At 40.0% G+C, this 144179-nt stretch overlaps 1 protein-coding gene across 2 annotated transcripts; it reads right to left on the bottom strand.

Moving 5' to 3' along the window:
• Positions 1–73398: 73398 nt before the first annotated feature.
• On the bottom strand, positions 73399–115450 carry ankrd50 (ankyrin repeat domain 50). 2 transcript variants are annotated; one of them, XM_079249549.1, is made up of 5 exons: positions 115229–115450; positions 112702–113861; positions 93017–93249; positions 75420–78964; positions 73399–75120 (listed from the first exon to the last, which is right to left on the bottom strand). In XM_079249549.1, exons 2-4 carry the CDS (start codon positions 113205–113207, stop codon positions 75423–75425), a joined length of 4281 nt encoding a protein of 1426 aa, XP_079105675.1. In that variant the 5' UTR covers positions 113208–113861; positions 115229–115450; the 3' UTR covers positions 73399–75120; positions 75420–75422. The 2 variants fall into 2 exon arrangements, with proteins under 2 accessions (XP_079105675.1, XP_079105676.1); XM_079249550.1 differs by lacking the exon at positions 115229–115450 and adding an exon at positions 115088–115180.
• Between the last annotated feature and the right edge of the window lie 28729 nt (positions 115451–144179).

Here is a 144179-nt window from a genome sequence, read left to right as displayed (position 1 = left end):
CTTTTTCTGCAAGAACAACAATTGTAAAAATGAAACATTATTTTAATAACAGATAACATTAACTTTCTTATATGAGAAAGTTGCCTCACATGTGATTTGAGATCCAGCAGAGCTTTGTTAAGTGTCTGATTAATCTCAGTGTCTTGTTTTTCTCACAGATTCCTTTGTCCGTCTTGACTCACCGACTAATGCAGCTGATTATGTCGGCTTTAATGATGATTCTCCAATCCTCATCATGCAGAAGGAGTCATGGAGACCGGTGTTACTGATGGCTTTATGCAGTGATATGAGTACTTTTCTAGACTGTTGGCTATAAAATATCCCTCTCTATAGTGAGACAGACAGACATCAGACAAGCAGCAAAGTGGAAAATTATAACTACAAGTCAAAGCACAATACCAAACATTTAATGAGGTAAAAACAAGTTAATCTAACCTGTATGAAACACTTTAAATTTCTAAACAGCAATAATTTGTTAACATCCAAGAATGTTCTTGATTCTGCCAGATCTGCAATTAATTGTTAAGAATCACTGTGACCCTTAATTGGACTAAGTAATTCAGAAAATGAACAATAAAAGAATTAACAGAAAGTTGTTTTTTTTTTGTTTTTTTGTTTTTTCTTCATTTCTTTCAATTCGAAATTTCTCGTAAGAAGTATCATGTAGTTGATGGAAAAAAATTTAAAGCAAAAAAATGTTAAAAAGACATTCAGATGGAACAGTGTGATACCTGAGTTTACCACCAGGGGGCACCCATGAAACGTTTTCAATGGGTCTTGAAGGTAATGTGCTGTCCTTTCAGATAAATGTTCTGTCTGAGTCACTGCATCATTAATCACATCTACTGGTTTGTTTCAGTACAGTAAAAAAAAAAAAAAAAAAAAAAAGAATGGTCGTCTATGAGATGGCACTGTGATTTAACTTTTATGATGAAGGACTTTTGGGATGAAATCTCACTTTGTAAGTAAAAAAAGAAAAAGTTTCTATCGCAGACAAAGTCCAAACACCAAAACTGAGACAAATTGAAACAAAGATAATGGATATTAAAGCCTAAATTTATACTGGATATTTTTCTTGTTATCCAAACAGTCATTTAGAAGAGGAGAGGAGAAGAAGTGTTTTAGGGATGATAAAGATGCTAATTGTGGTTCCAGAGACTTGATACAGCAAACATGTTTAATTTAACTCCATTAAGCTCCCTGGATTCATGGTTAAATCTGACTGAACTACTGCAGCACTGCTCACAGACACACTGCCAACATCCCCTTGAGTTCGGCATTTAATCTTTGGCATCATAAGGTCGTGGCCGATCACAGCAGGTGGATTTTGTGAGTTTGTGTGTGTGTGTGTGTGTGTGTGTGTGTGTGTGTGTGTGTGTGTGTGGCAGGGAAATGCCTTTGAGAAAACAGCAAATCTGACTGCTGAGCCGTGAGGATGCCCTGACCTTTTCTGACATTCTGTGAACAAGCAAGGTGTCAGAAGCTGTCAGTGTTTGTCACATCGGTTCGCTGAGCTGCACGTTGACCAGCAGGTGGCAGTAGTGTACCGTGCTGAGGGCAGTTGACTTCCTGTGTGAGGGATGTGGGCGCAGTGCCTGACTGCCAACTCAGGCATTATCTCACCCCAGTTTGATTCCATTACACAGACAGAGAGGGAAAATAAGGCTGACTCACAGCGCTGCTGTTCTACCAGTTGAAGACTAAAGTGTACTCCAGGACAGAATGAGATGGGTCTTCTTTAAACCTTCACTTGGGGGCTAATTACAATCAAAGGTGCGTTTCAGATATGACCCCTTAAAAAAGATATATTAATAGCCAGCTAAGATTTTTAAAGGTCACATTTGCTTTGTAAAATACCTTTATCAGTAATCATACTGTTCATAGAAAAGCTTGGGCTACCGAGCTGTGTTAAATCAGTTTCTTTAACTTTACTTCAAATTATAACTTTTTTTTTATTTTATGATGAATTATTGTCTTGGATAAATGTTCCAATCTTTGGTTTTTCCCTCATCAAAGTATGGATTAAAATTAAGATGTAGATTACAATATTAGCAAAGTATGGTCAACAAAATGGCAAAAGTGCAGAAATCTCAATATTACTGAGGGCAATGAAAGGCAGTCTTTATGCATGTTGGACTGAGATATTTCTGTTATCTGGAGCAAAAAAATAGTCTGTAATTGTATTTAAATGTTATGAAAATAATATATATCCATCCATACATCATATACCTGCTTATTCCATTGCAGGGTCGTGGGGGTCCGGAGCCCATCCCAGCAGTTGCCAGGCAATGCAGGTTACAGTCTGGACAGGCTACCAGAGACAGTGAAAATGTTTATATCTGTAAAGATTTCAAATATTTAGGAGTTAGCTAAAAGAATTTAGCTAGAAATAAATTATTGCTAAAAATCTGTTCCTGTAATTTAAGGATCTAATATGTTAGCTTCAGTATTACAATAATTTCCAAATAAGACTTAAGATTTCAGGCAGTGATTTAACACGTTATCAAGTTAATAATACTTAAAACATACTGCATTGACAGAAGTAGCAGCAACTGGAAAGTCCATTTCATCAGGGACGGTTGCGGGGTTTGCCTGATCTGATATATAGTATTAAATCAGGCCCCTAATCCAGGTAATTTGTTACTAAACATCATCTGGGTCACTGACAACACCTTAGTTTTAGATCGTTGTTCTAAGTCAAGGCCAGAAGGCCTTCCACGTACACTAATTAACACATAACTAGTAAAACGGTGGTACAGCACCAAAGCTCTTCCTCTATTCATCTTTGGATCCATATTCTTCTAAGAGGGAAACCAAAACAACCCTCTCCACAGTGACACTCTCCAATCCTCCTGAATGATCCAGAGGCATTTCAGGGGATTTGCAATCCCTCCACTGGGTCCTTCCTGGGGTCTCATCCAAGCTTGTTTTTCAAGGGAGGCAACCCACAAGAATCCAAACAAGATGTCCATTCAATCTCAGCTGATTCCTCTTGATCCACATGAGCCCCTCCATGAATTGCCACTTTGATGCAGTGGAGAGGTTTGAGTACCTCTGCGATCATGAGGGCTGTGTTGAAGTGAGCATTAGCCCCTAATCAGGTCTCCCAAGGCAACGTAAATTCAGACAAAGAGCCTTTCAAAGACCTCAGACAAACACCTACATCTAGAAGATACCTCTCCCAGAAAATGGAAACCAGATACTTTTCCTTCACCCAGACTTTGGCGAGCACCTAGAGGCTGAGCTTTGACACCTGAAAAACCAGAAGTTGTCCCCTCTAAGTAGGCTTGTCACCTGCACAAAAGACTTTTGAGTTGGGGTGCAATGGGTGCTCGGTGGCAGGCAAAATTGGAAACCTGGGTGTCATTACCAGTAAGACATGTCATTGTTAACTCACATATCAACTTTTATCCATAAATGTGACTGAATTGGTGGAAGATGGAAAGAAAAAGGGATGCAACAACACACAAACATATTTTGGTAGTTCTGGCACAATTGATTAATATTCATCAGTGCACAAAATACTGCACTGGGTGTCGTAAGAGGGGACAAGACAACCAAGGAAACACCCCACTGGCTGACACTGGAATCCAGTGGCACAACATCAATCAAATGGGTTTTTTGCTGTGTTCAGGAGGGCAATTCCATGGTCTGATATGTGCACATCACATTAAATGTTTATACAAAGAAAAATATCAATCATACCAGATATAGATACTTAGATTCCTGCTCCCATAGTTAGTTAGTAACAAAGTAAACTACCGTCTAGTAACACAGGGTTGAGCTTCACAAGGTCTGATTCAGTCTTCTGTAACAAGCCATGAAGGAATGTGAAACCTCTTGGACTGCTGAACCATTTCCATTAATATTTTATATTTTCATTCTGTTATTTTGTGTGTTGTTTTTGGCAGCCAGAGTAATTTGCGTCTGTCCATCTTTCTGAAGGTGGTTGGCTCTGTCTACATGTTTTCATCAAACAAGGAAAGGCAAACACTGCTTTTTGCTGCCAGGCATACATGTACTTCTCCACTGACATTCAATACAAGCCTTGTTTTGGGGTAAATAAGAGAAAAAGTTTGGTTTTCTGACTGACTGTCTTATGTCACTCCACTGCCAACATCACCATACCCTGAAAAATTGTTGTTCTTTGTTTCCTATTAAACTAAGTTAACATTTTATTTAGATGAGATACAAATCACATTGGCTTTGATAGGGTGGAGTCTTTAGATATTTCACTATTGGGAAATTAGATTAAAGACACACAGAATAAACCAGCGTTTTTAAAAGTTCTGTTGGACATGACTTGCTTCTCTCATTTGGCTTTGAAGTACTTTTGGCGCATAAGACAGGAAGTTATACAGTGTTCATTTGGGTAGAATAAAAGTTGACGAGCTATTATGTATTATACATGTTCCCCAGCAGAAAAAAGTGTCCTTTTGTTCTTTTTTTTTTTTTTTTTTAACCAAGAATTATTTCCTCATCAGAAAATCACATCTAAAATTTCCCACCATGACTGTGCACCATTAGCATCTAGCACAGATGAGCAGTAATCCACTGAGGACTGGTGCTTTACATGTCCACACCAGTTTCTCGTGCAGGAAACTGGTTTTTAAGGGGACAAAGTGGAAATGGCTTCTAGTGACCTGAGTGGTTTCTCACAGATTTTTAGCGAGTGTGTACACCAAACTGCATCAAAAACTAAATAAATAAATTCAAACAGAAGTCAAAACTTGAAAATGCAACATTAAATGGAAAAAAAAGGGACATGGAAAATAAAAACAAAGCTTAGTGATTCATTTCTTCTCTACGTGTCAGGATGAGGTCATCAAATACTTTCCATCCATAAGACTGCTTTGGTGAGAACATGCAATATGATTGGAAACAGATACAAGAGCAATGTACTGCTGCCCTGAATTTGCTTCAGCGTCAGGCGTTTATCTTTTGTCTTCATGGCTCTTTCCAGGCTAGCATCTGAACAGCTGCTGGTGGAGCGGCGCCCATGTCAGATTCATGATCAGTGCAGTTTCCTCTCCCACACAATAATTTAAAACCCTAATTTCATTCAGCAACAGCATAGACGACTGTAAAAATAGATCAACAGCGCAGCAGCTAACTTTAGCCAGCCAGATCCCAGTTAATGACACAGGTTGACATTATGCGCTGATGTGCATGTAAGGCGGTATCCAGCTTTGATTGCCATGTTTTGCAAGTGCAAGAGTCTCTGAGGGAAATATTACTCATGACTCACTGGTTACCCTGCCATTTTATTTCTGCCTAAGATTTAAGTGCCAATAGGAAGTTGCCTGCAACATTATTTTCTGGAGTCATGTCGATGCTGCAAGTGTACAGTCCAAATATTTCTCCATGTTGGAGCATCTTTTCTGAAATAGTACAACAATAAACATGGGGATATTTCATTCATCATGATGTCATGTCATATAATGTTCAGATTTATCTGACAAGGACTCTGCACAACAGCCAAAATCCACCACACTGACAAAATCATTGGGAAGTCACACACACACACACACACACACACACACACACACACACACACACACACACACACACACACACACACATATGAATTTTAATGATATCCATTTTTAGTCTGTAGGGAGCTAGCCCACATTTTGCAGCTACAACATTTTTATCTCTGCTGGGAGGGCTTTCCAAAAGCTTTAAAAGTGTGTTTATGGGAATGTTTGACCATTCTTCCAGAAGTGCATGTGTGAGATCAGGCGCTGATGTTGGAAGGCTTGAAGGCTCGCTGCTCTAATTCATCCCAAAGGTGTTTAATCAGTTTGAGGTCAGGACTCTGTCCTGACCAGCCAAGTTTCTCCACCAAACTTGGGCGTCCGTGTTTTTATTGATGTTGCTTGGGAGATCTTGAGTCATCATGATTGGAGGAGTGTCCAAAAACCTTTGGTAGTCTGAATTTGGTTTTCTCACTATACTATACACCAGTGGTGCTCAAAGTCAGTCTGGAGAGCTGATGTCCTCCAGGTTTTCCATGTATCCCTGTTCCAACACACCTGGCTTCCATTAAATGGATCCACCAGCCAATTAAGTTCTGCACAATGACTGATTAGTTTGAGTCAGGTGTGTGGTGGAACAGGATACATGGGAAAACCTCCAGGATTGTGGCCCTCCAGGACCAGAGCTGGGCACCCCTGACATACACAATTACACATTAATATGTCGATGATGTCCCACAAAAGGACTCAGTTATTAGTCTTTTCCTTTCATGCAGGGTTTGAATTACAATAGGGCTTTAGGCAGAACTTTCACATGCACACACCTATATGTTAGTGCATGGCCAGCAGCACAGTCAAAAGCAGGGTGATGACTAGAAACTTTGTGTTGTGTTAAACTAAAACAATCAGAAATATTTCATATAGGGAAGGAAAATTCATTTAACAGCCAAAAAAAAGCAACAAATTAAGTGGTGGCTCTTTGGGTTTGGGCAGTTTTTGGAAGAAATAAAGGAACCTTACAGGAAAATTAAATGAATAATTATGACCTAAAAAGGGAGTCTTTTTTCTTCTGTAGTTAACATCTCAAATGAGTGTTTTCAGGTGAGCTCATTTACTTTTCAGGACGGCCAGGTTTCCTTTACTTCCCCTGCAGTTCAACCCTTTATGTCATGCGATGTGTGCAAACGGGCAAAGCAGCCATGCAGTCATGGCCCCACTTGGGCTTACTCGCTGGGGCCCATATGGGGTTGATGTGGTTTTGCTCCATCCAACAGCCCACAACAGCCCTTGGGAGGAATATCTGGGGGTGTTTAGTGGATATGTGCAGCTTAATATCACCTGGAAAACATTAGAAAATGAGTTCCTGTTCTGTGATTGACCAAATCTCAGCAAGCTCATTAAATGAGGCAGGACTCCTCAGGAGCTTGTACTGTCATGATAAATTAAGAAATGGTACTCTTCTTAGATATTTTGTTTTAGATCATTATTTCAGAGACAAAAAAAAAAAAAAATTATAATTAATTCTGAATTCTAATAACATTGTTTAAAATGTGCAAATTCTATGACTGAATTAGATTTAAACCGTAACAGTATAATTAAAAGAATTCATTTGTATTTATGTGATAACTTCACATTAATGTCCTCCTCCAGACCTTTTATTTTTCATCAGTCAAGAGGAACAACTAGCTTATGTTTGTTAGCAGAGAGATTAACCAGCAGAGGGTGAGGTAACATGGGGAATGGAATGCATGAAGGGTCATCTTAATTATCTTATTCATGCAAAAGAAAAGCCCCGTTATAAAAGTATAAGATTTCTGTTGGATATGCAGTCGTAGAAAAAAATAGTTAGTCTGCCCTTCTTTACAAAAATTCATGTTAATTTCTTGAATTTTTTAAAGTAATATCTGAGCCAGAAATTTCACAAAAAATGTATAAAGGTTTGTTTCAGTGTCACCCAGAGCAGGTCAAATTCAGTCACTGTTTAGAATCTCAGCAAATTCATTTAACTGAGTTTCCTTGCATATCTGCAGTCATTCTTTTACACCATTTACTTATAGAGGTTCTATTATGCTTCTTCTAGTTTTCTGAGCTTTCTACAGTGTTATAGAGTCGAATACTCATCAGATATATTAGCGGCGCTGTTTTTATCACTTAAATGCATGTTCAAGTAGTCCAGTAGCCCAGTCCTACATTCGGTTTCCATGACTACAGAAACGATTGGGCGTTTCAATCTATTGGTTTCCTTATATAGGTTATTATGAATTGGCTTTCATTATGTTTTTTTTCTCTGTCTGTAAAGCGTCTTGAGATGGCAATGCCATGATTTGACGCCAAATAAATACATTTGAATTGAATTGAATTGAATTTGTTTTAGAGAGTTTTTTTTTCTACCAGTTGACCAATCAGACGCAGTCCGCAGGCAGGACATAGGGCGGAGCTTTGTCTGTTCGCTTGTTTCTGGCAGGAGCTGATCTGACAGGATCTATACGAAATGAATGAAGGAGTTTGTGGAAAATGCTTGATTGTTTCTTGCCCTTCCTGACTTGCACATTAATATAAATTATAATGAAATGTGCATAACAGAGCCACTTTAATAACAATGTTCAATGCAGTTTGAGAATGACTGCGTTAAACAACTAAGCAAACATAAGGCAGAAATATCATTTCCACAGCAATGCAAAGCTAAATATTGGAGTTATCCTGTCAGAATCGACTATAATGCCATTATAAAAATAACTTTACTTTTGAATTCATTAAGTCCAACTAATTTCTTGATTGTGTGTAGTAGGATTTCACTTGTTCTGGAATATTTTTTAATAGACAAACATGTTTAACTCAACATCGACGTATCATTTATTTAGGGAACCTTTGTTGCTTTGCCAAACATCTGAACAACAGGTTCAAGCTATCCTGACAGCATTATTTTCTCAGTTACTGAAACCACTCAGAGAAAGTATGAAGTATTTCAGCGTCTTTTGAACAAACCAAAATATATCCATCATGTCTCCATCTTTTTCAGCCGTTCCTCTGCGAGTAAAAGCATCTGTAAACTGGACTTATTGATCTGCTCAGATGCCCTTTGGGTTTTCTGTGGGGTGGCTACAACATCTTAGTGGTTTGGCAAATGAAAACATCACAGATCAGAGGTTGACCTTGTAAATTTACCAGCTGCTATTTTGGCAGTCGAGCTCTAAGAGTTTCAAATCGAACTCTGCTGCGATCAAACCAAAACACAAAATAGATTCAGCATGTGTAATTATCAATTATACGCTTATGTTTAAAAGACATTGATGTTTTAGGATTTAAGCATCACAATTCCATTGGAAATGTTATTTAATCTTTGTTATCAAGCCAACTTGTCATCTGGTTGGACCTGACACTTCATTCGTCAGGCCGTATTGATTACATGTACGTCTAGAGCCGGGCTCTGACAATGTCTGAAGAGACAAGATGTGTCACCACCTTCCAGGTGACCTCTCTGTGGGGAGGGAAGGTGTGGACCTGTCACTTTGTGCCAAGTACTTGTCATTAGGTTTGAGTGGGAAACTGCCACATGTCTGCTGCTTTGACCAGCTCTGTAGAGGTTCAAAGGCTTCAGGGAATAAGTCATTTCAGTCCACCAAATGGATTTCTATAATAGAATTTTCAAGGGCAGTGGGATAGAGAATAAAGCTCGCTGCAGTTTGAGTGTTTGATGTGAACTGATCACAACTCACCAATATGTACGACTTGCAGCCTGCACAGTCTAATGAAAAGTGCAGAAATGAGCAAGGTGTCTTAAAATAAAACTCATTCAGTGTACGTGCTCAGTGAACAGCAAGCCATTTATGTGCAATGTGCAGCTGTGGGGCAGTTTCCCAAGCATCAGAAAGCAGCGGTGCAGATGTCTAGTTGATAACAAGAACGTGAAATTGTCACACAAATTGTCAAATGACTTGTAATGTGCTATAACATTTGAAGGCTTTCCTTATATCCTGTTAAGTGTCCAATCACCATTGCTTTGACAAGCAAGAGGTGCAGCGATGGGAATAAACGGAAAAGGGATGAATTTATGAATGACTGAATGAAACAGATCAATGAATCCATTAACATTTAATATTTTAATCCTGAAGAGTGCTTATGCTGTCATCAATTACTTACAGTAAAGGCGTTCATTTATCAGCCTTTTACAGCACATGCTCAAAATTCCACCCTATAAATAAAATTTTAGAGAAAGAAAATCTATCAAGCACCCACAGACGGCTTCTACGCATGTTAGTGTGACCTGTTGACAAATCACACAAGCTCCCCGCCACTATGCTTGCTCCTATTCATGGCTATTGCCAGTTAAAATGCCCTCAATTAACCATCTATGGTCACAACATTTCCCTCTAAAAACCACATGGCAATTGCTCCATTACTCCTGGGAGTAATGGAGAGGAGGGGGCTTACTGCCGACCAAACATTCATGTTCTGTTGGCTCATCGAAGTCACTGTAACATTAAAAACAGAACCCTGATAAACCTCTTTCACATTAGATTTCAGCTTGGTGTTGATTTTTATTTTAGGCCCTGAAAATGATTAAATCCAACACAGATGGGATTATTCAGCTCAGTAGTTTTGAGGCCTGTTGTGTCTAACTAACCCTCTTTGATATGCACAGGAATGGTTATCGTTAGAGTTAGTATTGCTCCACAAGAGAACCTGAACTAAGCCATCATAACACAATCTCTTTTGGGAACTGATAACTGATCAGAAATCCATCTCCAGAGAATATCAGATCAATGATGGAAAGATTTCAAATGTGTTTTTTGAGACCAAACATAAATACTAACTAAGGAATTATAATTTTGAGTGGATAAACAACATATGTGGATGTTGAAACCTGTGGTTTCCCTGCTTATCACTGGATTATGTGTGTAAGACCATCCCAGTCTATACTTATGTTTATGCTCATTCCTAAGTATGAGTTGGCAAATTCTTCACTTGTGTCACATTATTCATACACATCACATCTACATACAAACTTGTGCATTAGCATGATGAACGAGTTTCCAGTGGCAATGCTGGCACGTTGACAGATTTCTGGCCGTGGAGAGATCATTTGATGCTAAATTGGTCATTTCAGTGTATTTTTCATTGCTGTGTCATCTGTATTGATCAGATTGATTGATCTCATTATTATTTGAAATTGATAAAGCATCAAATTAATCATAATAAAGCCCATTAGGCATTATTTAAGGTTAATTGGATTAAAAAAATATATATATATATAATGCAAGAAGTGGGCGCCTTTCAGTGTTCCAAAGTCCTTTTGTTTGGACTGACAGCAGCTCTCTGACTCAGAAAATTGTCTGTCTTGTAATTCGCATTTTTATTGCTTTAATGTACATCCAGACAGAAGACAAAGCCTCCAAGCTCTCCTGGAGTTTTTCTGAAACAAAGGAGGAATGCAGTGTTAACGTATTGGCTTACTCAACTGTAATGATTTTACTGGTGCTCAGCGGTCCATCAGCTCAAGCATCAAGTCCATCAGGCATCCATAGTGTGAAGATGCTTGTTACTTTCATATGTTGTACAGTATTGTCCATTTATTGTAGGGAGATTTGTGGGGTATTAATCATTCTTGTATCTATTATATATATTTTTAGTCGCTTTATTCTGGATTTATTGTACTATTTTACACACTATTGTTAAGTAGCCATGCTGCACATGCTGTTACCTTGGAAACTCTCAAGTTCCCATCATGTATAAAGAATTTGAATTTAAAAAAAGCTGGTATGTCTGGTAAGCTGGTAAGTCTGTATGTTGATTTTTCTAGTTTCAGAGGACAAACCAGATGAGTGGCATTGGGAGGATTCATCAGCCACATATTTCCAGCTTAGTCCTTGACCAGGAAGAATGACACAAACAAGTTTGACATGAGTCTTTATCTCACTTTCATAGAAAGGCAACACTTTGTCGGGCACATCGCCGCATGTCAACCTGAATAACTTTCTTCTGGCTCCCTTTGTCATTAAGTCCGGATCAGCTCTCTAGCTTGACATCTGCTAGTGTTCCTCCATACTTTCTGGTGCCGCACTCCCTATTAGGCGGGTGGTTAGTTCACCCCCCTTAAGGATTGATGGCAAATTTCCAACTTGTGTCAGCTACTGAAGTCAAGGCGCTGTGGCCGCTGTGGTGCTGGTGTCGGCCTGAGTTAGCTTTGGCCTTGGAAAGGAACAGAAGGCCTGTCTTGGCCTATCATGGGCCACATGAGGTGATGCTGTTTGTGTGTAACAGAGTTGTACCTTCTGACCATTTGGTATAAAGGACAATGTTTAGACTTCTCCTGCTTTGGTGTCTCCACAAACCTCCACACGGAAGGTTTTTCACAACATTGTTCCCGCACGGGAGTCAAAGAATTACTTTTTGGATATTATCTTTTATTTACTTCATGTATCTCAATCTTTTGTTTCATAAAAACTTAGGAATCACATCATTGATGAAAAAAAAAGAAATACAAATGAATCAGGTTAGAATTAATGACATTATTCCATATTATGATTTGTCTCTTATGCATGATCTCTAAACTCACTGACTTGTCAGAGTACTGGCTTCAGCTCTCAGTCTTCACATCCAGCCTAAAGGCTGCCAAGATAGACTTCTATCAGAACAAGATCCGCAATGCTCCTAACGCACGACAGCTATTCATGGCACTGAACTCTCTTCTCTCCCCACCTCCTGCTCAGCCACCAGCCATGCTGACCGCAGAAACGTTTGCATCCTTTTTTACCGAAAAGGTTGCTACCATCAGTAATCAGTTCTCTGAACCTGACCAGCTCAGTCCACCACATCCAGCTAGTGGTGCACCAAGTGAGGAGGTGTATAGTGAGAAGAGAAGAGGGCCGAGCACCGACCCTTGAGGCACCCCTCTGAATGACAGTGAAGTCCTAAAGCTTCTACAAAACTCTAAACCCACTACCTGTGCACTTGATCCGGTCGCTACCGACATCCTGCAGAGCATTTCTCCTACGATCAAAACTGTAGTAACTTATATTATCAACTCTTCTCTTGAATCTGGGGTCTTTCCCTCTGTCTTCAAGCAAGCTCGGGTCACCCCGTTGCTGGAGAAACCCACACTCGACCCAGCCCAGGTTGAAAACTACCGGCCGGTCTCGCTGGTGCCTTTCTTATCTAAACTACTAGAGCGTGCAGTCTTCAGCCAAATCTCGCAATTCCTCCATGATGAAAACCTTTTTGATCCATATCAGTCTGGCTTTAGGCAAGGCCATTCCACTGAAACTGCTCTCCTGTCTGTTACTGATTCCCTCCAGCTCGCCAGATCCACTGGTCAATCCTCAGTCCTGGTCCTGCTGGACCTGTCTGCTGCTTTTGACACAGTAAACCATCAGATTCTCCTCTCCACACTCTCTGGGCTTGGCATCTCTGGATCTGTCCTCTCCTGGTTCTTGTCCTACCTCTCAGGAAGATCCTTCAGGGTATCCTGGCGAGGTGAAGTGTCCAGCTCACATGAGTTGAAAACAGGGGTGCCTCAAGGGTCGGTGCTCGGCCCTCTTCTCTTCTCACTATACACCTCCTCACTTGGTGCAGTCATAAGTTCTCACTGCTTCTCCTATCACTGTTACGCTGATGACACTCAGCTTTTCCTCTCCTTAGTCCTTCAGCTCAATCTGTCCAAGACAGAGCTCATTGTCTGCCCAGCTAATCCTTCCTTACATCTGCAATTAAGTGTGAAGCTCGACTCTGTCACACTTGTTCCTACGCCTGCTGCCCGGAATCTTGGGGTCATAGTGGATGACCAGTTGACCTTTAAGGTCCATGTTGCCTCGGTTGCCCGTACCTGTCGGTATGCTCTCTACAACATCAAGAGAATCAGACCATACCTGACAGAACATACGACTCAGCTTCTGGTTCAGGCTCTGGTCATCTCACGCATTGATTACTGCAATTCCCTACTGGTAGGTCTACCTGCATGCTCTGGTAAACCTCTGCAGATGATCCAGAATGCCGCAGCGCATCTGGTTTTCAACCAACCCAAACGAGCTCATGTCACTCCGCTGCTAATCGCGCTTCACTGGCTTCCGGTTGCAGCACGCATCAAATTCAAAGCCTTGCTTCTGGCTAACAAAACAATAACTCAAACGGCTCCCGTCTACCTTCACGCCCTAATCCAGGCCTACACTCCCTCTCGACAGCTGCGTTCCACCAGTGAAAGACACCTCATGTTACCACCACAACGTGGGACTAAATCACTAGCCAGACTATTCTCCTCTGTTGTGCCACGATGGTGGAATGATCTCCCAAACTCTGTCCGCTCTGCAGAGTCCCTGTCTACTTTTAAGAGCAAGCTGAAGACTCAGCTCTTCAAGGAGCACTTCAACACTTAGTATAGCTGTGTTTAATGGAAAGTTGGAGAACTTAGCCCATTTCTTTGCAACAAACTTTATGATATTAATTCTTTGTATTGTAACATAGGTGACATTATATGGTGGGAAGGGAGTAAACAAACAAACAAAAAAAAGCCTATAGCACTTCATGCAAGGATCTGCATCCAAGTGGACAGTCCACTAGCATCTTCCTACGATGTCCTCTACTGTTTAATTTTGTGCTTGTGTTGTTCTCACTCAAATGTAAGTCGCTTTAGATAAAAGCGTCTGCTAAATGACTGTAGAATAGAATAAATAGGAGATAAATCATGTTCCTTTGTCATGAGCTGGAAAATGCATAACAATGTTAAGAAATCACATTGTGTCTGGAGCCTATTGAACCAGCTACTCAGTGAGAGATGGTATATGTCCTGGAGAGGATTGGCAGACCATTACAGTGGTTATGATAAATCATCATTAGTTTATTTATTTCTTTAGTTAAATAAACTACATGATAAACAATGACAATGGATGTTAATTTGATGATAAACAACATACTCATGTCTCATGTATTCTGTTTGGGTGCATAAGTTCATGTGCACAAACTAAATATTTGTACATGGTACCCATAGTTTTGATAAGTGATGGTTTAAGTTAAAAACCAAACAGTTAGTTAAACACTTTCTGACTTTGTGAGCACTAACCACAGTATCGCTTTATCTTTCATGTCCCACAAACCAAATATGTTAATGAGGTGCATTAGTATGCTCAGTCAGACGAGATGGGATAGTTCAAAGACAAAAGAACCCAATCCATCAGTATGCATTATGAAGCAAGTGTCAGTTGTCTGCCCCGGCGAAGACACCGAGCCCACTCTGGGATTGTATATTAATGTTTTATATCACTTTGTAATACAATGAATATTTTGTGAAGTGGACCAGTGTGGTAAGGATAAAGACTTCCCTGCACAGTCAATTAGGACAGAGAAAACAGAGTGGGTCTGACTGTCTGAGCTTTAACTTAAAAATAAAATTGAATCCCGGTATCTAAAATGATCAGCATTTATTCAAGCCACGGACGCGGTAGAAGAGCCAAGAAGATTTCACTATCTTTTAATACCGCTGAGGAAATGGCACAGTTTTTCAATCAGGCCCACCCTGTCAGTGGGATTATTTACTGTTTGTGTCCTCTGTCAAATTATTTTTTCGCTTTACATTGGAAAACACGCTATTCTGTGAAGCCATTGTGGCATCAATGCAGTTCAGTGATGTACCACATCTAATGCAGCGTATTAACCATGATCCTGTTTAGTGACCTGGTGTCAGTTTCTGTGGGCCCTTGATTTTCTTTCTGTTGAAAGGCCTCGCTTTGTTGTGTGGAAAGCTTGGCTTCTTGTGTGATTGCGCTAAACATAAGATACTCCTACACTTTTCTGTACACTGAAAAAACATCAATATGTAATCACACAAGGGCTATTGGTCATAATTGCTTCCCACAACTACTGTACACATCTCCTAGTGCGGCATACCCCTCCATTGTAAACACAGCCATGCCTTCGTGGATGGCGCTACTCTGGTTTGTGGGATTGGACCATTGCCATGCGGTAATGGAAAAGGAGAGTCAAAGACCATTCTGGCCGTCTGCAAGGTCTTTGTTCCTGCTATTGTCAGCAAATGCTGGCTGATGATGCAGGCCACATGCAGTGTTCGTTCCAGTCTCTCAAGGGCATGTCATTGTGGCGGGTCCTTCAAATGATGAGAAGCTTGTTTTTCATCTTTGTTTTTATCTTAATTTGTTCAAGCTTTCTTTTCATGGGTAGCACAAACCTTAACACAGGTTTACACAGACAGATGTTGGTCCCAGCTGCAAGAACCAACTGGAAAACACAGCGTAGTAAGTAACATTAGGTCTAAAGGTCTATTTATGCCCCCTGACATGCTTAAATGCATGTTTCTTTCAAACAATTTCATACATCATTGCTCTCATACATCCATGTATCTTTTATATTGCTGTAGTTAATCCACCAGTCAGTTTATTCACTACATCATAGAATTCTCTTCATTGTTTTGACAGTGGTCAGTATCAGTAATTTGCAGCTATAAAGTTGCTGCCAAACATCCAAAAACACCAGAAGAAGTAGGAAAATAAAACCTTAATGTTTTTTTTTTCTTTGTGCTGTTCTCAAATCCTTCTCTTTTTTTGGGTCCTTTTATTTGGAAGTTTCTGCGTTGCCTTCCCCATGTTCCTTTTCTTCTTCTCTGGTTTGTTCTTTAGAGTGATTGTGAGTGGACTATACATGTCATTACAACTCAACACTGCCCCCACCACTTACAGTAGTATTGCTTGTTTTCTGTGGAAATGACAGCTAGCTAAACTCGCTGAAAAACGATCAAATCACACACGTACCCAACGCAGTAAATGGACCAAATGTTCGTCTGTATGCGTATCCTTCTTTTGCATTGAGCATAAATGGACCTTTATTCAATTATCTTAATAATACAAGTTTAAAAAAAGACAAAAGGACACTTTATTGTATTAAACAATATTCCTGTTTAATATGTGTAAATACTCAACTTGACAACGACCTATTGCTAATGAGGTGCCTCATACCAGAGTCACAAGCAGTGATATCAACAACAGTTACTTATCTCATCTTCTCTTGTTTTCAGTTTACAATATTGCATCAGAATATTGGTGCATATACTGATGCACAAACTCCATGAATTTTGGAGCCACCTTGACTTGAATTATAATGAAGCATTTTTGTCCCCTTGAACTGTTCTTGTTATATTATAAATATATCAGTCAGTGGTGACAGCCATGTGGCAGAATGCCTGCCCCAATGTATCAAATTATTCATTTATTCTGGCTCTTTTACTTAATGCTGCTGCCAGTTGCATGGCAGCCCCCACCCGTCCCCATGTGAGGAGCATTTAAAGGGATCTACCTTACAGTACAACTTAACAACATAGTCTGGCACCTTTCGGCTTAGGAGACTATTCAGAGTTATTCACCATGCAAGCCCTACCTTTCACACACACTTGATACACAAATAAACAGAACCATTGACAATGCCGGCTTGTGTTCACCTTCCTCCGCTCAGTAATTTCTAGAGCGTTTTTAATCCACTGTTTCACACCGTTAACAACGGAATGCTTTTCAGTGTAAGTCAAGCTTGACAAGCTTTCCCTGGACTGGATGTGTTAGGATGGCGGGGATCTCTGTGCTCACTAATCAGAGGTAGTTTGGTCCAGCAAGCCTGTGTCCTCAGAAGATCTGGTAAATCATGTTTTACTGTATAATTACATGTATACCTCTTTGTAAAATAGTTTTTTGAATTTTATGACAACTATTTTTATAGATATATTTTATTTTTGCCATGAGAGACACCTTTATGTATGTCATTTACACTAGGGATAAAATAGACCTCCCACTCTAATATTTTCTTGATATCAGTAAATCATAAAATCATGATCTGAAATCATGATTTTTAATCATGGATGGATTTCTACTGTCCCTCCATGTTTACTCAGACTAAACAGTTTTTAAAAAATTCTTAGACGTTAAGCAACATTCTTAATTATGTCTGCATCATGTAGACCAATAATATAAACAGATTTTCCAGTGCTTGGATAGGATAATATTTTTGCAGAGCAGCAGTTGGTCAGTTCCTTTATTGTTGTTTTTAATTTTGCTCTAACACCTAAACTTCTTTACTCCATACATACTCCATACAATACTACTGTGTTGTAGTTTAATCTGAAGAAAGGTTTTCAAAGTGTGACGATTTACAAGTATGGACAATATTTAGCTCAAAACTTAAAGAAATAAATGTTTTTTATGAGTCCCAGAGAGAAAGATTGCAAGATTGTAGTAGTTATTTTCCTTTTGTGTAGAAGATGTAAAGAATTGTCGATTTTCTTCATCAACTTCAGAATTTTTTTTTTCTGGACAGTCAGCTCCAATGGCTCCAGTCTTATACCTTGTACAGAACAAACTTTTTTTCTCTTCTTACCGCTGGATATATGCCCTTGTGGCGTCTTTGTACAGTGAGGTTGGCACAGCTGGTGGCTCTCGCACTTAAGCGCATGCTTACGGCATCATGTTGCAGTTTCTCTCCTGTGTTTACCACACAAACTCAGTGAGAAACTCCAGAAACACATAATTACAACTGACCAACCACAACAGCATGCTATTGCATGACTGCACAGCAAAGGTGCATGTCAGGTCTGAAAGAGGTGAAACGTTGAGCCTCTGGGGACCTGCGTGGAGCATACGCTGGTTGTATTGGAAGTCTGAGGTGCATAGTGTGAAGAGAAATGGTGAGAGTACAGTCGCTTGTGGTGCTCCTGTGCTGCTGACCGCCCTCTCAGATATTCCTCTCAGTCTCACAAACTGATCAAATGTCATCAATTCAGGTGGTTATGGAGGTGTCCACCTGAATTTTTTAATCTTCTCACATAACAGCAGCTTGTATTAAAAGCACTTGAGAAATTGAAGAACCTGATCCTCAAAGTATTGCCTGACTGAAGATGAAGAGGGCTTTCTGCAGCAGGCTAATGACGGCATCTTTGTGGTTGTGGTTCGCTCTCCATATGGTTCACAGATGACACTGACATACCAGTCTGTGGCCCCAAAGCACCCTCCCAGGGCATCCTCATTAAAGCTGGTGTAGGTAATGTTGGGGAGCTAGCAAGATTTGAAAGGGGCACCCTGTCTTGGCTCCTCCCCCTCTGGTTTTGCTCCTTGCGTGATCCAAGGCTTTTTTCTTACCTCTGCTAAGGAGATTATGTTGTTTACCGGCGTTTATCTGTTTGTGTTCAAGATAACTTAAGTTATGAACGGATTTTAATTAAATTTCTGTGAGCTGTAGGAAATGTGAAAACAAAGAATAGGTTCAACTTTGGTGATAATCTGGATCACGGTTTGGATCCAGGAATGTTTTTGAATGCAGTGGCGGAGGTTTGTGCTTTCTGAGTGCTTTTCTCGTTCGCAGCTTTTTCCACCAGAAATTTTCTCTTTCTCGGCTGTTTAGCGGGAGGAGGCAAAAATACCTAGCTGGGTCGGAAAAATCCTTCCTGCATTTTCCCAGCTGTAAAAAAGCTTAGGAAATATAAGAAATGAACAACTTCAATTCGGTCTGAACATTTTGATTGGTCAAAGTTTTTTACAGATTTACAGTAAACTGAGGGGTCTAACTATATTTCTTATTGTTCATGATTTAAAAATGTACAGACTACTGTCAGGATGAGGAACCACTTCACCAGAAGAAATAAAAATGTCTCTGAGAAAGATTACCTACCCCAGCTTTAATCCAGGCTTTCTTAGTCTGTTTAATGACAGATTGCTGCTGAATGATGGGCTTGTAGGTGGAGGGAAGACAAACCAGATTATAATCTGATTTTGCTGAAGGAGGAAGGTCAGAAAAGATGTATGTATTTTCAACATTTGTCTAAAATAAGTCAAACAACGTATTTTCTGTGTTGGAGCAGCTGACAAATTGCTGGACTGTTGGTGAAGTTGCAAAGAGGAAGATGTCACTGAAGGCTCCAGAGATCTGAATGAATGCATTAGGGGCTTGCAGCATGACAGAACTGATGATGTCACAGGCTGTCAGCAGCGGTACCAGGTATGACATGAACCGCTACCCCATTAACACAGCTAAACTCTCTGGATAAACAATATGGATGAAAACTCATGGGATCCCCCCTTATGCAGATCTTCTCCTTTAACGTGACGTGTCCAGCAGTGTTTAAAAGCACTTTCCTTTAGCTTCATGACAACTTTCATGTTGTTCTCTTCAAGCAACATTTTAAAGCAGAGTGCAGACACATTAGGGAATATAAAAGGGTACACAGAATAACTAGTCACTGCACATTATTTTCTAATACTGACTCTAGTTCTTGCTAGGATATGAGAATACAAGAATCAGGGGAAGAACTGGGGAAATACAGCACAACAATCCTTTCTTCTTTCAAGAAATAGACTGAGAAGACAAATATTTAACTAACAACAACGCATTAGAGCAAAATCCTGAGTGCAGAAAAGCTTTTGGATGCATGAAGCTGTGACGGAATTTGTCTGAATCCCTCTTGTGTACGCATTGCTAACCAGCTTGATCCAACAAAAGAGGTGGAGGAGGAAGATTGGAGAAGAAGAGGAGAGAATGGGCTGCAAAAACAGTGTTGTCCTGGATTTAATTGGAGGGCATTTGGCGTCTTTTCAAAATAAAGCAACAGGGAAAAAGGAAATTTCCACCCACAGAGAAATGTGTCAAACGGGTCGCAACCTCTCACCCTGCAGTCTTATTCCTCTGCCAAAACTACTGAGGCTGGCTTGTTTTACAAAAGGTGTGAAGTCTGGGTACTTGCGGGCTTGAGAGGGACAGAATTACTCCCTAGGCTCAGTGACAGTGAGATGAATCGTGAAACGCAGCGCTATCTTTAACAGACCTCACCATCTGGGCCTGTTGCGTGAAGGAGATGAGATCAGGGTGAGGCCGACCACAAATCTACCTCACATGCTGCGGTTTGTGCCTGGTGTTAATAGCTCCTTTAATTATTGTAAACATATCATTTGGCAGGTGATGAGGTATTAATAGCTGCTCACAAGGGATTTAGCTAGGACAAAAATAGCTGTCAGGTTGTTGAAACATCCTTACTAACCTGCTGTGAACGCCGTGGAACTGTCTGCTGTCTTTAAATGGATTGTTGCATGCTGGGAGAACGACCAACTGTCATTCAAAGGAGCGGACTATAGATGCCACATTGATGAATGAAGACAGTTGGAAGATGATAGTGGCGCCATTGAGCTCTCTTTACTCCTCTGCATCTTTTTGTTGACTTTTCAAACAGAGATTAAGTAGATAACATCAGAGGGTTTTACAATGTTAAAGCATTTATTTTAAGCTGCTCAGACACGCCATAAAACTTTAACTCCATGAATAAATTGACAGAAAAATAAGGAATTGATTAAGTAAAACAGATTTAAAAAAGAAAACGTGTTGAACAAATAGATTAAAAATCCAATAAAATCAAATACTTCCATCATAAATCGTCCTTCATGTCTTTAGTGGTGGCAAAACGCTTTCAGAATTAAGAACCACTGTTAGGTCTTCTTTTCTTTTAGTAAAGTCAAAAAATTATTAGAATGCCTTTTTCCACCACTGTATTGATTCCATAAGGGGCACCATACATTCCCAGTTCACTCTTCTCAAGAGTAAACTGGGAAGTAGGGCCTTTTTCCAAGGAAGCTCTGGCCCAGAAAAGCCCCAGCTGATCCCAGAAACAAAACACAATCACAGTTAGAGAAACAGACGGGATAAAACAAGCAAAACTTGTGTCATTGTTGCAGCTAAATTCAGTTTTTTCTGCTCGATGTTTCTCTAAACACCAGTTTAGCCATTCTATTTGACATAAACAGCATGCATAGAAACCAAAATGGAGATCATGTATCGTTTAGAGCAATGTGCCTAGTTTAGCTGGTCCTGCTGACAAATTCCTTTGAGTTAAGTTCAGCAGGCACTAACATTAACCCCATAAAGCCTGAGATAAAAATGCAGCTAAAATGATTTAATTTATTTGAATTCCTTATTGAACCTTTAAAAAGCGGTGCCGCTTTCTGGGGTATTTATGTCTACTGGCAAAGCATGCTGGTTTGAATCTGTAATGAATAAAACATCACACTAAAAAGACTTGAAATCTCCCTAAATCACCTTGACATAATTTTGGAACTTCCATGTAAAGCTGAAAAAGATCATGTTATGCTTTCTTTGATGATATTTTACAAGCCAATGGAGCCCTGCAGAGTTTGCATGTGGGTTACCTTTTGGATTAGTTGTGCCAGTGTTTTGGATGCATGGGAATGTAATCAGTACACTGCAGAGGTGTAGATAAACCCAATTCCCCTGCTAAAAGCAAGTATCTGTGGTTTTCTCTCTGCTTCTCATCATGTTTGTCTGGTATGTGCCTGGTATGTTGTTGTTCAGAGCGCATACTGGAGTGCATAGTTGGAGTGCTCAGTCTGGGCTGTTTAAATCTTTTTGCAAGCATGTTTGGCCTCAAAGGGACCAAAGAGACGAGCGAGTATGATAAACTTTACATTATTCAGGCCTCGCAACTGAGAAAATGCACAGACCAAGAATTATACTTAACTTATCACCTATACTTATCTGCAGCCATCAGCCTTTTAGCTTTAATTCAGTTCTCAACTGAACAATCAGACAACTTCAATGTGATAACATGTGTCCAAACTTTTTTAGATCACTTCAACAAATGCAGCAGTAACACAATAAAACCTTTTCTGCATTGGGTAAAACATTCTAAACATTCTTCAGAGTATTAAACAATATTTACAGAAAATAGTTTGTATATACCATTAAAAAGGTCAGATCAAACAGTGCCTGCCACCCAGCAGCAACAGCAGACCACTGCAGGGTCACGTCACATAATCACTCTGAACCTTTTCTTTCTCTTGTCCATGTCATGACTTAAGGCTAGGAAAGAAAACCCTTATGATGTTTTCAGTGCCAAAATCCGCCAGATGTGTAGATAGATGGGGGGTTAGGGTTAGTCAAGTTAATCCCAAGACAGGTGGTATCAATGATCCTTTTAGTGAAGGCCTGCTGCAGTAAATCTTCCTTTATTACCAAGAGAAATTTTCAGCTCACCAAACTCCATTTGAAATGGGAACACATCTATTCTCAGCTCCTCTCTTTGCTCCAGTGGATGAGCTCAGCCACACTGTGACAGGAAGTCATTTCACTTTCCTGTATGCACAAACTTAGTTTTAATGGATATTACACAAAGATAACGACCATCACCATCACAGAGGGTTGGAGAGACTGGTAACTCTAAAACTTCACCTTTAGACTCAACATTCTCTTCATTGCAACAATCTGTTACAACATCTTGCATCAACTCATCTGTAACATGTTGCGTCACACATTCAGTCACAAACAAGACCCCATAACACTTATGCAGCCAGTGACCTGTACCACATTCACACTCTGTAAAAATATTGTCAATCATTTAAATGTTAGAGCCTTTCCTCCTCATTTAAAGCGCTGCTAGACAAATTGTAATGGACACTGAAATGACGATATCTCTGCAATCACTTGGTCGATTTGTATACTTTTGGGGTAATAGCTGTTCATCTGTGTAAATATCAGTAAAATCGTGGAAAATAAATGAAAATGCACAAAGCACCAATACATAAAGGGTTCAGGCTTGGCTAAAAACACTTTCCAAGTGAACATTAATGTCCATTTGGAATTATGCAAAATGTAGCTCTAAAGCTCAGTTAATTCATAGCATAATGTGTGAACAATATCTCTGTAGGGTCTGCTCTGATAATGTGAAACAGAACAAAAATAGGTTTTATTACAGACAGTAGAAGTGTCTCTGACATTTTGGTACCATCTGCTCTGAAATTGGGGTATAATATGTTAATGCAAAAGTTAGATGTTCCGTAAATGCTGGATAAGTTTGTCACTTCAGTGTTAATGTAAAGGTTTTAGAGTGCAGCCTAAAACCTGTTATAAAATGCAGAAAATACATTTTAATCATTGTCTCAGTAGTTACACAAGTTTCTTTTATTTCTTACCTCCTAATAAAACGATGACAAATTATGTTTTTGTTTAAATTCATTCAGGTGATTAATGTGCTGACGGCATATTCCCATTGGTGGAAAACTTTCACGTGTTTTTCTTTATCTCAACATGTCATCACATTCAGTTTTCCCCTGATTTATCTCCATTGTTGTCTCGTGCTCATGCACCACTTAAAGAGGCCTGGAAGTGCTTTCTTATCCATTCACACAGTTGGGGTAAAGGCTCCTGGTCAGTTCATGCAGATGAGACATAGTGATTTTTCCATATGATAAAGTTTTGTAATCAGTCAGCATGTGCTACAACCCCGTCATCCTCGGCTGCCGCAGGAAAGACCTGCTTTGATATTTTCTAAATCGGTGGAACGTGGTGGTGGGAGGGCAACGGCTCTTAAGGTTGATTAGCTATCTGTGATACTTGTAATGGCTGCATGCACAGATTTACAGGTTGGCCTGGGGTCACGCTGCCTCTCGATCTGACACCAAGAAAACATCTGGAATTGCCATCAGTGAAGTTTAGTCAAAACAAGGAATCAATGAGTATATCAAGCTTTTGAAGAGGGAGTTTGATCAAAGCCTGCGCAGTCGACTTTGTGTCCCCCCACTCCCTCGCACCCTCCACCCCCTAACCCTATGGAGGCTTTTCATCACATCAAATCACAAGAACAACGAGAAGCCCTGAAAGACGATTCCAGAGTGAAAAAGCACGAGTCCAAAGTCACTATACATATATACATACGCACACACACACACACAAGTTGTAGATGGAAGACTTGTACTTAACTATTCTGCACATTTTGCTTTTTTGAACTGCTTTTATTCTTGTCACATATCAGGAGGGTTTCTTACATCCTGTTACTGCAATTATTAGTGTTTGCTCTTCCCATCTGGGTGTATCACCTACCACACATTTCAGTTGTCTTTCCTATGCTTCCACCTCACTTTCTTCTCCTCGGTGGCAGTAATCAGACATCACACCACTAATGTCCTTTAGAAATATGAAACTCAATCCAGCCTAAGCATTTCAACCCAACCTTGAATAGGGTTAATGGCTTTCCAGCTGCATTGTTGGCAGAGCCAAACATGATACTCAGACATTTCATTTCACTATTCTTGACTTCTTGCTCATATGAAAATCTAAGTTGTGTTCTAAAGTTGATCTTTTACAGCCTTTTTTCTCTCTTCTTTTTAAAGGTTTTACAGTAAGTGTTGTGGTATCTATGCACTCCACTTTCTAAAGGTTATCTGCCACTCTGACAATGCACTGTGGCTGATATTATTTACTGCAAGCTGCTGCAGCTCTTGATGACAAAACACACATTACTTCCTGCGCATGACCAGACACTTGGGACCAGATGAATAGTTGATGTGTTTGCACATAAATCTGTATTTACAAAAGAAGACTGGAAAGTGAAAATGTGCATTCCTCAGGCATGTTTCAGACCATGTGTGAAAGGTTCTTTTGTACCAAACAAAACCTGGTGAAGCAGAAATTATAGCTAGGGTAAGACATTTAAAGTCTCACTCCAGAAGTTATTTAACGCCTAAAAGCTCATCTGTGCCCTGCTAAATTATACACTTCAAGCCAACGCTGCCACTCCCACCATGAACATCAGATACCACATAGGGCCCTTCATGCATAATCAGTGTTTTCTTGCCAAAAAAACACCATAATCACATTATCATAATCACAATATTAAAATATTGTATCATTCTGAATAGTGAAGCATGATCCAGTTTATTAATGTAATACTGATGTTGGCCTGAACCATGCATTAATAGAGAACCCCCTCTATCAGTCCTCAATGGATAACAAGAACAGAACTGCCTCCTTAACTTCTAGCCAATCACAGCTCTTCAGTTATATTCTTGGTTGACTTCCAAGCTGACTATCCAGCAACCAAAAAGAAAGAAATGCATGCCATCTGTATTAAAGCATCAAGACAAAGGAAGTGATGAAGATTATTGTTGGGTAGGACGACAAACAAAGCCCATAGCATGTGTCCTGAAGAAGCATATGTCCTGCACACAGTAATAAAATTAAGAACACCAAGACCAGAGTCATACAAGGGTCCCATTTGTTCCGACCCAAATCCAAATACATTTTAAGCCGACCCGTTGATATGTCCTGTTGATATCTGGACCTGACCCAACCTGTTTACTTAACCTGTGGCCTGACGTAAACATATTCAGCAATTGTAAATACACCCCCATGTATAGTTTCACACTGAACCACTCGATCACATCCCTATAGTCTGCTACTTGGGGGCTTTATTCACTTGATTGGGAAAACACTGCATAAACCAGATATCATCCACCATCCCTGGATCCAGCTGTGTTCTCCTATCCTAAATTACAGAACCAGCAGCATAAAAATATCTCACTGGTCTCTTTGGACACATGATGGCGAGAATTTTCCGCAATATGAGCTAGCTTTGAAAATACCCCTGCAGAGCTTCACAATAAAGGCGGCCCTGGTACCTAATAAGTAAAACCCTCATCATGTCCATATCATAGACATAAAACAGAAAAGGAAAAAGTGGAAAAAAAAATCCTGCCACCCACTCACACTAAATGAGTATCCATCTGCATGATATTTATTCTGGGTAATTTTTACCTGCAAAACTGTTTTTGTGGTAGTATTGCCCAAGAGCGAATAGCTATGTCATGTTGTCCAGGTGGTTTGGTCTGCTTGAGCTTGGACACAAACCAAACCAAAGGAAGGAGTGGATTTTTTTTTTAATTCTCTGCCCAATTAGACAGAGTCCCCTAAACCAGGGATCCCCAAATATGGTCCTCAAGGACCGGTGTCCTGCAGGTTTTCCAGGTGTCCCTGCTGAAACACACCTGATTCATGCTCAGACAAGTGCTGCACATGTCTGCTAAATACACATTGATTTGAATCAGGTGTGGTGCAGCAGAGACACTTGTAAAACCTGCAGGACAACGGTCCTCGAGGACCGGGATCCCTGCCCTAGACTATCCTGGTTGAATGTACGTTCATTAAGAAAATTGGCTGAGGAATTTAAACAATGCTTTCGGAAAAGTCATGCAGCCTCCACTTCAAACTTGCTCCGCCTGCATCAAATGTGGCTGATGTTCATGGAGAATTATATACCATACTTCTGGGATGTTAATGTTGTTATATGGTGCCCCACCTATTATGAAACATCTTTTCCATTGAGTGCACACAAGGATTACTACTCAAAAGTGGAACTAATAAATACCAAGTGGTGGATTAGATCCACTTCTGAAGGCTGACCGAGTGTGCCAAGCACAACTGGTCTTCCCAGCCTGAAAGGGGAATGTTTATTATGCCCCGGGTTTGTATGAAGTCACCCCTACATAAAACTGTCCATCACAAAGCTAGCTAATAGCCACAATGCTTCAATAGGCTCAGTGCTATTAGCTGAGGAATATCCTCCGTGAGTCACATGGATTTGTGTCCTGTTACCTGTATTATCATTGCCTCGATCACATTGTTTTACTATGGAGTCCCAGTACCATTCATTGATAAATCCAGTACCCATGAGGGTGCCCTTAAGGGTGAACCTAGTAACATTTACTCATTACACTGGGGTTATTGAGGATTGCAGCAGGATTTCAAGAAGCAAAAGATTTTAAAAGGGACGCTCAAGTAGGCAGCTTCTCCTCAACAAGTTTAACTGCACTGCCTAAATCAGCCCATTTGGTTTTGTCAGACAGTGTTGCTCATTATGATCATCATAACAGCACCTGCTAAAATAGCCTGATTGACACAGAACTGTGTGTTTACGTAGTTTGAACTTTAAAAGTTGTGGTAAACAACAGCTTTTTTGTCACAGTAAATGCAAGTTTATGGAGCCTTCCCATTGGCTTTTGGTCTGGCTTTACCACAACGGCGTTTACCTATGAAAGCTACAGGAATCCTGTAAAACTGCAGTTCCACCAGATGAGTAAAACTGATGAGATGTAGTTTACATATTTATAAAATCATGAATCCCTTCTCAATAAACACTGCATGAAATATCAGATGACATGGTTTCATCAGTGTTGCTGTGGCTTTTTGATACACGGCGACTACTGTTGTTGCAATAGGTCTTCGAAAAGGTGAGGTGCCAGAATGTGTTATTCATTCAAATGTGATACACAATTTCAACATTAGATGGGAGTAATTCTTACATAATGTCTCTTTAAAGCTGGTAATGATGTAGGCATTGGAGATCTATGTGTGTTCACTGTATGATTATTCATACAAACATTGGTAAAAATGGATAAGATGCAACAAAACTTGATTTTTGTCAGAATATGAATGATGATTCTTGGCTTGTAGGGTAATGTGACATGATGAGAGTTTCCATAGTATTGTAATGACCTTGCAAGTTGGAAAGGAGCAGACTAAACAAAGAGGCCCGGTCAAGGTGCTGCTGAGCAAATTTTTATCAGGAAATGAAGACAGATGCTCATTGTTTATCACAGATTGAGACTTTCCAAAGGGCCATGAAGCTGAGACTAAGACTAGGACAAAGTTGAAGTGTGTGTATGTCTGTAACTCTGGCAAAAGCATAGAAGTGGGGTTGGAAGTGAGGAAAAGTTTTAAAGTGATGGAACTGATTAAAATATTGTCTTTCCCTTCAAGCCCTGGAAGGAGTAAGCTTCTCCATCGTCACAGATGATCAAGACTCAGAAGAGGTCAGAGCTGGACATTTGGAATTACACCTGGTACTAGCTGAGGAACTGTACCAGTGCCAACCCGCATCTGACTTAAAAAGTGGCTTTTGGGTTCCTCTCACGCATGTCAGGATGGAATACTTTGCCTCTTGGATTAAAGACATTTGGAGTACTTTTTACCATGGATGAGGATTTGGATCTTACTGTGGATATTTAGGGATTTCTGGATTCCTCTAAAGGGTGTGGACATTTCTGACAGATTAGAGGACAGTTTAGACTGGATTGTCCCTTTGAGACCTAAAGGGAGTATTGTGGTACTGGGTCAACTTGAAGAGTGTTAAATGTATTTGGTTTCATTGTATGTGAGCTGATACAAAGGAATTACAGGGCAGAACCCCCATCTCCAGGACCAACAGCTTTACACCGCTTCAGCTTGGATGATAAGGAATAGATTAATGGGAGTTTTGTGATTTTTATTTAGACCAGTTTGGATCAAAAGAATTCAGATTTTTATAGTTCTCATTTAATTGTTTTTTAGCTTTGTTTTGTCAATTCATTGTTTTCTGATAAATGTACATTTATTACTACTAGAAGCTGTGCTCCTTCCCCCCTCTTGTCATTATTTTCCTTGTCACTGAAGTACGACATCTTATATTTTATTTTCTTTCTGTCTAGTTAAATTTGTTTCTGAGAACAACATGCTTTATAAATGTACTGTAATCTCCTTTACTATACAGATTTCAGTACATAATTAAAACTGCTGTATTGAAACCACGTTGTATATTACAGTCCCTGTAAATGAAAATAGTAATTAATGAAAGATAATGATTAAAATAACAAAAAAACTTGCCAAAGAACACCCAAAATGTACATTTTCGGAATTTAATGCCATAATAAAAAAGCCTTTGGAAGATATTTTATTAACATGTGATTCTTCCAAGTGTACAATATTAAATAAAGAAGTGATGAACATCAAATTAAGTTTCCGTACTTGCATGGTAACTGTTTTTCTGGTGAAAGCACACCATTTTGTTTCACAAATTTAGGCAAGGCAAGTTTACTTGTATAGCACCTTTCATGTACAAGACAATTCAAACTACTTTACATGACACATTGAAAAAAATGACAGAAGGGTGTAAAAAAAAAGGGGGGGGGGGGGGGGGGGTATAAAAGACAACAGAAATAGCAAAATCACAAAAAAAACATCAATTATAAATATTAAAATGATTAAAAGCAAAATTAATTCAAAATTGCTGTGAAAATTTCATGCATGGCCACATGAGAAAAGTAATGATTTTAACCTGGATTTAGGTGTTTACATTTGGTGAGAGTTTAATCTCCACTGGCAGTTTGTTCTACTTGTTTGCAGCATAACAGCTAAATGCAGCTTCTCCATGTTTAGTCTGGACTCTAGTCTGGACTCTGCTTGGTTTATATCCTCTGAACATATCACAAATGTATTCTGGTCCTAAACCATTCTGGGATTCATAAACAATCAGAAAGGTTTTAAAATCTATCCTGTGACTGAATGAAAACCAGTGGAAAGATTTTAAGTCTGGTGTGATGGGTTCACATTTCTTAGTCCTAAGAGGTCTGAACACATCTGACCACGAAAGTTAAAGTTCCAGCAGCCACATCTGGATGAGCTGCAGATGTTTAATGTTCTATTTAGGAGGTCCTGTTAAAAGACCGTTCCAGTAATCCAGTCTGCTGGAGATGAAGGCATGGATGAGTTTCTCCTGATCTTTCTGGGAGACTAAATTTTTAATTCTGTTGATGGTTCTCAGTTGGTAAAAAAAAGTTTCTTAGTGAAGCTTTGATGTGGCTGCTCAAAGTCAGATCTGAGTGTATCGAACGTCCAAGGTTACAGGCTTGATTGGTAGTTTAAGGAGCCAGAGTCTTCAGGTGTTTACCAATGCTGACCCTCTTCTCTTTGCTACCAAAAAGAATAAATACAGTTTTTTCTTTAATTAATTGAAGAAAATTTTCTCTCATCTAAGTGTTTACTTGCTCCAAACACTGGCACAGTAAATCTATTGGACTGTGGTCATTTGGTGACAAAGACACATAAAGCTGCATGTCATCTGCTTAACTGTGATAATTGATGTTAAAATTCAGTAGTATTTGACCCACAGGGAGCATATTCAAGTTGAACAGAAGAGGTCCAAGGACTGACCCCCGAGGTACTCCACAAATTATGGCCACTCGCTCAGATTCATAGCTGCCAATTGTAACTAAATAACTCTGGCCTTTTAAACAGGACCTGAACCTGGTAAGGACGACTCCAGAAAGTCCAACCCAGTTTTCCAGCCCGTGCAACAGGATTCTGTGATCTACAGTATCAAATGCAGTACTGAGATCCAGCAGAACCAGAACTGACACTTGACCAGAATCCATACTCAACCTAATATCATTTAAGACTTTGACCAGAGCCGTTTCAGTGCGATGATGAGGTCAAAAGCCGGACTTGGATTTATCAAGATTTTCACTTTCATTTAAGAAGTCATGAAGCTGATTGAACACAACTTTCTCAATAATCTTGGATAAAAAAGAGAGGTTAGAGACAGGTCTGTGGTTGTTCATTACAGAGGCATCCAGAGTCATTTTCTTTAGGAGTGGCTTAATGGCAGCTATCTATGGAGACTTGGGAAATATACCTGATGCCAGTGAGCTGTTGACAATAAGCAGGAGATCACTTTCTACAGAGGTAAAAACTGCTTTTAAGAAGTCGGATGGTATCATGTCCAGAGAGCACGTTGTTGATTTTAAATGACAAAGTAAATCTTGTAGGAATTTCAAATCAATCATATTACATTCTGACATAACATCAGAGTTATTTCTAAGTTTTAGACATAAACTAGTTCCCCTGTATGACTGTGTAACTGTCAAATTTGCTTTAATTTTTCCACTAAAAAAGTCAGCAAATTCATTGCATTTCTCAGTGGAAAGGAGGTCTGTGCTGAACTGTTTTGGAAGATTTATACATTTTTCAATCATAGCAAACAGAGACTGCCAATTGTTGACATTCCTATTCATCATCTGAGATAGATAGCACTCTCTGGCCTTGCACAGCTTGTTATAATCTCACAGGCTTTGTTTGTACAGCTCATAATGGATCTGAAGTTTTGTTTTCGCCCACTTACATTCAGCTTTTCTGCATTCTCTTTTTAAGTTTACAACCATATTATGTTTTTTTTTCATGCATTGCAAATATGGATTTCAAAAAAAATATTTTTGATTAAAAAAAATAAATAAATAAAAAAGAATCTTCCATTTTGCTAAACTTCTACAAATCTGATGATGAAATTCTGATGTGTAAAGTTTCACACTTAAATGTCATAAATAAATGTATGTTTGTAAATTATGCACTGAGAAGCCCTCAGACCACTCATTCCTCATTAACACTCCTGTTTCATCAGGTTGATTTATGTAAAGTTTGCTCTGTTTTACGTAGATGAAAGAAACATATTCAGCTTTTGGACTAAAGGATAAAAACTGAATGTCTCCATAGGACGTTGATTCAAAAGATTGTGGATCGTGGAGGTGAGTATGGCCTCTGAACTGCTGTGGAGGTGTGCTTGTTAAAGTCAAAATGTTCTATAAAGAGGAACTTTTAATGCCTTCGGTGAGTTGCTTTTTTCTCTGCAAAACCTTCTGTCAGCTCAGAAATAGAGAGATGGAGATGTGTCTCTGAGGAATGAGATCAACTGACCTCTGAACCATAAAAATGGAAGACAGGAAAAATGAGAACTGGCTGCCAGGATTGCCTCTCGTTGAGGTGCATGGCTTTTATTGATTCTGATGCATTAAAGAAACTTTATGCTGTGATTGTGTAGACAAAGAAGAGCAGATATGTCCTTTCTGTGAATTATTATTTGAATTGTTATCTTCTTTTTTTTTTGTGAATCAAACTGTACAGCCTGTTTTTACATTAATATGTAATTTATGGTAAAACCAAAAACAAATAATAAAAAAACCTCTTGGTTTTACAATAGAAAAAACACGCTTCATGTTGTTTTTATGTTTTCAATCCATATAAATAAAAGTTATTATAGCAGCTAAATTGAATTGGTCACTTGTTTAGTGGAAAAACAAAGAAGCTGAAAATGTAAAAATCTGTTGAAGGCTGCCTGCAAACATAGAGATGGTGTGAGTGCAACATTTGATCATGTGAATTGTTTGGAAATATCTGGATAAAGAGACTTAATGTGTTTTACACCCCTGAAACAAAGACCTTTGAGGGAGTATTTACCCACCACCTGCTCAGTGCAGCTGCTCGGTAGCCAACAGAAGAGAAACTAATTGCACTGCAAGCTCCTGGTGTGAAAACTGAAAACACAAATATCTTATGAATAGATGAGAAGTTTTAAGGTCAACATGAATCTTTTTGTTTTTCAACTCTAAGCCAAAAGAAAAAAAATTACCTTCTCAAACCCATTGTCCTGCACTACCACCTTCTGTTTTTATCTTTGTGACAGATGTGGCACTTCGGCAATCAATTCCAGGCTTTGTCAGCCTGTTTATCGGCAGCCGGGCCACTTTGGTACCCATTCAGAGTATTGATGGTTGGACCAGAGAGGATTCTAATCTTCTTTGACATGGCTGCAATGGTTAGCTGTAAATCTTACGTTCTGAGTCTACATATGTCACACAATGTCCTTGGATGTGTTGCTTCACAATAAGAATTAATATTTAGTGTTTGGGGACTCAAACATTTTTTTTTTTTTTAAATTTCAGCTTGGATTGAATTTTTACATCTCTAAACAACCAGAAATGCAGTTTGAAATAAATACCACACAAAAGAAAAGAGAGGAAGAAAGAAAAGGATGTTTGAGAGAGTCATCAATAAAACAGGAACTTATCTGACAACAGATCCTTTCAGTAGACTCCACGCTTAATATCTCATTTCATTCAGGTGTTTGTTTTACTGCCATTATGAGACTTCTTGTCACCACGGTTTAATCTCCAGTTTTTCCTTTTCATTCAATCAATTCTTCTCATTTAAAAACAAACAAAACACTCTTCTGCCTAAAAAAATACACCCATAACATCTCTTAAAACGTCTGTCTCCATTTTCCTGTCTCCACATTCACTCTGCCCATTTGTCGTCTTCGTTTGACAGCTGAAGTTCTGTGTTTTGAGCCTCTTTTCACTTTACTATCCTTGTCTGGCTTTCCATGAGTGTATCCTAGGCTTTGGAGTGCATCTCTACTTAAGCATGATAAGAGGACTTGAATGCATCACCACAAGCCAATCCTCTCTCTCTGAGGTCTGGCTGGAGGGCTGCTGGAGGGACGCTGCACTGCCTGACAAGTAAATAAGCCACTTGGGAACCTTTGGAGGGTTTCCCTTGAGAAATTAGGGTGGGGGGGGGGGGGTTGATGGAACAAAGACAAGAGGCCAAGCTTAATGGAAACATTACCCCCCTCGCCTTAGAGACCCATAAACCTTGCTCAGAAGCAGCCACCTTAAACGGCCTTGCATTAATATAGAAACATGAAGATTTAGAATATCTATTTTTTACTGTTTTGTTGTTTGTAATTTTCTCAACTTGCCACTTTTGAAGGTTTTTCACGTTACACTTCAGTGCCTTTTTTAACCTTTCAGGTTATTTCACGCTGAGCCATTGCAGCAATTGCAATTATTATTGATGCTGATTAATCTGCAAAATTCTCAGCTTTACCTAAACGTAAAGACCCGAACAGCTGAAGTCCTGGGTTCTCCTTTGCAAGACAGTTGATTGGTGTTAATGAGTAATGTGTTTTAAGGGACCTGGCACCCTTTATGGACTTCAAATGAAACTAAAAGCATGTGCTTTTAGTGTTGTTAAAGGTCTCATATTATGCTAAATTTACTTTCTAAATTTGTTTTAACAATCACATGTGCCCTGTTTCTGAAACCCAAAATGAAAAAGAGTCTGTCACTTGCCTTGCCTGTTTCTCTTTTTAACATGTGCCCAAATGGCTAAATCTTTCCCTTTGTGACCTCACACAAAGGCCATTTCCAGTTGCCTTCCAGCTGTATGCTTGTATCCTCTGGATTCATTGTTAATAGATATCTGACATAATCCAGAATTTCCAGATCATCAACTAAATCATGTAATATCTAATAATATATACAATTACATCATATGTTACCACAGATATGGCAACCTTTATCCCTAAGACTTGATTTAAAGACATATATGTAAAGAATCCAAGCTAACTTTGCTGTTGTTTACAGCTAAATATCTGCAGATGTTTATGCCTGTTGCAGACTTTGTCAGGCTTTTTTGCTGGGAAACAAGCACTAAGGGCACAATGAGTGGAAACTTCATTTCAGTGGACATGTTTACTCATTACAAGCAGTTTACCTGCCTAATCTTGATCAAGCCTTTTCGTTGTCCAAGGCTGACCAAGCATCATGTTGAGAAGCAAAAGACTTGAAAAGTTAACAGGAAACAAATACTAAAAAATAGAAATAATAAAATAACTTTCAAAGTGGTTTCAAACTTGCGTTTAAGTTTAGTTGCAGGCAAGTATGATGTTTGGAGCATTTGCTGATGCCACAAAGAACACCTTCTACTCAGAAACGCCAGTGGCTTGTTTGTATTTGATGTCCTGGAAACGAGAACAGGTTGCAGCAACACGCTAGATTTTAATAACTGCTAAAGTGGCACCAGCGCAACAGCTGTGATTTTGCATGAATAACAATGAAAGTCTTGGTTGTCTCCAGCTTTACCAGCGCTGTACTTAATTGCTTCCACTGGCATGCTGTGTATCTGGCAAGCTCACTGGTTGAAGGGCAGACTGAAAGATGTTTCTAATATTAATGGTGGAAGACTTTAATAATCATGTTCTGGTTCCCTTCTCCTCACTGAATGCTGCAGAAGTATGTGCTGCAACAATTCTGCTTTGTTCTGCACCCCCCAGAATTTGACAGATCTCCTTGTTGGTGAATGGCTTTTCATTTACCCTTTCAATAATTCAATTAGTCAAATATCATTTGGTGGATTTATTATTAGGCTCCGTTGAAGCCTAACAGCAAATGGTGATGACAGGAGCTGGTTTAGAAACATATGCATGCACACACACATTCTGTACTACATCTGTGCTCGCCAGTCCGTGGAGAATGCCCAGCTTGACAGCTGTTGGCACGTTTATTTTTTGACTAAATCAGGATAAACACGGTCTTTTTCCCATGAACCATTCGCTAAGCCTTGCCAGCATGCAGCTACACACCCCCTCATACATCACCCTCACCATTCTTTCACACAAGCTCACACCGCTGCTAACAGTCATCCGTACTCAGCAGTTACTGTATCTTTAGGTCAGAAATGCCTATTAAATCCTTTCATGTCTTGGTTCTTAAAGACACTTCGTCTCTTAGCTTAAAAGCGTCCAGTGAGGAGTTAAATGTCTTCAAGAATCAACTCAAACAGAACATCTGTCTTCTGTTCATACACTCACAGCATATCACCATGACCTGAATGACTCTGAATCTACAAAAGCATCATTTCAGAACTATCATAAAATTGTTGATTTTGGATGCAAAGGCAAGCACAGATCAAATCAGGCATCTTAACAACAACAAAATGAACTTTGGAGTTCTGTGAGCCGACCTCTACTCAACACAACACTCAGCATGGACACGATGCACCGATTCAGAACTATTTCCAGCAACAACGTTTATAACAGTTTAGCAATACGAGAGGAGTTTTGTAACAGACAGGGCTGGACCGTCACTAAATACAAATGTTCTTCTCACAAATTTAGTTGCAGTTCTTTAACCATAGAATATCCTCCTTTAATGCTTCATCTGCACCCTGCTGCAATGCTTTTAATCTTTAATATAAAGCAGTTTGAATAGTCTTTTAGATGACATGTACTTTGCAAGTAAGCTATCTTGCATTTACCACAAATTTCAGAATTGAATCAGTTTCTGTCCTTTTGCTAACAGTAACGAAGATGTAAAACATCTCATGACTATCTATTCGTTATTTACATAGATTGATGCCAGGGGCAACGGAGTTGGGGAAAAAAGATAGATGGCTTTCAAAAAATGAAAAGGGAAATTGAACTGTGATAAAAAGCTGAATTATTTAATACACTGAAAACATTGTAAGGAGAGTATGTTAAAGTGAAATATTTTATAAAAAAAGAAAAAACAAAACTTTTGATACTGTTAAAGAGAGGAACAATATAAGTCGGGTGCAAGTATGTTTTTTTTTTCCCTGACTGTTCTGCAAACTCTAGAGATGGTTGTACGTGAAATTCCCAGTAGACCAGCAGCATCCCAGTCTGTCTGGCACAAATGCCACCATGCCACATTCAGAGTTAAGCCTGATACTCACTCCATGGGAAACAAAAACTTTTCTCTTTTTCTCGAAGTCCTGAGAAGAAAAAGATGTCATTTGTTCTTTCGGACATGGTTGAAGAGCATTCTCGACACATCAGGCTAGCAGAACTTTGTTCTTGCGCAGCTTCGAGAAGTATTGTGTGATTGGTCGGGCATTTGAGGTGGGCGTGGTTAACATGGAAGAGCATGAAATGGTTAGCTGCTACTTCTGCATTTTTGCTGATGCAATTAAAACTGATTGTTTTGAGAAAACAGCTGATCAAGGAGGTGAGAAAGTACTAAAACTTTTATATGTTGCATTTAAACAAACGGTACCCAGCTGCATGCAAAACCCACCCTGCTGCAGACAAGGTTTCTCTTTAAATATGAAATAACAGGGTTCATTGCACATAAAAGCAGACAACACTGCTTGCAGTCATCCCTGCCCCGTCGCAGACAGAGCTTCTCGTGGAGTATAAATGGACCTGATGAAAAAGATTTTTTTGTTGTTCTTGCAGCCTTGCAAGAACAAAGTTCTCGCCTCTCGTGGAGTATGTAACAAGCTTTGCTTTAATCCCTTCCTCCCTCTTTCTGATGCTCAGATTGAACTTCAGTAAGTTGTCTTCACCATGTCTAAATCCCTAAATGCATTTATTTGCTGCCTTGTAATCAGCTGATTAGCTGAAATTTTAGCCTCCACTTTGAAAGCAAAAGTCGAGATCATGGAGGGTTAATAGTAGCTGCAGAGCCACTGAGGCCATGCATGGGATGCATCTTGCATGTCAGGCTCTGTCTGAGCAGGCCCTAAATCAGTTGATTCTGCTGCATATATACATGACATTTTGCCACTGCATACATGCAGGTCGTAATGCCTCTTTTTTTTTTTTTTTTTTAACATTTCATCATGACTGGTAAGTTTATCTATGTAAAAAGTATTGTTGTTCAGCTCAGCATCACATTCATTCTTCCAAAGAAAAGTATTTGAAAAAGTTATTTGACATTTGCAATATGCTCAGATGAAGTCCGTGTTTTGTTGTGACTCATGTCATGGTGATGAGCTGCTTTGCAGCAGGACATTAGCAACAAAGCATTCGACTCAGCCTAACGCTGTATGACAAATGAATCTATCACAGTGAAATGATGAGAACACCAACAGACAGGGCAGTGGTGATAAAAGGTTACAAGGAACATGACACCACACTGGAGGGGAAAAGCCTTGTTTAGGGAGGAGCTGTTAGTGTTGTAAACTTTCTCTTTGTTGTCATTCTTCCAACTTGTTGGCTTTTCCTTTGTCAGCTCCACCAGCGAGCACCCTGTAAACAGCATCGTTATGAATATAGAGCTCTGCTGGTGTGACACAGACGTCTGCTTTATGACTGGATGTTAAACACTATATTGTACTTAAATGTGCATCTAAGCCATTCAAATTCAAATCTAAGGAATTTTACAGCTACTCTAATGTTCATGGAGGTAAATTAGTTTTTCTGACTGACACCGAGACTGCCAAATCAGACCTGAAAGAAGAAAAAAGGGATTGGGTTTGGACTTGAATACTGATGAATAACATTGATCTTTTGTTGCACATCCCTTGCAATAATTAGATATAAAATTCATTCATTTCTGTAGCAACTATGCCATGTGGATCACACAACAATTAACAAGTGAGAACACGTTTATATATATATATATATATATATATATATATATATATATATATATATATATATATATATATATAAAGTTATATGTCCAATGGATCAAAAGAAGATGCTCCTGTATCATCTCCTTGTTCCTCTGGCAGTATTTTAAGCCTTTCAAAGCTCCCTCTACTATAAATATACAAGTGGAGGCCCCATGCAAGACACCAAGACAAGAACACAGGTACATGTTGGATATAAACTCAATTTTTCAGCAAATCTGTTTGTTTTGTTTTTGTTTTTTGCATATCAATGTAAAAACAAGGCTAGTAAAATCTAGTGTACCCTCTTTTTAACCTGCTGCAGATCCAGCCATGAGGGCATAATCTGTAACCTCAAAGGATGACATTCAAGTGACATTGAAGTTTAAGAGCTGACGATGTTTTGTTTCAATTTTTTTTCTTATGAACAGAAAATAAAGAAAGAAAAGGATTTTTGGGAAGAGTTTAAGAAGTCTCTTTGCAGGTTGAGAAGACACTTTGATCTGTTTGATCAGGACACCCTAAGCTTAGCATTTTAAGACAAGAGATTATTTTGTGAGTAAATCTATTTAAAGTCTGTTATACAATAAAGCACAGCTTTTCAAGAACATGTTGCAAGCTTTGTCAAATATCATCTGTTGGTCTTTTTCCACAATGAAGTGAAACTCTTAGTGTGTGCCAATGTCTAGTGCAGCTACATGCATATTTCTTTCATCCTTATTTAATGTTAAGCAAAGAAAATATGGCCTTTAGATTTGACAACTAAATCAAATCTTATCTAATTTATTTACAAAGCATTTTTTCATACAATAAAATGTAGCAGAAAGTGCTTTACAGATTTTAAAAGCACTAAAAACCCAAATTTAAAAAGTACTTTTTGAGCTTCTATTAAAAAAATGAATGTTCTCTGCAGCCCTGAGGTCCTCTGGCAGGCTGTTCCAGAGGCGGGGGCATGATGTTGAAAGGATGCCTCCCCATGACTGAAAAGGAATCTAATTAACTGCTATAATTAAACCAAAACCAAATCAAATTTGTTTCAGAAATTATGAAGAGTCCTCTGTACAGAGGAGTGGAAACAGACTACAAAGAAAACAGCCTGCACCCTCCAGCATCTACCTCACCATCCCTACCTCCACTACCACAGCAGCAGGACTCCGAGACCCTCCCATCAGTACTGACGCTGTTTGATAACATGAGACGGTTCCAGTGTATAGTCATGGAACTCAAGAACAAGATAAGAAAATAGCAGACGTAGCCTCATGGAAGACTGAACAGTACTGAACAGACTTGTAAATCTGTCTAGTTCATGTAAAACTACACCTACAGAAAACTAGAAAGGAAAATGGATAAACGTGTGGAGATAATATTAAACTGGAAAGGGTGGTGGATGAATAGAACACTGCTGAAAGACAAAGACTGAAAACCAGCTGAAGCTGGCCAACCCCCCCCTGCCGTGACACCCCACCCTCCTGTTCGGAGGTAACCGCTGGATGAGGATGCTAACGACTCAGACCTTCCTTTCATCTGAGGCCTTGGGCTAGGGAGGGGGCAGGGTGCTGGATTTGTTGTCTGTGTGGGGGTTTGGAGGGTTGGTGTAGGCAGCCTGCCTTACACCCACTGATAGTCATGAAATATGTATAGACACTATGACTCAGCCAGGCTATAATTGATCAGGGTCCACCATTAACCCCCCCCCTCAGTTGGACTGCACCTGTGAAACCCACCCCCATTCACCTTCCCAACCCCCACCTTTAACGAAGAGCAGCGATCAAACAGACGGAGCAGAGAAGAGGGAGATGAATGAAGGAGACACGCCCAGCAGCTCAGTCACAGCCAAATGAATTATTTTCTGTCAGCAGTGGCGTTCTGTCATTAGCATATTGTTGGGCCACTTTTATGCAGTCAAGCTTCGCTTCAGCAGATATTTGCAACACAGTAAATTTTAAGTATTCTATCGTGCGTGTGACAACATAATCAATGCGGAAAAAATTAAACTGTCAGTCTCCTTCTGCAGCCACACTTTCCTCGGATGCTTTTCCGTTTAAGCACCTTTTTAGCAAACTTGTGATCAGCGCACTGTAAGGAAACGGCACTGGAGCAATTTCTTTTCCGTGTACATGTGGAGCAGTTAACTCACATTTTGCACCCCTGACTGACTTTAAATTAATCTCAGATTAATATATAAAAACAAAGAACCTTTGCAGCAGCATTAAAAAAAATACAAATAAAGCAATAAAAACCATAAACACCAATAAACCTGAAAGCTTAATGTGTCTCATTAAAAGATTCACCCGCATGTTTGGACATAATGACATACAGTATTGATATTTCAGTGTTAACTTATAGATTATTTCACTCTGGTTCTGCCAAATGAAGGAGACAATCTTCCTGTACTAAACCTGAGGAGTCCTGCACTCCTCAGGAAGGACTCTGCAAAATAGAAATCAATGATCAGTGAAGCGCACAAATCAGTTACTCCTTTCAGAGTCTGCTCATCAGATGCAAGATAGCAATACCAGTTATTGTCCTTGGGGGGGTTGAATTTGTACGGCCGAAAGAGAAAATGTTTCCCATCTGAAGAAAAAAAAAGACGATGGATTGCAGACTACAGACTGCCTAGGACTGAACAACGCTACAATACCTCTGTGTGTGTGTGTGTGTGTGTGTGTACAGGACTCATACCCTCCAAGCATATGTGAACCTTAAGCTGCTAACACACCATAGAGACATGTTTTGTTTTAATGGGAGTTTTCCCCTCATACGCGTGTTTATCAAAAAGATTTTTCTGATGTTTCCAGCTAAAAAACTAAATCGGTTCATATTAGTCCTTAAAGACAATAAAACACCACGCAAACCTTTAAGGATCAATTTGCTTTCAGCAATCTTTAATACAAACATGGGCAGAAAATATTACGATTCTATTATGAGTGTAGCTCAGCCAGATGTACTCCAGTGTAGTAATGCCTCGTGCTTTTTCAGTGCAGATCGTGTGTTTATAAGATGCCAAATCAGCCTGTTACTTTGAGTGTATGTTTGTTTGTGTGTGTACAGGAATAGTGGGGGAAGGTAACTAAGGAAACCAGTGCACGTTTGGACAGCTGCTGAGAGAATATTGATTGGTTTAGAAATTATTAAACCCCCAGGAGTGTAAAGAGGCTGTTGCTGTGCTGTCGGACTCAATTTTTACTCTTATTGCATTATTAATGACTAACATGAATAAGAGTCATAACAATTATGAGGGTGCCACAACTGTTTGAAAAAAAGAGAGAAATGGACAGGAATGGTGTTAATCTATTTTGCTGAAGGATGGATTTTATGAAGACCAAATCCACAGAGAAAAAAAAGAAATGTCATTAAGAATTATGTCAGAATGCATGTTAATGTTGAGCGGCTCCTAAACACAACCCCATCTTTAGTGCCACAATAAGTTTTGAGTACCTGTTTGTTCTGCCATATTGACAGGACTCCTTTTACTTCAAAGTTTTCATATGTTTGATGTTTGCAGGGATCCTGAACATCAGCCAGGATCATGCTTGTATAAGTATCCTGTAAGACCAACAACTATGCATTTTCTATAGTCACCTCATCTTGGACGCAGTTGTCGCCTTACCTGGTCAATATTTGTGGGAGAGGTCAACAGTTTATCAGAATGCAAACACCAGACAACCCAGTAAAACAACCACAGATCCTCACAGTCACACTTATGGACGATTTAGACAGAGGAATTAACAAGTAACCCGAGGAAACCCATCACACATCAGGGTAGCCCATAAAATCCTTAGTCAGTATTAATATTCTGTTCTTAACATTCATGACAAATAATTAGAGATTTGTGAATACAACTTAATGTATTATAGAGGACTATAATTGAGCTACTTAAGTATGTGAGACAAAAGAAAATTAATTGGATCTACAGCATTGCAAAATGATTCATTATCAGATCCTTTACACATCTGATTGTCACTACGAAGCTGTGCACGAGCTTTGCTGGATGTGTGTGTTTGAAACCCAGGAGAGTGTTTACAGCCACATGATGCAATATTAGCAGATGCATCCAGTTCAGCATATGAATAGATATTTCTTTCATTTTGTTCTCTGTTATCAACTTTTAGCCAAAGTGAAACAAAACTAACCAAGCAACAGTTGTGGCAATTGCAGATATTGGGACCAACGTCTACGAGATTTGCATTCCCATCCAAACATGCAACTCGGTATTCTAGCCATCTATTTTTTATACCCAAGCAGACCAAGGAAAGAAGCTGGTAAGGTTGCACTGCAGAAACATAATCATCCATCCATCCATCCATCCATCTATTTTCTGCTGCTTATATGGGCTTGAGTTGCCTGGCCCCCCCTATGGAGAAAACTCATTTCAGCTGCGTGGGGCAGGACCATTTGGGGCAGCACCACACTCCCAACCCAAAGAGGACATTCCATCCTTTTCAGGCTGAGGACCATGGTCTCGAATTTGGAGGTGTTGATCCTCATCCCAGCAGCTTCTCACTCAAGCAAGAGCTGGAGATCACAACCAGATGAAGCCAACAGAACCACATCATCTGCTAAGAGCAGACACCCAATCCTAAGGTCACCAAACTGGAGCCTCTCACAAATGTAATCATTCAAACACTCATGACATGGATGTTTTTGGACTGTGGGAGGAACCTGGAGAACCTGGAGAGAACTGTGATGTGCATGAAAAAGACGCAGTGAGCTGATGAACCTAACCACACCGCTAACTGCACCCTGCAACACTGATTTGGAGGATATATCGTTATTGTGAATCTGGCAAAAAAAAAAAAAAACTTGCAAAACTTACAAAAACGATTAAAAATAGCAAATGCAGAATGGAAATTGCAGTTAACTTTCTGCATTTGGTCTGCCTGAAGCAAACAGAGACCTGCATTTGTAGGCGGACTAAGTCTGCCTCTTTGATCCAAATTTGAGTCCATGTTTGTATTGGTATATTACAACACCCCTAAAGGAGTGGACTTTCTGAACAAATGGAAATTGATTTGAATCAAAATGTCTGATGTAAATGGGGCCTCTCTGTCTTTCCTACAGGGTTGCTGGAAGCAGTCTGGGGTTTGTATTTACTAGACTGCTTGTTCTGTAGGTTGTAAAGTTGTAAAGATGGAGCTGAAACATGGCCGAAAGGAACGAGGAGACACATGGAAGTTGTATTACTGAAGTCCCCCCTTTTCACAGGGCTTCCAAGTCCTGTTTTATTTTTTAAACCTTGTAATTTGAACTTTTTTCTCTGCACAAAAATTCATTAAAACCTTCTAGTTTTCCTTTGTTCTTAATGAAACAACAGTAAAGCAATGGAAGCAAAGAAAACTGCAGCAAACTCAGGTCTTTATTTTTATTAATAATTTATTTTATAAAAACGTAAAAGATTACAAAACATCAGATTGTTCATGGCTCTTGATGGCATGCATGCTTTCGAAAAAGAAGAATTTATTACATAATAAAATGGAACAAGTGACTCATTTGTGGATACAAGCTATTCATTTTAGAGCACAAATTACAAATGAGTTTCCACAACAAGGGTTTTGTTAATGCCGTACCCACTGGGCCCACATAATAAAGCCAACCGTGTTTATGACAAGATTTGAAACAAATTTCTAGAGTCCTCTACACAACTTTACACCATCTTCTACCTGAGTGTTTTATAAAAGCATCAATCAAGACAGGTCCCAGATCTAACTGCACAATGAGCCATCTGTTATGTGACGTTGTGAAGATTTCAGATACTGTGGCATGCTGTGACACTTCACGGTCCCATCTGACTGCAAACTGATTACAGCTTTCAAATAGCTCTCTTTTTGTGTATTAGTATTCAGGACATTAGAAGCCGTCATCATGTGCATCGTGTCCTTTCGTTTCAGTTCCTCAGCCATGAAATAAAATTATTAAAAGGCTTAATGCTGCATTAAACTTGTTGATGGCCTACAATCTAGGTGCAACCCTTAAAATTCAAAGAGACTATTTTTGCCCCCAGCACAGCTAAATTAATAAATGAATATATAAATAAAATTGATCATTTTTGATGATGGAAATTCGATATTTTCAAGAACCATCATATCATTCCTTTTTTTAGGTTTTAAAATGGAGACAATCATCAGTCAATCAGTCAAATTTTATTTCTATTGCCCTTTCAATAACTAAAAGGTATTCAAAGTGCTTTATAATAGAGCCATAAAACGATAAACACATAAAAGAATTCAAGTAAAACATAAAAACTACTGGAAAGTGCCACAAGGCTGCAGGGTATGTAAGAACCTTCCAGAAGTAAATGAAATGTATGAAATAAGCATAATAATAAAATACATGCAGAAACAAAACTGGCCCTGTCAGAATTAAAATGCCAGTCTGGTGGCGCTTCAGCTTTGATTTAAAAAAGTTGAGATCAGTCGTGGTGCGAACACCTGGAGGCAGCTTGTTCCACAGTTAAGAAGTTGCAACAGCTTGAGCATGATCACCCACTGTTTGTATCTCTACCTTGGCACCTCCAGCAGAAGCTGACCTAAACAATGCAGGATTCTGCCATGATGGTGATGAATAGTTAAAATCTCTGAGAAGTAGAAAGCCACTGGGCCATTAATGACATCAAAAACCATAAATTCATAAACTAACTAGAAGTAATGAAACAAAAAGAGGATCAATATATTTTCTTCTGTGGGGTGCATATGTTTGGACAACTATGTACAAAAAAAGTACACAGTTTTCAGCCTAAAGAAAAAGAAATGATTATAGTGTCAGTTCTTGCAGAATTATTATATTTTGTGCTTAAAAACATTTGTTTGCCCTCTTTTCTTTTCATGCAATGTTATCATCAGCTGTTATGGAAGCTCTAAAGAGCCACTTGTGGCTCTGGAGCCGTAGGTTGCAGACCCCTAGCTGATGATGGTGACTTTTTGGTGGTAAATGTTGTCAGGTTATCAGGGATGACTTCTGACAATTCCAAGGTTTCATCCACATTATAAGGTGTCGTTTGTCCACAAACCACATCTAACCATACTCCACATTCAGGTGATGTTTAACGGTACGTTCAGTAGGCTTGTAACAATGCAGTCGAGTAATTCAACTAAAACAGATGTTTTAAAACACCATGTGTTGATTCCAGTACCTCTCAGCAACAATGAGGTATAGAAAATCTGTTCAACCTGATTTCCGTGTATTCTCTGCTCAAGATGTGGAGTCCAAAGATGTTTATTTCACAAAGTTTCATCATTTTAACTCCTGCATTTCAGCCACATCTAATAACAGTAGTTTCCTCTATTTTTGTAACCAAGTTTTATACTGATAATCTTATCAGTATAAACACGCATACAAACACACTTGTTAAGTGTGTATTATCTGTATAATCACCACCTTTTTCTTTTTGCTAGCACCAGGTAATAAACTGACCCATTCGGCATTGCCTAAATTCTTCATGGCATCTATACAACAAGATGTTCCTCAGAGATTTTGCTCCATAATAACATGATAGCATCACACAGTTGCTTCAGATTTGTCAGGTGCACGTCCATGATGAAAATCTCCCATTCCACCACATTCCTACTGAACTCTGTAAAACTGAGATCTGGTGACTGTGGAGGCCACTGCAGTACAGTAAACTCATTGTCTTGTTAAGAAATCCAGTTTGACATGGTAATTTTTTATATGGTTCATTGACCTAAAAGAAACTATGATACTCATATAGATTGTGGCTGTTAAACGATGCTTTGTTGGCACTACTCCTGCCCCATTACACTGTCACCAGCCTGAACTTTTGATACAATGCGGGGTGGATTCATGATTTCTACTCTAAATTCTAACCCTACCATCTGAATGTTGCATCTGAAATCAAGACTTAAACTTTGCAACAATTTTTCCATCTTTATGTTCTTCCACAGGGGTGTGGCACCCAGTGTGGTTTTCTGCTGCTGCACCTCTGTTTCAAGGTTGGACATGTTGTGAGTTCAGATATGGTGCTCTGCATAATTTGTCTGGAACCAGAAGCATTTTCCTTTACTGTAACATTTCTTTCATTTTCATCAGTCTTCCTGTTCGTCCTTGACATCAACAAGACATTTTGGTCCAGGTAACCACTGCTCACTGAATATTTTCTTTTCTTTAGACCATTTTCTGTAAACCCAAAAGATAGTTGTGTGTGATAATCCCAGTAAACCTCGACCAGTCCACCAACAACCATGTTTGAACCCTCTTTTCTTCTCGACTCTGATGCTCAGTTTGAACTTCAGTATGTCATCTTTACCATGTCCACATGCCTAAATGCATTTAGCTGCTGTCATGTGATTGGCTGATCAGCTATTTATGTCAACAAAATATATGCAACGAGCTTATGCATATTTAGCATAAGCAAAAATTAGCTTAACTGACGAAGTGTGATTGTAAAGACTTCTGTAACTGACAAATCCACAGGACTTAAGTGTAGATTGCAGCGCGTATGCTGTTGGAACATTATTTACATTTTTCCAATGTGCAAAATATAAAAGTTTATTGCGTCTTTGAATATAACATTGTTCATCATACTGAAGTTTGCCAACCTCATCTCAAACATCAGTAGAGTGCCTAATGTTTTCTTTTCTTTTCTTTTTTTTGTCTTGTCTTGTCCAGCATTTAAGCAGGCAAAATGGATTTTCTGGATGCTATATTCTGCTGGGCAAATTTACTTTGCCAAGGGAAGCATCATAGATATAATGCCCTCCTTGATATTCTGGATTTTAATTTTATTTTTCTATTTATTTTGCATAATTGTTTGTATTACAGTTTGTACTGCTGGACCGGACCGGAGAGGACAGAAGAGGGACAGAAAGAGAATCGAAAAGAAGAGAAAACAGAAAACACCTTGTAGAGAGAAAAAGAGAGAGAGAAAGAAAAAAAAAGATTGAAAAAGAGAACAACCTACATACATTTGCGTGTATATAAGCACACATACACACCCACTTATACACACATCCATACACCTATACACACTGGAGTCATGTTCCCCCTGCGGGAGGACGAAGCCATCAACTATCAGGAAAACCCAGAAATCACAAGCTAAATTAGACACACAGGAAGAAAACCAGCCGTTGTTAGTAAATGAACCTGCAGGCAACTCAGTGACTGTATCACATGCAGAACATACAGAGTGGAACATGTTCAGAGAAGAGTGATCATGCCAATGTGGCCCCGCCCACACGCAGGCAAGAGGAAGGCCCGGAGAACCCCGAGGCTCAAGCAGCTGGCAGCCGTCCCCAAGCACAGATCCCAACCACCCCGCTGCGGAGCCAGCCATGCATCCACCCTGGAGGTGGCAGAGGGGGGGCCCCAGCAGAGCCCCCCACGGTCAGGGGGAACAGACCCCAGCAGGCCTGGACCGGCAAAGCCCGGCTCCGTCGGGCACCGGCCACCCAGGGCAGACAGAGTGCGGGCCCCAGGACCCCAGGAGCCTGAAGGCAACCCTCCCACCCCCGCAGGCAGAGGTTACAGCCCACGCTAATGGAGAGCCAGGACACCCAGACCGCCACCGAATGGCAGCCAGGCCGCGCCCCAGTGCACCGGCCGTGCTCCCCGGGCACCAAAGCCCTTTCACTTCTCCCACTCACTCACATACACACACACACACACACACACACACATGCACTCACTCACATTGTTTGCACACATTCCCTTCTTACACGTTTTATTTTCATAAGGCAGATAACAGTGAAACATTATAGAGAAGAAAACTGCAGCACACCATGACTTTTTCCATTATACTGCATTCCCCATCGTGCTAAAGGTTAGCTTACTTTCCCTCAGCACCCATAAAAAAATGCAACCACACTTCAGTTTGGTCTCATAAAGACAGCTCTCTTAAAAGCTGGCAAAACTTTACTGTGTTTGTATCGACTCAAAACAAACTATAATTAAAAATCTGTTTTCACAAAAACTCAGATATCAAACAATTCCTCCAGCCCTCAGGCAACTTTTACCCTGCTATCCATGGAAGTTAATAACTATTGCATCCCTACATAGATATATAACAGGTTATTAGTCAGGCGATTGTTGATTGTCTGAAAATAATCAGATGTGATTAAATTAGATGTGAAACGGCCAACCAAGCCAATTATTGCCCCAAAGTCAGCAGGGAATAAAATGCAACCTAAATGTTCTCTCATTTTTTCTTTTGCAAGGTGATGATGTGGATTAAAAATGGCCAGTATGCTGATATCCAGATGCTGCATGTGATGTAATGCTGATGCATTGTAAAACAAAGCTGTAATGTGATGCACCAGACTGGGGGAAAAAAAAGTGGGAACATTGGTTTCTTAGGCTCCGGCAATGGCCACCCATGAAACAAACATAATTAATGTCAGTTTAACATCAGAAGGCGTTTTGAGTTTAGTTCACAACTGTCACATAAATGCAGTGATTCTCAGTTCCAGTCCTCAGACCCCTTGATGAGGAAGTTCACTAATCTGACTCAGATGCTTTGGAGAAGGATCGTGTCTAAAACAGGCAGGGCAGGGGGCCCTGAGGACCGGAACTGAGAAACACTGCATTAATGGGTGGTTTCCTCACCACCAGAGCCCATTTATGATTTGCCTAATTGCATAGATGTATATAACGAAGTAGAACTACTTCCCTATACTGTACTTAAGTAGTAAAATGTGGTATCTCTACTTTAGTGAAGTATTACTTTTTCTCTCCTACTTCCACTTTTACTCCACTACATATTTTGGATCACTATGATAGTTTTACTCCAATACATTTTTATTGTCTTGTGTCGTTACTCGTTACAACAGCAACAGAGAAAAAAAAGAGCATGATGATAATTTGTTTAAATCCATTATACTTGTTAGAGTGCAATGTGTGTCGTTATAGACAATCTCTGTTCGCAAGTGCGTAAGTTTCTAATAAAATAAAATAAAGAGAGAGAGTGGGATCTCGTTCCTCTAGCTAAAAGAGCTCTGGCAGCTTTGCTGAGCGGGACTGAAGGGGCATCACGCAGCAAGTTTGCAACAACATAATATGTCTCCTGTGCTTTATAAGTAAGCGACATAACTGTATAAAAGTGTGTGTGTGTGTGTGTGTGAGAGTGAGTCTTCAGAAGAGGGATCCCGGATCCAAAGGGACACATCAGCTGCAGGGGAATCAACAATACTAATTACTTTAGTTTTCACAGAAGAACTAGCTTATAAGTGGCCGACTTGCCTTTAGTTGCCATAAGTTATGGATGAATAGGGACATCTTTACATTTAAAAAAAACAAAAAAAAAAAACATTTAAAGTATACATACTTGTTTAAGAAGGGGAAAAAGTTATGGATGGGAATGAACACACCTGAAATGTCTTTTTTATGGATGTTCCTGTTCATGTAATACTGCTCAGGCTATGTCAGGCTAAAATTTTGAAATCATAAACAATATGATATACAAAGTTTAATGTTGTCTTAAATAACCACACAACACAATGAAATACTTTTACTTTCAGTACTTGAGTAAAAATCTAAGTACAAAAAATGTTGAATACTTCAGTACTTCTACTTAAGTGGGGCACTGAAAGAACACTTCAACTTCTATTCAAGTAAATTCATTCCTAGAGTACTTGTACTTTTACTTGAGTCTTGATATCTAGTACTTTATACATGTCTGCCTTATTGACCAAATGACCCATGAGGTTGTTTCAGGACAGACAAGTGTCAAAATTTTCTGAGCTCCTCCCACTTGACTGAGCTTCTCACCCTATCTCTAATGGAGAGCCACCCTGAAATTGTTGAAATTGTAGGTGATCTTAACAGCGATACAGTGGTTTGTAACATTAAGTATGATCTATCAGAGTGTATTAAATCATGTAGACTTATGAGAATAAGAACTGTGATTTTACATTCAAAGATGCACTGTGTCACAGTTTTATGGTGGCCCAGCAGGGACAAAGCAGTACTGACCCAAACAAGGGTTGTAATTACCATTTGGTGCAAGGCGAGGTATTTGGTTGCAATCTGCAATTTTTGCAACTAGATGTCACCAAAGCTAGCACATTTCAGAGCCATCTTTACATATATTGACACTGATGAGGAAGAAAACATCAGCTACAAGACTTCACAAGGTAGCATTGTCAGTAGACAAACACACAAGTTTCTATGTCCTCTGTGGTAACCGTGTTACTGCATAACAAGCTGAATGTCACTGTTGTCTCAAAGGACGTCGGATAACCTACTCATCTCTGTGTTCAGGGTGACCCACATTCTCTCCCATAATACTGCCTGATTCCTTCACACCAGTAACACACACAATGGTAAAGGTGCTATGAATCAAACAAGGACACATTGTATGATGGAAATTATGCTCCAGCGTAGGTCACTGACTTGGATGAAAGAGTGAATTAGTGGATGAGGAGGTTTTCGGCAGATGTCAAAATGTGTTGCTTCATAAGTTACTGCAGACTTAATGAAAAAATGTGGAAACAGGTCATGTGTTAATATCATGAAATTATAGATGCACTGTTATGGAATCTATAATAATTGTGGTCATGAATGTAAGATGTCTGATTACTCTTTATAAAACTGGTAGATTACTTCAATTAGCTCATATCTTTCCCTCTGGAGTTGTCAAGTCTAACATTTCTGTTGCATTCTCGGGCATATTTTTCCTCAGTTCATTGTCTAGTTTTGACATTTCATTGATCCATGTCTCATTAAGAATTCTCGGTCTCTCACTGTTCTTCCACCATCGACGGCTTTTTACTAAATTGCTGCATGAATGTTGAAGAGTCAGCTGTCTTAATGGGAGACATGAGTGGGTGGTCTGTGCTCCGAGGGCCTTTTGCAGCCACTCACCTTGCTGCAGTGACTCATTCAGCTCAGCATAGTCATTCTGGTCCATGGTGGTTTTTGTCGTGCTGTACAGAAGCATAGAAAGGCCTTTTAGTCTCTCTTTCTTTTTATTTTTCAGTTTCGTGCCATTTGTCATCACAGGAAAAACTGATATAATCAATGAGTCAATATGACTCATCTAAAAATGTTCAGATAGCTTTTTGATCCAGTTTTATTTCATGAGCATGAATTATCTAATTTACCTCGAATGTAGTGCATAAATTATTTCCCTTTTTTTGTTTAAAAAAGAAAAGAAACAAACAAGTATTGCTTTCATTAATATGTACAGCCGGTCCTCGGTTTATGAATGAGTTCCGTTCCTACCGCTGCAACGTAACCCGAAATTCCACGCAAGTCAGATTGTTTATCCTTAAATACCGCATATTGTCCCCTTGATTACTAAAAATCGAAACAGACGTATTATACATCATATTAATAGAAAAACAGTACAGGCAATTAAAATATGCACTGAGGTGTTGTGTCAGCCTCTGGGTCACGCATCGTAAGAGCTTATTTGGACCATCATAACTTTAAAACTTGCTCTATTTTTTTGTAAATTTACAATTATTTAGTGAGCACCGTGAAGTTGAAACAATGCAAGTCAAGAACTGTATTTTTGATCAGCTAAGTTTGATGGCACAGAGGATTTGAACACGATGTATCTATTTATTGCTGGTTTTGGTATTAGAGGCGTTGTACTTTCACTCAGGCTAAATGGAAATATCTGGGTGCAGACAGATACCAAACTTTATTACATGTAAATCTCTCCGTAAGATTTGGAGTATTTCTGTTAACAAACAAACAAAAAAGGAAAAAAAAACTTCACCATCTACTTAAATTCCTTGGCAGAGTCGATTCTTTCTGAGAAGCACGCTGGTCATGGTTAGACTCGGGGAAACCTTCATGGTGAGATGAAAACCCAAGCTTACTGTTAATGGATGACAGTGTGTAAACTTTAGTCATCAGCGTCAAAGTGAATCGCATTGTAAACCAGTTCAGCTGCCTCAACCGCTGTCCAAAAGCCATACATGTGACACTCTTCTATCTTCTGTGATCGGTTTTAACGTGACCGGATGAGGCTGTATGTTAGGACACAACTTGTGCTGCTCCAGCAGTGAAACAAACAGCTGCTTCGTTTCAGCTAAAAGCTTTCCAGCTTCTGTCAACACGCCGACAATTTTACCATCTACTCCCACCGAGTACTGCTCTGAATTTTCCATTTCTTGGAATAAATTACAACTTAATGCACCTCTTAAATTGAATCTGCTTTAAGTTTCTGTCAGTTTCAATAGTTCAACAGAGTTTCATCATCGCTGCTGTCTCCATCAGCTTTAGTGGCTGACATTACAAATCTCTTGAGGCAAAATTATACCTTTTAATGCAACTAGCTTGTAATATTTTCACCTTCAGTCCACAGCAACCTTTTCAGCTGCATGAAGTGACGGCCACAGTGTTCTTTAGCTCGTGAATGTTTTCCTTAATCCAATTCTGATCTGTGTCTGAAGCACAGAAACCAAGACAGACAAATTTGTATTTATCATGTTGGTAAATAAGGTGATCCTGGTCGTGTATTAAAATGCAATCAGTCAAATAACCTGCATTTTGCTTCACACATAACACGGCACTGTGAATCTATATAGATCTGCTAAACACTGTTTACTTACACAAGTGTACTGATGAAAATAGCAACAGCTCATTTTAGTGTAACATGCAATTATACAGCGATTTGGCTGGATGTCCTCGTTGTTTACTGGCCTGCATGGGCTTTACTGAGGCTTTGTAGAAAAGTCTTTTTCAGTCCAGAAATTAAAGTTTGCAAGTTTAAAAGCTGCCATTGACGCAAAAGAATTGGAGGAGATTGGTGTTTTAAAAGTTCCATCTCTTTGTTTAGCAGAGCAATAAACTGCAAGTATTAATCTAGTATCCCAATAGTTTCTCTTGACCCAAAGTTAACCTAAGCAGACAGAAGATTGTTTCTTTTAATAGAGAACTGAGATGGATTTTTAAATGTCATATCTGATTACATTATTCAAATAGGAGACATTTAAAATAGTGTACATTCATCTTCCTCACTTGCATTATAATTCATTATAACTAAGTGAACATGACAAACATCATTCTCAGTTAATGAAGGGATTATACCAGAATCTGAAGTGTATTTATTTAAGGAATGATTTTTCTCTTCAAGATCTATACAGAAACCAATTAAATACATTTTTTTTTTACTTTTGGTGAGCTTTGTGCGTGCCAGATTAAACTGTTAAGGCACATAACAATCCATATGTGCATTTATTATTAACTTTAACATTATAAAAAAACAAATAAAATTAATAAAGATTAAAATAATTACATTGTTTTAAAACAAGAACTGGATTTTAGTGGACAGGGAAACTTGACATTTCTGTTAGCTGTTTATATGCATGTCAACCTGCGTGCACCTCAGCATTTTTTTAAAAAAAGCAGACGTCTTTGTGCCATACTGCTTCTGTGCGCTGCTTCTCAGAGTACAGCACTTTGTTTTTGATCCAGACATGTCTCAGAGATAATGTTTTTTTTAAGAGAGGTAACGTTTACCCTGTCCATCTTCCCATAAGACGTAGTGACCTTGCATCCATGGATACAGTTTGGTTTTACTGTTTAGCAACAGTTGTGAAGGTGTGCTTCGACCACGGCAGTGCAATGAGCAAGACACTGTGATGGTGGTTCACACGGTGCACGGATGGCTCCGGCAGTAGAGGGTTATGAGTTTGAACCTTGACCAGTAAATGAAATGGTTCCAGATTTCTGTGTTGTGTTGTCATTAGGCTGATGAGTGGATGGAACTACAAACATCATGCATACACTGAGTGAAAAGCCACATAAGAATGCAAACAGTAATTTGTGTTAACTTGTCTAATCAATGGGGCAACAAAAACCATCCACTCTACAAAAACCAGACACGGCGAGGTATTCTCACAACAGTTTGCATTTACCAGCCCCACCACCCTTCAAGTATTGTACAAAAAAACCCACTTGCAACGTAGCCTCGTGTAACAATGGTGGCGTATCATCGGCCTTTTAGATTTTTACAGCAGATCTTTTCTGACTTTGTTGGCATTTGGTCGCCATTCCCACATCTGCACCTATTAAAACAAATACAAACAAATATATCATGGTGCTCCACTCCTGTTTAACACAATCCCATGTTAGTTTCTAACGCATTGTAGAAATAAAGATATTGTTTAGAAAACAACGGTGGTCTGAAAAAATGTTTCTGCAACTGTATACATGGTAAGAAGCTGAAAGACAACATAACTCCTGCTGTTACACAACTGCAGATCATTTAAACAGCCATGTCTCGTGATTCTCATTGTAGCCCCATAGTCTGCATCGGATGCAAACATGCGCAGCTAGATTTGAGGGATTGTCACATTCTTAGATGTTTGACAACATTTCTCATTTCTGAGTTGTGCTCAGCAACGTAGTGTGTGTTCTTGATACACCATCATCTCCTCCCCACTCAACAAACTTACAGGAATTAACAGATATTTCTCCAATATGCTGCTTTTACAGGTAAATGTTCCTCATTCTGAAATAATTACACCCCATTTGAAGTTAATCTTGACCACCCTGAGGGCTAATGTCTGAAGGAGTACAGATAACAAGCTTGTGCACAACTTAAGCTGCTCGGGAACCATTTGATTTAAATGAAGTCTGTTGCAGGAGGGAGACATCTGAAACCAGCAGGACAGGGGTCCTCAAGAACCAGAGCTGGTGACAACTGATCTAGACATAACCAAGATCAAGAATTTCCTGTCTGTAATTAATAAAACCAAATTCTATTTAAAAATAGTTTGCCTTGTATATCAACTGAGAGCTCTCTCATATTAACATGACCTTCTGCATAACTTGGTAACCTCGCAGTAAAAGATGCTAATGTTGTGGAGGAGTGGAGGAAAACAGAGAATGAAAATAAGGCTGTTTGTTGACTCTTTATGAAGCAGCTGTCTTTTACTACAACACATCAGCAGACCTGTCTGCTGCTTTGCAGCCCAAAGGTGGCAATGGAGGCACCATATATATAAACAAGGTCATGTTAGATGTTCATGAATCGATCGTCTGTCAGCTGTTCTGCAGACAGCTACCACAGGCTGTTTGCCAGAGGCTTGCACAAATGTCATATTTGACAAGTGACTCAACACTCACATATCTTTGAAGAAAAATGTTTTATTTTGAAACCTTTTTTTAAAAAAAAACAAAATTAGATAGTTTTCTAAAAATATGTAGGTTCCAGTCTGTCCATATTTAATGACAAAGACCCTTCTTAAATGTTTGCCTACCAGTAAAAAAAAAGTGCTTTTTGTCATTTGTCATTCATTAAACTTGTAATTTAATAACGCATCAAATATGGACAGACTGGAACTTTACATGTTCAAAAATCTATTTAATTATGATTGTAGTTATTTTATTAGTTAATTTATTTTGAAAATCTTACATACTCCACCTTTAACCTTTCCAGAAAATCCATAAGTGGTAATGAGTTAAAACCTATAAAGAATGTCTTTTTATTACAGCTTTAAACATTTTCAGACTATAAATGTTTGACATTTTACAGTTTGAGGACAATGTTTCCTCATGTAATTTAATTTTCCTTCACCCAAAGAGACAATTGCTTGTACCTTCCCCCCAAGCTTCCTTTGTTGCAGATCATTGGCATAAACACATTGGAAAGGGTCTTACCTGTAGTTTCATTTATATGTTAATCTGCCTGTGGACCTTGGTTGGGATTTGAGTGATTCCTGCATAAGGTTTGGTAATGTATTCGGCTGGACATGTCCTGGCAGCAGTGGAAAGCCCACATATCCTTGCAGGGTAGAAGCAATCTATCATTTCTAAGGTTTGGCAGCGTATCGACCCTCCAGACTCCACAACCATTCCATTAATTTAGAAGATGACCAGTAAAATGTCAGTCAAATTTGCAGCACCAAGGGAAACTAAGGTCACATTTCATCATAAGACATAAAAGGAATTTGACTGTGCATGATTGAAAGTGTTTTCTTTCCATTATGGCTTACAAACTTTGAGTGGTAATGTATTGGGAAGAGAGCAAAAAAAATCAGTTTTCATGAAGTTTTCATGGGAGGAGCTGACTGATGGATTGAAGGTCCTATTTGACAAAAACAAGAAATCAAACCTTTGCAAATTTGCACTTTCAAAATTCAAAACTTTCAAAAGAAATTGAGGCCAACTGTGGAATACATCATAATCTAGCACTTAGACTAATATATTAATGGTAAAAAGTACTATTACCAATAGAATTATTTCAAACGAAAGTATCACATTAATAAACTTGTAACGGAAACAACTACATTTTGAAAAACCTTAAAGTATCGCTAAAAAGTTTCTACACTCTGATGAGGTGGTTTTTATATGTTTCATTAACAATAAACAAAAAAACAACAACAATGAAATGCTGAGTTTTCGAGCACATTTCGATTCAAATCCCAGTCCGTTTGCTCGGAAAGTTCGCTTCAGTTGGAGAACCATGAATGCGCAAAACAAGTTTTGATTCGGACCAAAAAAGCGGACTCGGTCTGCCAACAAACGCAGTTCCTCCTGAAATATCCTGTTCAACAATTAAAGCATGTTTAGTATATTCAGTATCATAGTTGTGATGCTGGGCAAACTGGAGCACAAAGCAGGATTTTTCTTCATGGAAATATTTTGCCTGTGTGTATCTCTAACCAAAGTGGTGTATGAATACTAACTGCATTAGCAAAATTATCACAATTCATCACTGTTAAGCTGCTTCATGCTAAAGTACAACCCTTTTATAACTACTGGGGAAATAAAGTAGACCCCTATACATCAACTGCAGCTACAAAACCTGCAACACATGAAAAAGCATTTATATGGGCTATTGCTTTCATCTCTGGAACATGTTTAAAAACAGTTTTCATAGTTTGACTGATGCAGTATAATCCATCATTTTTTCTTTGCTTCCACATTTTTATTGAATGATATTTAACTAGTGAATTAATTTTATGACAACATGGAGAAAGTCTTGCATTTCCTCCAGATGCCTCTCAGATAGGTTCATCCTGCTCCAGTTGCAGTTCTTCATGGTCATTCATCAAGAGACTCTGCTGGCTAGCTGCCATGTTTCCTAATGAGGTCAGCCTCCTGCCTGCTCGGCCATCCCGATCAGCAGCATGTGTGTCATTATGTCGGGCTGTATTGAAGAGGCAGCAAACAGAATGCTGGAATGCGTGGCAGAAGAAGATGGGATAAAGAGCATGCTAAAAGTATGCATGGGGAGGTATTCTCTCTGTGGCATTGGTAATGACCTGGAATAAGGTTGGTGCTAATGAGGAGAGGGAGAGAGTGAAGATGTGTGGAGGAGTTCAGGATTGCCAGGTCAGGCCTGATTCACATTAAGGGGAGTCTTGATTTGAAATGTCATGCACTGGTTGCACTGAATAGCAGCTACTTTCAAGGTCTGCTCTCACACACAAAAGCTTGGCCGGTGATTTGAATGGCAGTAAGTGAATGTCCAGGAGCAAGAACCCCAGCAGATCCCATCACTAAAACATTAGTAGCTGTGCAGCAACTTGGACTCATAGTTGCGTAATAATCTCCAAAAGGATGCTAACATGTTAATGTTTTATGGAGCACAACTTTTGCTACATTTTTAACTAGCATGCAAATAATTACGGCATTCCAGGATTCCACTGTGCGATGGTTCGCCGTGGCGACCCCTTCAGAAGGATAAGCCGAAAGGGAAATAACAACATTTACTGCATAGGGTCCCATGGAGTAAACATGGCCGCCATGGCTTTTTGAGCATCAACATGATATCTGCTCTGTATTTCTTTACTAACCATGACTACAAAAATCAAAATATGGTTAAAAAAAAAAAAAGTGAATTAAAAATATTCATCTTGTTATGTTACATAAGGCATGTGGTACCGACTTCAAGATGACTGAATGAGTTAGGTGCTCAGTTGTTCTCTGAGCACATAATTGGGATGTTGGACACGATCTACCTGAAGTAATATTAAAGTAAAATCAAATCAAACTGATTTTCCTCTTGATGAATCAATTAAGCCTACAGCGATTGGCTGCTCCCATAAATGGTACATACGATTTGTAAAGAAAAATGATGCACAGATATTCATAAATATCCTACGAAACCCGGAACCCATCAGTCGTGTTGTCTGTAAGACTGCAAAGCTAATTCTCAGCATTACAGCTCATGCATCGTCTGAGGGTGTGAGTGCGTGTGCGCGAGAGAGGTGTGTGTTGTTATTTTTTAAATTATTAGGCCAAATTTTTTGGTGCGTTAAGATTTTTCTTACCAATATAGCTTTATATAATCCCTTACTGGTGAAGCAGAAGAAATGAAAGCATTGCTTCTTTAGGCCACACCATTCGGGCTTCAGCATGTTGCTTCCACACAAGTGTAAACACAAACATGTAACAATGATGTCGCCAACAAGTCCCGTTACCATGCCAACTTCTGAAAAAGGAAGATGTGAATAATAGCCTTTCTTTCACCATGTTCTGCTTTTCCTCTTATCTTTCTACACTTCGCACATTATTGTCATTTGGCGTTGGAATTGGCCAGGATTTTGTTTACTTGATTGGAGCCTTCGGTCTGGTGTGTCGAGGTTAGTATTTTGGATTAACAGGCTATGAATTATTCTTGTGTTTGTACTATATGTCTGCTTGGCCATGTGATTGACTGGTGACCTGACCAGGTTCTCACTTGCCTCTTGCCTGTTTTTTTTTTGTTTTTTCTTTTTACAGGGATAGACTCCAGCTCTTCCACAAACCTGAACTGAAGTAGTTGTAATTGAATCAACATGTTGCACTGGAGTAAATCAATTAAATAGTGAACTGGCCCACACTCCCATTCTTTCTCCTTGACATTGATATTTAAATCAAAATTAACACAATACACTACAAAGTCATGACAATCCCACACTATTATCTGAGTTGTGCTCATTTCTCTATTGATTTCCTGTTTTTTTAACTTGCTGTTACAACTTCACCCACACATCACAAAATGCTTTATGCAGAAACCGTACGGCATCTAAATGAGGACTTATAAGTCAAAGGCTTTTTAAGTGCATTTTACAATCTGTTAAGCACAGAAAGAAAGTAGGTCAACATAAAATGCAAACATTAACAACAAAAATGAATACATTAATTCTAGAATAAACTCACAATAATGGCTGATTATTATGCAGAACTTATAAATGCATCACAGGGTGATTCCAAGAAATCTTGGAGAGTACAAAATATAGTTTTAAATCTTGGGCCAAAAACCTCTTGTGCTTTTTGACAATGGTAGCACTATAAGCAATAACAGTCTCACAGATAAATTTAATAATTATTTTATCTTTCCATTATAATCAGCCAACCTCAGGGCGCCTCATTTAAACAGCACCAAACAGGTAATTATCCATATTCTTTTTTCCTGAAGCTAACTGATTGTGAATATTAATACTTGTGTTTGTAAGGCTTTACTTGTCTCGAACTGAACTAGTACCTAATAAACAAAGGTGGTACTGCAGTTTAAAACCTCAGAGGCTTTTCACTGCATACAGTTTGTCCACCACCATAGTATGGCGGCGTAAAATATGGCAGCTGCTATGTATGTGGGACCTAATTCGTCATTTTAATTGAATTGATTAGATGCGTTTACGCACACAGTGTCCTTACATATCCTCACATTTTTTGACATATTCCAGCTTTAAGTCAGGAAGGAAGGTAACCCATACAATAAATATATGATATTTTACTGTTTATTTGTTCTGGCAATAGAGACATACAGGTAAAGGGGGATTAGCTTATTTCTTCTGAACGACACTTTTGTAGACAGTAGAATAAGCAAAACCGTGAGTTTGAACATTAATCCTCTAAGCTGCAGCGTTGTGGGAGGATTTGGTTTGAGGTAAGGATGCAGATTCTGGATAGCTCTGCTCTGTGCTGGTGCTGCAAATTTAAACTTCTTGTAGACCGACATACCTTCAGACCCAGGTGGCTCCTCGCACAGTTTTTGAGTTGGCGGTCTCCTCAGATGCTCAAACACAGAAAAGGTGTTTTCTCATGATTAAACTCCTTGAACATTTGCCAGCAAAGGAACGACATCCTGCCAGCTGCTGCAGGTTTCCCCCAACGATGTAATATCCTTTTATCTTATTGCATAATTATCATGCTAGATACACCAACTGATTTGTTTATCCCACAGCCGCAAGAGCAGAGTTTGAGCTCTCAATTTTGACTTTTGTTTGACAACTAATATCCAGCAAAGCCCCGATACTGCTGATCAACATCTGCTGCAAAAGAAAAATCAGGTCAAATCTGTTATGCACTCCTGACAAAACAAATTAAAATTCTGGCAGTGGCAAGACAGAGCAAACAGATTGTAAAATTGAAGCCAAGATGCCCAATCTGTGCCAGTTTTCTTATTTTCTTACTTCATTTTTTCACATGTGCAAAGCACAGTTGACAACCTTCAATTTTGGCATGATGTGGTATCATGGTCTCACTCTGACATGTCAGTTTTGCCTGTGCTCTGTATGACAGTGAAACTCTTCACTGTTCTCCATCTGTCCCCAGGCCCCGATGCACCCAAGACTTTTATTTGGTCGACAAATGGTGTGTGCGTGCAATAGCAGCAGCAGAAGCAGCAGAGCGGAGTTTTGTCCTGACATGAACTCTGCAGCAGCCGTGGCGAGGGCTGCTCACTGCTGACGGAGGGAGGAAACAGAAGGAGGGAGAGCCAAATGCGGGAGACTGCAAAAAAGAAAAGAAAAAGGAATATAAACCCTACAGTTTCAACAGGCCTTTGGAGCTTAAAAGAGTGACAAAGAAGGCAGATATGACCATTAAGAGAATGGGCTATGTCTAAAAGAGCAAGAAAAATTTAAAAAAAAAAAAAAAAAAAAAAAAATCTAAAACCAGTACACAGACAACATGGTAGTAAAGAAGAAGCAGAAAAATGAGAGACAAAGTGAAAGACAAGAAAATGAGCAAAAGGGAAAAATGACCAAATTAAAGGCAGGGACAAAAAGGAAAAGACAAAACATCAAAACAAGTGTCAACACAAGACTTCTTAAAGAACGCTCTATGAAAAGAGGAAAATAAATAGTGACTGAGCCCAGGAGAGACAAATCAAGATAAGAGGACAGTGGGTGGGGGAGAAACACAACAGAGTGAAAAACAAAGACAGTGATCAAGGAGAGAGTGACAGGAAGAAATACTGATGCTGAAAGCAAGCAATCGGGCCATGAAAGCAGAAACAAGTAAGGAAGTAAGGAAACAGAGCCAAAGAGAGAGACGGAGCCAGGTAGTGAGCTGGAGACCTTTGCCAACAATGAAATTTCCTTAACTCCTGGCGATGATAGTTCTGCATAATAAGCCGATTTAGCAGCTCAGTTCCAATAAAACACCCAGGTGGGGCTCACTTTTCATGCTGCGTTTCAGGCAAATCTGCTTCTCATTGTTCTGTTTTAGCTGTACTCATAATGTTCTACAGCAGTAAAACTCCAGAGGAAGGGGCTTCGGGGAAGAACACATGGTGTCAACTATTTTTCCAGCATAGAAAAGAGTTAAGTGAGTTTGATATAATGAGGCACACAGAACAACAATGCTTCAAAGAACCAGAAGGATTTCTGTGCGCCAGCTGAATTTATCTTACCTATATATTCTCAATGTTGTCATATATCAAGGGACAATGTAGAAAAACAAACAACGGAATTAATATGAACGGTCAATCCATCTAAAGCTTTTGAGGGTCACATAGCTCCAGAAACTGCGCTGACCAATGGAAGGCTCCATCCATCAAGATCAAGGAGGGTACTGATATTAAAGGAGTGGCACAAAAAGACAAGACTAAGTGCTGGGTAAAAATATAAATAAATAAAGATATGGACCATTTTTTAATGTAAGTTGTTAATTAACAATTAATTGACCAATAAATGTCCTGGTTCAATTAGAGCTGGCGTTTAAACAGTTGTCCTCATCATGCTGTTCACATTTTGACATCATGAGACCAAGATGACACCTAACAATGGAACAACAGTCCCTTGCCATTGCGATGCTTCAAACAGGACGTTCTCAGACAGAAGTGGCCACTGAGCTTGGAGTGTCACAGAGTGTCATCAGCAGGTTGCAACAGAGATATCGAGAGACTGGAAGAGTCACAGAAAGGCCTAGAAGTGGACGTCCTTTGGCCACATCCCGTGCTGATGACCGCTACATTGTGAACACTGCCCTGAGAAACCGGATGATGAATGCCACTCAACTCCAGGCACGTTTAAGAGAGGTGAGAAGCACCCAAGTGTCACGTCAGACCATTCGAAACCGTTTCCATCAGCGTGGTCTGCGTGCTAGACGACCTGCACGGGTACCTGACCACACCACCAGGCACAGGCATCATCGTCTTGCATGGGCCAGGGAGCATTTACGCTGGACGAGGAACCAGTGGGCCTCAGTGCTGTTCTCTGATGAAAGTCGATTCACACTGAGCAGAAATGATGGCCGGCAACGATGTTGGAGACGTCAGGGAGAGCGCTATGCATCAGCCACTGTTGTCACCAGGCGAGCTTTTGGTGGTGGCGGTGTGACAGTGTGGGCAGGGGTGTCCACTTGGTACAGAACTGCCCTACACTTTGTGAATGGTACAGTGACAAGCCCATACTACCTGAATAACATCATTAATCCAGTGATTGTGCCCCTACATGAACAGCACAGGCCTAATTTCATCTTCATGGACGACAATGCTCCTGCTCATCGAGGCCGCATCATCAGGGAACGGCTGTTGGAGACTGGTGTACCTCAAATGGAATGGCCTGCACTCTCTCCAGACCTGAATCCCATTGAAAACCTGTGGGATCAGCTGAGCCGTCGTGTAGAGGCTCGAAACCCTGCACCCCAGAAGCTCAATGACCTGAGGGCTGCCCTTCAAGAAGAGTGGGATGCCATGCCTCAGCAGGCAATAAGTTGCCTTGTGAACAGCATGAGACGTCGTTGTCAAGCTGTAATTGATGCTCAAGGGCACATGACGAGATATTGAGACGTTCAAATTTTTTGTTGTGGTGTAACTACCATTGTTGTACTTTTTGTGTTGAATGAATTTTTTGAGATGAGGAAATCAGTAGTTCATCCTTCTACTTAAATGTCTTACTTTTATGATATTATATCACTGTAGCATGAACATATTGCATTTTCCATAAATTTCACCTGAAAGCCAAATATCCCTAACTTTTTGTGAGTAGTGTGTATATATTGTAATGTGGGTGTGTCGGACGAGAAGTTGATCACTGATGCTGCTCACCTGTGGGGGGGGGGGGGGGGGGGGGGGTGGCGAGATGGATTTGCGGCTGCAGCAGAGGAGAGAAAAGGAGAGACTGAGAGGAGCGACGGGGGGTGGACGACGGTGTGGCTGTCTGTCGGCGTTTGACAAGCATTGTCCGAGCTCAGCGGCTGCGTACGTGGCGGCACTCTGGTGGGTGGGTGCTGTTCGCAGCATATAGTGCTGCCGGCAGCGAAGACAGCTGACTAGGGGAGCTGCGTTCTTGCGATTAGGAGGGGAGGCTGGATGCCTCCTTTAGGTAGCTAGGGTCCGGGGATTAGTAAGTGCCTGGCCGGTGCACCTCCGAGCTGTTTTGACAACTGAACCCCTGCAAAGACACAGAGAGCGGATCAGCCCTGCCAGTACGCCCTTCGTGGCAGGAGCCGCAACACCGTTGGGTCCAGCAGACTTTAATCCTTCCGCCCCACGGGAGGGTCTTGTCGTCAGACCGGGGCAGGATAAGTCACTATTTTTTTATTCTTATAACTTTGTTTTGTATTTGTTTATAACTCTTACTAACAGTTTTTATATCTTTTATAAGTCCGGGAGCTGTCATTTCAGGCGGTCAGTCAGCCGAGCAACACTTTACCTTTCTGACGTCATATGTGGGCGTGACCTACGTGGTGTTGCAGTGGTCCTTAAAGGGGGGGTGTTTGGCGAATCCCCCTAGTGTGCTGTGTGGTGTTGCTGTGCAGTTGTCTTTGTGTGCCTCTTTGGGTGTTAATAGCTCCTTTTTGGTTTGCAGTGTTGGCTCGCAGAACATGGTGTAGTGCTCTGCCTACTGACTCCTTTATCTCATCTGCAGGTCCCAGACATTTTTTTCCGGATCAACATTTTTCTAATAAAGGTTGTTGTGTATACTTATAAACTGGTGTGGTGGGTACTCTCTTGCCTCTGACACCGGACCAGACCGGGTTAACAAAGGTGGTGGCAGCGTGATAAACAGAAATCTTATTACACTGGTGGCAGCGGTGGGATCAAACAGAAAATGTCAGAGGCAGAGAGTATCTCAACCCAGCCGAGGTCAATTGAACCAGCTGCTGGGGATAACTCTTCTGGTGCTATGGGTACTTCATCTGCTCAAATCGGTCGAATTGGCCGCCCTGTATTTATGCCTGAAGTATTTACAGGGGTGGGTCGTGAATGGTCTGATTGGGTTGAACAATTTGAGTTGGCTGCTGATGTGAATGGTTGGGATGGTTCCGCTAAACTTAAATTTATGTCTTTGCTATTGTCTGGTCGTGCTCGGGACATGTATAATGGACTCTCCCGGGAGGCAAAGGGGGATTATGTCTTTCTGAAAGTAGCTATGTCTAGGTGTCTAGACCCTTGCCATAGTGACGAATGGAACAGAGTTGCTTTTGGTGAAAGGAGGAGGCAACCTAATGAGACCGCTCAGGAGTTTGGAAATGCTTTGCACAGGTTGGTGGCTAAAGCATACCCCACTGTAGATGACCATACGCGGGATTTACTGGCCAGAGATCAGTTTATCACCCATTTTACTACCGGAGACTTCCGTGTTAGCCTCCGTGCAGCTAAACCTAAAACTTTGGAATCTGCCATCCATTTGGCTGCTGAAATGGAGCTCCTTCGGACCTTGGAGCAGATGCATATTACCTCCGATGCTAAAGTAAGAGGAATTACAGAAGACCCTAATGAAACTGATGACCGTTTAAAGGCTTTATTGGGAACTGTTGAGAATCTGTGCCAGGAGGTTAAAACGATACAGGCCGCTGTACAGGCCTTCCAGAAGCCGCCGGGTGCTGTAGCGCCTTTGAGTTCTTCTAGACCATATAGGAACTTGGATGTCAGTTCTGACGCTACATTTGGTTCCGCCTCCAGGCGCAGGGTTAGGAAACAGGCTGGTGTGTGCTGGGAGTGTGGGTGTGATCGACACCTGCGACGTGATTGCCCCTATGTGTCGGGAAACTAGGAGGGGTGGGTACAGCAGGCCAAATGCCTACCCCTTCGGTTAAGACTCAGATTGTGGCCTCTAGAAAAAAAACGGGCAGCCATGTTGCGGTTAAAGTTGGTGGAGTGGATTTTTGTGTGTTAGTGGATAGTGGGGCAGATCGCTCCATCATCCCCAAAGAGCTGTGGGTGACGATAACTAAGGGGAAAGGAAAACTCACTGGATACTCTGGGAATGTATCTGCGGCCAATGGGGGGGGGGGGGGGGGGGGGGGCATGTCGATATTGGGAGTGTGGCAAACTGTCAATTTGACTTATTGGCTTTAGTGACAGAGTTCTTAGTTGCTGATGTCCCCTCATGCGATATTCTGTTGGGCTTTGACTTTCTGTCCAAGTATGGAGCTGTGATTGATTATAAGGAGAGGGTCCTTCGTTTGATGGGGAAAACAGTACCCCTGTTGATCCACGAAGACCTGAAGAAACCTCGGACTGTAGTTATAAAATGTGATACTGCAGTCCCACCCAGGAGTGAGGTCATTCTCCCAGGAGTTGTCACAAGTCCCTTTGGTGAGTGTGTGGAAGGTCTACTTGAACCCTCAGCTTCATTGTCAGATCATTGTGATGTTTTGGTGGCCCGAGTCGTGTACCATGTAAAGCAGGGGGTTGTCCCAATTCGGGTCATTAATGTTACAGATGAGGGATTGACGCTGAGGAAAGGCATGAAAGTTGGCACACTGTACTCTGATGTAGAGGTGTGGGATGGTTTAGAGCAAGACAGGGGAGACAAAGGTCAAGAATCCCCTTGGTCTTTAGATGATCTACTTAAGCAGTTGGGGCTTGATCAGAAGGGGCTGGGAAGCTTAGAACAGAGAGTTGTTCAGGATTTGCTGAGTAGACATCTTTCTGTTTTTAGCACAGGTGACACAGACTTGGGAAGAACCCCGCTTGTAAGACATACGATCGATACTGGGGATGCTAAACCTGTTAAATTGCCACCACGTCGAGTCCCGCTTCATTTGCAGGAGGAGTGTGCAGAGCACATTAAGCAGATGCAGACGAGTGGTGTCATCCAGCCTTCTTGTAGTCCATGGGCTGCTCCGGTAGTTCTTGTGAGAAAGAGGGACGGAGGGTTGCGATTCTGTGTTGACTATCGTAGACTGAATGATTTCACTCGAAAGGACGCATACCCCCTTCCTCGGATTGATGATGCTCTAGATAGCTTGCATAAAGCCTGCTGGTTCTCAACGTTAGACCTTGCCAGTGGCTACTGGCAGGTTGAAATTGATCCTAAAGATCAACACAAAACCGCATTCATAACTCGACAGGGGTTGTTTGAGTTTAATGTGCTTAGCTTTGGCTTGTGTAATGCACCCAGCACATTTCAGAGGCTCATGGATGTGGTGTTGGCTGATCTACAGTGGACCACTTGTTTGGTCTATTTAGACGATATCATTGTGTTTGGCCGCACATTTTCAGAACACGTATCGCGCCTGGATGAGGTGTTGCTTCGGTTACAGCAAGCAAATCTGAAGGTTAAACCATCTAAATGCAATCTGTTTTCTACTCAGGTGCAGTACCTCGGTCACATTATCACAGCAGATGGGGTCAGAGCAGATCCAGCCAAGGTCCAGGTAGTGAGGGAGTGGCCCACACCTAAAAACCAGACAGAGGTCAGAAGTTTTGTGGGGTTGGCATCCTATTACAGACGGTTTATACAGGGGTTCGCAGAGATAGCCCGTCCCCTACATCAGTTAACTGAGAAGGGCAGACGATTCAAGTGGTCAGAAGCTTGCCAGGATTCTTTTGACCAGTTGAAGGGTCAGCTTATGTCAGCCCCAGTGTTGGCTTATCCAGACCCTGCCAAACCATTCATTTTAGACACTGATGCCAGTGATGTGGGCATTGGTGCGGTACTGTCACAGGAGGTTGATGGTCTTGAGCAAGTCATTGCTTATGCAAGTCGAGCACTATCCAAACAGGAAAGAAAGTATGCCACGACTAAGAAGGAGCTGTTGAGCATGGTAACCTTCACAAAATATTTTAAGCACTATTTGTTGGGGAAGGAATTTATATTGCGTACAGACCATAACTCTTTGAGATGGTTGCATAACTTCCAGGGTCTGGAGGGGCAGTTGGCTAGGTGGGTTGAGCAGCTGGCCAGTTTCCAATATAAGATTGTTCATAGGCCAGGGAAGTTGCACACTAATGCTGACGCCCTTTCAAGGCTACCTGCTTTCATTGAGGGCCTCTCTCAGGCAACTCAGCCTGAAATGCAGAATGTTAGGCACCCTCAAGAACCAAATGTGTGCTCTGTGCAAGAGGTTCAGCCTAGAACAAAAGAAAACCAAGAAGTGGTTGATGAGCTGGCCAAGGCTCAGCGTGAGGATGAGGAGTTACAACAGTTGATTGACCTTAAAAAAACGTGAGCTGGTCATCCCTGAGAATTCATCCTTGCAGAAGTATGCTTCTGTGTGGTCCCAACTACAGATGAGGGGTTCCCGACTGGTGAGAGTGCCGCCAGCAAATTCTGATGCTTCACATGTTCAGGTTGTTCTTCCTCAGGCGTTGGTTCCCAGAGGTCTTGGCGCAACTCCATGATTCTCCTACTGGAGGCCATTTGGGAGTACAGAAATTACAGGGAAAAATAAAAGACCGGTTCTATTGGCTTGGGTGGTTTGGGGATGTGAAAGAGTGGTGTAGGAAGTGTGCCGAGTGTGCATCCCGGAAAATTCAGGGCCGCCTCCCCTGTGCCCCCCTTCAAATATCAGCTGTATCCCGACCTTATGAAAGAGTGGCACTTGACATTTTGGGCCCCTTGCCTGAGACAGTTGGTGGAAATAAGTATGTCCTAGTTATAGGAGATTATTTCTCTAAATGGACAGAAGCATATCCCATGCCTAATCAGGAGGCCCATACTATTGCTAAGGTGCTAGTGGAGGAGTGGGTATGCAGGTATGGGGCCCCCAGAAGCCTTCATTCTGATCAGGGTCGGTCTTTTGAGTCTACATTGTTTAAGGAATTGTGTCGGCTCTTAAACATTCATAAGACAAGAACATCTCCCTACCACCCCCAGTCAGATGGTCTTATAGAGCGTTTTAATCGCACATTGTTGTCCATGCTATCACTCTTCGTAAAGGAAAATCAATCCAACTGGGACACTTTACTACCATATGTGATGATGGCATATCGTAGCAGTGTGCATGCCAGTACGGGATATACCCCACATAAAGTATTGTTTGGACGGGAGATGGTTCTCCCAGTAGACATAATGCTTGATGTTGGGGCCAGTGAAGCATTTTCTTCAGATAGCACATATGTCAGCCATTTGGCTGAGACATTGTCAACAGTGGTAGAGGCTGTGAAACAGCATCAGGCTAGGGCCTCAAATCGGCAAAAGACCAATTTTGACTGCAGAGTGAGTTTTCAGTACTATTCTAAAGGAGAACTGGTATGGGTTCATAATAAGGCTAGGAGGAGAGGATTGTGCCCGAAATTACAGAGACGCTTTAAGGGTCCTTTTAGGATTGTAGAGAGGGTCACAGAAGTGTTGTATCGGGTGGCGCCAGTAGGCGGGGGTGCAGAGACAGTTGTGCATTTTAACCGCCTTAAACCCTATGTGTCTCTTGGTACAGGTCCTCCATCAGCCCAGGATGGGGGAACTGAGCATCAGAGAGGGAGAGCTGCTGAACCATCACAAATACCTTCATCTGCAAGTGGTGGCGAGGGAGATGCCCTCAGACGAGAGGCGGATGCTTCAGCATTGGACTGTCAGGGAGAAGTGGAAGCTGCGATATCAAGGGAACAACGTGAGCCACAATCCCTGCTGGTAGAAGAGAAGCGCCCTGTCCATGAGAAAAGAGCACCTGCATGGCTAAAAGACTATGATTCTTCATGTTGACTCGAGGACGAGTCTTCTCCATTAGGGGAAGGAGGAGTGTAATGTGGGTGTGTCGGACGAGAAGTTGATCACTGATGCTGCTCACCTGTGGGGGGGGTGTGTGGCGAGATGGATTTGCGGCTGCAGCAGAGGAGAGAAAAGGAGAGACTGAGAGGAGCGACGGGGGGTGGACGACGGTGTGGCTGTCTGTCGGCGTTTGACAAGCATTGTCCGAGCTCAGCGGCTGCGTACGTGGCGGCACTCTGGTGGGTGGGTGCTGTTCGCAGCTTATAGTGCTGCCGGCAGCGAAGACAGCTGACTAGGGGAGCTGTGTTCTTGCGATTAGGAGGGGAGGCTGGATGCCTCCTTTAGGTAGCTAGGGTCCGGGGATTAGTAAGTGCCTGGCCGGTGCACCTCCGAGCTCTTTTGACAACTGAACCCCTGCAAAGACACAGAGAGCGGATCAGCCCTGCCAGTACGCCCTTCGTGGCAGGAGCCGCAACACCGTTGGGTCCAGCAGACTTTAATCCTTCCGCCCCACGGGAGGGTCTTGTCGTCAGACCGGGGCAGGATAAGTCACTATTTTTTTATTCTTATAACTTTGTTTTGTATTTGTTTATAACTCTTACTAACAGTTTTTATATCTTTTATAAGTCTGGGAGCTGTCATTTCAGGCGGTCAGTCAGCCGAGCAACACTTTACCTTTCTGACGTCATATGTGGGCGTGACCTACGTGGTGTTGCAGTGGTCCTTAAAGGGGGGGATGTTTGGCGAATCCCCCTAGTGTGCTGTGTGGTGTTGCTGTGCAGTTGTCTTTGTGTGCCTCTTTGGGTGTTAATAGCTCCTTTTTGGTTTGCAGTGTTGGCCCGCAGAACATGGTGTAGTGCTCTGCCTACTGACTCCTTTATCTCATCTGCAGGTCCCAGACATTTTTTTCCGGATCAACATTTTTCTAATAAAGGTTGTTGTGTATACTTATAAACTGGTGTGGTGGGTACTCTCTTGCCTCTGACACCGGACCAGACCGGGTTAACAAAGGTGGTGGCAGCGTGATAAACAGAAATCTTATTACAATATATATATATATATATATGTATATATATATATATATATATATATATATATATATATATATATATATATATATATATATATATATATATATACACACACACACTGTATCAGGTGTGTCCCTAATTATGGTCAGTTGTAGTAAAACACACACACCTGTGTGCATTTTGTTTTAAGTAAGAAAACAGGTTTTCTGCAGAGCTGCTGACAGCTTTTCATCTATTCTCCTTGATGAGAGGCTGTATAAGGATTATGTAAACACACAACCAAGAGGAATACAGTAGGTCAGTAATCTTTCATTCTCCAGCTTTGTTGGCAATGATTTGATGCATTGTTGTTTTGAAGAAGCTGCCTTTTAAGCTGCCCAGTTTAAATGCAAGTTCTTTTGTTTTTTGTTTTTTTTCCCAAAACTGCGACAGATGGACAAGACCAAAACTCTTTGAAACTCTTCCTTCTGTAGAAACGTGCCCTCATAAAAGCCCATTCAGTGCTTTTGTTAGATCTGATAGCTGTTTATTGGGTGTGTACGTGAGTTAAGCCATGCTTGAAACGCTTGACTGGCCCACAAATGCCCCTGTTCCCACTTGCTGTACTACACTGACACAGATTCAATGCAGAATGACCCTGTTCAACTCAACTTCCTGATCTGAACTGTTGCCAGAAATGAGCCGAACCAAACTTTGTGATTACTGTGTAATGGCATTATTGAAGTCCAAAGCTTTATAGAAGTTATATCAAAGATTTATAATGCCCTTCGGCACAAAGTGATCATAATGTATCTACAGCAGGATGATGGGGTTCTAGATCAATATCAATGGCAGAATGATTACTTCAGGAGGTTGAGATATCAGGCGTTCACATGCAACATGGGGGGGGGGGGGGGGGGGGGGGGGCGTTGAAACTAAAACCCAAATGGAAAATGTAACAGCTGTTATTGAAGCTGTCAGTGTAGGTAAGATTAATAGAAACTAAGCTCACACAGCCTCCTGAATAACTGCTTTTGCATATCAGACTCCCATTGACACATTATTCTCTATTTTTTATACCTGGTTATTCCTATTGGACCAGCTGCCATGGGGCAATCATACATAGTTATGATGCACTTCACGGAGGAAAAACACACTGATGCATGTCTCAGTGTTCTAAACGCAGTGGTGTGCATTATAACCACGTAATGCACAGGTCCTCGTCATTTAATCCTTACTTATTCTTGTCTTGTTCCTGATTTGTTTCCATCAGTTTCAGAGCCTCCTGTTTAAAAAAAAAGTTAGAAAAACAAAAGGAGCTTCGGCACTCTAGCAGCCCCTTTTCAGGACCCTTAGAAATTGCATTGTAAAATGTGCACCAGGGTGTTCTCATTTTCTCCATTCTAAGCTGAACTTGATAAAACCTTCAAATTCCTCTTGATTTTCACTGAGTGCTGATTAAACCTTTTCATGGTGGACTCTAAAAGCAGGTAATAGCAGGTTTTTTGATCAGTTAAAAGAGGTTTCAGATGACCTAGCAGCTCTGCCGGTATTGATCTAGTTGAAGTCCACTCATGACAGAGTGTGGTGGCAGTTTCTCAGATAATTCCAGTTTAATGGGAGTCGGTATTAAATTGAGGGAAAATAACATATAAATTGTGGAGCTGAGTTACTGTCAATGTACGACTTGTAACTCTTGTCCTCTAGCAAGTCCTTTTCCTTTTTCTACTTTTATTCAGCTATTTGAGCAACAAGGCTTCTCAACAAGCAGCTCGAGTAAATCTGATTTGAATCATATTATGATAAAGGGACCTGTGTGGCACAACTTGCTTCATTATAAAAAACAGAGATTTAAGCACCCATTTGTTAAACTTCTCCATGAGTCTGCCACATGGCTGCCTCCTCTCTGCCGACACTAATCCCAAGGAGTCACAGGCATACAGATGCCACGATCAAAGAACAATAAGGATTTGAAGAATAAAAACACTCTAATGAGGTGTTGGCTTAAAAGACCTCACACTTTGTGATTTGCAATGAGGGAATTGGACAATACTTTGCTTTATATCCTGGTGAACATAGCAGTTGAGGTGATCCAGGAATCAATCATGTGAAACATCCCCAATTTCATCCCACCCCCACCCAAAAGCTAATGTAACATTACATTTAAATAACATATTTCTGTGATCAACATAGGCTCAGCAAAATGATCACAAAGCAAGCTGGAGGGAAGATGAAGGACGCAAAGTTTTCAATATTTGCATTCCTATGAAGATGTTTTAATTGAAGACAGGCTGGGAAAAATATTCCACACAAGCACAATAAACTATTTTTTTAAAAGATAAGATAATTACCTTGAGCAGGCTTGGATCCCATTTTCTGCATTTTTACAGAGCTACACAAAAGTCGGAGCAAATGTGCTGCTTATGGAAACATTTTGCTCAAATAAAACCTGACAAAGCTCAAATAGATAAAAGACATTAGTTATAATGTAGAAGATGAAGAAGGAAAAAGAACTGGAATAATTTAACCTCAGAAGTCACCATGTTATGTATATGGCGTGGGAGCTTGTTAGCAGTGTATCCATAACAAGAGTACGGGTGGAGGAGAACCAGATGTGGACATTGGAGGATCTCCTCAAAATTCTGCCAAAGTCGGACAGTGAGAACTATATAACGTCAGCACCAGATGGTTTCCTCATTAGCACCCACCCTCTCAAAACATGCAGCAAAACACTGTGCTGAGGGTCCAAACGTCTGAAATGCCACGAAGCTGCAGAGTACTGCTTTGTTTTTAAATGAAAAGTTAGGTGGTGGCACGTCCGTTAAACAAACTTTGTCAAGTTTTTGCTCATTTACCAAGAAGGTAAAAATCTGCCGGCAGTGGAGGCAACAATTCATTTTGCAGACATGTCTGTTCCACTTCAGTTTGATCCATGTGCTATGATGCCTGCAGTGTCCTGGTTTGGCCCCATGTACCAAATGATCAGCTGCAAAGTGAACTATAAAAAGCATGTGTTGCGGTTCAGACACTGCCACAAAGCAACAGATATCTTCAGTGAATAAAAGCAAAAAACATGAACAAAATAAAGGCATTTGGATTTATGGCCAGAAATTGAAACAAACTGATCTGTGATTAACAGAGATTTATCATTTTGTGCAAGAGCACAAAAAAAAAAGTGTGTACAAGCTCAGACACTAAATATTAAACAACTTCAAGTCTAAATGACTAAAGTTGCCATAACTTCCCATTATTGCATTCAAAGCTTTTTGTTTATATCCGTATTTAATAACAAGGCAAAAGTTCTTTTCCAGCAGTAAAGCAAATATGTTTATTAAGCACTTTAATATACATCAGGAAATTTCACTTCATATAATACAGAAATTTTAAAATGAAAGTTAAATGTACACAGTAAGCTATTTACAATCCAACCACTGACAGCAAAAATGAAAGGTGACAGACAAAAACACCATCAAGACAAACAACATAACTGCTTAATAAGACTATACAGTTTGTTTTCCAACACTGATCCTGCCTTGAATCCTTCTTTTGCCCCTTCGTGGTGTACATTTGAGCTGCTGTAGTACTGAAGAGCTGAAAGCTTTCACTAGGGCTTATAAGTGTTTGTGCATGCGATAGGTTTCTACCCCCCCCCCCACGAATACCAGTTCTTGGCAAAAAATAGCTCACTGTTGACATTATGAAAAGCCTGCAAAAATATGGCAGCCTGTAAAGCTCACACAGCTCCACACAGTTCATGAGAAACACATGTTTTGGTTCCTTCTGTGTCACAGTCAAGCTCCTCCTTTCCTCCGACTCTCGCGGGGTTTAATTCCTGCTGAACCGATACTCTGCTTCTCACAAGAGAGGCCGACGGATAGCAGTTGCTGTTTCAACTTTGGCTTTACATCTACATTTCAAACAATATCGCTAACAGCTTGGAGCTGTCGTCATGGCCTAACCCTTTTTGTGTCATGCCCCTGATAAATCCAGCAGGAATAACTAAAAATTAACCACATGAGCAAGAAAAGAAAAAGAAAAGAACAAAACAAAAACACACACAAAGCTTGAGTTTTGTTTGCTGCACTGCAGTAAAATATACAAGCAACTATGCGGACAAATGCATTTCTTAAAAGTTGCTGCATTTAGCACCAAACCTTTGCTGATGGTACACAATGGTTATTTAAATATTTTTTTATGCACACAAAAACATAACACACGATACAACTGAAAAATCCCATAGGGACAAAATGATTTTTTTTTTTGTTCGTTTTATATCAATGAACCTTCCACTTCCTAAGATAATCGTAATACATAAACGCACAAAGCAAAAAAAAGAAAATAAAAAGGCGTCCAAAATGACTGCAGGCATCTTCTGAACACAGCACCATGGTAGAAAATAATGCAATAAAAGTGGCTTTTTCTTCAAAAACAAAAAAATAAATATGCTTGTATATACCTGTGAAGCAAACTGCCATTAAAATATTATACAGAACATAAGTTTAGCACACTGATCAAAGTTAACACAGATTATTTGGGGTCTCTAGAAAGGCAGACTAACAAATGTGTTTAAATTGATACCATGACATCAGTTATGTCCTCTCATTTGTGACAATGCACCCAATGGTACACTGCTGTCAGTGTAACAAAGTAAAATAAACATAAAATAATTATTTAAAAAAAAAAAAAGCATTGGCATGTTTCTTTCAAAAATGTTGATAAAACACAAACGGGATACAAAGTGAAAAGAAATGCATGTCTGTCATTTTACTCTTTTAAAAGTGCATATACTGTTTATTAAATAGCATTAAATTAAAATGATACTTTGCATGAACGCATGAAGGCTGTAACAAATGTAGGCACATCAAAGTATCAATTCACATAAGCCTTAGGCAGCAATCGATCTTCTCCAGGTTTTGTTTTGAGGTCTCCCAATGATGAAGAAAAAACAAAAACAAGGTTTTTATGCAGTTGAAAACAGTTGCTTTGGCACATTCCCTCCAACATCTGCATGAGCAATGGCATTAGTCACATCTGAAAAAGTACAAGCATGGTTTGAGTTAAACATTGTTCAATTTGATCAATTCTGATCAATCAATCTTGAAGGAAAAAAGTTATAAATCATACACATTCTAAGAAAAATTAAACCTACGTGGCTGGACTATAGTAAAATAAAAGTAGTAAATAATTCTAAGTCAGCAGTAGTCAGTAGTAGCGCCTAATATGGTTTGTAATGTTATATATAGGAGGATAGATCATATTATCATCATTGTATTGCATTGTACTCCAACATGAACACATACTGGTGGTTTAGTTTAATACAAGTCTCTTACCAGCTATAAAGGAGTCTCCTTTTTGTAGTTAAACCCAGGGTCTGATCCTTCAATCTGCAGTTTCAGGGCTTGTTTAAGGCTAAGCTCTGTTTCCCCAATGGGGTAGTTCTCTAGAACATCCTGGTGGCCTCTGTTTTGCACAGTCCGAGGAACTGATACCCTGCCCAAGAAAACTTGATTACCCTGTAGATGATAGTTGGGGTTGGTCATGATGCCATTCCTCTTCTTTTCAGCACAACTTTGCTGCTGGATGAAGAACTGATCTTGGGCCTGCCCCCTTTCCTGCTGGACTGAGCTACCGATCATGATCTTACAATGAGGATCCTTCACTGCGATATTAGCCACTGATTTGTTCAAGGCAATTCTCTTGTCGAATTGAGTCATTTCATACTCTAGAACTTGGCCTTGGGTTGAACCGCTATTTTTGATTTTCTTCTTGTCACCTAGTGCACCTTTGCCGTTTGATGTCCCGTTTCCTGTTTTAACTCCCTTAGTTGATTTCAGGCCAGGTTTTAACTGAGACCAATCAAAGTCATTGGATGGAGATGACAGCTGCTGACCGATGGACTTTGTTGTAGAGGAGGGGGACACGATAGACTGTCTGCTCCGGCTGCGAGGCAGTGAGTGCTGCTGAATTTGTTCTGTAAACGTCATTCCATGAAAACTGTCAATTGGCACGGTCTGTGCTGTAGCTGTGGATGATGTGGTTCTCAAAGAGGAGTTTTTTGAACTCTTGAGGGAATTGTTGGACAAGGAGGATTTTTGTCTATCCACAGTGGAGTCAGGAGACTCTGATGGTGAACTGAAAGCATGGACGGGCCCGTTTGGTAGACCACGCCCAGATGACTGCACATCTCCTGCCCCAGTGCTGCCAGAACTACTTGATTTGATAGTGAGGGATTGTACTTTACCAGTCACTGCCAACGGGGTCTTTTCCTCCATACTATGCACTGGAGAGGGGTTGCAGCCATTCAGAGTTGTGGCTCCATACTTTTCCAGAAGTTTTAAAATCATTGAATGGCCACCCTTTGCTGCTACTCTCATTGCTGTGCGCCCAAATTGATCAGCATGGTTGGGATCAGCACCATTTTCCAGAAGTATCTGCACAACATCGATGTGACCCTCCTGTGCAGCTATGCCCAGTGCTGTTGCTCCCTGGTTACATGTGTGATCCACATGTGTGCCATTCTCTATCAAGAACTGCACAACTTTTGTGTGGCCTTGCCATGCGGCTGACTGGAGGGCAGACCGTTTCTCATTGTCACAGGCATTCACATCAGCGTGATAGTTTATCAGCAGCCTAACCATTTCAAGATGCCCTTGCCAGCAGGATACATGCAAGGCTGTTCTGCCCTCAGTGTCACAAGCTTCCACATTTGCACCATTTTCAAGGAAATATTCTGTCATGGCCAGGTGATTTTCAAGAGCCAATATGTAGAGTGTTGGGCGCCCATCTGCATCTTTGTAATCTATATCAGCACCATGGCTCAGCAGCAGTTCAACAATGTCCCTATGACCTTCAAGTGAAGCTACCCTGAGAGCATTCCTCCCATCATATCCCCTCTGGTCAATACACGACTTGTTTTCCAGAAGAATTTGCACACAGTCATAATGTCCTTCTTGTGCAGCTAAAATCAGCTGTATTCTACCATCATTGTCAACCTCTGTGCAGCGAGCACCTTGTTCAATAAGCGCATCACACACTTGGCGATGACCCTCAAATGAGGCCATGTGTAGCGGGGTCCAACCTGCATCATCCCTGTGATTTTCATCCAGACCTCTGTCCAGCAGAGTTCTGACCACCTCAACGTTCCCCTGAGCAGAAGCAATGCTCAATACAGTCCTTCCCTCACTGTCAATACTGTCAACAGCAGCTCCCCAAAAAAGTAACGTGTTGACAACAGATGCATGTCCCATTGATGCAGCAGCCAGAAGAGGGGTGCGCCCATTTTTGTCCGTGTGATCCACATCAGCACCACCTTCCAAAAGCAGATCAACTACATCTACATGGCCTTCATAGCCAGCCACAAGGAGAGGAGTCATGCAGTCTTTGTCACAGTGGTCAACCTCTGCTCCCCGGTCTATCAGAAGGCTCACAACTGATGCATGCCCTTTACTCGCAGGAACACAGAGAGCAGCCACTGAAAGGGCAGTCCTCCCGTCAACATCTTCATGATTAACTTCAGCACCATGATCCAGTAGGTGCTCGACAATTTCTCTGTGTCCCATGTACGCTGCAGCAATGAGGGCAGTTCTTCCCTCATTGTCTGCCTTGTTAACTTCAGCGCCATGCTGGAGAAGGTTTAACACTATGTCTTCGTGCCCTCCCCAAGCAGCAGCTCTCAAAGCAGTTCTCCCATCAGCGTCAGCACAGTCCACTTTGGCTCCAGCGTAAATCAGAGCAGAAACAACCTCTGAATGTCCACCCCAAGCTGCTGAGCGGAGAGCAGTCCATCCATCATGATCTGTGTGGTTTATGTTGGCCTCACAGCCAATAAGGCAATTGACCACTTTGGTATGGCCCTGCCTCGCAGCAAGTGTAAGTGCTGTTTGTCCATGGTTGTCTTCAAGCTCCATGTTTGCCCCTCTGGATATGAGCAAGTTAACTACATCAAGGTTTCCACTGTATGCGGCATTGCCCAGCAGAGTTCTTCCACTAGAGTCACACTGGTTCACAGATGCTCCATTGTCAAGTAATGTTCGTATTGAGTCCTCTCTTTCTAGCGCCTGCTGTACAATACATGAAGCATGATCATCCTCGTTGTTAACATGGGCACCAGCTTTGACTAAAAGCTGCAGAACTTCTTGCTCTCTTGGTATTGAGGTACTGAGAGAATCTTTAGCAGGAGTCCCATTCCAAACCATCCAAAGAGCAAGATTAAATGGCTCTATCTGCAGATTGGAGTTGACAAGGTGCAGAGCAAATTCTTGAACTTCAAGTGGTTTAAGCTGCTTTGCTCTGCAAGTGTAACTCATGGCCAGCATCCGATGTCCCTCTGCAGCATTGCATAGGTACTTCTGGGTGCAGTGTTTTACATCCAGTAGCCATTCTGCAAAACTATAGTGGAAAAGTATTTTAGTACTCCCAAGGCCATCAACCAACAGCTTGGATAGAATGTCCATCTTTTTCTGGAACTCTTCCATGGTAAGTGTCATGTTTTTAGTCCAGACTGCATGGTACAGTTCCTTGACTGTGAGTGGCCTGCAAGTTGCCAGGATTACATTAAGAATTGGTTGGACTTTGGCAAACTGTTTTCTGACAAATAGTCTCTGGCAGAGCCACAGATAGAGGCCGTTCAGGGTGCCAGGGATGTCACGAATTTCACGAAGCATGATAAAGTTCTCCACCACACCATCAAGCACACGCTCCAGATAGAGGAAACAACCACTGCTCTTTATGTGAAGTTGATTGAGCATCTCAGCGGTCTCCTTAGTCAGGTGCTGCCTCAGGGCCTCTTCCTGATCCAGACGATGAAGGATGTATTGCTGCACATCCTTCACAATGTAGGCCTTGCGCAGATCATCAAGGCTGATTTTGCGGAATCCTGAAATCAAAGAAGAGGACATCAGTTTAATGACAAAGAAAGAACTTCAGTATATAAAATAGATGCTTCAAGAACATCAACTTAAACATAAGTAACAGAACTTTTCCCTACGCTGGCAAAGTCTGACTTTAAATCTATACCCAGTATTTTTCCACTGATCGTGTATCTTCAGATAATTAAGTTATGGAAGCCTTTAATTTCCTGAGGCACAAGATAATTAGTTATGGTGCCATGCTGTTAAAGAAAACCTTTCATAGTACTTAGGAGCATAACTCTCTGGCTGCTGGAAGCACACACAATCAGCAGGTGTTCGCTATCAGCTCAGCTCATACAATACTACAAAAACAAACCGTTGCAATTAGTGTGACTTTGTCTTAGGCAAACGTTATTTTAGCTCTTATAATTTAGTACACGTCTTACTTAAGCATAGACATGGCTAAATAATATTAAATATGTTAAAATATACCCATGTTTGTCTATGCACCACCAAAGCGAAGCATTGGGAAGGCTTATTCCAACAAAAGAAAGGTAAAGAAATGTGTGTTATAAGCTGTGGTTAACACAAATGGCATAGTCTGAGGAATGGCTGCTTGATTGGTTATTCAACACACTCATTAAATCAGCTGGTGCAAATCTACATTAGGAGCTGAGGAATCGACTTGCAGTGAGGAGTGCAACATTTCCATGCATACAACCCATTGATGGCCTGTAAAAAATTTCTCTAAAGTCCCACTTATCATGCCGCATGTCCCTCTCCCATTAATGGCCCCATAATGACTTGAGCTAATGGGCATAAAATGAATTCTCCTTCATGTTAAAACAATAAGTTCATGGTCTGTGTAGCCTGCAGCCTGGAAGCATTTTTACATACTTTTGAGTTCTCAGGGTTACTGGGACAGGAAAAAAGATGTCACCAGAGGCTTTCCAAGTGTTGTTGACATACTCATTTTCTTCCGCTTACAACTATGGGAATGTGCTTTCCCATACAAAGTGCTAAACTCATATGACAAGCTGAAACTGAGCTCGTAAAAATGATCCTAATAAAAAATAATGAGATTTTAATTTTTTGCCTCCCTTCCCATTGAGTAAACATAAAAAAATCTTTCCAGGACTTTGAAGTTTCTTTTGCTTTGATTATATAATAGTTTTTCTCTTGTTCATCATGCAGCTCAGACACCAAGCCTGAGGCAAAGCTGTGCTCATTTGACTGCTATTGTGTGGGCAGAAAAGACTGAACTTACACTAAAGAGGGGGCAGTGGTAACCACACACATGGAAGCCCAATAAGAAACCTGATGAGTTTAACAACAGTTCCCAAACAGGCACTGGCAGTTTAGACGACAGCTCAGTAAACAGAAGGAGAAATGACCTTTCTTTATCATGTTTCTTTGCTTCTGTGTTTGTTTAAGATAAGTATGTTCCCTCTAAAAGTAGCACCACACTAATCTCTTTTTACCCTGTCCTTGAGACCTTTGTTATATTTCAAAATTAAAACCACATGAGACTTGTGTCTTGGCAGGATTAAAGCATTCACACCTCTAATGAGTATTTATCTTAATTCTAATATTTGGTGCAGGATAAACCAGAAAAAACTACTGATGAAGGATTAGGTCCAACAATTCACATTCTTTTGTTGGATTTTGTTATAGTGAGCAGTTAGTTATTATAAAGTAGTTTATGGCAGAGTCCTTAGTTTCAAAGAGGAGGGGGCATATATTGGGATTAATGACTTTATTATAGCAGGGATCATAAAGACTTACACATTTAAACTGGATTTATAGTCTGCATAAAGGAGTTAGGAGTCCTGCCACAGTATTTCACCAACTTTTTTGGATAAAAATCAGATTGCAATAGCTTTGTCTGCATTACTTTGTTTACTTCTTGAGATTAACTGGGAAAACAACCCATAGATGTACTGACTTGAAGTTACATCCAAGTTATGATGAAATTTCTCCAAGTTGTTGCTGTATCGGAGATAAGCAGTTGTTTTATTTATTTTAATTACAGTGAAATTAGTGAAAGCACTGTAATAAATTATTGAAAGGAAGAGACTAAAGATGGCTCTAACTTCTTGAATGTTCTTTAAACTCAACAATAAGGTCTCAGTAACAGGTAGAAGGAAATGCAGCCAGTGACAGTTCTTTAACAGCTCACATATTATCTTCTTAATGTTACAGTATGAGGAAAAAGACAACTCTGCAAGTGGTTTGAAAGCCTTCACTGATCTGTGCAAGCACTGTCTCACATAACTGCCTGATAATTACAAAAACTCAATGACCCCAACCTACTTTCAGTCCGTCTGTTTTCAGCACTCACTTTCAACACTCTTTCACCCTCTTCTCTCCAGCTCCATAACCTCCTGCAACTATTCCCTCTTCAGTCCAGCAGCACTAAACAGACATTACAAAACCCAGACCCATGAAGCATGCAAAGTATCTGCATCTAAGTAAATACCCTGAAGTACTTCTGCTATTATGTACTTAAAAACTATTGTGTATGTTCCAAACCTGTGCTTCAAATACCTGCCCCGTTTACTCATGTTGATGGCTTTCCACTAAGAACTGCAAAGGATTATTTTCACTCAGGTGTTACTTTAAAGCTTATATATGGCACATGACTCCAATGCATATTCCTATTTGCTGTGTACACTACTCCTGTAGCTCCAACTTGAGTTGTTAAAGAACAATTTTCAGTCTGAGACATTAGTATGAGAGGATTTCTCATTCTTCCGCTCCTCATTTGCTCTATCCTCTTGTTTCAAGCCAAGTTTATCATGCTTTCTGAAGGCTTAACTAGCTGATCACCATAGTTCCTTCCACCTTTTCTGGCACGTTTGATCTTTGATTTTCAGGCCAACGCACAATAACAAATGCCTCAGTTGACACAGGCACAGAGAATCAGATTTGTGTTTTGACTTTATGCTTAAAGACAGACATCTGATGCTTGTTGTGACTCCTGGGGTATCACTGACTGAACCTCCTTCTAGACCAAATCTTTCTTTGGACATTCCATGTCTATTCCAGCTGTGACAGGAAACCCGCTTGCTCAAATTAGCCAGGAGGCCATTAAAGGGAAAAATAAGGAAAGAAATTCAAGTGGAAAAATCATTTTCCTTTGAGGCAGCAATATGAGCAAAACTATCTAATATATTATCTTTGTGTTCCCTTGTCTTTTTTAAATATGTATAAATAATGGGGTTAAGAGAAAACCCAGAGTATGTATTACAGCACAATTCTGAAGACACTTGTGTCATAAATATTTTCTTTGGAAACTTGTTGAACAGTTTTGCATTCGTCTCACAGCCACTGACACAATTATGAAGAAACAGTGAAGAAGAAAGCTGGAGAAGGAGACAGAAATTTGACCAGAGGTACCATGAAATCCTTCTCTTGGATCTGAATAAAAAAAACAAAAAAAACAAAACAAAAAACACTTCTCTCTTTTTCTTATAAAGAAGAATCCATTTCTGTGACCATGAATTGGAATAAAAGAGCTAAATAATTCACTTAGAACAAACTAAAAATACTTTCCCCTGCAGTAATAGTATGTGAAGGAAGATATCCCAGAGTTTCCACTAAAGTCATCAGCAGACATCAGTTCACCGGATGTCAGCTGTGTCACGGCGTTATTATTGCCTGATGAAGCACTCGAAGAACCGCAAGAGAAACCTGCGCTTGATAGTTGTGGTGCAACAGAAATACTATACAGGAATGCATGAACTCTCACTGACGTTCAGATACCTTCCAACAACTATTTTCCTACAAGAGGGCTGCACAAAACTACAGCTGAGTGTTGTGTTTGTGTTCGTGAGGGAGAGGGCGGTTCAGACCGAACAAAAGTGACTACTAAACAAGCAACAAATGACACATTCATCAGGGTGAGGGATGCAGCTCCCGAGTGCAGGCCTCTGAGCCAGCTGCTGCTTGTTACAGAACTGGATACCAGCCACGAGAGACAGAGCCTCACGCACAAAGACAGACTGTTTGCTTTCTAGATTAATTTTTCAGATGACAACCGAGACTGCATGCGTTTATGTCGAGAAACTGAGGGCTGTAGCTCCACAGTCGGGATTCTGGAGTGGCGGCTTCTCAGATTCTACATATTCTTTAGCGACACCATCTTAAGTCACCGGATCCGTAAAGAAAACAGAAACCTAAGCCTCGCTGCCCTATCCTCAGACTCTCCAGTAAACCCGCGCTGAACAAACGTCTGTTCAACAGCTGCAGCCTTCCCTTCTCCAAAGAGCACGAGAGCGCCAACCTCCTAAACACAAGTATGTGGATGAGAGTCAGTTCCAACCCTCCACAAACAACAGTCCTTTGAAAAGTCTGCCGCTATTTAATCTTTTGAAAAACTTACACAAACATTTACTTCTGCAACCAACGGTGAAAATGAAGCAACACTTTATATTTCATCTTCAACAGATATCATTTGTACCCATGTGAGAATAGAACATAGATTTAGATTCATGTGATGCATGAGAAAATCCTTTCAGAGCAGCGTCATTGTATGCGTACTGTATTTCCTCTGCTTTACTAAGCAACCACCTGGCAAGACACTGAAATTACTACATTTTAACAATTAATTTATGTAAGCTTGAGGCAACACACATGAAAACACTCCTGTCCCAACATGCCTCCTGCTTGGTTTCAAGCAGATGTGAAAAGGTTTCCAGTCAAACCTGTTGTAAGTCGCAGCTGATTTGATGGTAGGGGGTTGGGTTGACAGGAATATAGGTAACCCACGGCTCAGCTGTAAGGCTGTCGTCTGATAAAACCATCAGCCCACCTGTGCCACAGTAAACTATTTTCTTCTTTACCCACCACAAAGCTTTACTTTTTTATTTTGAATGACAGAAGCTCATTAAGTTGTGATAAGAACCAAAGTTAAACGCAGTGCACCTGGTTACATGTGTATGCTATAATGGATATCAACTCTAAGACAGTTGTAGCTGAACCTGTACATCACAGAGCTTCTTACACATCTGCTGATACCTTGATATTTAATCTGAGTGATTTAAACTCAAAATAGAGCAATAAAGTGGCCCTTATATCAACAGTAAACAAGCCATCGTTTTTATTTCATTTGGTTATTTTATATTCTAAATAGATACCACCATTTTCAATAACTCATTGGCTGCCAACCATTTTTACAGCTGACGGCCCCATACTGCCACTGTTTTGGAGCATTGTGACTCATCTTTCAGGACCCAGAGAATATTGAGTTCTGGGACTACAGGTAATGGAAGGCCAGTTTGTCTGCGTGTGTGCTTTGGGGAGTCTTCAAGGTGCGCACTCTGAGCATGTTCACAACACATTGGATGCCCACTTGCTGTCTTTGGCAGTGAACGTTCAGATTCGAAAAGACGCCTTTGCCAGCCAATGGCTTTAATTACCCTTTTAAAATCTGAGGTTTCACAATTGATGGAACATTGAGAACAGATGGCCAGACTGGGCCAAAATGGCCATTTTGGAGAACACATCGTAACTGCCTATACAACAGCCTATCTAATTTTGTTCTGCTTCAGTTTATTCAGTTGACCTTTGCAGAGATTATGTTCACATATTCTATGATTTAATCAAATTTCAAAGCTGCAGCTTAATCACTAACAGCTATACTGATATTTATACATTTTAACGACCCAAACAAGTGCTCCCTTTGCTATGACTCCAGAAATATTCAAATACAGAATTTATGTAATTTTTTGAGGCTAGGCCTAATACATAAGCGAAGGGCTCACAGAGTTAATGTTTCAAATCTAAAATAAAAGCTTGGTTTAAAAGCCACATGTTCTCTAAAATGCAAATTTTGTAGTGCTTAAGTTCCCTGCTTCACATGAGATCATATTTCCTCAATCCATGGCCATGTTTTTGTTCATCATTACACTAGCTGACCCCCCAGAGCCCTCATTTAGCCCTGCCGTTTTAAGTTTCCATTCACCTGCACGGGAAAATGCTCAGTCTAGCTTGTCTGATGTGCTCAAGTCAAGCAAGCCATTATCAGTGATCCAAATGCACTGCCAGGGAGGTCTGCAAGCACTTTGGAAAGATTCCACTTGTTTGGACTGCAAATCCAGAGTGAGGAAAGCTGGGACAGCTTACTTAGGAAACAGGTACTTGCAAAGTCATCTTTGGCATGCAGGTCAAGAGGCAAAGGGGTTTGAAAAATCCTGTCTTTACTTAAGACTTTTTTTTAAAATTTATTTATTAGCCTGAAGCAAAACCAGCCTTAGAATAATCAGGAGTTCTGCACTGCACTCATTCAAGCTAAGGTCAAATTAAGACTTACTTAAAACACCCTTCAATTATATGAAACACTGTAGAGTCTGTACCACAGCCTCCGAAAGAAAATTAAGTTCATAAAAAAATGTGGTACAGGCTTGCCACATACCAAAGGGCATCACCTGGAGACAGAGGAGGCTAGCTGGGATTGTTCACTGGGCTACTTAGCTGTAGCTTCCAAGGTGTTACAGATACAGACATGGTACACCTGTAATTTGCCTGGCTGTCAGACTGCATGATGTTAAATTACAGTATTCAGCAGGGATTATGGTCTTCAACTCATCTAAAGTAAGGCTCAATATGCAGCCTCGCAGACGACAACTCGTACAAGAATATGGACATAATCAGCCTGTCTGTGTAGACTAATTTACAGAAAAAGAAGAGGAAGCAAATTAAATGTGTCATCCTTGCTCCTGTTTAACTAGAATTGCGACACAGTGACAATCAATATTTATTACATAACATTTGTCACATGTGCTCTTTGGTTTACTGCTGCATAATTTAGTTTCTGGTTAAGGCCACAGCATGGTCAGAACACGCTAGAATTGGTTTTCAAGGCTCGTGGTCTATTATATAAAGTCTTTTAATTTTCCGGCGGAAGAGTGCCTTGGAGCTCGGTCCCATTTCAGTGCTTAAAAATTATTCTTGGCATGTATTCTCTTATAAAATATTCAAATTCATCTGTTGGCTTTGTACAAATTCATTTCTAAATGTCCAAAATGATGCTGCAAAATCTCATTTACCTTACTGGAGAGTCATTAAGCAGAGCCATTTGTGCGTCTCTTTGGGGAGCATTCCAAAGCTTAGAAGAAATAAACTTTCATCGCTGCTTTATGGCTGTGCTTGTGTTGTCAGTCAGCCAGGAGATCTCATAGTCCCTCCCGAGTGGTCTCACATTTGACCAAAAAGAAAGTATGCAAAATGGTGGGGGCATCCAGTGTAATGTTAAGAGTTTTGTTGACCTTTCTGCGGAGGGATTGCTTTTGCTTGTGTCAGATTCACCCGTGGGCATCTACACAAAGGACTGCTATGAGAGGTGGAGGAGGTCGCACGCTTTAAGACAGGGCTGCTCTTTTCATTTGTGATCACTGGTGGTAAATCACTGTCTCTTTGGCCTGTTCAGTACAGAAAGCTCCATTCACGGCAGTCAGAGTGGAGGTGGAAGATGTGGTTCAGGCCCTTGCTAAGGTGGGCTACGCTCCCCCCAAAGAGACACAAATACAGGAAACAAAAACACAGACCCACCCCAGAGCCATGCAATTTCCTGAAAATGTAGCTTTTATTCTAGAAAAGCTGTGAAATTTGTATGACTTCTCCATGATTACTTTCTAAATTCAGGGGCAAATGCCTCACAGGACGAGTATCCTCTTAGAGCAACCACACACCCTTGTAACATTCCTCAGACTGAGCCAGGAAAATAGCCACATTAATTAAAGCTGTGATTCATAACGAAGAGGGGCTTTTATGTGTGGTTTTGCGTGCATGTGTAAGACCATCTTGCTGGTTTTTGGCTGGTGGGCTTTATACGCACCAGCCAAATGGCCCTTCTCACCAAGAAGAAAACCAAAGAAAAACCTGGGAAAAATTTAAATAATGATGTATTTTATAATAGATCAAGTTAAGTTGTGGCAAAGCAAGAATGCAGTTTGAGGAGAGCTATTATATTTCACATCTCAGCTAGAGCCTGATATTGTATTAATAGAATGACAGGCACTGCATATTCTAAGTCCTTCCTCAACTCCTGCTGATGTTCTTTTCAAATCCTGCAGCAAATCTTGTACAATATTTTGCTTTGTGCTTCCTTTAAACTAAGCCCTATCATTGTAATCTGCCTTTGTATTCAATGATTTGTTATTAGATGCTTCCAGTCACAAGGAGACACACAAGCAGAAGTTCATTGAGATTATCTGAACAAAGGTTTTGTAAAAATCATGATCTTTGGTTTTGTAATTTTTTTGGTCAAAAATATTTACAGTATATAGGGCCTATATTTTTTTCAATTTTAAATGTTTATACGTTTATGCCAGGCGGAGAAGAAGTTACCACCTTTCTCAGAGGGCAGAATGTTTCTCTTCGGCAGCAACGTGATGTCATATCTGTTTTGGAAAACACAAACAGAAGACACAGAATGGTGGCCAACCCTCCCCCAGCACATTTTGCTTTGAAGGGAAAAACAGAGCTGGACATGTTGAAAGCTGTTTGTAAACTCTGATGTGCTGTGGTAAGACGACTAATGTTACCGCCCACCTAGCAAGACACCATCCTCATGGTGTGTTCAGACCAAACGCGACGCTCAAAACGCTGAACGCTCGGCGCTGGTCACTAAACTGCCACTTTTGTGTCCGACGCCCAAAAAGCTCCTGACGCGTTTGCCGCTTGTCTGGAGCGAGCAGCAAACGTGGCAGAAAAGAGGGGGAAAGGCGGAGCCTTCCTTCCAGTCAGTCTGAATGATGGTGGATTCAGTAGAGAGAGCGACATGACTTTAATTTAATAAATAAAGCTAGAGAACGTTGTCGTAGGGCAACGATAGTCCGTGTTAATGCAACAAGAGCTGCACTCAGCAGACAGCTGATTGGAAGTAACTACTTCTGTGTGGAGGCAGCACACGAATGCTGAAACTTATTCTACCAAGAAAAAAAGGTAGGTGTTAGAGATGACATAATATGTTCTATGAATGAGGGGGGAAAAAAGTACCAACAAAATTTTAAATATGAGAAAACAGCTGATTCCAGGCTATAGTTTTAACTTTATCAGCAACGCAGAATTACAGTCCATTTTTGATAATGTCGAGACATTTTGACATGCCAAAGGATGAACAGAGGTGTTATAATGAAGTCTGCATTCCAGTCGGTGGAGTTTCTGCTTTTATGCATGTTTTACAATTAACACCACCACACAGTTGTAAAAAATAAATGTAATCCTGACTGACAAGCTCTACAGTCCCACCATATATTTCTAAGCAGTTCTGGAAATAGCGACATGTTGAAGTGACAATACAAGTTAGTAACAGCAAAATTTACAAGGAAGTAAGTATTCGGATTAAAAATCTAACCAGGGTAAAAATGTTTCATGTCAATTAGAAGATTCTGATCACACTCAGTCAGTTGTACATCAATGGAAGGTAGTAGAATACTTGTTGGACAAAAGCAGAACAGATTGCTTAAAATACTAAAAGAACTTAAAATTATTAAGCGAGAATAAACTGAATGAGGTTAGATGTGAACGAATAGACACATTCGGCAGTGTTTGTTTACACTGAAAACCAGTTACTTCTCCTCCAGGTTTTTCTACAAAACTGATATTTCTGAACATGAAAATCCTTGTGATGCATTTAACACACAACATAATTGGAATAACCTTTGTAATGTCAATATAAAGATTTATATGAAATTATAACCTGCTGGAAAAAAAGAAAACTGTGCATCTACTATATAGCAGGTCTTTACCAATCTGCTGTAACGTCATGACACATTTTCAAATGGAATCAGGTTTTCTTCACTTGTGCAGTTATTTAAATAAAACAAGTTTTATTTGAGTTACAAAAATATGAAATGCTGGAAATACAAGATTTACTTCTGTAAAATGGAGATGTCTAAAAGTTAACGTCAGCTGGTGTGTGACTAGATAGTTAATCATTTTCAACATCTCTGTAGATCTGTCTCCTTGCTATGGCTGAGGGCTTACATATACTTAGTACTTGAGAAACAGGCTTTCAAAGAATGAATCAAACAGAATGGCACTGATGGTAGCCATTATGCACCAGTGATGCCTCTACATGAGATCACAAAATAGTGGTTGATCAAAAACCCTCAGGGGATGATCATCAGAATAAGGAGTAATTATTTTAGTAGGACCGTATGCAATGTGATTACTTTTACAGCCAAAAATAAAAACACAACAGTCATAAAATAACTCTTAAAATAAGCTGATACTAAAATCTTTTTTTTTTAATCCAAGAGCAGGCACATTAAAACTTTCATGTGATTCAAGAATCATAATTTACCTTTACAAAGAAAAAGATCAAGTATGGCAGACTGCATTATGCCAATTTAAAGAAACAATTGACTGAGTGGCTATTTCCATTTTAATCTAACCCGACCCCATCTCTAGCCTCCACCCATCCTGCTTTCCCTTCTGCCAGAGGTCCTGTGAAATTGGCACAGATTCTATTCAGCTCCCAAACAAAATCGCTGCCTTAGTGTTTCCACTCTACTACCCCTACCCATAGCCATAGCCTTACAGCTGCACGGGTGGTCGGGGAGGGGTGAGGGTTTACAGGTCAGCAGCCACATGGGGCATAAAGAATAACCACCACTACAGACAGAATCATCCTCAGTCTTTAGTGCGACTAACATCTTGAGAATGAAACTTCAGTCAGAGTCAAAGATAATGCATGTGGCCTGAAGTTAATCAAACATGATTAGCCATATAATATAAGTCAGCCGGAGGGATACGGTGCAAAATACTTGTATTGCTCCTTAAAAACAGACCAGCCTTTGTTTGCAAGGCATTAGTGGAACGGATGCGAGTGAGGCATTCTGCTGCAGAAGTCAGCATGCCTCCGTCTTCCTGTTCAGTCTCAGAGGTGTTGAAAACTTCCAAAAGTACATTCCACTCACAGATAGACACAAGGAATAGCAGTCCAACATGGAATGAGGGATTCAGACAGATGCTCCTAAGAAACAATTCCTGTCATACATATTTAAGCACAAATTTGAAGAAAAGAAAAAAGTTAAACCTAAAAAATGTTCAAAAACTTCATCTCGGGCACCTCAAAAGACTTGGCCAGCGCTTGAATATTCTTCAAAATGACATTATGGTTACAGGTCAGTCCTTAAATCTTACGGACACAATATTCACATGACCACAAAGTTAACGCCGCCGCAGGCCAGATTATACAGGGAAACCCACAAAACCTCCACCCCAGACAAAGTAGGCCAGCTCTTATAAAAGAGGGGTTGGCTTTGCAGAGAGCATGGAGGTTTCTTGGCAGGTCATGGTCATCTCCAAGTTGTAAACAATACAGAGGGTATTTTTAGGTGACACTTGGCCTCAATTTGATACTCATACGTCTTTTGGTCTATTATAAGTTCTGTGCTGCATAGATATGAAGGACTCACACTGTCATATTCATAACGCATATAAACCATAAAGGAGACATGTTGAATAGCTGTGTTTGTCTGTACAAACTCAACAGGGGAGACAAGAAATATCTCAGAAATTTCAAACTAATTGTAAAAGGCTGAATCTACATTAAACCAAAAGCTGAATAAGAGCCTTAGTGGCACAGAACAGTTAAGGCTTATAGTTGTGTAAAAGCATCCTAATGTTAAAAATAACAAAACAAAACACTAGATGCATTTCCAATACACCTAGAAGTGGTAAAAAAATAAACATCACAGTAAAAAAAAACAACAAAAAACTGCTAATGGAAACATCCACATTTCGAATAGTCTCAAATATCGCTAAAAAGGCTTTATGCTATCATTAGGTGGTTTTTCAATACATAAATATATCGCAAGAAGTGAAATAAAAACACTTTTGTTGCATTTACGTGTCCACTACAAATCCCAAGTGTTCGTCAAAACTTATGAATTTCACTTTTATTTTGCGTAAATGTAATAGAAATGTAGCTACTAAAATAAGGAAAGAAATGTTTCTAAAATAACATGTTGAAAAGAACACAGTGACATCAGTCAGTTTAAAATCAAAGAAAATGTATGCTTCTGTATTTTATGTAGGGATCTCATTCCTGATATGTGTATTTGGCTCTCCATGCACTTTCAAAAGGAGAACTGTTTTTTAAACCAATTATAATCAGTCTGATAAAAGCTTGGGCCAAAATCAAAGAAAAAAACAAAAGATGCAAAAGGGAATGAGCCAGTCCTCTCAGGAAAAAAAAAAGAAGAGAAGATGATTGCTGTTTTATCAGCTCTCCCTTTTAACCATGTCAAAAACAAAGAGAACAGACAGCTCGTGGCTGCAAACTTCAGACAAACATAAAAAGCAAGCAGGCAGTCGCAGGACCTGCTCAGGCTCTGAACATTAGAGATAAACATTTCCCATTAGCATCTACTTCTGTAGCATACAAGCTCACGTATTCCCCTGCTGACTCCTCTGTCAACTTTATTTTCAACACAAATAAGATTTTGTGATTCATATCTATCGTTTGCGCCAGACTCAGCAGACAGCATAGTCAAAGCATAAACCAGAAAGAAATGATCCAATGAAAAGTATTGCCAAAAAGGAATCCAACAGAAAACTTCTTCAAACCGCGCTGCCTGTGGGCTTAACGTGTTGTTATGTGCTGATATCCGCTACAGTCCCGTACTGATCCACAAACCACCACAGGCACCTACATAGAAGCTTTGATGTTCGAGAAAAAGCAGGGTGGGCCTGACCATTTCACAATGACAAAGGAGGGTTTGTTAGATGCATGATGCCCACGGATGACTCAAAGTGAGTTTCCCCCCCCCCACCATATTCCCACTGCCACCATCAGCAGCACGCATCATCCAAGCTGCACTTACCCCACAGTCTGACACACACATTACAACTTCACTTTAATCCACAAATCTGGACCACATCAACCTTCTTTCAAATGATTTTGTTTAAATCAAGTAAAAACATAGCAATTATTTATAAAAGGAGTAAAGTTACTTAGCACCAAAAGAAAGAAAGAAAATTCCCATCATCTGGTACTGTGACTTTGCAAATACAACTCTTTGTTAATGTGTACTTTGTCTTATTACTACAGGAATACAGACGTCCTGACTGAATGTGTTAAAATAAACTCAAACCTGCATAATAAAGGTCCCTAATGCTGCTTCTGTGCAACTCCATAGAGCCCAACAGCTTTTATTTTGGTAGTGTTTGCATTATTCTTACATGACAGGCAACAACAGGGAGGTAAAGAAGAAGAGAAAGGAATACAGCTGCTTTCTATGGTAAAATATGTCAGTGTTTGATTCAACAAAAAGGATAACTGTGACACTGAGAAAACAGTACTTCATTGTAACATCTATATTAGAGTATGAATATGAAAATGTCATTTTGGAGACAATGTGGAGCAGAGATATGGGCACTGCATCATTTACAGACGAAAAAAAAGATTTGAGGTGTTTACCTCGAGAGTAACCTTATGTATCTCCCAAGTAAAAAGCAATAGGACTGCACAAACTACCGAGATGTTACATTATTATATAACAGTAAACAGGTGAGTTTAGGAAAAGCTCCTACATTAAGTGGTTTCGGAAGGTAGCAAAGGTACCCACAGAAATGAGCCTTCGGAAGAGAGTCTCTCCCACACAGTGAGACTCTTCATTAATGTTATGCCAGCTCATCACCACAGAGTGGGCTGCTGCTCTGACAAGGGGATAATAGCAGCTGGTTTGGCACAATTACAACAGAACAAGGAAATGCCGCAGCTCATAGAGGTCCACAGTGGTGACCCGGTTCTCTTCAGTCATTCTGAGTCTTTAATATCCGCACAGCTCAAAACGCTGTCACAGGAAAAAAAAGAAAAAACCCTAGCTGTGAGCTTTGTAGCTGCATTTTGAATTAAATGTATCATGTTAGAAAAAAAAAAAGCCACAGAGCTGAAAGCAGTATGGAGCCATACCAATAAGAGCAAATAATGTCTCCTATATTAAACTGCCAAATTCATACTAAAAGGATGGTAACGCGATATTTGGAAGTGACGCATTGATTAAAAGCTTTCTAAAGCTGACTGGAAACCAGTGATATTATTTGAGAAAAGCTGGACAACTCACCTGTGAAGAGTTTGGTGATGGCCTTGTTCTGTCGTCGTGCGGAGCAGATAAGTAGCAGCCAGGGTGGCAGGAACTCGTGCTGACTGGCCAGGAGCTCAGCGATAGTCCTCGGTGAACCATGAGAAGACCTCTGCTCTCCTTCACCAAGATGACAGCCTTCATCAATAGAGTCTACAAGCAGGAAGAGTGACTGTTGAGGGGGCTTCACACTCAGGAGGGGCAAGAGGACACATCTGAGGGACAAAAGTTGAGACAAAGAATGGGAAAACATTACAAATTTGCATCTCTTATTGTTTTATAAAATTAACAGAACTTTTTGGTACTTGTTATCTTTCGGTCTTGCAGTCATTTAAAACCCTTTCACACTGAATAATCTGTTAAAACATTTTATAATAAAGTCTCTTACACATCCTTGTACCTGTGAAAGTGGCGGCGGGGGCAACAGTGCATGTGTGATATCATCAATTAGAGATTTTAGAGTGCATAAAGTGCACAAAAACAGTGTTCATAGTTTTCTCATGGCATCATGTCCTACAACCATATAGTTGCATACATGTTTAGACACAGTAGCATGTAAAACATATCACAAATGGGTGAAAGGAAGTAAATCCCTTTTCTACATGTTGCTGCTTTCTGAAAAATCCCTGGTATACATGTGAAAGTTAAATTGCCTTATTTGTAACGAGCAAAGCTCTTACGAGTGGGAGAAAAATGGGACTCCATTAGAAGATGCCTATATGTCTGATGTCAGAAACTACAAAAATACAGAAAACTATACATCCTTATCAAGAAAGAAAGTGCTAGTGAATGAGATTAATGACAAAATCCTGACCCTGTGTTTGCATGTTGAGACATCCTTAAAAGCTTCAGAAATTATGACCATTTACAGTAAAATGTACTGGAAATAAGCCTGACCTGTCAAATTTCCTATTGAAAGAGGAAAATTCATACATGACAGGAACATGTTCGCACACCAACTGACTATCTAGAAAACAGTGACGTGTGAAAGAGCCTTCAAGTTTATTTTTGATTAGCAACTAAAACGATAATAACATAACATGTCAATTATACAAATTACTTTTTGAGGATTTTTTTTTTCCAATTTTGCTTTTGAGTTTAGAAAGCTTAATTATGAAGTTAGCTGTCAGCTTGCTAGTTATCTTGAGAAGTTGGTTATGTAAATGTTATGTGGAGCAATGTGGCTTCCCCGCTAACTGGAATTGAAGAAATTTAAAATAAAAAAAAAAATGCTAAGCAAGGAAACTTTTGAGTAATATTTTTGGGCTCAGACCAAGAATAAACTATAGATTCAACTGTGGTGAAACTCTTCTGCAACATGAACACACCGTCGAGTGAGATGCCCTGAGAAGGGAAGGATATGGTTTATGGAAAAGTAACTGATTTCTGGGAAATCAGGAAGAAAGTGAGCAGTTCTTGGCAGAACGGGGCTCAGTTACAAATCTGATTTGATAGAAGAGCAGCACAACAAGTTTTGATTTGCTGAAGTCAATCAGTACTTAATTTTCACTAAATAGCATGTAGCACTGAAGCGAAACTTGACAAAAGGTATTCTTAGCAATGCTTGCTGAAGGAGCTCCAGAGACAAGGAAGTAGCATTAGCATAAAATAGCCAGGGCCGCACTTAATATATCTTTTTAAATGTTTAGATAATTATCAAAAGATCAATAAGATTGGAAATGCTTTATTTCGAGACGTGTTTTTCTATATCATTTACCACTAATCTGAAAACACAGTCACACTCTGACCAATGACAAGGGAGTGACTGACGTGTGTGTCAAGCCTCTGCGGACCAACACAGTCTATGGCGGTTAGGCCATAACCAACCTGACCCAGACGGCCGGCGAGTATAAACTGGCCGTAACAGCCAGATCCTGCAACACACAGGAAAGCAAATCAAAGCAAAACAAGCAGCAATACTCAGATGTGGTGTAACTTTGTTTCTATTCCACGTAAATGTGTTCCTGATCTGCTGTTGTGGTTCAGCTATAATTCTTTATATAAAAGTAATGATATATAACATAACTAGATGTATCCATGGCAATAAAGACGAGTGTTGGAAATGTGTGTTTCTTATGTGTGTATGTGTGTGCAACGTTAGTGTATGGGAAGCGCAGGGCTAATAGTTTTTTCTTTGCTGTGTTTTTATAATGTGTACAGTACTTTGTGTTACATTTTACTGTAGGAAAGGTGCTTTATAAATAAAGTTTGATGAGAATATTGAGGCATCTTTACAACTTACCAATCATAGCATTTAAAACTGCAGTTAATTGAAGAATTGAGTAATCCTGACATATCAAGTTACAATGAGAAAATTAGGAGAACTAGTCTTTGTTCATAAGGCTCAATTGAAGGAGAGTGGGTGTTTAAACAAACCTCCATCCAACCCATAATGGAACCATTAAAAAGCCCACAGCCAGTGATCACAACTCAAAGAAGCATCCACAGGAGATGCAATCATTATGTTTCAGTGAGCTTTGCCTAAGAGCTACCAAACTAAACATGCTATATAGTTTTCTCAGTCAAAGCTTAACAAATCTCCTTCCAATATTAATATTAATGCCTGAACAAGAACATCCAGTAAAACCAGCCCTGTGGCATTCAGGGACAAAGCAAACATGATCTGAAGCATCACATCAATACTCAACTGAGCACAACAATTTAAGCACCACATTAACCTTTTATCTGCATACAGATGCAAGCTAGATGTGTAACCTACTCGCTTCAGTGCTAATATGCATCTTCAAACATCCATGCTCACTGAAGCAAGACACCAACAAATTTCCCCTATTTTAATTCCTGTGGAGTATTGTTTCTGCTGTCAAGATCTCTGTTCCAGTCCGACTGCCACCAACAGTTTGAAGCCAGCCATGAGAAATTAGTTAAGCAAAGTGCCATTTCCCAAGACTCATACAATTACTTCCAGCTCAACTAGCTGTGATAAAGAATCTGGGGGTTTCATGTTGGTGACATTTTAATCTGGGTCCAAGTTAATTAAACATTCATAAAAAGAACAGAAAAAAATGAATTCCTTGACATTAAAACTTGTTCTGAGAGTCAATGTAGCTGAAAGGCATTTAAGGCTCTTCGTGGGTAGCTGTCGCAGGGATAAATATCTGCCACCCTACGGATGATGGAACACTCTCTTTAACTACCACTCACCTTTAATGGAACCAATGTTGCTTGTAAGCTGTGAAATAAAATAAAAAAATAAAAAAAAAGCTAAAATACCCATTTAACAAGACTTCTTTCCACTGCTCATCAGTCCATCACTCACCCCGCAGCTAAAGCCATTCCCTGAGATCTGACTCCAAGTTAATTATCATCAAGCTGGTGGAAGCAGAAATGGTGAGCGCAGAGGCATGCTGAGGTACTTCCTGCTTGAATCAATGCAGAAAATTATGTCACATACCAAACAGCTCCAGTAACATTTATACTGTGTATTATCTGGGCTTATTTACTCATATTTGCAACAATGCTCAATATGCTCGAGCCAAAGTCTCATTTGGAGCATCACTGACCTGGAAACTTTGTAGAAATGTGTCAAATCAAAGCACACGTTGCTTTACGCATTGTATTTTTTGACATTTAATTTACCTGCAATTATTACTTTTATTAATCTTTCTGTCAATTTCCTTTATTGAGGAAATTGTTCCCAGCACAAACATAGCTAGATGAGAAATGTCATTTCTAAAATGAAGATGTCTGCCAGCCACTGAAGGATGAATATTCCAAACCACCAGCCTATTGATAAAATATTTACCAGCAGTAAAATATTTCCACACATTTTTAAGAGCTATTTGTCCTAATCATTTAGTTTTTCTGATACAAAGAGCTAAAATCCTTACTACAACATGCAGTTGTAGTGGTGGCGTTGTCTGGACGCGCTGACGTTGCGGTAACGTATTGTGTCATTTCCTGTTTCCCTAGCGTGTGTCACTGCGGATTGCTACGAGCCGTTGGCTCCTTTAACTTCTTTCTAACTTCTATCTATTGTTAACCAACCACTCACTTTAGCGCACAATATCTTCCCAAACCACTGTTCTATATATTGCATTTATTTTTGGGATCTTTGGCTTTCTGTTTACTGACTTAAACAGCTCAAGCACTCGGTTTTAGCATGGCTGCTAGCTCTCTTCCCACACCCCCGGTCCCCTGCCTTTTCTTGCTCGGTGTGTCTGATGTTTAGCTACTCCTCCGCCTCCTTTAGTGATAACGGTAGGTGTATTAAGTGTAGCAGCTTGGCAGCCTTGGAGGCGAGGCTCTGTGAGTTAGAAGCCCAGCTCCGCACTCAGTTAGGGAAGCAGTTAGTCAGCAAGCCCCCATTAGCCAGTGCGGAGCTACCAGCCAGGGCAGCCATCCCGAGCTGTCCCTCAGCAGTTCCCGCGCAGCCGGGAGCCGAGGCGGGCTGGACGACGGTCAGGCGGAAGCGTAGCCCCAAACCAAAACCCACTGGCCACCACTGACCTGTTCACGTTTCTAACAGATTTTCCCCGCTCGGTGACACACCCGCTGAGGCAGAAACCCTAATTATAGGTAGTTCCATAGTCAGAAACGTGGCTCTAGAGACACCGGGGACCATAGTCAAATGCATTCCTGGGGCCAGAGCGGGCGACGTCGAATCGTATTTGAAACTGCTGGCTAAGGCTAAACGTAAATACCGTAAGATTGTAATTCACGTAGGCGGTAACGACACCCGGTTACACCAATCGGAGGTCACTAAAATTAATGTTGCTTCGGTGTGTAACTTTGCCAAGAGCATGTCGGACTCCGTAGTTTTCTCTGGTCCCTTGCCAAATTTAATCAGCGATGACATGTTTAGCCGCATGTCATCCTTCAACCGCTGGTTGTCTAGGTGGTGTCCCGATAACAACGTGGGTTTTATAGATAATTGGAGCGCTTTTTGGGGAAAGCCTGGTCTTATTAGGAGAGATGGCATCCATCCCACGTTGGATGGAGCCGCTCTCTTATCTCGCAATATGGACTCTTTTATTAGTCAGCTAAATTGACAACTCAGGGTTGGGACCAGGAGGCAGAATTGTAGTCCTACACACTTTTCTGCAGCTTCCCACCTGCCGCCGCCCACCCAAAACCCCATTCCGACCTTATACAACTTCCCAGCAGTAAGAATTAAACAACACAAAAACACTTCTGGGGTTAATCGTGAAAACCTCAAAAATAAAAACAATGGATCTAATAAAATCTGAAAATAAGACAATAAAGTGTGGCCTACTGAATATTAGATCCCTCCCAAATAAGTCTTTATTAGTCAGTGACTTGATAGGTGATCACCACATTGATTTATTCTGTCTTACGGAAACCTGGTTACAGCAAGAGGATTATGTTAGTATTAATGAAGCTACGCCAGCTAACTATTTAAACTTTCACATTCCTAGAACTACAGGCAGAGGAGGAGGTGTTGCAGCTATTTTTAAGTCAGAATTTTTAATTAATCCTAAGCACAAAACTAACTATAAATCCTTTGAATTCCTGACATTAAATTTATCTCATCCAAAATGGAATTCAGAGAAACCGCTCCTTTTAGCATTAGTGTATCGCCCACCTGGACCTTACTCCGAGTTTCTGACCGAATTCTCTGATCTCTTGTCTGAGTTAGTGCTGACTACTGATAAGATCATTGTACTAGGTGATTTTAATATTCATGTTGACATTGAAAATGATAGTTTAAACATTTCCTTTAGCTCTATTCTAAACTCAATTGGGTTTTCACAAAATGTCAATGGAGCCACTCACTCTCATGGTCACACTCTTGATCTTGTTCTAACATATGGTATTGAGACTGATAAGCTCAAAGTATTTCCTCAAAACCCTGTCTTGTCCGATCACTTCTTGTTAACCTTTGAATTCACTTTATTTGATTACTCACTGACCAAAAATAAATTCTACTATAGTAGATGTTTATCAGACAATAATATTACAAAATTTAAACAATCAATTGAATCAATTTTTTCACATCTACCATGTGTTAGCATGACTGAGAGTCCCCCTTTAAGCCTTACTCCTGCTCAGATTGATCAACATGCTGATACTATAACAGCTTCAATGCGTACAACCTTGGATAATGTTGCTCCCCTAAAGAAGAAGAAATTAGGTAAGATTATGAAGGCTCCCTGGTTTAATTCCCAGCTTCAAGCTCTAAAACAGGCATCAAGGCGTTTGGAAAACAGATGGCGTTCATCAGGACTAGAGGAGTCTCACTTAACCTGGAAAGAAAGTTTAATCGTATACAAAAAAGCCTTACGTACGGCAAGAACAGCTTATTATTCATCATTGATAGAGGAAAACAAAAACAACCCTCGGTTTCTTTTCAGCACTGTAGCAAGGCTTACTAGGAGCCGGAGCGCTGTGGAGCCATGTATTCCTTTCTCACTTAGCTGTGATGATTTCATGTATTTTTTCAGGAATAAAATTGACACTATTAGAGATCAAATTCACAATACTCTTCCTTCTACCTATAATGTTGAGCCTGTTGTGGTCTCCGAAGCATCCTTAGAACCAGGATCTGACTTGTGTCTAAATAGTTTCTGTCCTGTCCAACCCTCTGAATTAACTAAAATAATAGCTTCATCTAAACCATCCACCTGTATCTTAGACCCTCTCCCAACGAGCCTCTTTTAAGGACATTTTCCCTTTAATTAATACATCACTACTAAATCTTATCAATATGTCTTTAGTGACAGGATATGTACCACAATCATTTAAAACTGCTGTAATCAAGCCTTTACTTAAAAAGCAATCTCTGGATCCAGAGGTGATAGCAAATTATAGACCTATATCTAACCTCCCGTTTATGTCCAAAATTCTGGAGAAAATAGTTTCAGCTCAGCTACATGCCCACCTGAGCAGAAATAATTTATGCGAGGAGTTTCAGTCAGGATTTAGAGCTCATCATAGTACTGAGACAGCATTGGTGAAAGTTACTAATGACCTTCTTATGGCCTCAGACAAAGGACTTGTGTCCGTACTTATCTTGCTTGATCTTAGTGCTGCATTTGATACAGTCGATCATAACATTCTGTTACAAAGACTAGAACAGGTGATTGGAATTACAGGTACAGCGTTAAGCTGGTTTAAATCATATTTATCTGATAGACTTCAGTTTGTTCATGTAAATGACAAGTCCTCCTCCCAAACTACAGTAAGTCATGGAGTTCCTCAAGGTTCTGTACTTGGACCAATACTCTTCACGCTATATATGCTCCCTTTAGGCAAAATTATTAGACAGCATGGAATAAACTTTCATTGTTATGCAGATGATACTCAACTATACTTATCCTTTAAACCAGATGAAACAAATCAGCCCAATAGGCTACAAAATTGTCTCATAGACATAAAGACTTGGATGTCTAGAAATTTTCTCCTCTTAAACTCAGATAAGACTGAAGTAATTCTCGTTGGATCTGAAAAACTCAGAGCTAAATTTTCCAGTTTTGTAATGAACCTGGATGGCATTACTTTAGCTTCCAGTGCTACAGTGAGAAACCTTGGAGTCATATTTGACCCTGACCTGTCCTTTGGCCCACATATTAAGCAGGTTACTAAAACAGCCTTCTTTCATTTACGTAATATAGCCAAAATTAGGGACATTCTGTCTCGGAGTTATGCAGAAAAACTGGTTCACGCTTTTGTTACTTCGAGACTAGATTACTGTAACTCTCTATTACTGGGCTGTCCTAAATATGCCCTGAAAAGCCTTCAGCTGATCCAGAATTCTGCAGCCAGAGTCCTGACCAGAACCAGCATGAGAGATCATATTTCTCCAGTTTTAGCCTCTCTTCACTGGCTGCCTGTTGAATCTAGAATAGAATTTAAAATCCTTCTCCTTACATATAAAGCCCTCCACAACCAGGCACCACTATATATCAAAGACCTCATAGTTCCTTATATACCAAGCAGAGTACTTCGTTCGCAGACTGCAGGCTTACTTGTGGTTCCTAGAGTCTCAAAGAGCCGAGCAGGAGGCAGAGCCTTTGGTTATCAGGCCCCTCTCTTATGGAATAAGCTCCCAGTTAGTGTTAGGGAAGCAGACACCCTCCCCACCTTTAAGACTAGGCTGAAGACTTATCTTTTTGATAAGTCCTATAGCTAGGGATGGTTAGCATCCCTTAGTTATGCTGCTATAGGTTTAGACTGCTGAGGGACATTTCCTGATACACTGAGCTTCTTTCTTTTTCTCTTTATCCTTTCTTTTACCCCCCCCCCCATAACAGTGTTGCATCATTAACATGTATGTCTCCTGTCTCAGCAGGTCTCCCTGGCCGGGAGTAGCAGTTCCTGTTGTCTGTTGTCTTTCTGTCCTCTTCCCCCCACACAGCAGAGGCAGATGGCTGCCTGTCCTGAGCCGGGTTCTGCCGGAGGTTTCCTTCCTGTTAAAATGGAGTTTTTTCCTTCCCACTGTTGCCAGTGTGCTTGCTCAGGATGGGAGATTGAGTTGGACTCAACTCAATCTGTTGGTTTCCTTATATAGGCTGTTATGAATTGGCCTTCATTATGTTTTCCCCTCTGTCTGTAAAGCGTCTTGAGATGGCATTGCCGTGATTTGACGCTATATAAATAAAGTTGAATTGAATTGAATTGAAATTGAAAGTAAATCACATTTCAGATAGCAGAATTTAAGGTCGATTGCTGATCTTTATGTACAGACTTTGCAAGTAATCTTTTCACCATTAAAAATGAACACGAAAATGATGCCAGCTTCCACAAATTTCCAGCTGTATTGAAAACGTTCTCCAAATAAATTCTGAACTCTCAGCAGGAAAGAAAAAGCACCATTACGGTCTTTTAACCTCCTGACTCCACTACATTGCTGGAGCTTTCAGCAACACAGTCAATCACCCCTTCTTACGGCTGCAGCCTACACAGAACCTGCAGCGCCATCTGGGAGTCCTGCCAAAAGGAATGTCCATCCAAAGGGGTGACTGTGTGTGAGAGTGAATAGTTGCATCTGAGGCCATGTTGCCTACTGAGACAATCAAATCCACAGTGACAGCAAGTGGGCAAAACAAAGAGCCATTCTCCGCTCACAATTCAGCTACTTTCAGGCTGTCAAACAGTCAAAAGACAAGGATTTGAGACAAAGAAAACTCAGCAGGGTATGGGACATGGAGGCTAAATAAGCACAGGAAAAGCCGATTTAGTTTGCCTGGCAAACCTTCTGCATACCTGGGCCAGAAAACAAAGGCTACACACACACACACACACACACACACACACACACACACACACACACACACACACACACACACACACAGGTTCTACACTTGTGAATTACCAGTAATTAGTAGTTCTTACTCAAGTCCTTAACATATGCCAAAGTTGATGCCAATTGCTATTTAGTACAAAAAAATGGGGGAAGGGTTATTTTAGACACATTAATACACTCACCATCTGTCCTGCTGCGTACGGGAGTGCAGCAGCCGCGGCTGCGACCACAATGAGCAAAGTGAAGCTTTCAGTATGACATTCAGTGAAGATGTCTGGACTGACAGGGCTGCACCAGGCACCAAGCCAATGCCTTACACATTTACACAACTCATTTTATAGAGTGGGCACAGAGCCTGAAATCCAGGCCACATACCCAGCGCGCACACAGACACACACACACACACACACACACAAAAGACAAGTATACCACAAAAAGCTCATGAAGTTCTGAAGGGCAAACACCAATATGTAGCTTTAACATTGCTATGTTTATGAAATGATGGCCTGTTGGAGAGTGGAGCCCTGACCCTTATAAGATATATAAGTACACAATGATGTTTAGATGAATATCTTCCATAATCAGTTTAAAAAAAAAAAAAAAGAAAACAAAGGAAAATGAAGCTTTTTCTACCCTATATTGTCATTTAGCTTTGAGTTAATTTAGAGGACACTTGATCAGTATCTTTGTAAAGTCAGGAGAGCTTAATGCCACTGAAGTGAACAGCAGCAGCTAAGAAAGAGACAGAATGAGACAACCATTTCGCAGATTGTTTCCTCCCACTTCCCTAAGTGATTCTTGCATTATGCATTACATTACTGCAATCATCCCGCTCAGAGTAATCACAGTGATGAGGAGAGCAAGAGAGACTCATGCTGAGAGCAAATGTTCTGAAGAGCCAGGCGCATGGCCTTCCTGTTTCCTTCTCACTGTTTCCTACAGATTCAAGCAAGTTGGGGCGAAAAAGAGATACTAAATAGGTCTTTCTTTAACTAAACTTTTTTTTTTTTTTTTTTTTTTTTTTTTTAAAGAGTTTTCAACAAATCTAAAGTTTGTGGCAAAGTGTTTACACAGAGGTACAAGTGCAGTCACATAAGCTGCAGAACTTTCTATTCATGTGTGCTCAGAGCCATTCATTACACAGAGGATGTCAAGATTGAAAAGGTAAATTAGCAACATTTTAAATGCTGCCATTACAACAATCAGGTCAAGAAAACTGTTATGAGAGCTTGTTGTACCTTAAAGTGGAACTATTATATGCATTTCAGGCTAATTTAATTTTATTTCTGAGACCAGAAGGGCTGGGATTGATGGAGTTATTGTCACAAATCGCTTTATTTACTTCAGACCGACCCTCTCCGTAGGCTGTCAGATCAGTCTGTGGGCAAAATGAGTGGATTGAGACTCTTCCGCATTAAGCCCCGCCTCCCGCCACTGCACTACATCGGGAGCGCGCACTGCAACTGCTTTTGCCATCATTGTAACATCTCATAAACAGAAGGATTAGGCTAATATAAACTCAATTAAAAAAAAAAAATTAAAAAAAAACTACAATGTCAACAAGTGGAAAACAGCAACCCACAGCAACGAATGCAGCAGGATGTCTCTCTTTGGTAAACTCACCAGCCATCATTGGAAATAACTTTATCCCACGTTTTCCACCCGCCTGATGTATTTGTACATGCCCTTGTTAACCAGTAGAAGGTAACCAATCACCAAACCTTATCCCCCGGGACATCACAAGGATTTCGAAGTAGAAAAAACTCTCTAAAGCGACGCGTTTTTCGTCACCATGGAAACCGAACGGAGAGAGTGCTGGAACTCAAACTCAAACATGCGTTTAGTTGATAAAAACAGTGTCGTTCACATGTCTGATGAGGATTCAACACTGTAACACTGTAGAAAGCTAAAAAAACTCGAAATACCATAATAGCACCCCTTTAAAGTTTAAGTTCCAGCTCTGTATAAATGCTGAATAAGTACTTTCATTTTTTAGCATGTTGTAAAAGTCTCTGTATACTTCGACTTTTGACAGAATCAGCCAATGTAACTACATAATTGAAAGCAGTTCAAAGTATAAAGCAGCTCTGTGGAAAGTTACAAACATCATATAAATGATCCAAAGCATTTCAAAAAACATAAATCACTGTGATGCTCACTGCACTGTCTCAGCATGGGCTGGACTTTATGTGGTTGCCAGGTTTGATAAAACTTCACAACGGATCATTGCAATGTGGAACTGAATCTTTCCAGATGGAGCTGGTGTAGCACACATCACGAAGAAAGGTGTTGCAGGTAAGAGATTGAGCTGGTTTACATTACAGTCATTCTCCATGCAAATAGGGGTTATGAAATTCACTACTGTGGCGATGCGTCCTTTAATTCCCAGAATACTCACAACTTGCAGTGGCTACGTTTACATGGGGAGTTTTAATTCTGTTTAATTCCAAACAGGAGCGAAATTCCCTTTAAACTGGTGAAAAATGGTTGTGTAAACACCTAATTCTGAATGAAAAAGTCCATTTGGAATTAAACTCAATTTTGAAGGCTGGTTTATTTGCATTTTAAATCCGAACTGATTAATTTCTCTATCATGTTGACCTTAATTCCACTAAGTTAATTTCGATCCTTCTGCGCATGCTTTTTACTAGGGTGTGACAATATGCCTTTGCCCCAATTCAATGCCGATATTTTGGATGTCGATTGGATTTAAATTGCGATTCTCATGATTCCTCGATATTGCTGATTTTTGTAGACTTAAAAAAAAACAACATATATTTTACTAGTTACTTTTCGTGATCTCAATTAGGAAAAAACCCAGTAGCCAGACCATCATTCTGCTGCTATAATGCCCAAGAAGACAAGTAAAATGATCAATAAAAACAAACGTGACAAAATATTTTTATAATGGATGTTTTTTATTTATTTGAAAAGAAAAAATCCTGATATTCGATTTGTTTATTCAATTTCCCACCTCTACTCTTTACCTTGATGATGCGGACATTACATGCGTAGTTTTGCCCTCCATGTTCAGTGGTCTATGACCCTTCTCCGTCTGCAGAAAAAAGTGAAGCAGTATGCTCGAGTTGAGCTGGTGCTTCAAAATGATGATAAAAAATAATGGCAAAACTGGTACTCATTATGTACTTTTCCATGTTACAACCAAAAAGACGACAAGCAGGAAGCGAACTTCGTTTATTTCCGGTAAACTCAAGTATGTCACACCCAACCCCCTGTCCAATCAGAACCCTTTGCAACCCACTGATTTAAAGTGGAATTAAGTAAGGACATTTTCCCATGTAAACCTCAATTTAGAATGACTATTTCCATGTAAATTCATAGGAGAACACTGTTAATTCAGAATTATTTAATTCTGAAATATTAATTGTATTTGGTGATACAGCACCTTATTGCAGACCTGTGCATATGTACAGCCATATAGATATTCTTCACACCATCACTGCATTGAAATATTTCTCTTACTGCAACTAAGAACGTTACTGCTGTTGGATGAAACATCCAAGCTCCACGAATACATCAAGAAGAGGGCACCAAGGGATGAAGCACTTAGTGAATGTCTCAGACAACGGAGTCTGGAGGAACACGACATGGAAGAACCATCATGGGAGGAAAAGCCCCTGCATGGGATGTACCACCGACAGATCACCGATATAAACAAGTCCTATGCTTCCTCAATGACTGGAGAGGGCTGGACTGAAGGACAGCACAGAAGCACTAATCATGGCAGCACAGGAGCAGGCCCTGAGCACCAGAGTGATCGAGGCCCAGATCTACCATACCTGGCAGGATCCCAGGTGCAGACTACGCAAAGGAGCCCCTGAAACAATCCAGCACCTCACAGCAGGGTGTAAGATACTGGCATGCAAAGAATACATGGAGCGCCATAACCAAGTAGCCGGCATAGTGTACAAGAACATCTGTGCAGAATATGGACTGGAGACCCTCCAGTCCCAGTGGGAAACTCCCCCCAAGGTGGTGGAGAATGAGAGGGCTAAGATCCTCTGGGACTTCCAGATCCAGACAGATAAAAAGGATGGAGGCCAACCAACCGGACATAGTGATCATGTATAAGCAGCAGAGGAGAGCCGTAGTGATCGATGTATCCATCCCCAATGATGGAAATATCAGGAAAAAGGAGCATGAGAAGGAAGAACAGGGGAAGGCCTGGAGGGTGAAAGCAACAGTAGTACCCATAGTGAACGGAGCACTTGGGGCCGTGTCCCTCACACTGGAGAAGTGGCTCCAACAGATACCTCTCCGTCCAGAAGAGCATAGTCCTAGGAGCAGCTAAGATACTGCGTAGGACCCTCAAGCTCCCAGGACTCTGGTAGAGAACCCAAGTTTGAGAGATGAACAGCTACCCGCCCTACCCTGGGGAGATGAGAGGGGTAGGTGGGTTTTTTTTTTGTTTTGTTTTTTTAAATATATATAAATAAACACATATATAAAGTTCAGATATCTAGCTCAATGTTCCTGAGCTGAAACTCTAAAGCACTTAATTCACAATCATAGGCACAGCTGATCCTGCAGGGATTTTTTTTTTTTTTTTTTTTTTTTTTTTTTTTTAAACTGGGCTTTTCTGTTGTTCTTTAAGTGGATAAGACAATGCAAGAATTTGACCTCAGCTTAATGGATTGCATAATCAATTCAGTGTTGGGTTCCTAAGCACACAAACGCCTTCATTCAATTGGGAAAAAAAGTCATGCATGTTTGCTTAGAGTAGTGAGGAGCTTCCAAAATCTGTCTGGCTTCTGCACACATACAACCATTTCTTTTAAAAACAAGTTCAAATATGATCATAAAAATGACAAAAAAAAAAAAAAGACCCTTCATTAACGGACACAAAAAGACGTGGAGTGATTATCTAAGAGCCGTAGGGTCTTGGGATGTTTGTGATTCAAAAGACATTCATGGGACTTGTCCCATACAGTCAACACATTGTTTTGACTCAAAGTGTGTATTGAACTGCTTTTTGTAAGCCATCTTATCATTTTGTTATAGTCCAGTTTTATTTCTTGAAAATGAACCAATTCATTTTTAAATGTGGTATAATATATAGCATTGTACCCGTTCACCCCTGTAATGGTGCTTATTAATGATTTGCCAGGGTGTAAACACTGAATGCAGCACACATACCTCCTCATACCTTGCCTATCCCACATCCCCCATGCTTTTCCAAACCCAGACGAGGTGTGCATTCCTGACTAGCTATCCAATACTGTCAAAGGAATCTGAAATTTCATCTGTCTCAACCCCTCTCCCCCTTGTCCCCATGCGACACTCTTCTCCTGTTCAACCTCACACACAGATGCACACATGCCTGCGTCCAAGTCTACATCAGTGTCTGCTCAACGGCACGCTTCGGAAAGAATTTCAGCATCAACAGGTAGACTTTCCAGCTGTCCAGCACAAGCCAAGGCTGGATTCTAAACACAGCTTTACTTTTATTTACCAGCATTATGCCATGAAGGGCGGTAAACTGTGGCACAAAAGATGAAGACACCGGTTTTGAAAGTTTAAACCAATAATCTGGAAACAATGTTAATATTTGATTGAATCTGCAGCGACATGTTTTGGGGTTTTACATAAAATCACATTTTCTGGCACACAGATTTTACAAAAGAGAAAAACCTATATCTGTGTGATCTAGTCCTTTAGATAGAGGATTGTAGGTTGGTTTGCTTAAATTTGCCAGGCTACAATAGATCAAACTGAATCACATACACCTATAATATCGTGATGAAGTAAATGAGCCACCAACAAAAGAAAGACTTCGTTTTCTTTTTGTTTAATCTCATTGTAAACTCAATACTTCTGGGTCAGGGACGCTCAGAAGATTTAAACTTGTATTCAATACATTCTACGCATCAAACTCGAGATATATTACATGCCAATGAAATGAGTTTCCTTGAGGGAAAGCTATTAAATGAACACATTTCATATGCAGACAGACATGTCTCAGTACTAACAATAAAAAATTAAATGATGAAATGAAATTTTAAACACACACACAGCCGGTAGTTTGCAGACAGACGCTGGCATCTGATTGCTGAGTCATGGTTGTTGCAGCCACACCAGACCTGCTGTTTCTTCTCATCTGCTCAACTGGAGTTGATGTGTCACCCTAAAAATGTGGACCTAATCTGCAGCACGTTTTCCACAGTAGTGCACCACATGAAAGCCAAGAGGCTGCTTTCATTTAACATCCCTTAACCCCAATAAGAGGGCCACCCGATGTGCATCAGTCAGAAAGTCAAGACAAAAGGAAAAACCGCTGTTTCTGCAACAACTCAAACCATCGTGGATGGTCTCAGATTGACCTGAAATGTCCCAACTTTAATTATCAACGGTTGTTTGGAACAAGTCTAACAAAAGGGGTGTTTTCTGAAGCTGCAAGGGGGGAAAAAAAATCTACATTTAAATCTTTTTATTTTAGAAAAAACATCTGTATATAATCATTTTCTTCCAATGACACACAGAGGGAATGAAATAATTTTTTGAAAAGTTCAAATCTTCTCCACAAATTTAAGCTATGGTCATTCATCAACTACAAAGCCTGTGGTCTTTACATATAAACAGACATTTGTCCAGCTGATACTAAAACTAAACAAGTGCTCAGTGAATTGCAGCCTAACAGAAAAACCACATAAAGAAACGCCTACCTTAAAAAAGCAGCTTTACCCCATCAGCAAATTACAAAAAAAGAACCGTAGGTCATAGCATGACCCGTGTGACTGGGTTAATTCCTCCTATTCGAAACCAGCTCTTTTGTCCTGATGGAAGAAAGCTAAGCATGGATGACAAGAGACGGACTAGCTGTTTAAAACTCAAAATGGACGACTTTAGTCAAAACAAGGCAGTGGCCTTTGAAGGTGATGGAGACTAATGCAGATGTGATAAAGACAGATGAATGTATTTAGCCTTGTCTTGCAGTAAAATCCTTGATAATACACTGCAAACTCAGTGTCAAAGCCTTCAGATAGCATGGATGGCATTGAATTTGATCCATCCAAGAAGAAAGTCTAGCAAAAGTATCAAGTTTACTGTCTGAACAGACATTAGGCGCTACTGATAGACCCAAACAGAAGAAAGGCAAACTGAAAGGTGAGACTGCCTTTTATCTGAAGAACTGTGGCTAATGTCGGCAGGGATTTTTGTCCTGCTTATGCATCATATTACATTTATGAAAACATGAAATAAGAAGCCTTTAAAGACAGGCTAATATCAATACCACAATGCAATGGTAGTAGTTTTTCCTCCACTCCATTAAAATTAAGTCTGAACTTTGCATTTTCATTCAATATTCAGCCACACAGTTCTTGTGTAATTAACTGGAAATTTTCCCACATTTTAAGAGTTAACGCGCAATCCACATCAAAGCATTATTTTCTTTTTCTTTTTTTTGTTCGATTGTTTTCAATCCAAAACAGGAAATGAAAACCTTCAACCATATTTTCACAAAGTGGTCACTAAATAGTTTCTGATAATTTCCTAAACCAAACTTTTCAGGCTCATGTGCCACAACATTTGAAAAATACCAATACCCCAACTTTTTACAATGTTGCTATTAAAAATTTGTACTAAAACGACCATGTCATTCCTCCCTGTGACATCAGCTGAACGCATCAGGCTCTTATTCAGCACCAAAGTTGCATGGACATGGACTTAATGGACTGTTTAACTCACCATTTCAGACTTACAAACTACCACAAACATCACCATGGGATTTTTTAGTGAGTAAACTCCCAACAATGTGGTAAAAAGTTGTGCATTGTCTTTTTGTGCATTTGCGAGGAAGAACGCACATGCACAACAAGATACCTTCGCTTTAACAGATGAATACAGCCACAAGACTTTTTGATAAGATTTTTTTTTTTTTAATTTATTGGGATTAGTTTGCCAATTTGGATCAGATTTAAAGAATTAAATCATTACTCAACTTCCAACATCTTTTGAGTTTTTCTAAGTTACTACATCATAACTGCTATCATTCCTACAGATTATTTAAGGATCTTTTGCATTTATTCACTGAATTATTCTTATTTCACAAATCACATTATCGTTACTAGATTACAAAAGAAAGAATATATACTTTTCTTTCCCCTTCATCAAACTAGCATAGTCAGTATTTGTATTAATTACTTTGAGTACAAGAAAAACAGACTGGAGTATTTTGAAATGATTAAACCAAACAACATAAATGACTAAAAGTAGCTTCAATATGAAGTAGCTCTTACAAAAAAAACATATCCATCTTCAAGTTCAGTTGGCATCATTTAACTATGGTTACAAAACAAAGACGTACTAGAAACAGAAATGTGAGGAAAATACTGTCAGCATATTAAAGGGGACATTTGAGGTCATTTGTAAATTGTAAAACTCAAGATTTAAAGTCTGTTATGATGCAATTGTACAAGTTTGAAAGAAAGGACTGATCCAAGTTGCACACTGTGGATGTAAACCCTTGTTTAAAACAGTTTCCATGTATTTACACATAGGTGGCGATTACAACCAACAAACAGACTTGTTTGTCTTTGACTAGGCTAAAGAATTTGGCATGGCCTCTTGGGCTTGCTCACTCACTCACTAGCTAATGTTTAAAATCACAGCTGGAAGGGGGGTTTGGAGAGGGAGGGTAAAAAAAAATCTGTGTTAAACAAGACCCTCTGCTAAATGAAACTCGTATAACTTTTACTGAGTAAAGCCCACAGCCAGATTAGGTTCAATCAAAACAGGGTACGCACCCCTCTGTGAATTTACAATCTCCATGTAAATTAGTGGTCATAATGATTTAAAAAAAAAAAAAAAAGAAAACAGTAAAGTTTTACGTTCTCGCTAGACCCACTCTGATTTTATTTCTTTTATGTTTTACTGCCAGATACAAATGACAATCTTGGCCGCCTGAAACCAGATAGCATCTGGAACAGCAAGGGAGCCATTCAGATTATTTGTGTAAAACAGCGCCTTTTAAGCTTTTTACACCTGAAATGGCTAGAAAACATTCGCTGAAGTGTTCATTTGGCAGACAAACAAAAGAGGCAGCGATAATAAGATTTAAGACCTGAGATCTTGAGTGTTACAGAATATTTGCTGGATGAGGCGGGGGCTGAGCAAGCGTGTTTGTCTGCATAAAAGCCTTCGACATCCGAGCATGACACAGTGCAGAGCCAGAGCGAGTGGTCTCTCCCTGCTGGGGTTGTTCTCCGTTTATGTCCCCACAATAACCTGCCTTTTATCTGAGAGGGTCAAACTGGAGTCAGAGTCATCGGTAGAGGCTGTGTGATTACGAGCAGATGACAAGAGCACCTACATCCTGAGTGGGTGTGTTTTTTTTTTGTTTTTTTTTTTTTTTAAAAAGTGGGCAGAGCTGTTGACTCCGGTGAGCATCCACAAAAAAATGATTTACCTTGCCAAATGTTTGACCTACTACTCGCCCCCCCGCCCTCTCCACACTACTTTTTGTGATGTTGAGATGGTGCAATAAGTGTCACCAGATGGCCAGACAAGAAGCGTGAGTGTGTGCATGCTCAGCGCTGAATTCCAGCCTGTAACACAGACAGCACAACCTATACTGTGTAGACAAGTCATGCGAGTCACCACACACACACACATGCTCACGTGCAGCTCCTTTTAAAGCCTCTGCCTACAATCACAGTCCATCCTGATCGCGTTACATGCCCAGGCAGGGTGCTGGAAGTCCACAACCCTACTGTACTTCAGCTTAACATGTGCACTTCATCTTTCTGCAGAAACAGTCACTCAGGTCGGTGAGTCAGTCGCAGTTCAGAGCTCCTTCCTCAAAAAGTGTCTGAACCACCTGAGCTTGGTTGGATAAAAAAAATATGGCTTTTCATGAATCAGAAGCCGAATGGAGACAGTTCCACCCAGCATGTCACACCAGGAGGGAAAACCAACAAAAACCATGACATAAAAACAAGGAGAGGCTGCTGCTGAGGCGGAGCTTTGGGATGTGTGCAAGCAGGAGAGAAAAAAAAAAAAAGAAAAATGGGGGAAGGGTGCATCAGGGTCAGGAGGTGGACAGGATAGAGAGGGGGAGGAACTGGCTTTGCATTTTACATGTTGAGGTAAACCTATTTCCTAAAGCTCTGTCATTACCTGGAACTACCAGATTTAAGTTTTTTTAAAAACCCGGTCTCTTCAGAAGATTAAATAAATAATCCTCCGAAGCTGGCAGGATGACATGGATCAAATTGATTTTTTTTCCCCCTTTCTTAAAAAAATGATTAATTAAAAAATACAGAAAAGAAAACAAATGTGTGCTCATATTGCCTGATAATTAAACAACATGTGGAGTAGTCATGGCCGCCTTCCTGAAGGTGAACTAATCAGAAAACTCATCTGAGTGTTGCGACACTGAAAGCAGACAGAAGCAGAAAGTCGTTATTAGAATCCGTGTTCTTACCTCTTGAAAGCCTCCACGGGGTTTCTCTCGCACTCTCCAGGCTGCAGAGTGCTCTGCACAGCTGGATCGCGCACCTTCTCCTCATATCCCGGCACAAGCCCGCTTTGGCAAATCTGGACCACCAGTCCTCGAATGAAACCGCCGACACAGAGCGTGTCCGAGTCATCTGCCCGACAGAAATGGAAAGCTAAGCTCCGTTGGTGTAAACCGCGGTGGGTTCCCTGGCCTGATGTGGGCCACAGCAGCTCTGTGCACAAAGCAGTTTTTCCACTTCCTGGTCCTCCTACCAGCAGCACACCCCAGGAGCTACCAGACTTTGTGGATCCTGCCGTGAGGGTCCCAGATACAGATGCGCTCCCACTTGGCACCAGCGGAGGCTGTTTACTGGCAGTGCAGGTCACTTCGCTGAGATTGTTTGTTTTCTCCTGGAGGCAATGCTGGATCTTGTGGAAGACCCACTCCCGGCAATAAAAGCGCTTCCCCTGCAGCAAACTGGTTTGGGCCATTTTGAATTAGTGCTGCGTATCCACCAATTCCTCCTCGTCATAGGGGTCACTTCATTCTACTCCACACATGTTCCACTCCGACTAAGGCTGGCTGTAAAACTGAGCATCCATTCTGTCAGCTGCAAAAGTACCACTCAGGAAAACAGGGTGTGGTTTGGCCTTCCTTAGCGCTGATGTCAAAAAGAAGCCAGAGTGGATGCAAATTCAGAAAAAGTAGGACAAAAAACAGATTTGCTGACAGATGACAGGAAAAGCAGCTAAGCTATAGCACATTACAGAATAACTAGGTCAAAACAAAAAAAGAAAAAAAAAAAAAAAAGGGGGGGGGAGATGAAGACTGACGCTTAAATCATAGATTTTCCACCAACTTTTTCCACAGCTTTCCCACTGGTTGAACCGAATGCTCCTTGTTATCATGCATGTGTTGCCTTAGCATGGCGCTGGGTATGGCAGGGCACCCGGCTCTTGAGTGCATCCACAGGCAAACTCAAGCCACCACCAATTGATACAATTAGCCATGGGAGTTCCAGATATATTTCCAATGGTGCGTTTCAGATGTCGCTGACTGAAAGTGTGTTTCCATTACACGAACATAGACGAGGCTGCCAGTGCAGAGTCACTTTCTCCAATAACACACCAAGGCTGGCTCCTTCCCTGGAAAACAGAGACAACAGAGGCTAAATATGGACAAAAATCTAATAATTTTACTATGACATTTACAAATAAGCATATTATTTATTCAAATTAAGATCTGGGGTCACTTTTTTGCCTTAAAAGTCAGAAAATACAAAGAAAAAGGGTGTAAATATCTATTAGGTGTCATGCACTTTAAATCATAAACATAAGCAGGTACAATTTCAGCAAAATGATTAGCGTGCACATTTCTCTTGGAGACATTTTCCCAGTCAGAAACAAGAGTAGAGTCCTTGACGGCTGCCCACAAAAGGTGGGCAGGCTGGTTTTCAACACTTTCATCCTCCACAACCCACACCACTGCCTGCCTGCCTTCCTGCATGCCCTGCAACAAAATTCTTGGCAGGGGTTTCGTCCAGTTTCTCTAGTCTATCCACTGATCCCCTCTTCCTTCCTATGTGGCTTTAAATCCCAAACAGTCCACATCCGTCCTGAGCAGTGGGTGGGGGGGGGGTGGGGGGGAGATCCAAATGAGAGGACCACTTTCCTACACTTTATGAAGTGCAAGGGTTAAAACCTTAAAAAAAAATAAGTTTCAGTGTTACAATGTAGATTACAGAGTCAATGAACTGGGTGGTGTGTAAAAAGGTGAATTAAATCCCAACGATTAGGGTTGTTTTTTTTTTGTTGTTGTTGTTTTGTTTTTCTTGTTTTTTTTTTTTTTTTTTGGTAAACTGCCCTTTAACCACATATTTTATTTAGCTGCTCAGTGGAGCAAATCAAAAATACACGCCAGTCTCCACAGGCAAGAAAACACACACGTATACAACACACTCATGCACACAGACAACCCTTCTGGTTACTTTGTAACGCTGCCAAATAACAAGGTTTTTAACACGGGTTGCGATGCATTTTCACCTCTGTGCTTCTGTTAAGGCGCTCCCTGCCTGCAACACCACACAAAGATCTCCATAAATGTTCCAACAAATCCGGCTCTGCTTCTTTTTTTTCTTTTTAAGGAAGGCAACACAAAATGTAATTTACCACAGCAAACGACACGGATTTACTCCAGCTGACTGAGAAAGGTAACAAGTCTTTTGTACGACCAGACAAACCTCACCCATTTCAAATGAGATACGATTTACACCTACAAGGCTTTTTGGGGTTTTTTTTGTTGTTGTTTTTTTTAAATACACGACCAGACTGACAAACTGCATGCTATAAGGAAGGAGAAAAAAATGACTCACGGACGTAAAAACGTGGCTTGTCCTGTTACTGCAGTTAGCCACAACACTTCCTTCAACTTCAATGCAGTCAATTGTGGAGCGTTTCACTATTTTCCCCGGTTTCTACCGTCTCTAGCAGCCCAAGCGGGTTTCCCCCCTCACCTCTTGCTGATTCCTTTTGCCGTTTCGGGGAGGGCGGGTGTTGCTTTGTCCTTTGCCCCCCTCCTCTCTGTCCACGTTAAAAATTAGCCTTCACATAAACCATTCGACCTTTACTCTCAGTATAATTCAAATCCAAAATATGTGCATTACATGAAGGCTCGTATCTTTCTTTGAATCGGGCTTTCTTTGGTCGGTGTCGGCTCCTCCCGCTACCCGACACAGCTCCACAGTGAGCCGACTGGCTCTCCGCCTCCAAACACTCTACATTTGTCCCCACTGCATGCAGCGCACACGCCAACGGACGGCGCAAAGCCTTATGGGAGTTTGAGTTTTAACTTCTTGCTGCCATTAGTTGAGTTTGAACAGGTGGATCAACAATGGATAAATAAACAGTTTGGGATTTTTTATTGTGTTATTGTGGAACTTTGATTTAATCACTTGCTACTGTATTATGACTCATAAAAAACATTAATAGCTTTTAACCCTACAAGATGTTTCACATCTCTTTAAAAATAAACTGCAACAACATAAAATGAAAAAGTAATTTATGTATTGCCGAAGGTAAATTCAAGGTTGTAGTAGTTACAATAAATAAATAAACAGAAGAACATGAAGATAGGAATTCAAATTAGTCAATTTGACATGACAATTCAGCTATTTTTCTTTTGTATTCACGTGAAATAGCTTTGAATTTCATCCATTTACTCAACCTCTTAGTCCAATTAAACATCACAAACCTTTGAATTCTGATAAGTATTTTATCTTTAATTGTACAGTGTTTTGTTTATTTTATTTCACTAAGCTTTCCTTTCAGTACCGTGTAAAGTCACTCATCATTACAGATAATCTACATGCATTTATATACCTTTGTTGGGCCACTGGGAACAATTAAAATATTTGAAATGGAATGGAGTTAAACTGCATTTAACTGAACTAACCTGCATTGAATTACTTTGCTTTTAGATAGCTAGACTGTCCAGAATATTTCAAAGTAACAGTCTCCAGACTTTCTTAAGAACGTTTTGAATTCCTTGCACATTTGCCAGTGAGTTTCAGTAATCAATAATTAATGTTTAAAAGAGGTTGATGAGCCACTGCTGTGTCTTCACATGGGCCTAATGGAGAAGTTTGCAAAGACCCTATTTTAAATAGTAAATTTAGACACCTTGTCACTAGCAGCCTAACACAATTTCTTCTTTTGCTTCTATTTTGTTGGACTTTGTCCAACAAAGTCCTGAGAAATGCATTCGGAACTTCTCTGGTTTTAGCCTTTTACACTGTATAGCCATTTATGTTTGCGTGTTTTAAACAAACATTTCAAACTTTGCAGCAAACAATTCCTGTGGCCTAAACTTGTAAACTTTTCCATATGGTTATCTGGCAATTCACCATATTTACTTTTAATAAAAAATTCCCGTTTCTGGTGTTAGAAAAAAAACATACATTCTTACTCACATGTAGTTCTAAAGGACACAAAGGTCTAAGCCACATCGAAACAACTGCCACAGTGCTGAATTGGACCAATTCAATGACCTGGATGTGTGGAACAAAACCTAATTTGTGGTGGGTGGATGCTCATTGCCCAGATGTGTGGTTTATTTTTCACTTGCGCTGGTGTTTATATAACTTACGACATGCACATACCTGCAGCCGCCAGCAGTAAAGTTGTGGATGCAGATCATTCGGTTTTGCGTGGAAAACTTTATTTTATGTTCCTCCATCTGGTCAAGGCAGAGTTTTGGCCTTGAAAAAAATCAATAGTTTTAAAAGTGTCCCCTTTAGGCATTACAACTGCCTCACATCACTGATAACTTGAATGGAAGCCTTGCGTTGATAATATAACATTAGACAGCTGTAACAGAGTGTCCCATCTCTTCTCAGCTGACTCGTGGCTTTGTGTTAGAGATGTCTTTATTTTAATTGCATCCCATGATGCAATTTCAATTAAAACAGGTTATCTATTTGGAAAAATAATGAGCAAAGTTTTAACTAGACATGAAAACACTCCCAGGTGATTCCCTTCACGGTCAAACCATTGGTTGTAATGTGCTTCAAACCTCACAGACGACATACCAGATGTTGTCACTGTTAGTGAACAGAAGGCAGGCGTGTGTTTTGGATTTTTAATTTTGAGTCTAATTTGAGGAGACGTTTTTATTTGGTAATTTTGACAGAGTACTGCCCATAAACGTCACCAGTGTAGTTGAATATTAGAGATGAAAGAAAACAACAATAACAAAAAGAAAGTCTCAGTGGCTCAGAGATGAACTCTCATGTCCCCTGCTTTTCTTCTCTGTGTTGCATTAAGTTGCACCACATGGTAGCATGCCATGACATAAAAAGCTTTATGGTTTTTCATAAATAAAAGTGACATTCATTGATGGCATAACACAGTGCATTTTGGTTTGCTGTTTAAACTGGAAGAATGTTGTTTGCAACATAGGATGCACTGCAAATTTAATACTGCAAGGAAGTTGTACCAGAACTGTGCCTCCTAAATTCTTTTTTTTTTTTTCTTTTATCCAGCAGGGATGCTCATGAGGCTTCCAGGTTGATGCGTTTTGATCTAACTGGAAGCTGCTGATCTTACAACTTATTTATCATTCCCTGAAGAACTACCTCAGGGAATGGTACTTTGAGCTGCATCTGCAGTAGGTTGTAATAACTAACAGTGTGTTACCGACTGACGCTGACTGTGCTCACTGAGATGGTTCAATCTGGTGCTGAAGTCAGGTTCTACTTCAAATTTGGTTTCCTATAATGATATAAAGAGGTTACATTACACAGGCATGACACATAAGATTGGAGATTGACTATAGCTGGCTTGAGGTTGTAGAAATTTATATCTGTTAGTTGAGATTAAGTTGTGAAAAACAAGGATTGAGTCCAGATTTCATGATCAAATATACAGACAATGCCCCATACTACCAACTAAATAACAGGCCTCATAACAGAGACAAGCCAAGGTCTGATAAGGCTCCTAATAGTTCACTCACTTCTTAGTAGGGATGGGATCAAAAATCGCTTCCACCCAGGAGACACTTGGCCTGAAGAGGTGATTCAGGACATTGCGACACATAATTTAGAAACATGACAATGGCACACGCTGTAACGTATTTGACCCATAATAGATTGTGGTAAAGATCTATATCCTTGTGTAGACGAGTGCGCAGCCTAATAGCTACTCTGCTCCAGGTTCTTTATCTGAGTAAAGCACATGCTGGAGTGTTTACGTCATCCCAGTAGCCAAATCAAAGAAGTAACTTCCTGCTTTCTGTTGATGCCAGAGAGTTCATCACTGATGAAATGTGGGTTTTCCTTCTATTGGTTCTATTCTACTCTGCAGTCATTTAGCAGACACCTTTATCCAAAGCGACTTATGTATGAGAGTGAGAGCAACATAAGCTTGAAATCAAACAGTAGAGGACATCATAGATAGATGCTAGTCAGACTGCTGCAAGTCCACTTGGACGCAGGTGTTGCCAGGTAGTGCTACAAGAAAAGAATTATTTTTGGGTGAAAATATTGCTGCAATAATTTCTCTCTGTAGGCTATTAACCGCTTACTAGTTTATCAATTAGCTCACCTGTAGCCACAGGTGTTTATATGTGTTTAACAGAGACTTTAGTAGGCTATAGCTGGGTACATTGTTAATAAAATCCATCCTGTCAGTGAAGTGTTGAAACAGTTATCTGGGGTGTATTTGGCAGCATGTATTGTTCATATCCATCGGGCCATGTGTGATACAGAGAGCAGAGGAGAAATGATGGGCAGTTTTGTTAATAAGATAAATGGAATCATATAATTAAGTTGTTTACTAAAAAGCATAAATGATGAAACAGTCCTAAAGGAAAGGTCAAGAGGCAGGGGGAGCGCTGCTCTTGTAAACTGTAGGAGAAACACTGTCTGCAGACAACATTCAGAACCCATCCATCCATCTTCTGCCGCTTATCCGGGTCAGGTTGCGGGGCCACTCGTCTAAGCAGGGAAACCCAGATTTCCCTCTCCCCAGCCACATTTGCCAACTCTGTGGAGGGGGGATCCCAAGGCGTTCCCAGACCAGTCAAGAGATATAATCCCTCCAGTGTGTCCTGGGTCTTCCCCGGGGTCTCCTCCTTGAGGGACGTGCCTGGAACACCTCACCAGGGAGGCGTCCAGGGGGCATCCTGACCAGATGCCCGAGCCACCTCAACTGGTTCCTCTTGATGCGGAGGAGCAGTTGCTCTACTCTGATCCCCTCCCGGATGACCAAGCTCCTCACCCTATCTCTAAGGGAGAGCCCGGCCACCATGCGGAGGAAACTCATTTCAGCCTGTTTGCAAGATCTCGTTCTTTCGGTCACGACCCACAGCTCATGACCATAGGTGAGGGTAGGAATGTAGGTTGACTGGTAAATCGAGAGCTTTGCCTTCTGGCTCAGTTCCTTCTTCACCACGACAGACCGGCACAGAGTCTGCATTATTGCAGACGCCGCGCCGATCCGTCTGTCAATCTCACGCTCCATCCTTTCCTCACTCGTGAACAAGACCCCCGAGATATTTAAACTCCTCTACTTGAGGCACGACCTGTCTCCCGACCCGGAGAGGGCAATCCACCCTATTCCGGCTGAGGACCATGGTCTCAGATTTGGAGATGTTGATTCTCATCCCAGCCGCTTCACACTTGGCTGCAAATTGCTCAAGCAAAAGCTGGAGATCACGACCAGATGAAGCCAACAGGACCACATCATCTGCAAAAAACAGAGACCCAATCCTGAGGACACCAAGCCGGATCCCCTCAACACCTCGGCTGTGCCTAGAAATTCTGTCCATATAAGTTATGAACAGAATCGGTGATAAAGGGCAGCCTTGGCGGAGTTCAGCCCTCACTGGAAATTAATCCGAATTACTACCGGCAATGCGAACCAAGCTCTGACACCTGTCGTACAGGGACCGGACAGCTCGCACAAGTGGGTCCAGTACCCCATATTCCCGGAGTACCCCCTTCTTAAAAAGGGGGTACTCCTTTTTAAGGAGTACCCCAGTCTGGGGTGGTGGCAGACTGGGGGGACCACCACCCCAGTCTACCAGTCCAGAGGCACTGTCCCCAATGTCCACGTGATACTGCAGAGACGTGTCAGCCAGCACAGCCCCACAGGATCCAGAGCCTTAAGGAACTTTCCGCCAAGGAGCTTTTTAACCACCTCAGCAACTTCAGTCCCAGAGATAGGAGAGTCCACCCCTGAGTCCCCCCAGCACTGCTTCCTCATCGGAAAATGTGTTGGTAGGTTTGAGGAGGTCTTCTAAGTATTCCTTCCATCGACCCACAACGCCCCGAGTTGCGATAGGCATTCTGAACCCAGATACTGAAATTATGCTTCACTCATTTATTTCAGTTTAAAGTGCATGAAAAGCATCGCATCAGGGTTTATTTTACCGCCTTCTTGGTATATAATTAATTATATAATTATATATAATTAATTATATTAAGCGGTAGTTTTTTTGCAGTGAAGATCTGTAGTTTTGCTATTCTTATCAGTTTGAAAATATTATTGATCTGAATAATTTTTTTGACACTGTTTGTGTGGTGTTGACAAAGATTTTAAGCCAGTTTTTTGTCACTGTAAATCATGTTGTCTACTTGTTTTCTAAAAAAAAAAAAAAAAAAAAAAAAAAAAGGAATTTGTAAGCCAATTTATAAATAACTGGATTTATAGGCAGAACGCATGATGGCATTGATATCATTACCATCTTATCACTTCTTCAAATTTAAAGATAAATTGCAGCAATGGATTTGATAGGTTTATGGTAGAGTAAATTAAGCTTTCCATTTATACAACTGGAAAACACAGGATGACAACATGAACCTCCATGTCTGGGCGAAACAAAACCTTCTCCACACCAACCAGCTGTTTCGGTTGTGCTCTGTCAGCAAAGTAACCTTTTGGTTATGTGCAGTTAAGGAAATGTTGAGGTTCCCCCTGTGGATGCAGGGAGGAGATAAACAAATCAATATATCAAACTCTATACCAGAGTAACCACAAATACCGATTAACCTTTGACGATGATTCTTTCCCCTCAATATAAACAAGAGAGAGACAGATGGAGCTACTTACGATTAGAATTTGACTTCTTTGTAGCTGTAATTATACAGTATTAAGCAATTTTATTTCCATCCTAAATCAATCCATACATGGTATGCTGCGTTAAAGGTTAATAACCTCATTTGGGTTCTCTCAAACCAAATGATGTAATTATAACAAATGTAAAACATAAGAAAGTACTAAAAAATAAGAGTTTTGCACTGCTGCCATGGCTGGTAGTTACCAGTAAAGCCCTTTTTATTACTGTATTTGGCAAAAGCTATATTTTTCATACAGTCCTTACTACATTTAACAGTGTTGTCACTACTTTTGGTCTGTTCTAGAAAATCTAACTGCCCAACAGAAATGGTGCCATTGGAGCCACACTTTGTTTGACACAAGTATGGATGTGATTGCTGCTCATTGTATAAATAAGTGTTCAGAATTCCTTTTTCTGATTAGAAACTGTTGTCACCAACATGATTCTGAAGTAACTTGGCAACCAGTACAGTCAACAGTTAAAAGAAATAAAACAGTTAAAATATAATGTGTTTCATTTGAACCATACAGGTTTAGAACAGGAGGCCCAACATGCCCTAATATTTATGGCAGTGTAGTGTATATTCATTAGCAATAGCTGCCACTACTGCCAGGTTTTGATCTTTTAACTTGTAATGAATACAATTTTTCAGTTTCATTCAGTTTTGTCATGTTACATGGGGGTGGTGGGTTATTTGCTGAACATAACCTTGGATTAATGGAAAACTTTTGATTGGCACAAAAACCTTACAGGAACTGGTCGTGTGTGTTTTAACCTTCTTAATATTTTTATGTTAAGCTATGCCATATGAACCCTGGCTTTGGGCTATTGGACACACACTTTACAACTTTACCATTTCAGAGTATCTAACCGATAGACCACAGGTGTCAAACTCTGGTCCTTGAGGGCCAGTCTCCTGCAGGTTTTTGTTATCTCTATGCTCCAACACACCTGGCTGAAATGAACAACAGGTTGGCAAGAAGCTGGTGGATTCATTTGATTTGAATCAGGTGTGTTGGTACAAAACCTACTGAACACATGCAAATGGACAAATACCAGAGGAAGACCCTTCACCATTGCTGAGGTGGCATTTCTGCACATGTCTAAGTAGAGCAGATGGAAACTGAACTTTCTTCTTAACAATGTCAAGCAAATCTAGAAGGACTTGCAGATTTCTTTGCTGTTTGAACAGCAATGAAAAAATTTGATAGTGGAAAGAAGCAAACACGAATATCATGGGCATCTACTTCATGAGCTCTCTATGTTTGTGTATTTGACATTGAAGATGAACACCTGACTGTAACCAGAGGAGAAAAACATGCTGTCATGGCAGAAGAAACACTGAACTGTGTTCCAAACAATAAAAACACAGTAAACCTTGGCGAACAGTCAATACTCCAACACTAAATTCTACGTTTCTATGTTGCCATCCATCTTAATGTAACCCAACAGGTAATGTTTGCTATGCTATTTTATGCTAACAGCTTGAGAAACAGTGGGCTGTGAAGTTAGAGAAAGTTAATGACTAATTTGGGGAAATGTTGATCAGGACAACAATTCGATGTAATTAGGACTGGCCACCGCAGTAACGGCAGTCCCACCAATTGGTGCAACACACAAAACGGCCACCAAACTTACTTTGGTATGTCTGTACCTGGTGTGCACATGCTCTGTCATTTACATATATTTAGACCAAGGATAAAAGCATCAGCTAAATGATGACATGTAAACATAAATGAGAAAAACCTCACGCACACCCACTTACATCTAGCTTCTGTCTTCACTGGGAAAGGATACAGTTGGCACTGTGTCTTCGGACTCTGCAAGAGTTGCAGATATTTATTGGCTCCAGCTCCGCTTGACAGTGATGTAAATATAACACTCGTGCTGTGCTTCGGAGAAATGGACAGATCCATCACACTGAGGGTAACAATGCACCCGCTGGCAGTGAGAAAGGAGCTGATTGCTTGACAGAGTAGGTGTGCCCCAAAAAAAATGTTCAGGTTCTCTTTAAATCAGTGTGTTTTGATGAAATAGTGTACAATTAGTATGTAATTTAGAGCATTTTGTTTTTTTATTCAACCCCATTTTCTGCTTTTGCAGTGTTAAAACTGTTATCCACATGGTTAAAGTGGTCCCTTTGCAGGGGGTGGGAAGGTCATTCTGTCATAGTGCAGGAGGAGCAATGAGCAAAATAGGCTTAGAGACAATACACAGCATGACTTGATGTGCTAATACTGTGTTTCATGACACCAGACAAAATGTTTCCTTTTGCAAGTGTCACAAAAACATGGTCTCCACTATGTGAGTACAAGCTGATCACTGAGTTAGATAAAAAAAAAAAAATGCTTAAGAGTACATGTATAGTTTCCTTTTACTGCGCAGTGTTTTGGCCTTTCTGCTTTCTTCAAAGACAAGTGAAAATACAAAAAGATTCTGTAAAGGCTACTGAAACTGAGACCAGATGTGAGAAATACTACACAAACCTCTGATTTTAAAATTCTGTGCTTCTGACTCATTTGGATGGCACACTGACAGTCGTGCACATTCCAGGTTTTATCATATCCCTGCAACATCCCGAGATTTAGAAACCAGACTTCACAACTTTGTTTTCCAGCCCAGAGCATCACGTGGCAGCCGTGTTTCTCTTTACGGCATCAGATCTACGGCCTAACTGGATATCAACACAGTTCACTTTTGGACCTGTATTGCTGATTCAGAAAATAAATGCTCTCGTCTTGTGTGATTCCTCCCAATAGAAGAAGCTAAGAAAAGGGAAGAGAATGTGAAAAAGCAAGACATAAGACAAGTGTTGTCATTGCACTGATTTTTACTCACTGGAGAGAGCTCAGAAAAGAGACAGGGTGCAAAACATGTGAAATAAGCCATTGTTAGGAGATAGCAAAGTGTAAATATCTACAAAAGTGTAGTTGTGCAGCTTCAACAAAAAGGTCAATCTCTCCATATCTCACTGTGCTGTACTTGTATAATTTTTTACTAAAAATTGTTTAAGGTTCTATTATGGTATTTCAAGTTTTCTGAGCTTTCTACAGTGTTACAGTGTTGAATCCTCATCAGACATGTGAACGGCACCGTTTTTTTTATAACCTAAACGCATGTCTGAGTTTGAGTTCCAGCACTCTCTCCATTCTGTTTCCATGGCAATGAAAAATGCGTCATTTTAGAGTTTTTTCTACTTGGATATCTTTGTGAAGTCCCGAGGGATAAGATTCAGTGATTTGTTACCTTCTACTGGTTAACAAGGGCATGTACAAATACATCAGGCGGGTGGAAAACGTGGGATAAAGTTATTTCCAACGATGGCTGGTGAGTTTACCAAAGAGAGACATCCTGCTGCATTCGTTGCTGTGGGTTGCTGTTTTCCACTTTGTTTTCCGGGTCTGATTCAGGTTCCAACATGTAGGGCTGTATGCTATGTGTTGACATTGTATATAGTTTTTTTTTAGTGAGTTTATATTCGCCTAATCCTTCTGTTTATGAGATGTTACAATGACGGCAAAAGCAGGTGCGGTGCACGCTCCCAATGTAGTGCAGTGGTGGGAGGCGGGGCTTAATGCGGAAGAGTCTCAATCCACTCGTTTTGCCCACAGGCTGATCTGACAGCCTATGGAGAGGGTTGGTCTGAAGTAAATAAAGCTATTTGTGACAATAACTCGATCAATCCCAGCCCTTCTGGTCTCAGAAATGAAAAGAAATTAGCCTGAAATGCACATAATAGTTCCACTTTAAGCATTTTAGTTAGTAATACAAGCATTTTTAATTTGTGTCGCATGACTGCCATTAGATTATCATATTTTGTGTCTTACAGTTCGTTGTCATCATGAGTTTACCTGCAAAGACGGTTGAGGGTCTCAATCATTTACATTAAAAAAACTAAATAAAAAAACTCCACTAAGAAATAGGAAATTATTCGTTTAAAATAAGAGGCAATAAAACAATAAAAGGTCACAAAAGCATCACAAAACAACAAAAACAAAATAAAATAAACCAAAGAACAGTAAAGGTTTGTTATCTTTAACCACATGCTAAGACCAATAACTATTTCAATTTGAACTATTTCAAACTTAAAGTTTTTAACTTGAGTGAGTCATAAGCTGATGGACGAACAACCTGCGTAACTATTCATAATGTAGGTTTTAAGGATCTCATTTTAATCCTATTGTATTATTCAGACAGGCACTCAGACAGATCTAATACTAATAAGCATAGATTTCAGGTTTACAGTAGAAGCATATTTTTAGGCCACATTTTGCACATTAAAAAGAAACATGCGCAGGATGTAGAATGTGTTGCAAAACACTCCAATCTCCCCGCTTCTCCAGTGTCTGCTGGAGCCAAACCATCTCCTCCTCAAAATTCAGCTGGAAAACTTTTAAAAAACATTTTATTCAATCCCAGCCATGCTCAGCAATCTGACAAATCCACTTAATTGGCCCTTTTTTTCTGCCTTGCTGTCTACGAAATACCAGTAAGTCCAAGTCATCATCCTCAGGAGGATGGATCAGCATGAGCTGCCGTGATTGTTCCATCTTTTGTGAATATGCAGAAATATCCCCCCACCTAGTTATTAGAACATGATGACGCACATTTGGTGATGGGGGTTTGGCCTGAGAACACTAGTTTTTCTTTAGAAAACTGGGTTGGACCAGTTCATGTCTTTTTGAGTGTGTTGCTTCTCTCTGCCACCAAAGTGATGAAGCACACATGGTATCAGTTATTGTAGTTGTTTTGTATGTTTGAATTTGACTGCAACCAAAACCGAAGGCGTTCAACAAACTGGCTTTGTATTAGTCAATGGCACTGTCTCTGATGCATTTATCTTTGGATTTAGAGGAATGTTGAACTGTTTTGAAATTTAATAATTGGAGAATTTATCTTTAAATAGGGATTTTGTCTTTTTTTTCTTAAAAAAGAGATTTAATGTGTGTGGAAAACCCAATTAATTTGTCAGTTTTTTGTTTTTTTTTTGAAAAGAAACAGAAATAAATTAAATTTCTGTATCAAGTTTTCTCAATCTAGTTAAAACAAAATAGAGACCATAAACATTTGGGGACTGGACCAATTTCAAGTCTACAACAGTCGTACCTTTTTTGTCCACTTTTTGAGTATGTCCAGAAGATTACACCAAAATATTGATCAATATAAATGAATATGAGGACAGCTGTGTTGATTTAAAAAAAAAAAAAAAAAATCAAATATAAGACATCAATGGCAGTAAAAGACAGAACTCTTGTATTTATTACATTTTTATAGGATATAAAAGTATTGATTTCCCATTTATTCAACAACAGCAAAAAAAAAAAAAAAAAAAAAAAAAAAATAATTAAGATTAGAAATCTTAATTTTACCAAGAGTGACCCGGCCAGGATTGAAGAACAAACACAATTGTACTTTTCTCAAAGCAAAATGATGAAACACTCCTAAATTAAAAAGAATAAAAACATTTGTCTCTATATGAAACATATAAGTCTAAAAGATTTAGTGGACATTAAATAATTCAAGAAAGGAAATAAAACATCCAACCTTAAAAAAAATCTAATTAACACAGACACCAAAGGAACAGTCACTTTAATCCAGTAGATAATATTGTAATAAATCAATTCTCCAGCACACAATGTTAATGTGTATTGTGTGTGTGCATACAATTCAGACATTAATGTGTGCATCAACACAGAGGAAATGTGACGGGGGGAGGGGTCCTCTTTCAAAAATTCACCCCCACCTCTCAAGATGTCCACACACGTCCTACTGATCAAATTCTGTGTAACATTTATGGCAATGATTTTAATGCAATTACAAGCAAAATCAATATCTCACCACCTGGAATGATAATGTGACAATAATGAACAACGAGGATATGAACCATGAAAAGTCACGCAAAGGCGCTTAACTCAGTCACTGAATAGAAGTTGGGCAAAACCTAATTGGTAATCATGGAAGCCGAAAACACAGACCTGTAGGCCATAATTTGCAATCACAGGATGGGGCGTTACTGTTGCACCAGGTTCAGGTGCATGTTTGTGTGTGAGCTCATAAGTCACAGAGTGCAGAAGTAATTTGGATGGATTTTCAATTTTTGAGAGCAATGATAAAAACAAAAGAGGGTTAAACCTCACATGTAACATTAGTGGGCAATTAGCATGTTTGTGTATTTATAGAATAATATTAGCACACGGTGCACTATTTTTATTTTTGTTTTACCATCCAGCTTGACTTTCAAAGGTAACAGGGTTCCTGTTACTAATCAGCAACAATATTTGCTTCAGATTGACTTGGAGTTGCATGAAAACATGACCAGTGTTAGCTTAGCTTAGCTAATGCTGTTACGGTGTGTTCAGACCAAATGCGTTTTGAGCGTCAAAAATGCTCAAAACGCTGAACGCTCGATGCTGGTCACTAAACTGCCACTTTTGTGTCCAACTCCCAAAACGCTCCCAAAGCTCCTGCCACGTCTCCCGCTAGTCTGGAGCAAACGGCAAACGCGGCGGAAAAGAGGGGGAAAGGCGGCGCTTTTCTTCCGGTCAGTCTGAATGATAGCAGTGCAGTAGAGCGATGGCACGGTTTTATTTAATAAATAAAGCTAGAGAACTTTGTCGTAGGGCAGTGATAGTCAGTGTTAATGCAACAAGAGCTGCACTCAACAGAGAGCCGCCCCCCCCAAACAAAGCGTTGCTAGGCAACGTATCCTGCTACGTTGCCAAATCAGTAACATTCAGCTTTTTAGCAAGGAGTGGTTATCCTAAATGTTGCACGGAGTAATGGCATCTCAGCCCCGTGTCTGGGTTCACCACAGAAATTCTCCAGGAGCTGCGAGCTGAACGCTCTGATTGGTTGACGCCCCGCGTCAAGCGACCAAAGTTCAGCTTTGCCCATCTCTGGCTTTTGATGCGCATTCTGTGCGGAACGCCGACGTTCAAAACGCGACGCGAGAAAGCTCAACGCCCCCTTGCCGCGCCTTCACATAGACTTTACATTGAAACTTGCAACTCCTGATGCTCAAAACGTGTTTGGTCTGAACACACCGTTAATGTAAAAGGAAAATAGTTTGACTTTGAAGTGGGACTGAACCTATAGTCACCTTCTGAAAATTGTGGCCATTATGTCTCTTGGCTTTGAGAAGCAGACAGTCTGCTTTGAATGTGATAATCAACATCAAAACGTAGTCAGATTGTTCAGATTAAATCTGCTCTGCATAGAACAGAATAGTTTTTAATCACATTACTTTGACATCAGGCAGTTTGCACTGTGTAAAAATGCTGTTTGGACACATAGCTGTAGGCTGCTTCTTTTGAAAAGTTAGCGCTCCAGCTCAGATATTTTATGTTGTTAGTTTGAATTCAAAGCAATAAAGCCCCATAATAATCTAAACTACTCTGCCAGGGAGCAGTTGATCAGCAATTTCAGCTGTTTGATGGCTAAAATTACTGTTATTTATCTACTGAATTAGCTGTACTTAAGACGACATTGACTGATTTTACCTACATGTGTTACCAAACACATGTGTTACCATGTGTTTTATGTATTGTGTGAGGTGTCCTTCCTGAAACCTGACTAGCTGAACCTCTCACCATGGTAATATTTAATGAAATATAAAGAAACTAATTACAATTAACTCCTTAGACATACATCCTCCATGCATTTTCCAAACCTGCTTATTTCAGTGCAGAGTCTCAGGGTAGCCTGTCCCAGAGGGACACAGCAGTGGATACACCAGTCCATTGCAGGGCCAACACAGAGAGAATAACCACTCACACTGACTCCTACAGAGAATTTAGAGCAGGGGTGTCAAACTGCAGTCCTGGAGGGCTGGTATCCTGCAGGTTTTTGTTGTCTCCATGCTCCAACACACACCTGACTGACACTCAAACAGGTTGACAAGAAGCTGCTGGATCCATTGATTTGAATCAGCTGTGTTGGTGAAGGGAAACAACAAAAGCCTGCCGGATTCCGGCCCTCGAGGACTGGATTTTGACACCCCTGATTTAGAGTGACCAATTAACCTCACATGCATGTCTTTGAACTGTGGGAACAAGTTAAAATATCTTGAGAGAGTTCACACATGCATGGGTAATATGTGATAACCATCGCTTTGCAGCCCATCTTGAGATTATTCAAAGAAAATTCAGGTTCAGGTCAAAAACCTTTAGATGCCGTAGAAATGTCCCCCTCAGACATGAATAAGGATGACTTCACTTAATGGACTGCTATGAAATTACTGACTTGGAGGATCCCTTGAGGGCTCAATTACATGGTGGGTCAGCATCCACGGAAAGTTCGAGCTATTCCGTGTATGAGTACTATGAATCAATTTGATGGACAAGTCTGTGCAATCATCACAGGCTGCTGGGTTTAATGTCGTCTGCAGAGAGTGTTGTGCACGCTCCCTGATAACATTGATGTCCTGCAGACCTGCTGGTGGACATACAGGATGTTGGCATTTTCCTTAACAGCAAAACTCAATTTTTAAATCAAATATTTGCAAAAATTAAAGCATTCCTATCAGCCAAAGTTGTGCTTCATGTTCAGTGTTTATCAGTAAACATCAATGTCACAGTGTATTAACTAAGAACTTGGCTGTGATAAATTACATGATCCAATGTATGTCATCGTCAATAAAGTCATTTGGTCTGCTATAGGCCATAGATTCTGCAGATAGAAATCATTTAAATGATAATTTTCTGGGCTATTTTTGTAAAAAAAAAAAAAAAAAAGTAATATTGTGCACTTTATAAGTGTTTTTCATAATTTGTGTCACTTATTTATCTACAAAGATGAATTCAGTTTTCTGCCAGGAGGGTTTATTAGTGCAGCTTTCCATGCCAGATGATGTCAGGATGTGTATCTGTTTTTATGTGTGTCATTTTCCAGAACATGCAGCAATCCTCTCATGACTTTGGTGTCTTAAGGTCTTTGGAGTAAATAGAGAGCTTCTGTTTTTTCCTGTCGCTTTGAACGGCTCTTCACTGCATGGTGTCCTCAGGCTCAAACACAACCAGATGACAGCCAAAGTGTGTGATTCAGACGAGTGACCTCCCATGATACGAGAAGCTCAATTGGCCGTTTCAAGGCTACAAAGCATTAAAATAATGTTGTCTTTTCACAGCACAGCTCAGACTGGAGAGAAGTGATGATAAATATGTCAGTGGTTTGGAAACGTCTTTAGGAATTCCTTTTGAGGGGGAAAATGATATGCGCTGGTGAAAAAGAAAAGGATGGAAACTGAAATGTCATAATTTGAGAATCATCTAGATGGCATCTAGATGGCTTTTTAATAATTTATGGCTGAAAAATTCCACGAGTCAAACATCTTTTTAACAGTTATTAATCATGTGCTGACTATAATTTTACATACATTTAGTGGCACTGCAATTTATTTTGAGTCTATACAAAATTTTAAAGAGTAACAGCTTTTTTTATTCAAGCAAATAAATTTTAAACTTTTGACTGAACAACAATCAAGCTTGATTTAACGGAAGCCAAAGTTAAGCAGATAGCAGATAGGTGACAAATCTATCCTGACACTCTAAATGTTCCTATTTGTTTTTCAAATTTCAAAGACCAAAAAGATTCTTGTACATGCAAAAACACATTTACTCATTAAGCCAAGTTGCTTTTATAGACATTATTTAATCTACATGCATTGTGTACTGGTGTTTTTTTCTTTTTGAAATGAATTGTGTTTGTTCTTTTTCCTGGGGCCTTGTCCAGCCCAGCAGACTGAAACTAACAACAATGCTCTGAAATATTTATGTCCCTTGAGAGAATCTGTACATATGTGTGTATGTGGAGAAGAGACACGACTATGATATCCAAGCTAGCATGTCCTCAATATGAAAGGTTCTTCCCTTTGTTCCCCCAGGCTGTTTCCTCTCTGTCACTCCACCTCAGCTTTCCTTGCTGATCATGCTAAGATGATTTTCAGTCATCACTCATTTTTTTTGTTCTTTTCTTTAATTTTTTTTGCTCTACCTTAAATAACCAAAATAATCAATAGTCAAAATAAATATTTTAGTTGATTCATTGCATTCAGACTATTGTGTTCCTGTTTCTCTTTATTCTTTATTATTGTGAATGCCCATTGGGTGTCACAGTATTGACATCCTGTTCTTTAAAATTACTAGAAAATTTACTGTTATTACATAACAGCATGTGTGATTGCAATAATGTGTAATTAATGATGTATAATGCAAAAAAGCTGAAGATGTCACTGAAATTAGTAGCAGCACATTCAAGCAGCTAACAGATGTGCAACATTTTTTCCAATCCGAGAAAGTATAAAAGAAGTCCAAAGAAAACTTTTTTTTGAAGGGATGAAAATTGAAGAGAGAGAGAGAGAGAGAGAGAGAGGAATAATTTCTTGAAAAATAAAATGTGGAAGGAGGTGATAAGTTATATTGTGCTGAAATATTTGTTGAAATGTTTCTTGTTGAATTTGAACCTGTAACATCCAACACAAAGGCCCATTCTCATAGCCACTAGGCCACCATTCTGCCCACATATACATGTCTGAAAAAAGGCTAAACTTTTCTTTTGAAAAGAGCATTTTCCAGGTATTGGCAGAACTATTGAAGTTTTGCTATTGGCATAGAAATGCCTTTTTAGAACTTCCATCAGTGTGTAATCAGCAGGATTGCTAAAAGGGAAAAGTTAAACTGCTGCAAAGAAGCTAAAGATAGTTATAAATAGTGCAAAAGCACATATATCAGAATGATCTAGAGAGTTTAATATTTGAATGGGTGAAGTAGCACAATAGGAGTAGAAGGTTGAAACAATGGTTTTCTGAGCTAAAGTGTAACCATTAGTAGAGGAAGCACTGCTATTTTACATGATGTAGTACCAGAGTATATCTATATCTATATATATATATGTATATATATATATATATATATATATATATATATATATATATATATATATATATATATATATATATATATATATATATATATATATATACATATATATATATATATATATATGTATATCTATCAAGTGCTTTTCTAAACTCTCCCAAATTACATGTTTTATTATTGGTGTGACAGTACATACAACCATATTTAGATTTTTTTAATCAGTATCTTGCAGTATAGAGGGCTAATGGAGGCTATGGCTAGTGATAGATTTAAAGACAAACCAGAGCTTAGAGAGCCTCTTTCATACAGTAAGAGCCCCCCCCCCCATAGCCCTTCCACCTTCACACGCTAGCTCACCTTTGCCAAAAATCTATTCTGGATTAATTGTGCCCTTAAAAATACATTTCTGATATTTATATCTTCTGACAATATTTGTCAAAGTAAATCGAACATAAAAATGGTTGAATGATTTTTACTTTGAGTGCAGATTTTATCTGAAAAATGTGTTCATTCAAACAATGTTTTATTAAGCAAACGTGTCATAGCCTTTTAGCCAACCATGTTATTTAGTCAATTTCAGAGTACATGCAATCAAAGTTTTACTTTTAAAGGAAAGATTGAATATTTGTAAAGGTTTGGGTGAATATTTTCCATTTCCCTCCCTTCCTCATCTGTATGTGCAGATAATATTTATTAACATAGAGCGGGCATGTCTCTATTTATGTTATTTTTATTTAAGAATCTTTTTTTGGAGAGTTTGCTGCAGGCAATTTTTTTTTTTTTTTGGTTTAATTTTTTTATGGTTTTAACATGTTCCTGTTCACACCAAAGTTAAACACTTTAATTTATTTCTTCATGAAATCGAAAAAGAACCAAACTCGGACTTTAAAACCGAGGTACATACAAGGCTGTGATTTCGACCTTCTCTTACACCCATACTTTTTATTCCATAATATTATGCCTATTTCTATAATAAAATATACCGACAACACACAAAAAAAAGGAATATTTAAACTGCTGTATTCCTGTTGTCATACACACATCAGCTGCTGTGAGGTAATTATATTTTTCGTTCTCCTGTTTCCTTTTGATACCTCATGTTATTCTCGTTGTAAATGCATAACCCCTCTCAATAATTGATTCTAAAATAACAGGAAAAGGCATACATGTCTAGGACATGGAAATCAACTTATGAACACTGTAAAAATGCTCCTAGAGTTTATACATCATTAATGACGTGTACTGATGAAGAGGATGAAGATAAGCGTGGTACCGAGGTGTGTTTACAGAGATGTAAGAGAACCTGATCCATCCATCCATTTAGAAATGTGGTGTTATTGCAAATATATATTTAAAACAAAACAGAGCAGAGATACCACATAGCATTATGTTTCAAATCCTCTTAAATCCCACATTGATAGTAGTGTATTTGCATGTAATGATGCAGACTTTGGTGTGGAGAGTCACTGATGACACATATCATTAAGCATACTGATCAAACTAGAAACATAATGGGAAGAAAATGTGAGCTTTCCATACAGTTATAAGAAGCAGTTAAGTGTATTAAGTTAAATCTAAAACTGCCTTCGTGTTTAAATAAACAAGTTGTTTAGTTAAGTGCAACTTGACATGATAAAATACCTGTTTTCTTCTCCAGTTTTTCAGTATTGCCAGGTTATAGGCTAAATTCATCATTAGAAAATGGACTGTGGGTGTCTTTACAGCAGAAATTTTTATGTGAGCTACATACTGTCCCATCTCCTCCATCCCTTCACCACCCTGCTCAACCCAGACCGTACCCAAATTCATTTCCAGTTTCCTGTCAGACTCAACTCCTACTCAGTGTTATTTTGGAACCGTTCTTCTACATGGACGAAGCAGGTCTGTACAGAAAGATCAGGCTTCTACAAAAAATATTAAATGTGCACAAGTACAACAGAATAATTAGAATTAGATCTTGTAGAAATTGACATTATTCAAAGAAAAACAAGCTCTATATCAGGCCCTAGAAACTTGTTGCAGTCATTGCCAGTTGGGAGTAAACAAGGGATGTTTAGTTTTTCTGCAGTTTGCTATTTGTTCCAGAGGTCTCTGCATCGTACACGTTTTAAAATTCCTCTCACTGCATCTTGCCTCTCTGCAAAACAGTTGTCAGTCACAATGTAAAACTTGAAATGAAATTCATTGCTTTCATAACCAAGATGGGTGATGAAGAATACACAACTCATTTACAACTGCACAAAGAGAATGACCTCTTTATTACCCATGAAAACATGTTAACCCTAACCATGACTAAGTAGTTTAGGTTTGCTGCTTATAAAGAAGGCAAATGTTCCAGTGTAATCACAAGGAAGTCCAGACGTGTTGTTGAAAATGGAACTAAGGGGGGGAAAAAAATCAACATCACAAATTACTAACAAAAAAAAAGTGATGACACACATGTTAAAACTGCAGTATTTAATCTAATCTCATTTTCCTAGAACTATATCAGATCAACTGTCATGCAACAAATCAAAGCCATGAAATAGAACCAACCATATCCACAAATATATTATCTTATGTTGAAAACTTAGGTTAGGATGATGAATGAATGAAACAGTACTGCTTATTGAAATGAAAATAGCTTATAGGGGTCCTATTATGGTATTTGGAGTTTTCTGATCTTTCTACAGTGTTACAGTGTTGAATCCTCATCAGACATGTGAACGGCACCGTTTTTTTTATCACCTAAACGCATGTTTGAGTTTGAGTTTGAGTTCCAGCACTCTCGCCTTTCGGTTTCCATGGCGACGAAAAACGTGTTGTTTTAGAGTTTATTCTCTACTTCATTATAAATCAGCTAGTGTGTATCCACAAACAGAGCTGGATATAGGTAGTTCAATAAAAATCAGATTTTGTCAAATAAAACAAAGAAAAGTTACTTCTTGTTGTCTGGGATTTGTTGACCTCCAGTCGTTTTCTCCTGTGTTTGGAGAGGAGCGGCGCTGTGTGGTTTTATGGCCATGACTCTGGCTGTTTGAAGGATACACACTCTCAGCTGAAACGGCTGTGTGTGTTTGTGAAGGCCATATAGACAATTAAGGCAAGGTTTCACTGTTCTTTTAGCTTTTCACTGCGGGTTCTTTGGAACAGAGGAGCTGGATGTCTGAGTCCATCTGTAGTTATCATTCATATTATTTAGTGGTCACAACTTCAACAGGAAAATTCCACTTCCTGGAAATTATGTCAATGGGTTATAATCCAAACATAAAAAGCATTGAAAAAAAAACAAAAAAACAAAAAACAAAAAACAAACTTAATTGCCGTAACCGATATTACTTCAGAAAAACGATTGGAAGGGTTGATATTGATCGTGCTTTTTAATTTACAGCAGAGAATGAAAATGTTAGTCAATATAAAGCCAATTGTTCTCAAGAGTTAAATTAAAGTAGAATTCCTTATTGTCTCATGCAAACATTGCAAACTGAATTTTTTAATCTGCAGAACTTCACATGACTTCCCATTGTCCCACAAAATGTTAATCACCACTTCCCCACAATCTTAGAAACTCTTTATAATGACACAAGAAGACGCAGGTCACTGTTACACAGGTCAGGCAGATTTTAAAGATGTCTGCTTCTTTCTCTGTGCAGATGTGAACCTTTGAATTTTCAAGCACATATATTTATAAATTATATACGATCCATTAGAAATTTAACACTTTAAAAAGCTTCATAAATGATGTTAAACAAAGACTTGTTCCTATGAAAAGCAACACCAAAAGGTTAAAGACTGCAGGCTAATGTCTTTATTAAAGACACACCACAGAACTTTTGCCATTTTCCCCGTCACACGTCCCCTATTGACAGCTAATTCAGCATCCGTCCTGCATCCTACCTGACCGGTTATCTCTCTCCGGCCAGCAAAAGACGAACTTACAATGACTTGTTTTGTCTCATGCTCTCTTTTACTCTTCTTGCATTTCTTTGCTGAACCAGCGGCGTTGTGTGTTCAAAACAGCCAGTGTGTTTTCTAGCATGAACAAAAACTCTGTTGCAACGTCACATAGCGTTTCTCAGCCTCAGGACGCTGCTGGGCAGCAGCAGCGACAGAACTGGACATGATAGATGTCACTGTGCCGTCGAACAAGTCCGGGAAACAGAGTTTTAAAGTCAGGAAGTTACATAATTCATCTTTAAAGTCATAGCTAGGTATTTTGCAAACATCACCTTATCGTTTCGATTCACTTGGAGACACAGCTGATTTAGTTTAAAAGTTCTTTTCATCCTGCTGCAACACACCTGATTCAAAGCAATGCCGATTGAGCAGACATGTGCGGAGCTTGTCTGGGTCTGATACGATTTTTCAGCAGGGTCACTTGGAAAACCTGCAGGACACTGGCCCTCTGGGACCAGGATTGAGGACCCCAGGCCTATGGTGCCACAGAAAAACCTCCAAAGCAGAGAATAAGACATGCAGCATGCATAAACTTGAAATGACTATGAACAAGCAGTTGCAGACAATCAGGATACTTGGATTATTTTATTTTATTCATTTATTTTTTTACGATAATGCTGTTAAAGTCACATTATGCTCAGTTTCTTTGTTTAAAAATGCAAAGCAGCAATGTAATCTGCCATTTTGGTTGCTGTTTCCAGGGTTTAGTCATGCAGGTCAAGATAGAGGTGAAGCTCTGGCATTATCAGTTCAGAGGCCTGTAGTACGAAGCTGGATTTTCTCTTATTCAGGTAGCTATAGGTTTAACCCAAGGCTTTCTGTACTACGAATGGCTAAATATAATGTATAAAAAGAAAGGAAGGAACTGGGGGAGTTCAGAGTACTCTGCCAAACTTACGCATTAACAAAACCAGCTATGTTCTGCCAGAGTTTCTTCCTGGTTTTTGCTGCAGCAAGTGTTGCTTCTGGCCTGGATAATGTGTTGAAATTTATCATATTTGTGAAGAATAATCGTGTGCTCCTCTATATTAAGTAGCTGCTTTGCAGGGTTTTTCAACGTCTGCAATCGGTAAGAAGCTGCAAACTCCACCCTTTTTAAGCTAGCACTCATTGATCAAGATGGGAAATGATGGTAAATGGGATGATAACCAGCTTCATTGCACCATTTGTTGAGATCCTGAATACCTGGGTAAGTCAACCCAGGTAACAGAGAGATATCTGGGGTGTGTTAATCACATTTGTTATACAGAGAAGATACATCTGGTATGGGTATTAAAAACAAAACAGGAAGAAAACATGGTGGTATGTTCACTTAATCTGAACTGAAACTCAGCAGCTATATTAATTGGAAATGAACTCTAATTTGCATTTAAATCAGAGTTTCATTTGTAAAGTCTAAGCATGCCATGGTTATAACTTTAATGTTTTCCTACCTACCTTTCATCCACCTGCCATTCTCTTATTGATCAATAACTTGTGGACAAACTCCAGAAGTTTTTGATCCATTCTGTGACCAAAGAAAAAGGAATGTTTCGAGCACTTCAGTACTTCAGTATGTAAGTGATGGAAAGTAATCTCTTTCTTTTTTCCAGATTTACAGCTCTGTTCTGAGACTTGCGTCACATAGTTCACACTAATTAAACACATGTGCTGTCGGAATCCAAACTGGGTGTGTGTGTGTGTGTGTGTGTGTGTGTGTGTTGAGGGACCTCAGCAGTCATGGAGAATTGTTGCACTGGATGCTGAGAAAAGTCTTAAAATACAAATTTCTCACATTTTTGTGATGTTAACCAAAGTGCATACATCTCCAATGCTAAAATAACATATTGCTTTCTATCAGAACTCTAAAATTTACTAAATGACTTGAATCCTTGTAAGCATCAAACTCTTGACCCCGCTGATTTACTCCTGCCTGTTGAAATCACATGGTTTTTTTTTGGTTTTTGTTGGAGGGGGTTGCTCTGCAGTGACCTTGCAACAAATGGCTTAATTATCCAAGGTACCAGCAGACTTCATTCATTCTCTGGGTAACCCAATGCTGTCACACACAGTCACACTCACTGAAGTGTGCACTGGCCAGAGGGTCCAGAGGTCAATGCTCTCAGGGGCTTCAAACATTTCGTCTTACTAATTTAGTGCCTGGTGCTTTGCAGAAGAAAATGACTTGCACAAAGGAATAGGAGCTGCAGCTGAGGTCACAAGCAGTGAAATAGCCCATAAATGAATAAATGTATAGAAGCTATAAAATGCATCATAAATGTGCTGTAAAAAGGATTAAATGAAGACTTCTTTATAGTAAGGAGGTCAGCATTAGCTCCTTTACAGTCAAGACTAGTGAAATCTAAAATCTTTCAACAGAAATCCCAAATAATCCAAGAAGGATGTTTAAGATGGAAAAGTGGCATTTTAAAAATATCCTCTAACTGTGAGAAAACTGATATTTAAATCATTGTAAATTAGTGCTAAAAGAAGAAACTTTACTATTTTATTCTATCTAAGCCTTTATAGCCTGACTCAATATGTAATGGGCAAAATATTGATTTTTTTTTTGTTTTGTTTTGTTTTTTAGTCATTATTTGTCTCCCTAACAAATTGTAAAATAATAATAATTGTTTTTTTGTTTTTTTTAATTGTTTATTACCATACAATGTCTCAAAATTATTATAAAGCATAAAGTATCCACCTGGCGGCTGAAGGCAGTTATCATTGTTTACGACAAGGCTTTGACTAAAGGTTTTTTTTTTTATCATGAAGTGATGCCAGAACACTCAGAAACTGCCTGCAGCAAACCACATATAGCCACATATAGAAACTATCCAGCTGCAAAAGAGAATTTAATCTCAATGAACAAACTTAAAACTAACTACAGACTGGAGTTTTGAGACTTTGCTGCTGACCTCAAATTTCATTTCTGCTTTTGAAAACTTCAATCTGTGTGTTTTGAATCAAGCTATCAGTGCACACATATCACCACAGCCATAGAAGTAATAGACGTAAAAATCAAGTATACCAATACGATGAAATAGTCCCAGGATACATGTAGTTTGTGAACTTTGGTTTGACTCACAAAAACCAAAATGCAAAGCAGGTGGGATTGCTTATAGTGGTACTGATTTGCAGCACAGGAACAAGCCTGCAAAAGGTCGGGATCATAGATTATTCTATATTCATTTGTCAGATGCTTTAATCCAAAGCAACTTCCATCTGAGAAGTGATCAATTAACCCAACACGTTTTTGGCATATGAAGAGAGTATCCAGAGAGAACCCACGCATACATGGGAAGAACATGCAAACTCCACACAGAAAAGCCACACTTCAATCCCCTCCCCCTGAGGCTTGAACCTGTGACCTTGCTGTCAGGCTGGGGTGCTAACCCACACACCACCATGCAGCGGTTTCTCTGCTGACTGATGTAGAGCTGAAATAGATTGAACAAAAGTGAGGAGATGTTGCATGTTGCAATGTAACAACACTATTCACGTGGATCACTTTTGATCCAGTCGAACAAGCAATCAGAATAAAGAAAAATTGAAGTGGTGTATCCTGCTACACCAGACTTTTAAAGATCTGTTTTGATGAAAACCAATGGGAAAGCAGAAGCTGCTTACCAGCTGGACCAACCGTTGAAAATCTCCAAAAGCAAATGAACGTGAACATTAAATTAACAGGAGCTGAAAAGAAAAAAGAAGAGCATGCAGAGCAGAAGCAAAGCAGAAAGAAGCGCAGAGGAGCTTAAAACATTCAAGATGCATTATGTAAATTTCCATCTGTAAGACGCTTCACTCTGGGCAGGTTTGATAGCACAGTGACATCTATTATGTGCATTTCAGGAGCTGTTGCTATCAGCAGCCTCCTAAGACTGAAAAACTGCACTTTAGGCCTACAACGTATTCATACGGGCCACTGTGTGAGGTTGCAGACAAGTTTTATTTCAAGCACCGCTTCACATGCTAGCAAATGGATATATACACAATGGGCGCTTTGATCACACGGTGCAAAGAAATGCTGGAAAACATTATGCAGGGAAAGAGGAAGAGAAATAGAGGAAGAAACTAACCAAGCGGTAAGACAAGTCAAAGTAAGAGATTTTTTTTCTTTTTTTAAAGTTTTTCCTGAGACCAGGCTGCAAGAACAGTCCCAGACTTTATGAGTAGATCAATGAGGAAAATCTGTACATAAAACATCAAACTGTTTGCAGAGAGTTTTCATTTGTTGTCTCTCGATAATCAAGATGAAGAGAGCAGCCTTTGTGGTGGGGACGGATCTGGACCTGGAGGATGCTGCAGTTGCTGAACATATGAGACAATCCTTGCAATTCTTTACACAACACAGAGAGGAAACAACAGTGTGTTTAGTGCGCGTGCGCTGCAAGACAGAAAGATACAGGAAGTCATTCCTGCCATTAGTATTTTTGTTAGTTTTCAAATGTTCACAAACACTGTGCATTTTCAACATTTTCAGTGTGTAATGGTGTCTTATTATATAACATGGTGGGGGTTAGGGTTACAACAGAAAATCTGCCTCACAAAATATTATCTCAAAATGTTTCAGTTTCTTAAAATAAATTTAATTTTGTGTGTTTGTGTGTTTGTGTGTGTGTGTGTGTGTGTGTGTGTGTGTTTATGTGTATTTGTTAAGAGCCCCTTTTCAACCTGCCTGCAAAGACAGCTTCTCCCATTATTCTGTGTAAGAAACCATTTGGCGTAACGGGTTAGTGGACATGATTCATCTTCCTCTGGCAAAGAAACGTGTTAAAGCCATTAATATGGCCAGACTTCAGTTTGTTAAAGATTTAAAGAAAGTTATTTATGAGTGTATCATCAGGTTGGCGCTCAACATTCATATCTTAATTTGAAAGTAGGCAGCCATCTCATTCAGATCTCAGTGAGACCCAGTTGGTCTGCTGCTATTTCTTGCTTTTCCACTCAGTAATATGATCCCATTTAAATTCAGGCATTTTCTTCTGCATGAAATCTTGCTTCAGCTTATCTTTAAGTCCAAACTAATTGAATTCTAACAATGGAAGTTTGCATTGATAAGACAGCAGTGGGAACTTATTCTCACATTTCTAACATGGAAGCAAAAAATAAAGACATGAGGGACGTAATGCTTTGAGAAATATACAAATTATCTTCAACATTTAGAAGCTTTTCTCTCTTCTGTCCCCCGTCCCTATTCTCTCTCCGGGCATGCTTCAGTGCTCCTCCAATTCATTTCAGAGAAGATTGCTCTGTCAACCTCTTTAAAGGTGCCGATTCACAGCGTGCCACTTCCTCCCCCTCTACAAGCAATATGCAATTATTGCCTAAAGTGCGCTCTATGCTGCAGCAGGTGCTGAAGATTGCATGTTTCACAGGAATGCCATTCAGTCAGGGTATATTGACATTAACACTTTCCCCCTATGCTGTTATGGGCTTTTGTCAGGCTGTGCTTATAGTCCTATGCAAATCTGATAAATGACAGATTTCTGAGCGTGTGACCTGACATGGTGGATGAATTTTTGTTGCTTGCATTTCAGGCTTGGTGTTTATTCATTTATGGAGAAACAACACCGATTTTAGGTGAGTGTGGCAGTTGCTGTTTGCTGTTTTTTAAAATTTCCAATTGGAAGACCATGTGTCATTTTATCAGGTCATTTTCTGACATGCAAGGCTGTGTAGGTTAGTTAAACCTAACCAAGAGTTTGTGGTACAGCTTAGGAAAAAGGAAAACTTGAACTTCTGTCTCTTAATTAATCAAATCACACCCCCTTCCATGTTTATGTGTTGTTGATGGCATGACTTCCTCACACATAATTACATGATATGTTCAGATTTCCTGTAAAAAAAAATCACATCTCTCTTACATCTTATCTATGATGACTCTACCACTTCTGTGAAAAGCTCATGGGTGATTTCTGCTTTTAATGTGCCATTGCTGCACGATTTTACAGATAACACAGTGAAATACAATCAATCCAATTCAGTAAAGATCTCTTGTTTATCAATCTTGCAAATGTTCCACCAAAATATGGATGTTTTTGGCTCTGTGTATGTCCTTGAGTGAGTGAAATAACCTAAGCATTTACCATTAAAAAGATATTTGGTAAGGGACGTGTGTCTATGTGGTACCAGCAGGTAACATCACAAATGCTATGTCTGTATGATTTGTATTGACAGTTTTGATCAGTGTTTTACTCACTTTTACATCTTGGCGTATGCATATGTGTGTGTGTTTCGTATGTATGTATGTGTGTATAAAGGCACATATGTGTATATACTTTTTATTTTGCAATGTAATGTACTGTGTATACTTTCTTGTATAGTGCAAAGGCCCAACTAGGGACAGGCATTGAAAATTAGCCTTGGCTAAATTGCTGTAGTACATGACATCATGATGTGGTGTTTTGTGTTTCTCCTTAGTTCTGGTTTCCTGTTTTGGTTTGTAGTATGCTTTGTTTAATTCTCTGGCGTCTAGGTTCCATGTTCATTAGTTTCACCTGTGTTCAGTTAGTTCATCTGTGTCACCTGTGTCTCGTTTGGTTCTGTGTATTAAAAGTCCTCACTTGTTGGTTTTCTTTGCTGGATCATTGTGTTTGTTTGTTAGTCCTGACTCCCTGTGTTACATTAAATCAGTCAAAAAACCTGCATCCCTGCATTTGGGTCCACACCTTCACCCCCCACGTCGCCAGCGTGACACATCATACATGAAGCATACTTGTCCCCATCAAATAAATTAATAAATAAAAATGTTACCACCAGGTAGTACAGTGCTAACACTGTTACTATGCATATTTAATGTATTTCTTTGATATAAAGTGAGCAATAAGATTAATGTAACTGCTGAGGGCATCTAATAGGTGAAGCCTCATAAAATCTGTACTTATGTTGTACTTTTGCTGAAAACACCACTAGCTTTAAGTAAAAACGAAAAAAAAACAAAAAAAACATCTGTGTTTGATGCTATGAAATGAGGAATTGTTTCTCCTTTAATTTATTTTCTAAGCTATGTCTGTGATGTATATGTCAATTTAAAGCACTTGTGACTTCAAATACATTAAATATAATTAAAGAGGCATTAATTGATGGCCTGGAAATATAAAAATATACTCTCTGGATATATGTTGAGACTGCACACACCAGCTCAGTGGGGGGGCACATTTGCAACTGTTGAGTGCAGAGACTAACTTCTACAGAAGCTGTGCCTTACAATTAAAATGACTCATTGATCTGTGCACGTCTTAGCTTTGGAAACATCAGATTCAGTTCCTGCCATTCAGTATTGTCTGAATGATTTTATTCTCAATCTAATAAATGCAGGGCACTATTGTGGTCCAACACACAACATTCTTCCTTTCTCAGTCTAATACAATGCCTTCTCTTTGTATGGACTTTGAAACAACACTGCTGCCTTCAGAGATACAGAGTCTGCAGGCTTTTCCATCACATGTTCTTTTTCTCCCCAACAGTGCCACCAGCCACCAACACTGCTGTTTTGTTTAGTGGACACACAGGCAATAAACCACTTCTCATATAAAGATTGCTTGTTGTTAAATGGCTTCACTCTCAGAGTAGAAGAGACTGTCTGAATGTTAAACAGTGGGGAAAAAGTGCTGATAAAATGTCACACTGGAGATGTTTTTCATTACAACTTCAGTCACAAAATAGACTAAATATCTTCTGCATTAGAAAAAGAAATACATGTCAATTCCATTGCAACTTATTCTTTCTTTAATAATATTATGTAACAACAGAATCTTCTTATTTTGCAAGTGTCTCGGTTTAATTAACCTGATGCCACAGTCTATCTTTATTTCTGTAAAAAGTTCCTTTGCACTGGTACCCAAATCATTGAGCAACATTTTATTGACTGATGGTCAAGCCTTCAGTTCACTTTAAAGGTGTTTCTCCCAACACACACAAGATGACATGTGAACAAATGTGTTGCATGTGAAGGTCACAAGGAAGGCTAACATAAAACGAGTAAGTTGCAAGCGGCGATTAAGGCCCTTGCAACTACAGCGCCGCTCGGCCTATTGGCACTGCCTCCCCTGGCGACCT

The sequence above is a fragment of the Telmatherina bonti genome (genome assembly GCF_933228915.1).
Source record: "Telmatherina bonti genome assembly, chromosome: 12".
NCBI lineage: Eukaryota > Metazoa > Chordata > Actinopteri > Atheriniformes > Telmatherinidae > Telmatherina > Telmatherina bonti.
The sequence above is the reverse complement of the archived record's forward strand: the minus strand, read 5'-3'. Positions and strand labels throughout refer to the sequence as shown.

What these genes read in the sequence shown, in the direction of transcription:
- ankrd50 (XM_079249549.1), bottom strand. Translation starts at nt 113,207, where the DNA reads ATGGCCCAAACCAGTTTGCTGCAGGGGAAGCGCTTTTATTGCCGGGAG. An exon ending in CCCGTGGAGGCTTTCAAGAG is followed by an intron (nt 93,250 to 112,701) that starts GTAAGAACACGG and finishes TTTGTCCCTCAG; the next exon opens with ATGTGTCCTCTTGCCCCTCC. An exon ending in CATCACCAAACTCTTCACAG is followed by an intron (nt 78,965 to 93,016) that starts GTGAGTTGTCCA and finishes CTTTGATTTCAG; the next exon opens with GATTCCGCAAAATCAGCCTT.